At 43.4% G+C, this 123,894-nt stretch overlaps 1 protein-coding gene across 1 annotated transcript; it reads right to left on the reverse strand.

Annotated features, from left to right (window-relative positions):
• Window positions 1–15,114: 15,114 nt before the first annotated feature.
• On the reverse strand, window positions 15,115–86,788 carry HIC2 (HIC ZBTB transcriptional repressor 2). The gene is made up of 3 exons (XM_066562241.1): window positions 86,748–86,788; window positions 24,047–24,190; window positions 15,115–17,796 (listed from the first exon to the last, which is right to left on the reverse strand). Exon 3 carries the CDS (start codon window positions 17,758–17,760, stop codon window positions 16,048–16,050), a length of 1,713 nt encoding a protein of 570 aa, XP_066418338.1. The 5' UTR covers window positions 17,761–17,796; window positions 24,047–24,190; window positions 86,748–86,788; the 3' UTR covers window positions 15,115–16,047.
• Between the last annotated feature and the right edge of the window lie 37,106 nt (window positions 86,789–123,894).

Below are 123,894 nucleotides of genomic sequence, written 5' to 3' on the forward strand. Positions count from 1 at the left end.
ACCCTTCTGGCTTCAAAATCAGCTTTGGGGATTGACTAGCAGCTGAGCAGGGATTTTTAGGCTTTTGCTGAGTCCTTAGTTGTGAAACCAAAATCCCTGAGGAAAAGAAGGAGTTTGCAAATCTCCCTCAGGCTCCAGGTCATAACACCTTTTCAGCCCATCTCTCATTTGCTCCTTCAGAGGAAGGCACTGGCCTCAGCAGTCTCCTGCTTTCTGCAGCCTGTGCTTCTCAAGTGTGGGTGAGCCTCGCACTGCCCTGGAGAGCCAAACCCTGTAACGTGCTGAGGGAGCAGACTCTCTGCTCCTGGTATTTCTTTATATTCCAGCCCACAGCCGTTCCCTTTCTGAGAAACCTAACCACTCTGTGTCCTTTGTTCCCTCCCTCTCAGCTCCCTGGACACATCTACTGCCATGAGATGTCTCAGCCAAGCATTTGGAGCCAAGATATGAAGGAAATGCTTTAACCAGATGTGTGCCCATGCCTGTGACACTGAACTTTCAGATGCTGGTATTTAAAAAGATTGCCATCTCCCCTGCCTCCCAGCAGCAAGGTGAGTAATGGGTGGGACAGCAGCATATCCAGAAAAACACCTCTTTTTCAAATGGAAGCAGAGGAGGTTATAATTCGACTGCAAAAAATTTGCTCCAGGCTGAAAACTTGGCAAACAAAAGCTTAGCTTAGGAGTGATTTAAAAGGAAACAACAAAAAAGCATAAAATAAATCAGGGCAGTCATTTTGGGTGGAGATGAGGGTCCAAAGCTTAGAGATCATTCTTTAGTGGGGGAGGAGAAGGAACAGCTCAAAACAGAGTTGCATTTGGCTCTCAGCCCTACTATAACTAAGCCTTTCAAAGCCAGGAGAATAAACTTAACACAAGTCCAGTCCCTAACCCTTTTGTCAGATGAAAGCAAGGCCCCCTGTACTCTTTAAGGCAGAGTGGAAGCAGATATGATGGCATTAGCTGAATTCTTCCTCTTGCCACTTTCTAAATATGGATTTTCCTGTACCTGAAATTATAAAAGCATATGAAGTTATTAAGACTCATTTTGTCCAAGAAGCAAAGAGGGGCAACCCTTGCCTTCAGCATTATGACTCTCCTCAGGCCCTCTCTCACTCTGTGCCACACCATGCCTGCTGCTCAGCATCCATGCCCTGCTTTTGCCTTCAGCATTGCACAAAGCCACTCCATAACAAGCTGGAGTCCTGAACAAGAGGATGATTGCCCCTTGCAGCTCTTACATGGGGCTTGTTCACAGTCCCAGGCTGACAAAGCTAAGGAAGAGGAAGAAGTGGCTATCTGCATAGCAGCAGAGACCAGGATACTCTAGAGGGAAGGCTTTTTCAGACCATTATCTAATCTCTGAAAGGAGGGGAAAGAAGCTGATAAAAACATGCATGGCAAACATGGTTGGCAGCACACTGGGCGCAGGCCTTGAGAGACAAAGCCAAGGCCCAGCCAGTTCCCCTGCCTTTTGTCATCTCCAGACCCCTGGGCCCCTGCAGCCTGCATGCCCATGCATAATTGCATTGCAGACTCCCTTTGTAGTGCTGTGGCTGGGAGATTTTCCTGATGGGCTGGAGCCTCCACACATCATGTTAGGGAGAAAAATCTAATGGTGGCATTCTAGACAAACTCCTCAACCTACAGAAAACGACTTCACAGTGAAGTGGGTTAAACACTGGAACAGGTAGGCCAGCAAGTGTGTGAAATCTCCATCTTTGCAGATTTTCAGAACTCAACTGGATAAGGACTAGAGCTACCTGGCATAGCTTTGCTACCTCTCCTTAGTGCTATGCACACTTCTGAAACAGCCATCCCTTTGGCTGCCTGATGGAGTGCTTTGGCTCCAAAGGTACCAAAGAACAATAGGCTAAATGAACAATCAGAGGCTCCCTCCCACTGCATGGTTTCTCTCCTGTGTTTGATTCCATCAGCTTAAAGTGACACAGGCAGTCATGGTTTAGATGGGATGCTACTCAATTTTGCTCAGAAGAAGCCTTCTTTGAAGGGCAGCACAACTTAAACCTCTCTGGTTTTGTTACAGGCTTCATAGTTTGCTTGCAAATATTTTGTATGTGTTCACAGATCCTCCCTTCAAGCATCTCAAGGCTGTCTGAAGAACTCAGTGCTTTCCAGCAGCTGACAGTGCCTTGTTTTGCTTCATATAAAAGAAATGCACTTTAATGCTGTCCTTTCTCCAGGCTTAATGAGGCAGGGAGAACCAGCCACTACAGAAACTTTTAGAAATAGGTCTGTTTGTTCAGAAGGCCTGGAGAAACTTTGTGCTTTGCTTTGTACTTCTTGCAGTATTAAGAGATCTCTTACCTTTACTGCTGTACTGTATGATTTGAGATCAAGTTTCCAAAGCATCACCTTTCTGAATATCTCAGTAGAGTAAACTCACTGAGATGTCAAGGAAGATGCTGATGCTTTCATGTATTGCCATTTCTAGGGAAGGCTGAAGCCATAGAGCATGGAATCCAGCCCTTCTTCTAACTACCCAAGGGCAGTAGAAACACCTACAGCTGCTCTGGAGCACTGGAAGTTCCAGTTGTGTATGTTTTCAGGGCACAAGCCACCTCAGGAAAGCTGCTTTTCAAAAGGTATGTCATCTCTTGTTTAGACTAGAAAACTGAAAAGGGAAAAAAAGAAAAACATTTAGCTTTGGCATCAAAACAAAGGAAATCTTTCTTTTCCCTAAGCTTCTTTAATTGTGCTTCATGCAAAAGAAAATGACACTGTAAAAATGAATGGGGATGAAGGTAAAGAGAAGGTACTGGCATTGGAGATAAGGTTAAATCAGAGCCCAGCAGAAAGAATATGGCAGTGGAAGAAGTTTAACAAGTTCATTTTATGTGCCACTGTGTCATGCTTCCCTTTGTTGCTCAAGTATGTTGCTTCACTGGTTCCTAGGGGTGTGAAAGGGCCATGCTGCTGGGATGATGTGACCCACAGACTGCATGAGCTACTATTGGGCTACCTTTTTATCTGGAAATTGTTGTTTTACTTGTATGACCATTTTGCTATGGACCAGGAACCGGTCTGGGCTTTGTAGGCAGAGGTCTTCTGTAGTCTGCCAGCTGGTGGCACAGTGCTGTGCAGGGCAAAAGTGCAATGAGAGCAGGTGGGCACTCCAGCTGAGTCCAGGGAAGTCAGTATGCCTCTGTAGAAAGCATTCACAGTGGTCAGGAGGTTTGAAAGGTACCCATCTTGTAAGGAGCTCAGAAGTATAAGCTAAATTCTCTTTAAAATCATGGAGATCCCTCTGACCTTTGCTTTCAAAGGGAAGAAGCAGGACAAGATGCTCACAGACTGTATTGTGTGTACAAGACACAGCAAAGGACAGGAGGAACCTCACACCCCTTGTCAGGAGGGGGAGTTTCTGGCAAGCCCTGGCAGATACACACCTCCCCACTGGGAGCAAAGCTGTGCAGCCAGGCTAGGCCAGAGCCTACACCAAGGGCTGGCATCTCTCCTCCTACCAGAGTTTGTACACTTCCTATACTACATCCTATGGTCTGGTGTGAGTCCTGAGACTGGAAGAGCCAACTGCTAGGTCTGCAATGCACTGCTAGAGAGCTTTAAGCCTGCTTGCTTTCCTTCCCCTCTTCCAGCTCCCACTGCACCCCCAGTGCTGGGACAAGGACTCCCACTGAAAAGCAAAGAAGTAGCTATAGTGAAAGATTCCTGAGTTGCTGCCCATGTCAGCTGCTGCTGCTCCTGCAGCCTGTGGCTTTATGATGGCAGCAAGGATTCAATTCCATGATTTTTGAATCCTTCCTCTTATGGCACTAAGTCCTTTGTGTGCACACTCTTAAACCTGTTAGAGTGGCCAGGAACTGATCAATGAAAATTTATAAAAGAAACAGGTGGAACTCTGCTTCCCTTCTCTTTTTCTGTGTTTCCTCTACCTAGAGGCACAGACCCAGCTGGTTGTTAGCTCAACCCTACATGGAAAAAATAAAAAGGAAAAAGTGGTCAGCCTCCTCCATAGTTTGTTCTGCCCTTCGTGATCACAAAGCCTGTTCTGAAGCACCTCTGTGTGAGCTCCAAGTAAGTCCATTGTAACTTCTCCTTCTACCCCTTCCAGCATAAAAGACACTTTATAGGCCTTTGCTCTACAGGACCACACCTCGCACATGAAGGACTCAGAAAAGGCAAGGTAGGACTCTTGTAACAGCTGTAACTCAGATGTTTTTGCACACATATTATTTTTAGTTAATATAGATGGTGTTAACATTAATGCCTTAACCCTTGAGGAAGCTAGCTAATTTCCAGGTCGATATGGCCAGGGAGCTGGCTAATTTCCAGTGTTTTGGGGAGAGAGCCAAGAAGTGCAATGCCAGGGTGTTTCTGGCTGCTGGTGTTCCTGAGTGGACCACATCCGGGTCTGCACTTCATCCTGGCTTTCCAGCCACTGTCTGCCACCCCAGCACCCTCTGTGTGCACCGTGGGCTGAAGTGTCTCTAACAGCAGGGCTGCCATTACCCAGCTGCAGGTGTGTGTTCTGATACTGTCACCCAAAATGCCTAGGAGGGAACAAACTGGCAGCTCATTAACAGAGCTGTATAAGGCTGGCAGCTTAGGAACAACAGCCACCGTGGTCTAGGAGTTTAGTGTGAGTAAGATGTAGCAAAATAGTGACACCATCACCCATACATGTTGTTACTGAAACATGGCTCTAACCAGGAAAAGGCTGTGGCAAGCAGGCAGGAGAGGAAAAGGGAGGGGGGATTTCAAACACTACAGCCCAGAGAAAGAAAACCTTGCGTTTGTGCTTACGTCAGTAGCCTGTCTGTGTGCTGACCCCAGGCTCACCTGAGCCTTGGCAAAGCTCCCCTTTGTTCTGTGTTGGCGTTCAGAACCCAGAGTTATCCACCACTTCGTGACCCATTCCACCCAGACAGCCTGCCCATGATTGCTTCATAAAGCAAGACCAGGAATCAAAAACAGGGCATGTTTCCTGAGCAGAGATGGAAAACAGCTGTGCTGGAAAAAAGGAGGGGTTTTCTGGCTGAGCAGTGGAAAATACAGATCAAGACCTGGTTGTGCAATCTTCTCTGGCTGGCCTTTGGCTGCTATTGTGGCAAGGGGACCAGCTGGACTTGGCAGGAGGCTGCTGCCTGGTGATGGGGGTAGCAAGGGCCTCTGGTGACAAGGCTAGAAACCCAGAGCTTAGTTCTGCACGTTTTACAGATCCTTGGGAGGCTGAGAACTGACATCTGGTGATGCTGCTCTCACCACTGTCCTGCAGTCAGATCTGTCTGGCCAGTCCCAGATGGTGTTTGAATGGCCAGGCCTGTTACTGCAAAGGCACAGAGCTCTGTAGGGCTACAGAACAGCAGCACGTACCCAGGTGTGAAGCTCAGTTCTGCCTAGTGCTCATAAAGTGCTCCCTGTGCAGCCAGAGCCAGGGGATGTGGTTATGTCGTCTGGCCAGGTTCCTGTGTCTGAATCCCCAGTGCCTGACTGGGGACTGTGAAGGGAGATTGGCCAAAAGAGCTTAGAGCTGGAATCTGCTGTGCCACTGCTGTCCTCTGAAATCAAGGGAAAGCTATGTCTTAATTTTACTAGCCTAAAATGCTGCTTGCTTCAAGCATGGCTTCTGCAAGAGTTTTTGATTTTTATCAAACTCAAAATCTCTGATGAAAAGCAAAGGAACCAGCTGGATCCAGAGACAAGGGGTGCAGGATTCTGTCTGTTTTTTAAAAATCCAATTATTGTGTACAAGAAGGAGAGAATGGACAAGAACAGAGAGGGAGAATTAGGCCTTTGCTTCAGAGCCAAATTATCCCCAAAATTACCCTCTTCTGCTGAGAGAGCCCTGCAACAACATCTCTCCTTACTAAAAAGAAAGGGGCAAAATGATGAGAAAGCAGAAGCAAAGGAAGTAGGCAGGACCATGAATCACCTCCAGGGCTGATACATGCCAGCTCCATTGGTCTCTCTTCTTAGCACCTGGAACAGCAGAAGACAGTATGATGGATGTTCTTTGCTCTGCAGTGCTGGAGCTCTGGATGTGCTGTAACTGCAGGGAGATTGTGCTTTCTTACAACTGGCTCAGCTACTGAGCTGAAACATATGGATCCAAACTTTGCTCTGCAGCAGCTTCCAACAGTGTTCATCACTAAGACAGCACAACTGCAGGGCAAAAAAGCAAACCCAACACTGATCACTGCTACAGAGCCATGAAGGGAAGGAAGGAAGGAAGGAAGGAAGATGTGATATGGTGACCTGTAGCAGGGAGGAAACTGCAGAATTTAGGCAAGAGAAGTGCCCAGAGGAGATGCAGAGGGAAGCAATTTTGGTCCAAATAGCAAACTTTGGAGTATTTATGGTTCTGAGTTGGGAGCTGAACATGAGCATAAACACAGCCCATGGAAGGGGTGAGTGACTTACGGCTCTGCTGAGAGCAGCCAACCTCTCCTGTGGGAGATGCAGTTTGATTCTTCAGGTGCAGCTTACAGGGGGCTGCAGGAGCTGCCTCCCACAGCACAGGAAAATAACAAGACAAAGAACAATGCATTTTGCTATGGCAGTGCACCTGCTTTAGCTATTACTGCTTTAAGCCAGGTCACACTAAACTTAGTACACAGCAGGCTTTGCACAAGTACACACAAAATCAATTTGCTGAAACCTGGACAACTTTGTAAGACATCCAGACAAACAAAACTCAGACACACAAAATTAGTAGTTAGTAATGGCTTCAGCAGTCTTAGGCCTTTTGAAAATGTAGCATTACTTGCAGATGAAATCTCTAGTGCTTCAGTTTATCTTCAATACAAAACAGGATGAAGGCATATTTTAGAAATAATTTCCAAAGTGAGATGTTAGTCTTTCGGCCTTCACTGACCTGAAATTATTCTTTACTAAAAAATTGTCCTTCCTTTTTAACTTCTCATTGTGGTACCAGTCATGATGATTCTTATGAAACAAACAAATATTCTCCATCTGTATCTACTCAGCAGAGTCCAAATGGGACCTCAACAGTGGCTGAAACAAAATCTCATTTAAAAAAAAAAAATGTTCCCATGGAAAATTCCAATTTTGATGAAATATTTCCTGCAAGAAAGCAAAAACCAAACCTATCATTCAAAGGTTTGACCCAATGTCTGCTCTTCAAGAGGGAGAAGGGTAGTGGAGAGGAAGCAAGCGAGTGTGGGTTTGGGAGAAAAGAAATCCTACCAATAAATGGCGCTAATGAAAGCAGAGAGAAGAAAGTACAAATTCCCAGGCATTCCAGACATATCTGGTATCCTTTACATCCTGCACTCTGCACTTCAGTTGTACATATTTCAGTGTTTCACTGCAGAGGCAGCTGCATTTCAGTTGGGAGTTACTGTATGAAGAGTTTTGTATAGTTGTTACAGGATCTTATAAGATGAAAAGGAGCTGACCACGGCAAAGAAAGTAAAATAGAACATGCAATCTTTTAACTATGCTAGAAACCACTGATGCCACAGAGAAATGGGTGCCAGGAAGCAAAAACTTCCAGAAGAAATTAGAAATAAAAGGGAAAAACCAGAAAAAATCACTGGTAGCTGGGAAAAGACTGCAGGCTCATTACCACATCCGAGATGTTGAAAAACAGCCTCTGGTTTTCTGTAGCTCTTCATCTCTTTTTCTGTTCATTTTTGTCCTTCTCTTTAACCTTGCTGGGTAAAACACATCTCCAAGGACAAATAAAAATTATTTTCTTGCCAGTGCTGCTGACTTTGCAACCTGTCAGAAAACTGACTAAACTTGAAGCTCCTTCAGTCAGTCACTTTAAAATATAGTCAGCATTGCGTTTAAAGGAAAAAATGAACTATATGAATTCAACAGCAGGGTTACTCTGCTGTATATTTCAGCATCCTCTCGTGCTCTGGGAGAAACAGCACAACTGAGCTGATGAGTAGTGTTACAAAGGAAGGGCTGCAAAATATTAGGCTTGGCTCTTGAAGTGTAGCGAAGATGCTTTATTTGTTTCATTCAGGTATTTTATTAAAGAATTCTTAGATCCAAAAACTTGGCTTGGGAACCTGAAAAAATACCATTTAGAACCCAGGCTCTGGAAATGTGAATTAATTTTGCTAGGGTTACATTTAACCTTGCCAAGGAAAAATGACTGAATTGTAACATTGGAGGGGTTGTAATCTGCAGTGGGTGCTTCTGTCACCAATTACATTAATCTTCCCTGGAAGCATTTACTCCTTTTACCTGCACCATAGGTGGGTGGAGGACTATAATTTCTTTTAGGAAACTTTTCTGCCTCAGCTTCCTCGCTGCTCCTCATAGTTACACTTAGAGCCCAAATAGTTACACTGGAGGGATTTATGGATTGGAAGGTCCACCTACCATCTCCTGTCTCTGGCAAACACTGCTTTCAGACTATGGTTAGGAAAAACAGGAGTAACTTTTCAAAATCAGCCTCATCTTCCTCAGGGTAATAACAAAAAAAGTGAAATTATGATTGGTCCATTATCCATTGCCTGCATTGTTTCTGTGTGCCCACCTGGCCACACAATTCATCCTTTCTTATATTCTAACAAGTGTCAGATTTTGGCTTATGACCCAAGTACAGAGGTGCATAAACTTTGAGGTTGAGCACATTTTTAAGGCTGTGTATATAGGGGGGTCTCTTTGTGAAGGAGCTGGTTCAGATCCTTGGGCAAGAATAAATGAAGAGAAAACATGGAGAGAGACAGCTATAGGAACAAGGTGAACTCTAGAGCAAGAGATGTAATTTTTCAATCAAGCTTTTAATGAAAAGATCATAAAATAACAGTTTTTCATCACTGTACATTAAGACTGCAAATTTCTGAATGCTGAGATCATATTATAATTTCTGTATCTTTTTATATGACACTTGAGTTGAAGCCACAACTATTGTGGCTCTGACCTGAATTCAAGCTCTTGAAGGAAATGAACAGAACATTGCAGCAGGAATGTTGGCCTTTCCCTTGACCTTCCCTCCTTCCCCCCTCCCCAGGAAACATCCAGGGCTTCCAGACTGACTGATAGTTAAGGCTTAAAATGAAAAAACCCAAACAAACAAAAACCAAAAGGGGTGATGCAACATCCCTTTTTCAGTTGTATCGAAAATATTAAAATAAAATGGGGAAAAATATCCAGCCAGCCAGAACAAGATCCTCTCCTCATAGAAAAATTATCCCCAGCCAGTCAAAAGTCCTGTGGAAGGTCAGAGGAACAGCTGTGCTGAGAGTGCTTCAACTGGCATCTTGTGACAGAGGAAGTGTAAACCAGCCCCACTCCTCAGGGGAAGCAGCGCTATGGAGTGGGTCCCGAACTGCCAACAAATGCCACATCAGGTGTGGGGGTTCAGACTTGCCCCACCACGTGCCACAGGGGCTGCTCTGCTCCAAAAACACTGATCCCCTGATCCCTGTGCCCAACACTGGCCTTCAAAATGCTCAGGAAAATTAGGGAAGGAAGGAAAGGAGATGGTGGCAATAGGAGACAATGGAACAAAAATGCATTTTTCTCTCTAAACTTCTGTTTCAGAATCTTTGAGTTGTTAGTTAAAACAAGGAGAGCAGAATAAACAGCAGTTTTGATGTGGCAGAAAGATGAACCAGGGCTGAAACAAAGGAGTCTTCCTGACTTGGAGGACCAGCTAGGAACATTACAGCAGAGCTGGAACTGCCTCACAAGGGTTCCCAAATATTTTCCTTTTGCAAGGAAAGCAGCAAATGTAGTGAGTCTAACAGGAAATAATCAAAGGTGAAATTTCTTACCCTATTCTGAAAAAATGCAAAATACGAGGAGTGGAAAGGGGCTGAGAAACAGCTTTTCCTTTTGCCTGCTTGTTTCCTGCACTAAAATCAGGATCATAAAGTACCGCGGGACTTAAAGGCTACTTTCAGCTATTGAAAGCAACCCCTAAATTTTCTTTTTCAAGAATATAGCTAGTTCTGGAGTGCAAGAATAAGCTTATAAAAAGAAAGGATTTTACACTAAATGAAGACTGTACTGATGTTGAGCAAGTAATTACTTAAAAAAAAAAAACAACTAAGAAAAAAATGCCCTAAGTCTCTTTAATTATTCCAGAATTACAGCTCTGGGTTCATTTAGATTTTAAATTCTTGCTTAAACAAATGTTTATCCACACATGTCATCTCAATGATGAGCATTTCTGCTGTCTGGGGACAGCTTGATGTTTGCTACCCAGAGCCTCTTACACCAAATTAAAACATAGGGAGGTTTTGTTTCTTTGTTTTTTATTTACTTTTCCCTTAACTCCAGTACTGTTGATTGGAAAGGTTTCAGAATTTGGCAAATATCCAGAAATCAGCAAACATCCTTTCTTCATGCTAATCTGTAAGGCTGTAGTAGGTGCTGACTCCACCAATCCTGGAACAAGAGGCTTTGGAAAGCACAGCTTCTCCCAGGGGCTCCAGCCCCCTGTGCTGGGGCAGACCTGATGTTTCAGGATGGTCTGCAAGGCCCACCATGAGATGGCAGAGGCTGTGGGGTTTGGCACGGAGCTCCCTCTGCCCATCCCAGGCCTCCACTCCCCACTGCTGAGATCCTTATTGCTACCACAGTAAACAGTAAGTGAGGGATGAGGGACACTAAAAAGGAGCTACATCCTGTCCTTCAGACAGGACAACAGACTTGTCTCAGTCACAAGCTGCCATCAGAAGCACACAGCTATTCCTCAAGTGACTTTGACCTTCTCTGGATTTTGCCAGCAGTCACCTCAAATTTCATTTTGTTTCACTAAGTGTACTGGATGTTTCTCTGGTCAAGACCTATATTCCTGCTTTTCAGAACTGAAGCAACATGGTAAAATACTGCTAACCCAGACTTTGAACCTGCACTGCTTGAAAACAATGCTTTCCACACACAAGAGAGAGAGGAAAACAAAAACAAAAACCAAAACAGGAATCTTAAAAGAGTGACACTGTAAATTGAAACATTTAAATACAGCAAAACATAAATTCCTCTTCTATGCAAAGCTACAAAAGTCCAGTCTTTGTATTGTCTTCACAGGTTATGGTTTATGGCTATGCTGAGTCTCTGAGATTCCTTTTTTCTTTTTTTTTTCTTTTTTTTTTTAATATATTTTTTTCATTTTTTTGAAATCCTGTAGAGAAGACCCTGCGGACACATCTTTGTGTTTGCAACTTTCTGAATTACATTGCAAAACTGTGCATACAGAATCTGAGAAATAAATACATTCATTACTGCACATACATATTGATACAAAAACAACACTGTCAAATAGTGTTTGCACCATCTTTGTTAGATATTAAGACCAGGCAAAATTAATATTTCATTTTCCATCAGCCCCCCCTCAAATGTTTGAGGTGGCTTTGGTGTAGAAGGTAAAAGCTACAAAGGGTCAAGACTAATGATGGGGAGCTTTCTTAAACCTTTTTATTTTTGGCTTCAGCGTTATTTTAGCAAACCATCCTCATTGGCCATCTTTAAACTGTTCTACCATGCAGATGGGCTTAGGTTTCCACCTAGGCAGCCTTAGGAGTTTTGGTTGGGCTCTTTGAGCAGGACTGTAAGGTCTGGAGTGAATCAATCCAGGGTTCCCTTAAGGGGGCCCAGAGGAGCCCAGGCTCGGGTCCCAGTCCAGGCCGGGCCGCTCGGTGCCCCGAGGGCAGGGCCGGCAGCTCTGCCCCGCAAAGCCTCACAGAAGCTGCTGTCAGTAGTTCTTTGGTGTCTTCTGTGAGCTTTGTGGCTCCTGCTAACAGCCCCAAGTGCACAGAGCTGGGCCTTTGGGGATTTTTTTGTCAGGAATTTGTTTTTGGAAGTTTTGCATTAAAGGACTGGAGCCCGGCTCCCCGTGGCTAAAGTTCAGGAGATGTGCTGGGTACAGCAGCTCCCAACATCTTCTAAGATCCTTTCTTATCTCTAGAGCTTCCTGCATCTCCCTTTGCCCTCTTGGTTCCCTCAGACTTCTCTGAGGAAGAGGGAGGCCGAAATGCCTCTACAATAGTGCCTGGGTCTCACTCCCAGCAACATCTCTCATAGATTGAAGAAAAAAAAAAAAAAATTCTACATGCCATATTTCTAATTGCCCACCCTCTCCCCACCCTCCCGGAGCAGGGCTGGAATGCAGGCTGGGACACAGATTCCCCCTCCCAAGCTGGGGAACACTGCGTAGCCTTCAGAGACAAACCAATGGAAAAAGCAAAGATTAATTTTGACTGGCCCCTAGATCTGTTGAGGTCTGAAACTGTAAAAGTTTATGTAAACAATGAGATAAATATATTAGTACTTTTCTGAGCCAAGTGAGGTTCCATACTCATTCAAATGTGCTTTGGTTTAAAAAATAGTTTTGTGAATTTGGGTATGAGCTTCTTATTCTTTTATACAACTTTTGCTATTTTATCTTTTTTTTCCTGTTATTCCGAAAACATTCTGGAACTAAGTGACTAAAGCATATACTTAAGCTGCCTGGCCTCTTTTTTTTTTTTTTTTGTTTCCTTTTAAGTTGGTTTTTTCCTCTTGAGGCTCTTTGTGTATTTTAAAAAAAATTTCAAAATAAAATTAAAAAAACCAAAAACGCAGCTCCCTCCCCCCCCACCCTAAAATTCTTAAAATCTTAAATATGAAACTAGTGTTTTGCTTTCTCATTAAAATACAGAAAAATGTTGATACAATACTATGTCGTACAAATGCAGTTGAGTGTTTAGGCCCCAAGCAGGCCTGAAACAGTCCCTGAAGTTTTGAGTATTATTAGTTATTAATTATTACTGTCACAATTTGGAAAACGTTGTTTATACGCAATCTATGGAACACAACTTTACAAAGCTATTTGAAAAAAGAACATAATTTCCTTTTGTACAATACTCTTGCTGTACACAGACTTTATGTCGTACTGTTTAAGTGCTGGGGAGGGGATTAAAAAAAAAAAAAAAAAAGATGCTCCAAAAAATAGTTTTAAAAAAATAGCATTGGGTCCTGAAAGTTCAACATAATTCTCAAGGCTTAAGAAACAAATGAAAGGGGCCTGGGGCAGGGGGAGAAGCTACATCACCCACACACATGTAAAAATGGAATTAAGAGAGGGGGAGCAGGGGTCTGCCTGCTGAGGAGCTCCGTGCGGTGCTGCCTCCTGCCTTGGCTGCTCCCGGGCTCGGCTGCCCCGGTCCCCGCGAGAGCCGCTGTCCCACGGTGACCCGCGGCAGCTCCAGCCTGCTGTCCCCAGCGCCACTGCAGGGACAGGGCCCATCCCGCGCTAAGGGAGCTAAACCCGGCTTTGGAACGGGCCCTCGGCTCCAAGGGGAGCCGGAGCGGGGTCAGCTCCGCCGTGGGTGGCTGCAGGGGAGGCAAAGGCGCGGCGACAGTGCCCAGAACTCATCTTGCACAGCTGTCCCTGGGCTCTGCTCAGATTCCCTCTGAGAGCAAGGTAGATGGCACGGCCTTCCCTGTCCTTCCCAAAGACTCTTTTGGGGACATTCTCGGGGGGGGGGTGGGGGGCGTTGACAAAGAATCAAGGAGAAAATCATTCAATATATATTCAAAAATGTGGAAGTGCTAAAGACGCTAAAAGCCCACTTAACCCCCGAAAAATAAACAGCGCGTCTCAGCACAATTCGACAAAAGCAAAAGTCCATGCACCCCTCCCGCGCTCCAGGGCTCGCAGGCGTCCGGGAGCGAGCGGACAATGGCACCGGGAGAAGCACACGGGAGCGGCTGGAGAGGGACGAGTGTTCCCTGTAACGTGACACCAGGCCAAGGCTCAGCGCCTTTGGGTTGTCTATTGCTTGGAGCCTGGATTCCAGTTTCCTCAGTTCAGTCAATTGACCCAAAAACTTCTCATGGACTAGTCTACCTTAAAAAAAACCCAAATAACAAAAAACAAAACAAAACAAAAAAAAAAAAACCCAAAAAAAAAGCCAAAAAAACCCCAATAGAAAATGAAGCTTATATTTCTTTGTTTTAGTCAAACATGCTCACTTTTTTCTTTTTTTTTCTTTTTTGGTCAAAACTTTAAAAAATTGTTCGTTTTGTTTGTTTTTTTTTTTTTTTTTAAAAAGACAAAACGTGAGGTTTGGTAAAACTTACGCATAGAGACTATACTGGTTTGAGTGGAAAAAAAAAAAACAAAAACAAAACACCAAAAACCAACAAATGAAAAAATGCAAGTGTAAACCTTAGTCATTTCAGAAGGGATGATTCTACTGGCTGTGAATTTTTACCACCACAGTCACGGGAGGCTTGAAATAAGCCATAGCTTTCCACAAGGTCACGCCAACAAAGTCAAGGGGGCCAAGAATCGGTGGGCAAAGTTCTCTGTCTTCTCTCCTAAACCAATAGCAGCTGTTGGCTGTGATGTCTTAGGCAGATGTTGCAAGAACATTTTGTTTCTTTTTCTTTTCATTTTTTCTTTTTTTTTTTTTTTTTGTGTGCGTGTGTTAAATTGTCTAAAAGGGAGGATATGAAACACTTTGGTTTGCTTTCTCCTCCTCTCCCCCACCTTATTGCACTCTGGATTCTAGTAAATTATAGGCTGCTATGCCCTCACCCTCTGTCCTGCCAGGTGTTTACAGACTGACCCAGATGTGCTGGGGGAGTGGAAGATGAGGGGGACATTTTCCCCTCCCCATAGTATCCAGACTCAATAAACAAAGCTGGAAAGGGCCCAAAAAGCTCAGAGAAGTTTTCTGCTTTTATCTAAAAGTGACTACAGACAGCCAAGAGACTGTGAATTGAGCCAGTCCAAGCAGCCAGCACAGCCTCTAGCTCAGTGTATTTTTTGCTTTGTCTTTGGCCAAGCTTTGCTTTAACATTTCTCTAGTTGACTTTTGATGGAAGGACGGGGTGGTAAAAATCCCTTAACTTTAATTTAGCTTCTACTTTTATACATTTAATTACTTACAATTAAAAAAAAATGCCTAATCTTTCACTAACCATCTTATTGTTCTCATGAATTCAAGAGGTAGCAAAGGTAACAAGTCTGTCCACACAGACTTGCTCTTTAGTGAGGGAGGAAAGCTAAAAACATACACACACACAAAAAATAAAATAAAAAAATAATAAAAAAGTACCTATGGAACTTGTAGCAAGTCCAGCCTACATCAAACCCCCTCCCCACCCACCCACCCTAGAATTAACCTCAGACCTTCCAGTTCAAACATTCACATAAACGTTACAATGGTTTTTCCTTTAATAAAACAAGTACCTCTAAGCAAAGAATATTCATACGAAACTACTAGAAAAGTAAAGACGACCCCCTGCTCACTGAAAGAAATTCCCAGGGCATCCAGTCCCTGTTCAGTCATGGGTAAGGCAAAAGAGGTTTGCATGTTTTGTGGGAGAAGGTGGCACGTGGTTGTGTGTGCCAAGGACAAAGATCAAAACCAAAATGGGGAGGGATGGTAAGGGAGGCTTTGCCATTTGTTTAAATGAAGTACTGGGACTGGTGCAGCCCTGAGAGCTGCTCCTCACCATCGCCAGCCCAGGGGGACAGGGGTGGGCTCCACCACTGCTGTGGCTTTCCCACAGTCTCTGGAGGGGCTGCCAAACCCCATGAGATGGTCCACAGACACAGCTTCTGCACTTGAGAATGCTGTTATTTCACAGCTACTTAGGCCACTGAAAAGGTGTATTTTGTGTTTTTTTTAATGGCAAGAAATACCCCTACTAAGTTTGGTTTTAAGAGAGGAGGTGAGTACAGTGACAGGAACACAGAAAGAGGCAGGGAGGGGGAGCCAGCAGAGGCTGAAAGTTCCCCAAGGTCCCCCTACCTGCACCAGATAAACAATATGGCAATGAAGTCGATGTGTGCAAAAAGAAGAGGCATTTCTTGCCAGGTCATCAAAATTTGAAGGGAGACTGGGACTAAATGCATCAGCTTGGCTGTGGACCTTTCTTTTTTAAAAAAAGGAAAAAAAATGAACTTTTTTTTTAAATGTTAAAGCTACATTTGTTTAGGCCTCTCATGACTGAACAGAGTATGGGGAGTTGCCCCTTTTTTGTTTTTTGTTTTTTTTTTTTCTTTTTTCTTTTTTTTTTAAGCAGCAAGTCTACAGAAAGGTAAATCACTGCGGATGGGCTTGAAGCTCATTCTGGAGTCTTTGGCTTATGTGGGAGAGGTATGCATTCGCAGGTGGCTGATCAGATTGCGCTGCTGGGTGAATTTCCCACCACACAGTTGACATTCGTAAGGTTTTTCTCCTGAGTGGACACGCATATGCTCTGTTAGTCGGTACTGCCGGGTAAAGCGCATCCCACATTCCTCACAAGCAAAGGGCTTGAGCCCCAAGTGGCTGCGCATGTGCCGTGTCATGGTGCCACGCTGTGTGAACATCTTGCCGCAGATGTTGCAAGGGAAGGGCCGCGTCAGCCAGTGAGTCTTCTCGTGCTGCCGCAGCGTGGCCGGATCCTTGTAGCTCTTCTCACACACCGAACACTTGAAGGGCCGGGACTCCGCAGCGTAGGACTGATTGGGGTTGGACAAATCCTCAGCTTCATCCTTGCTGCCGTATGTGCCTTCCTCCTTGATGTAAAGGTCTTCCTCGGTGTGCGTTTCCACGTGGGCATTGAGCTGCTCAGAGCTTGGGAAGCCTTTGCCACAGGGGATGCAGACATACAGGTTGTCACCATAGGCCACTGGCTCAAACCCCTCCTGCCGATAGACGTAGTTGGCACTGGTATGGCCGCCGCTCTCGCTCTCACTCTGGCCACTGTCGTCACTGTTCTCCTTACCGTTTTCTACCTCCTCCTTACACGGGTAGGGCAGGTCTGCCCCGTAGGCCCCAGCCAGACTCCTCTCCACAGACTTGGACAAGGGCCCCAGCAGGATACCATTGGGCAGCCCTTCACCCTCGTCCCTGTCTTTGCTCCCTTCCTTTCGGTCAAAGGCGTTGTCTTTCTTGATCCATTCCTTCTTGCGGGACGAGTGCCGGAGGCCCTTGCGCTGGCTGCTCTCTGTCAGTGAGTGGTGGCACTCCTCACTCAGGTCCATCTCCATGGGGTCGCTGCTGTCCGCCATGCTGTGGGGGGCTCCGACGCCAGGCTCGTCGAACGATGAGGCACTGTTGGCTGCAGGGGCTGAGGCAGATTGGGGAGAGCCGTGCTGGCTTTCGCTGTGCTGCGTGTCATCGTGGGAGGCTGCGACAGGGAGCGAGGGGCTTTTTTTGGACAGGTCAAGGCCTAGCTCCTGGTCACCGGTGCTCCCATTCGCACTGCTGCTCCCACCGCCGTTCTTGCTGGTTCCCCTGCTTAAGGAGTGACAGTTCTCTTGGTTGGAGCTGCTGATGAAGACCTCGTCATCAGAGAGCTTTCCCTTTGACAGCTCCTTTGAATGTGAGCCCTTCAACCCCTCATTTGACCCTGAATAGCGAGCTTGGATGACTGAAGCAGTGGAAAGTCTCTGACTCCTGGCAGATCTCCCAACACCAAGGCCACCGGCCTTGCCAGCAAAGGACTTGCCGTTCCGCTTCAGCTTCTTTCTGCAGAGAGCTGCCAGGTCGTGCAGTTGGAGGTAGCTTGCTGCGGTGAGGAGAGCATTAAAGTTCTGTTCCCCAGGCTGGTCAGTCGTTAAGAGCTTGCCAGTATAAATAAAGTCCAAGATCTGCCGGAACACGGTGGGGTTCACCATGTCCGTGTCTAAGTTTATCAGGTTGTCATGCAGGACAAGGGATTTGAAATACATGCTGCTGGCTGCCAGGATGTTCTTATGGGCACGAAACAGGGCATTTTCTACCACAATGATCACATCACAGAGGAAACCTTTGGCTCGTTGCTGGTTCAGCTGCAGTAGCAGTTGTTTGGCATGATTTGGCAGTTCCATCTCCACCTTCTCGTCCTCTCACCTTCACCTTACCACCTGAAAAACACGAGGATGAGAGGTGTGAGCTTGCTGTCTCCACTAGAAAAGGTTACATTTAATAGACTGGTTTAACACAGTGCACGCTATGTTAGGCTTGACACTGACTAGGGAGATCTGAGTACATTGAGCCCTGCAAGCTGTGATCCTGCTGGGAATACAGCAGAGAGAAATATTTCTCATGCTAAGACTTGATTCAAGTCTTTCAAAAATCAGATTTGTAATTATCTTTTTACAAAAGCAATTGTCGTTGGCTGGAATCACTATTCAAAAAGATACCAGCATGAAAACAATAGTTAGGCACAGAGGAAAGCTCTTCTCTTCTGACACAGACTTGAAGGGAGGATGAGAAGTGAGAAAAAGAAGAAGAAAAGAGAAGCATCTACTTCACTGTCATTTGCATATCTGAGCATGTAAAATAATTAGCATAAACTGCAGCTTCCCTGCTTTAATGTGTAGTTTGTTTCTTGGCTGTTACATGTTGAAATCTTGTAACACCCAGCTGCTCTGGGGTTGAGAAAATGACATGTAGCAACTAAGTCCATTGAAGATGGAATTACCCACACTGAAGTGTGAATGGGAAGCCTCCTTAAGAGTATGAAAAGCTGCTTTAAAAACCACTCCCCTGGCTATGTCCATATCCCAATCCATTAACACGTAGGGTTACAATCAACCCTCAACTGGCTGAAATTCAGGATGCTGAGCTAGCTAAATGTCACCAAATGTCTTCATAAATCTGAACCATTTTTCTCAAGTTAATTTTGTTCTGTCTTTCATTTTGAAAGAATTTTGTTTAAAATAATAGAGTTAATTAGCATATCTCAAGTCACAGTTTCTCTATCCTGAAATACTGTAAAGAGAAGAAAATTGTGGTTACCTGCATATAGTTAATGCATTTCACAAACAGTAGTCATGATGTATTTTAGTTTAGATGTTTATATTGGCCTTCCCAGTAGTATGGACTGTAGGAAACACCCAGGCTGAGATATGTCAGAACTAACTGCAGTTGCATGTTAGGTAGATATTACAATCAAAGCCAGAATTCAATCTGGGACTGCATTTGGGAATCCAAGATCAATTTTAATTTTTTTTCCTTGTTTTTTGGGGCTTTTTGGTGTCTGTGCGTTTGTTTGTTTGAAAGTGCCAACCACTACTTGCATTTATCCATTAAAGTGGATTTAAAATAGTTTCTGAGGTTCAAAAGGAGGAATTAAATACCAAATTAACAACAACCACCATTTAGCCTTCTACTTCCTTTCTTCCTTTCCCAGTTCATCATATTATTGAAACATTTCTCTTACTGAAAGAGAAGCAAGCCATAAATACAGAGAAATTAAGAGCTTAAGTTCTCTCTTAAAAACATAATCAGTTAATTTTTTTATTGTTTGTGTGTTCCATTACCACACTCTGTCCCATCAGAGTTCAAATGATTAAGCATCAGACTGCATTATGTTCCCTCTGTGCCAAGTATAAGTACACAACAAAAAGAAATAAGGAGTGATGCAGTTAGTATAAAAAATTGCTTCCCTCAAACCTGATCTTACTATGTGATGATAAATAGAAAGACTGCATTTACAGAAAGGTGGTAAATTTACATCATCCATTTCTGCACAACAGAGAAGTTTTGCTTTATGAAAAAAGCTACCAAAGAGATAAAAAATGAAATATTTCCTCCAGCATTGTTGCTTGACTACCCTGGTACTTTTCCTAACGGAACTGCCAAGCAGGTGCCTCCCTTTTTCCACAGGACACAGCTCTTTGCTCGTTTGCTGGTCAGTCTGGTGCTTGCTTATGCTTTTGGTGGAATTTCATGGTGGCTCTTCAGTGCAGCAGCACCTAATTTAGCATCCACAGAGATCCCTCTGGCTCATCACCCTGACCCACAGCTAAAAAGGCTGCTCTGCTTCCCCATTTGATTTTGTTTCAGCAATGGATGGCAGCCCAAGAACACGGTGGATTCACCGTGGTGCCTTTGTGCACATGGACGTTGTTCCCAGAGCTCGATACCTTTAGAAAGGGTGGCAGCCAAAAGGAGGAAGTACAGGCTTGCCATGGTGTTAGTTCCACCCATAGTGTTTCTGTAATAGAAACTCACTCTGCAGAATCAGAAAAATGTGATAGGACAGGGGCTCCTGTCGTCCACTGAGCAGTGCTGAACATTTAAAAACCAAGTTTTGATGTAATTAGTCACATCAGAGCTGCAGGATGGAGGATGCAGTGTGTCTGGTTCTAGTGGATTGCTTCCAGAATTGCTGATTAAAGGGAAGAAGCAGCAGCACAGAGGCACAAAATGCCCACTTTTATCTAGCCAGGCCAGTAAGAGCCCTTACTTCTGGGTCACTGAGATACATCGATAGGGGAGGACAAAAACATGGCTTGCAACTTAACAGCATCTTGCTATATAAATGCATCCTGCATTTACAGCAAGATACAGCCTAGTACTACAGATAGCAGGAAACAGCCTAGTACTACACTTTCACTGCAAACATCATGGTGCTTTTCCATGCATGTAACACACAAAATCCCTGGGTATCATTTTTAAGTGTTCCATAAAGGACAAATATGGGGAAGGAAGGGAAACAGTACAGCCAATATTTCTGCCTAAACAAAGTAGTAGTAGTCGTAATAATAATAAGATATCACTGAAGTCTAAGTAGGCTTATTTCCCATTGATGTAGCACTTAAAGTAGAGGTCTAGAAACCACTGGATTCAAGTTGTCTAAGCCTTAAGGCTTAAAACAGCTATTAATGCAGAATATTTTTAGCATTTTACTTTTTTTTGTTTTACTTTTTTTTTCCTTTCTGCCTTAAATGATATCGAAACCAAGTAATAAGCCAGCGGAGAAAGCCCTGGAAAGAGAGTTAGAATTCTAATTCTGCTACTGACCTTCATGAGAAAGATAATGTTATTATTACTGAGTATGTTCTGCTGCATAAAAACTAGCATAGTACAAGTGTTTAAATTACCTCTATTTATCTCACATGTCAAATTTTACAGGACTGTTCATGTTCAGGAGGACATATGTATAAGGCAGGCTATTACCTTCAGTAGATTTCAAAAGCAGTGGTCTGGTGTAAGCAGTATAACCCTGCCTATCAAATTTGAATTTGTTAGCTGAAGTCTAATGTGGATTTAAAACCCCAAAAAAATGAATGTAATGAATCAAGGCAGCAAAACTTTCAACCAAGCTTAGAGCATTGTGTTTAAAACATTGTCAGAATTGCCCACCAAGGGCTTTGACCAGAACAGGAGTATGGCTCAGAGAACACTCCTTTGGCTGATGTCCCTTTGTAGACAAAAGCCTTATAGCAACCTGCCTTGTGTATCTTGTGCAGTCCTCAACAAAAATCAATCCAGTCCAGATATTTCAGAGAGGTGCCTAGTCACAAACCCTTCTCTGACCATGATGCATTTCAGAGGTGGAGGAGGGAAGGTGTGTTGGAAAAGTTGTTAACAAAAGAGAAGCAGGCATTATTCCTTAACTTATGGCATTCCTAGAATCTCACTTCTGGCTGAAAGCATGGGACCTAGGACAACTGTGAGTTTAAATCCTCTAAAAAGTTATTTGCACAAACAAATGGCAGGTGCAGCCTTAGAAAGGCCTTGCTATCCATTAGTTTGCAGAGAGTGTCTCCTAACAAAACGCAACATTTGAATAACATCACCACAACCCTCCCAAGCCCTAAAAAATCACAGAGGGTTTATACTTCTTGTATTTCAGTATCATTTTTAATAACCCTTCCTTTTCTGTTTTCTGGAAATAAAAAAAAAAAAAAAAAAACAAAAACAAACCAACAAAAACCCAAAAAAAAACCCACCAGAAAAAATATGCTCCCAGTTCAGAGGAGCCCTGGTTCAGAAAAGGCTCAGGTGCTTTTCTAGTAAAAACCCCAACTCCCCAGACCTCAAGAATACATAAATGTCTCACTGGGGCCACAGTCTTTAAACACTGAATGTGGTGTGCAAAATTTCACCCCTTTGCATCTAAGAGGATTACAGAAGGCTCTGGACAAATAGCAGCAGTGATGGTCTTTTCCCAGATTCAGCTTGGTTTTCCCCCATTCAAGACACTTTTTTCAGAGCAGTGAACCTGCTCAAATATTCCCATGCTGGAAGGGAATGAAACAAGGCTAAGACTCTCCACTACCTCCACCATACCCATGACACTGAGACACAGCACATGCAAAGACATGAGAAGTACAGGGCACAAATCACAGAATACAGTAATGCTGCAAGCAGATGCCACACATCAAACAAAGCTTTGCAAGCTAAGAGCCAAGAGCACCTTCATACCCAATATTGCCCCAGGAGCTGCTGTGCCCAGCCTGGGGCACACTCTGACCCCAGGGGCTCTGCACAACACACAGGCTGCTCCTGGAGCTGTGCTGCTCTCACTACACAGCAGGAAAAAACTTCATTTGCTCTCCATTTGCACAAAGACTCTGGACACCACAGAAAATGAAATTGCTAAACAGAGGAGAAGAGAAATCCCTTCATCTCTTTCAACAGTATAAAATCTACATATTCACTACAGGTTTGATTCTCTTTAATATCACTAAATCTCTACCCAAAAGTAATTGCTGAATGAATGCTAAATGTGTTATCTTAGCAACCTCTGGCAGGAGATGCTCTTTGATTTCATCTCTGAGTTATAGATCGCAGCACATGAATATTGTTTACCTTTTAAGAAGCAACACCAGTGAAGCAAAGAATCAATCATAAACAGATCTAAGGAATCACTCATTTCACGTAGAGGATTTGTGGCTGGATGAGAAGGCTAGACACCAAGCACCTGAACAGTGAGTTAACAGTACTGCAGATAAAAACCAACAAACAGATTAGATGTGATGTATCAAATTAGATGCTGTTAAAACATCAGCCTACTGTGCATGTTCTAACAGACCCAGGAAAAGACAGTGGCCTGCTTACTTATTTCTCCACCTTCCCAAGCAGTTGAGCTGCACTGAGCAGACACTGCAGCAGTGAGCATGGAGAAGAACAAGACAAAATGAAATCCACTGTTTCCTACATAGCTCTCTCCCACCAATTTGACATTAAAAATGCTGTGTCCAGCTGCTACTGGAACTGAGTGAAACTGAAACAGAAGACTTCTGCACCCTTCAGTTTCAGATGAACCAACTTTTTTTTGAGCATTGATGACCCCACTGGGAAGAGAGCTTTCCTGTTCCCCACTGGCTTATCTGATCTTCCTTTCCCCACATCCCAACAGAACCAGGACCCTCAGAGGTGTCAGTGTAGTGGGTGGTTCACAGCCACTAACCTGCCCCCAGGAGTTGCACTTGGCAGGTCATTAGCCCATGACTTTTAAAGATATTCACATTCTAGAACAGCAGAAGCATGGGGAGAAGTGCTGGAACTGTGTTAGTCCAAATGGTTCCCTATCCCCAGCCCCTTGGAGCAGTCAGATAGCAGAATTCAGAAGCTTAGGCACAAACATGCATTTTCATCACTGGCAGTGGAGCAGCAAAAGCTCTGTGAAGAAGGCTCAAGCAGAAAACAGGATGCAGCACCCTTGTTTTTCTCACACAAATATTTAGCACTTTAAAATAGCTAAGACCAACATGTGAAGTTACTCAGGCAGAGCTCTGCAGAGCTGGGGGAGGGAGAGAAAACATGCAGGACAGATCAGGATGTGCAGCTGATTTTGCAGGTGTGGGCATGGAAAAGAGAAGGAAAATGGAGGATGGAGGATCATTTTGCAGAGGATACCACATCAGCAAACTGAAAGTGGCCCTTGTTTAATTTGTTACATTCCAATTAGTGCCAGGCAGAACCGCCCTCCTGGCTCCCCGAGGCAGCTCTTGCAGGACTCCTGCAGAAATGGCACAGCTTTGCTTAAGGACATGAGCACCTGTCTGGTACCTCTGTGCGGCAACATTTGGATATTTGGGATGTGGACAACACCTGCTCAACTGCTACCAGCTCCTGGCCCAAAAAGGAGAGAAACAAAAGAGTGAGATGATTTCCCAGTCCCTTCTCTCATGTTCTAGAACAACAAGGAGAGCCTGACATGGCTAGGCCCTTCTCTACTGCATGGCAAACTTCCCAGGGAAGGGGAATCTCCATGGGTGAAAAGGGAAGGGGCTCTGTGTGCATGAAAGCACTAAAATCAGGAGAGCAAAGTGATTTCCAGTCAGTGCAAGGCTGCAGCAAAGCAGGAACACCTTGCTATACAAGCTGAAACTGTGAGCAGTAGAATGCAGATTGAACCACTTGGTTGCCGCTTACCATGCCAGGTACATTGGGCTAAAGGCACCTCCATCCAGTGCTGCCCGACGTGCCAGGTACATCCCATGATGTTCCATTGAAATCACAACAGGCCATCAATAGAACGTGGCTGCACGGATGCAGAATGGAGAACCAGCAGGGACGCTGTTAAATGCAATTAAAATACTGCAATCAAAATTGAAACGTACATTTTAATACAGCCACCTGCCTTAAATATGTAACTGCTAGAACAACCTCCCCTCCACCCATCTCCCCACAGCTGGTGAACTGTGACAGAAGCAGAACAGGACTCTGCAAGTTTCATACTGATGCTCCCTGGCCACTTCCATTCATGACTCCCAATAGCACTGAGCTTCAGGGAGACCAGTTCACATGTATCCAAAACCAGCAGATCCCAGGATGTCTGCACCAGCTTCTTTCTGCCCAGAAATTCAGGCAATGAAATATCATCACCATGTAGAAATGCCTCTATGACAAGAACAGCCTGGTGCCAGAGCTTTTGGTCTCATTCCCGACACAGTACAGGCAGCAGAAGAACACTTCAAACCTGATCCACTGTGTTGTCCCCATTTCCCTGTCCCACTTCCCAAGCCTTTGAAAATATCTTCTAGAGGTGTTATGACATTGGACCAGGCTGGATACTTCGGTGCAAGGTGGGAGAAGACAACACTGTGTACCCTGTCCTATTTATAATGATGCTTCAGTGGTAATTTAATCTCCATTCTTGAAGACTGGAGATCAAGTTGATTCGTGGTGAACTGCAGCTTGTATGAGCATTGCAAAACTTAAGATCTGGAACTCCACCCTCCCCTGCCCAAAGGAAAAAGCAACATCATCTTTTCCATGTCAGGGAAAGGCACATAGCACAGCTACCCTAGGTTTGACAAGCTGGTTCTATCCTCTACAGTGCGTATCCTTCCCACAGAGTTCCTATAATTGGCTCCAGCGGGATTATTATGGAGCAGTCTCAGGGTAGATGCTAAGAACAGGTTTCTTTCTACAAGTGGTGATGCTGCCCCAGTGAAAACAAACAAAGAAAGCCCAAACCCACCAAAAACCAGTACAGAAATAAGCCTGCAGCCTGGCAGGGATTTAACATAGGTTTTTGGACCCTCATGGTGAAATGAAACGTGCATAGCTTTTATCATATTGATGGCTGCATGTCTCTGGCTGTGTTTCTGGAGATAGAAATCTTACATTTAAAAAATGAGAATACTATTGATTATCAGCCTTAAAAGATAAAAGGCCAAATAAAAAATACCTATAATACTTAATGCTGAATGAGAGAGAGCATAAAGGAGGACACAGGCCTGAGAAATGGAATGGGTTGTCATGGAAAGGACAGAGTATAAGAAGATAGTTCATTCTTCCTGAACATCTGCTGGGCTTAGGCCCAGGACAGTGTTCCCATCATTCCCACCTGAATACTTATCCCCACAACTCTGTAACCAAACCCCTTTCACACTCAAATAATAGATCTTTTGTATTCAGATCACCCTGTTTTGACTGCTTGTAGGCTGAAGATTTAAAAATCTTGTCAATACAATGAAGAAGTGAAATGTAAGCAACTGTTTGCCTACTGACCTGGGCTGTGCTCAGCCAAGAGCATTTGCTGAACTAGTCTGAACAGACCACTGTCAGCATGAACAGGCCAACCCACAGTTAACTACCACGCTTGAAGCACCCTGGGCCAGAGCTCCAGGAATTTGGAGCTCCCCCCTCTCCAGAAGATCACACTCTGCACAGCATTAGAGCAAGCTGAACTCTGGCTGAATCTCCCAGCATCACAACTCTGCAAAACCCTCAGCAATACCAGCAATTCTCAGTTTAACAGAGGCTGAATGCTGCATAAAGGTATTTCTTGAACAGCAGCTCAAACACGAGGTTTTTCCCACCCAGATTACATCAATTTGCTTCTCGCAGCTGGGAAGCAAGAGCTCTTCTCCATAGTTGTATTCCTCTCTAGGGCAGAGTTTAGCAGAGAACTGCTTCAACCAAAGGTGTTTCCTACTGTTAGAACATCTCATTGCAGTCAGAAATGAAGCTTCCTGCCAACTCCTAAAGAGAGTGTTTGTATATTATACATTTATTGTCACTGCTGACACATAGGAGACTAGGACTACCCAAACCTCTACTGGGAGGAGAAGGGGAGAGGCATGGACATTGCAGATCTTGTCAGCCAGAGTCCAGCATTAAAAATTCCTGCATATCCACAGAGCACAGTTGATCTCAGGAGCAGAGCAGTGGCACAAAACAAAGCTTCAGAATCTCATGACCACTTAGTAACCAGCAGTAGACTCTGGGCTCTTCTTCTCATCCTACAACTGAGCAAACTCAGTTTTAGTTGTGCCTGCCTTGCAAGTAGTAAAGGCAACTCCAATGTCCAATGCTAATCTAATTTAATTCATTTATTTACTCCCTATTGCATGAAAATAACAACAACATATTGAATGAAGTAGCTCAAAGGCCTCTTTGGTATGCAAAATTTCTGTTTCCCAGCCACCTCTGAGCCTGTACAGAATTCTCCCTTTACAATGCAAGAATTTAGGACATGAATAAAGGATCTTGCTGCCCCACAGTTAATCCTAGAGAGTGCCAGTCTTGGGCCCTGTCCTTCAGTAAGGTAGGCCACTTGGCAGGGGGTACATGGGGTGCCAGCCTCATGCTGAGCATCACTCTGAGGGCAGGAGCACACCCAGCACTGTGGAGAAGGAGGAATGTCATGACCCTGTTCCGACCAAGACTGTCCTACAGGACACTCCCAGCTGCAGCACCGCTTTAGGGCTCTGAGTCACCACAGGTACAAGCTGATAGCAGGTTGTGAAATGCAGTAATACTGGAGCAAATGCATGACCCTTTCAACTGTCCCTGCAGATGGGGAGGGTTCTCCAGGACAGGGATGAGGCAGGCAGCTGGAACTAGTGACTGTGACTCAGACTCCATAGTTACACGATTTGTTAGAGCAAACAAAGCCTCAGAGCACTAGGAAAAATGGGAACAGGTTTGATAAAGATCCTCCTACCAATCGGCCTGTTTATTTTCATTTCTTGTGTGGACTCAGCAAACGTTTCTGCAGAGAGAAGCAGTCTGCACAGGAGCATCTGCACACACAATACTGCTAATATCATGAGCTTGCAATAGTTAACAGCAAGTTTCCATGTTGAGGGATGTAGTGACTGTCTTGGACCAAAATGTCATCTCTCTCACCAGTGGTGAGCACAGTGTGCACAAAACAAGCATTGCTGTCTTGTTTTTTTTCCAGTAAGAAAAAATCTCATTCCCTTTACCCATATCTACAGATCCAGCAACAGTTCTTAATATGAATGATACCTTAAATAAGCACTAAATATAGCATATTTAGCACTTATCCACATTTTCTTTTCTTTGCTTTTCCCCCAAAACTGACCATACACAGGCCTGTACTTAGCAAAGCAATCTTTTTAAGTTTCACTTTAGTGAAGTCTTTCAAGGAAACAACTCTAAGAATTGGTCCCAGCAGTATTAGGACTGTACTGCCTACCAAACATCCCTTCAAGTCAGATGCTTAACCCATCACCCTGAATCCTTTGTATTTGATTCTTTGCAGTCACCAAGAAGTCTCAGCACATCTGAGCCTGGCAATTGAGAGAAGGCCAGAAAGCCACTATTGCTTGTAAAAGCAGAAGGCCTAACAGACTCAAAGTTCTACAAACTGCCTGTATTGCATCCAAATGACCTAATGGGAAAGCAGAGTTTACTCACTTTCAAAATTCCTCATTTCTCTGGCTGCTTTTCCTCAACCCCTACTTCTTATTTTGATTGTTTTATTCCTCTGTCTTCTTCATTTTTCAACTTCAAGCATTATTTAAACTCAGCTCACAGACTGCAGGGAGGTCACTCTATGTATGTTTCCAAAATCCACCTTTTCCCAGCAAGGCTCCCATCCTACTGGCTTTGTCCTGCAGCCCTGCACAGCAGTGGTCCAGGGCTGCAGACACCTGGGGCACATTTGGCCAGCCCTCCCTGACAGACAGCTTCTCAGCCTGGGGGATTACAGCCCCAGGCACGTTATGAAAGGCAGCCCAGCAAGGTCATGGGGTGTTGAAAACTTTGCTACAGTCCAAAGCACAGGATCTTCCTCTTTTCCTTCCCTGCACACTATTCTTGTCAAGGCCAAGGATTTCCTGGCAGTCCTCAAAGTACACAAATTATAGGCTTTTGTCATGAATTACAACTTAAAACTTCTCTTCATTTTAAGAAAGTAGAAGGGGTGAAGCAAAGCAGGGGGAAAGGTACTTTTGTCTAAGGTTTGGTTTTGAAAAGGGGATTGACAGCCTATGTTTGTGCTTTATCCTGTAATCTGAAAGCTGCTCAGGACAGGACCCTTAAAAGTATTTTATGCTGAACCATATACAGAGCGAGAGAAGCGGCAGCTCCCTGCATCCGTTCCAGTCTGCTCAGCTTCTCCTAAATCAACACTGCCAGAAGGCAAGACAACCCTATAACAAATTAGCACTGCTCACAATTTGTTGAAGTTGCTGTTGCATTGTTTGTTTATTTAAAACACACACACACACAAACCTCCCGAGCCTGCTCTCTGCTGCCATCCCCCAAACTCCAGATCTGTAGTCTCAGAGAGGCGAGCAAAGGCTGTGGATTAAACCCATGCAGAGCTGCAGCCACTGTGCTGGGACTCTGCTTGGATTTTGCTCTTTCACTACAAGCAAAACCAAAGAATGCCCACATCATTCCAGCCTGGAACATCATGCTGTAGAAATCCTTATTTCAGCACCTGAATAGGGAAGTGTTGTTAAGAAAAAGAAAGAGCCACGGGGTTGAAAGGACCCAGTGGTAATAAAACTCTTAGTGCTAATGCTATTTATGAACATCCAAGGGATAATCTGCACCCCTTATCAGCCCACAAGATTATAAGATCTTGAAAATAGGAAACATGTCTTACTTCATAAAGCACTGTATAAGTTTACAAAGCACAACATTAGTGGTAATAAATAATTGTCTAAGTCGAGCACAGAGGTGACTGTAAAACCTGAAGCACCATCACTGTTCCCATTTCATTCTGAGCTCTGTGTAGCAGCACATTCTTGCCTAAGAATGTACAGTGCTACTTGTATAGCACAGTGCATGCTTGTGCTGACTTGGTCTCTTATGCACCAATCTGGTTTTATTTTAAGGGATGATTTGTGAAATGAGCTATGCTTTACTCACAGTGGAGAAAGTAATGTTTGATCATGAGGTGATCACAATGAGGGTGATTTTAAAGAGCTGTAATAGATTCTTATCCTTGCACCAAACAGTTTAGTTTGCCAGCCTGTGTCAGTGTGCCAGCAATGATTCCTCTACACAGCATTTCTATCTGTAGGCAATTATCACACACAGAGCACCCTACTATCAGAGCAATTGCTCACCAGTTCCATCATGTAGCCTATAGAGACAGCTTCCCTTTTATTTCTCTTGGTTTATATGACAATAAGCTCTGGGCTACTGCAGGCATAGTTCAGAGGACAGTAAAGTCAGCATCATCCACTCAAACACTTACATGCTTTCATTCAGTTTTTTTTTTTTCATTTTAGAGAAGTGTTTTTCTGTCTTATGAATGCTTTAATTTCTGGCTACTGACAGGTAACTGCATCATCCAAAGCATCCCTGCTCACTTGGGTTGAGCATGGCTTTGGTTTCTGGACAGGTGAATGCCACAGATACCACAGCTATCTCTACCAGTTTAACAACAATTAAGGAAATTAAGAGATTTTCTATTCAGATTGAGACCTTTGCATTGAATTCTACTGGTGCCAAAACATCATAATTTTATTCTTCAGATAACCCATGATTTATCAAATGTTTAAATACTCAAGCTTTAGTATTTCAAAAGCTACTCACTTTATATTTGTCACCTAAGGAAATTACTAAGCAATTTTTTTGTGCAATTTTTCCCTGCCAGAAAAAAAATGCCTCAAAGAGCAGAGCTGAATGCATCACCCTCCTTCTTTCAGCATAATTAAAACCATCTCATTGGTAATTATTGTCCTCAAGGTGGGTGCGGGGGAGTGAAAATCTGTAACAGATTCTATTTTTAGAAGATAACCTTGGGAAAAACAGGAGGTACCAGAGAAACAGGCATGAGGGGTGAAGTTATGACAGTACTGAAACTAGCAGGAGACACAGGTGTACTAGGTGTCTGTGCCAGAGAGCTCTGAGAACACAAACGTGGCCACACCTCCTGCTAGATTTAGACTTGGCTGGCAGGTTTCAGAGGCACTCAGAATTCACAGAGACAATTCACATATTTAAAAGTTTGAGCAAGAGTTTAAAAAAAACAAAACCAAAACCAAACCCACACTAAAAGGTTATTTTAAAACTTTGCTGGATCACTTCCCATGGAGTTCTCCCCTCTCAGCAAGGAAAGTGGTTAAAGGAAGGAGAACACAAACCAAAAAGCCAAGCAGAACCAAACCCTAAAAACAGCCAGAGAGGCTGGAACTTCCCTAACACAGATGGAACAACACAGCAGTTTTATAGCTACATAAATAGGATCAGAATCTGGCCTAAGGAGTAATACACATACAAACTTCTGCTCACAGCCACAACAAACATTGATACCACACCTTAGAGAGGAAGGAAAAAGTAAAATTTTTCCATCCTTACCACTTCCAGCAGAGCCCAGTGATGTAACAGCATCAAGAGACACGCAGAGGATGCAGGAAGTTCTCTTAGTGAGGATACATAATGTATCCTGTCTTGGCAATGTGCATTCCCAAACACCTGTACCTAGGGTCCAGCTGCTTTCAGCCCCTGGCTGCACGTTACTGAGCCACATTCAGTTCTGTCACAGAGAAGGGCTGAATAAATTGTGGCATTGTTCCCCCACAGTGCAGGTGCTCAGAAACACACACATCCTGAGGCTCCCCAGCCACAGGGATATTCTGATGCCATCCAGCTTTCCCTGACCCACCAAGTCAGTCCACCTTGGCTTAATCTATTCCCTTCTCCAGGCATTTTCTTGGCAGGTACTTCACTCAAAGAACAGGTTTTAACAGCAGGAAAACCACCTCAAAATCCCAAACCAAACAAGTCAACATCTCTGAAGAACCTGAATAAGTCACATCCTTCTTATCACAAGGTATCCACCATCACACATGCCAACATGGCTTTCACACACCTGCTTTCTCTGGAACCTCATGTAAGAGGCCTGACAGTAATGCCAAATCCCCAGACCCTTCCAGGAGCAGTCACTGCACACCCAGACCTACTCCAGACAATCAAAGTCTTATTACAGGGTATGTAATGTGAAAGTTTAATCTTGTGCAGACAAGAAATAGCAGAGACTTGCCTATTGAAAAATTAGGAGGTATATAGTAATTAATCAATTTGATTTAAAAGAGCCAGCTGCCTGTGTGAATGCTGGCCCTGGCAGAGACAATCCCAACCCTAGGCATTTGCTTACAAATAGGCAAGGTGCTTTGGCACAGCTACTGAATCCTTTGAAAAAGTTGGTTTTGACATGTTGGAAAAGGACTTGAATTTTTCAGCTGCTCTCTAAGTAGGAGGCAATTGAGACAACACACCCAAGAACTGCAGCAGACACCACTTTAAAATTTGTCTTCATTATGTTCTAATTTTTACACAACTTTCTAACATTAGCAATAGCCAGATGAAATTTTTCATCTTACTAAAAGCAGCGGAGAGGTCAGGAAAACACCGTTACACATCATTTGTTCTTTCTCTAGTGATAGTCACAGTCCAGAGTCCTGGCCCAGGGTTTCTACTTATGTTTTCCCTGTGATTCTTAAGCCAACAAACCAAATAGAGTTAGTTGTCAGGTTTAGTGGGTTTCAAAACAAAATGTGTATTAGAAGGAGGATTTTTTATTATCATATTATTTAAAGGATTTAGTGAGGAATCTAAAAATCTGTGGAAGGGTTTGTTGGAGGAGGATTAGAAAGAGAAGAGCCTTATAAAAACAACCCAAACAGAGGGTCCACCTCTAAACTGTGTCCCCATCTACACCTCCTTTGGATAATCTCCAGGGATGGCAATTCCACCATTTCCTTGAGCAGCCTGTTCCAATGCTTGATGACCCTTTCCTTGAAATTTTCCCTCATATCCAACCTAAATCTCCCCTGGTGCAACTTGAGGCCATTTGCTCTTGCCCTATTGCTTGTTACCTGGGAGAAGAGACCAACCCCCCATCTGGCTACAACTTCCTTTCAACCTTGTTGAACCTCACCCAAGTGGCCTCAGCCCATGGATCCAGCCTGTCCAGATCCCTCTGCAGAGCATTCCTGCCCTCCAGCTGATCAACACTCCCATCCAGCCTGGTGTCACCTGCGAGCTCACTGAAAGTGCCCTCAGCTCCCTTGCCCAGATTTCTGATAAGGACATGCTCACTAAAGCCTGCCTTCCATTAGGGAAACAAATCTAAAGACCTGGAAAACACTGCACTGAGACACATGGTGGGGAGCTTCTGGGAAGCAAAGTAGCAGCTGAAGTTATATGGAAATAACAACAACATTCACAGAAGTTCCCCTTGGATACATGTCAGCATGTGGGAATGAAGGATTAAGATTGAGTATTTGCATTTCCCAGTCAGATGCCAAGATAGCAAAGCTGGCAGGCTGAGGTGTTGGGGCATTCCTTGAAGGGAGTCTCCAGCCATGAACACTGTGTGTACAGAGCTCTTCTGCTTGCAAGTGTCTCTTTCTCTCTCTCTAACAGTGAGTATTTTGAATTTTCAAAAATGTGCTCTAGGTTAGTGCTTATAAAAGTCAAGCATTAACAGCTCCAGCATAGCACAGGCAGCTGGGCAAGCTCTGCTGACAGACCCTTGCCAACACAACCCCAAATTAATCCTGTGCTCTGCTCCCAACCCACACACAGCAAGCAGGTAGTACCATGGTGCCAACTGCTTCAGTCAGCACGTAAGAGCAAAGTGCCATGTTATTAACTCTTCTAAAGGCCACAGCAGAGCATTCTGATCCCTGCATACAACAGACACCTGAATAATTAGAGTGCAGGGCTGAATCCTCTGGCAGACATGGCTTTTAAAATAAGATGTAGCACTTCTGCATCATGGCCCTCTACACAGATCTCAGTGCTTTTATGCTGCTTTGTTAAAGGCCAGCATTAACAGCATTGCCAATGATACATCACTTACCAGGTGGAAAAAAAATTCCAAACCAAACCACACAAAAATAGAGCCATCATTACAGAGGATGAGGCATCATGATCTGTTTTAGGGCATCCAAGTCAGAGCCACCACCTAAAAGGTCAGGTCTTGCCCTCTTTCTGCATCAGCCCTGGTCTGGCTCAGCCTCACAAACCCCATGGTCTTCAGGGCAGCACAACAGAGCAGGCAGCAAAGCACAGCCAAGGATCAGGAACACTCTTGAACAAAGCTGGCTGTAAAGCCAAATCCTGCATGTCAGAGGTCACAGCAGTAACTGAGGAGTGTGCTTCAACCCCCAAAACATCCTCTGGTATCCAGGAAGGCTGCTGGAAATGATTGAAAGATGGTTGTGAGACAGAGGAACAATGAAGAAAAGGTTCTTGGAATTGTTGTTGACACTGTGTGGTGCATGCACAGTGAGAAGACAGAGCAGAGCAGCACTGGGACCAGGAAGAGCTTCAAGGGAATATTCCTGTGGGCCTTTGGGCCTGAAATTGTCCTCTCCAACACCCCAGCCTCCACAGTCAGAAGTGGGATCAATGCCTAACTACACAAGATGCTTCCACTTTGTAATGACCTTCATTTCTAGGTGATTAATTGTTGTTGACTTCCTCCTTTGGAACTTTGTAGCAGCCCAGGAAGAAGGAAAGTCTGGACATTCTCCCCAAAGTCCCTCAAATGCATCAGAAACTGGAATCTGCTGCAGGCTGCAGTACGTTGTCTCAGCAGATTCAGTAACGAGGTCTTCTGAAACAAAGTACAATCAGAGTTTCTGCCTGGACTTGCCAAAAGACCTTAATGCAAATAGAACTGCAGGAAAATTAGGGTGGACTCTAGTGGCTGCCTCCCCCTCAGGGTTTTGCGTTTTCTGTTGTTTTTTTTTTTTCCCCTTCATTCCTGATGAAATTCATTACAGTTGCATTTAAACTGAGGTTGTGATTTAAATTTTCCAAAGCAGGCAGGACAGGTTTGAAAGCCTGATATATCAGAGTGTGTGTGCTTCCTGAGAACCCAGGCAGTTGCAGAGCCTTCCCCAAGGGGTGCCTGGTCGGTCCCCTCACCCCCCTGACATGTTTGCTGTCACACAGGCCAGTGGATTCCTGGCAAGTTGAGCAGGCTTGCTCCTTACAGCCGAGCAGCCCCACATTCAAACATGCCACTACGTTCCTTGAAGGTATTTACAGTTTACTTTTTAGTGCTACTTTAAGTTCAAAGGGGCTAGTAAAGCCCCATTAAGCTATTTACATCAAACTGGTTAGTTAATTATCCTGTTGCAGGCTTTAAATTAGCAATTTATAACCCCTTCCCTGGAGATGCCAGTATTTAAAAACAACTCAGCCAGGACATTGTGCAGGGTGCAGTTAAGGAACAAAACAACCAAAAAACACCACTAAACCAAACCACCCCCCCCCCCAAAAAAAAAAATCCCAAAACAACCCAGAATAAATATCTTCAGTTTTTGATTGCACAGATCCTAACTTTGGGAGAATCCAGTAGGAACAGGGGTGAGGGAGAGCCCACTTTTACCAGCTAGCAGGGATAGTGAGGCTGTGTCTACCTTAGGCTATGCAGCAAAATGTGATTTGCAGAGGCCCAAAGCAGCCTGGGAGGCACCACAGCTAAAGGGGGATGATTCTTTCCTTACAACAAGATATTCTGCTTCTCAGGAGCACAATCAAAGGTATTTTTACATTCATATGTACAAAAATATGTCTGCCCACAAGGAAGGAAAACTATTTGAGGGTTTGGATTTGGTCTGAAGACCAGCATAAAGCTGCAGTCCTCTTTCAGGTTAGGATTAAAAATATATATATTTATACCCTCTTGTCATAAGGGTCAATGACCCCATGGGCCAAGTGAGGCTGGAGCTGAGGGGTTTCCATTCCCAGGATCTCCTCCCCTGCCAACAACCGTGGGTTTCTGAGAAGGAAAGTGTCATCCACTCATGAACTGGTTATTCCAGACCACCACACTCAGAGTGCAAAGCTGTTACAGAAGAGAATTACCACCCTCCCCCCAAAATACCTGACTGCCCACACCAACCAGGGCCTGGAGCACAACCCTCCTCCTTATTTCCACCAGCCATTACTTCAGTTCTGCAAACAATTGACATACTGGATGTTTACCTGAAAATCTTATTTAAAACAAAGATGGGAGGGAAAGCCTCTCCAGCTACTATTTCCACACAACAATCTATCAAGTGCAGAAGAAGCCTTGGCCCCAATCCTGGGAGCTGTCCCAAACCAACAAACACTTAACACCTCACCAAGAGCAGGAATCCGTGGAAAGAAGGGCCATGTGGAATGAGACTAAGGCAAACTAGGAGATTTCACATTAACCTCAAAAAAAGGCACATCAAATTTGAGAGAAGAATTCCATTCTACTTGAAAGACATGACAGACAGATGGAATCAAGTCATATGACAGACCCTGCAATTTCTTTTTCCTTCATCTTAATACATCCCCTTTTCAACAGCAAAAAAATTACTCTCTGCCAAACAAGTGTCAGATAAACTTCAAAAAGAGAGATAAAAATCTAAGCATTTTAATTCTTTATGCTATGCAATCATGAGATTTAGTTTCTATTTACTTGCTGCTTCTTATGGAGAGTAACTGTTTCACAGTAATTTTTTGAGATGGGGCAGATGGAAAGAAGAGAGAGAAATACACTCAGATTTCAAAGTGACAAAATATTTTTGTACAAAATTTGTAAGATGATATTAATTTCATGTGATTTACTGCTCTAAATTGCAAGACAGAGGTCTTATAATAAAAATACTGGTAAACACAACACAAAATCTAAATTATCTAAAGGACCGAAAAACCCAACCCCACACATAGATGACATTCTCCGAATTCTCTGCCCTTTCTTGGGAGCTGTTACACCCAAACCATTACTCAGACCAGAGGCTGTTCCCTCCTGGAAACACCAGCCTGGCCTTTGAAACAGCCCGGTGCTAACAGGCTACAGGGCTGCCTAATATCAGAGAATTATAAAATAATGTGCAACTGGGGAGAAAGAAGAAAGGAAAGCCCTCCTGAGGATAAAATGAGAGTCTTCCCTGCTCCACCAAAACCTTCCACTTCCAAGGCATGCAATAGCCTGTGCCTAGAACAGGTGTGTCTCCTTAAATACCTCACATGTCACACTTGTGTCCCATGGACACAGTGCTGGGGATTATATTAGTACCAGTGCATACCAGCTGGAGCTACCCCCGCCGGTGTCCTGTGACTCCTCGCACGGGGGGAGCCGCTCTCGCCGCAGGCACGGCCCCTTTGCCACATGATCCCGGAGACAGACAGACAGACAGACAGCGACCCTGCCACTGCTGCTTCCGAGCACTTGTGCTCCAGGGGCCGACCCAAGCAAGAGACCTCCTCCAGACAGGAAGGGGGCACTGCCGGGAGACAGTGAGCCAGGCTCCAAGTATCCTTTTCTTTCCCTCCCCTGCGCTTTTTACCAGCAAATTCTCAACCAATTCATGCCAAATAGACACGCTGAAGACCTCCTTTAAATAAAAAAAGATGCACGGCTAACAGAGCAAAGTCCACTCAGTCATTCCCAAGCAGAAAATGCTGACAGGGCACAATGCAGGTATGGCTAAAGCAGGATGGAGGAAGAACAAAGGAGAGCGAGCCTCATACATCTTCAAGTCAGTGCAGAAAGACACCCCTTGGCAATTTCAACCTAATTCATCACTAACCTTGGAGCATGCTAGCTGCTGGCCTAAGCAGCTGGAAGAGATGGTAAGAAAATTTTTATGGCAGCAAACACATTAGTGACGTTTTTTGTGTCATGAGTGGCACAGATAATACAACAGGAAGAGCTACTTGGTTTTAGCTGTAGCTCTGCATCACAATTCAAAGGAATTCTTCAGCATGAAGATCTGCCCCAATGCCATCCATCGTGAAAGGATCTTGTAGTACTGATCAGGGAGCCAGAGCACCAGCAGATGTGAGAAGCTGCTGAGCAGCACACATGGGCTAAGAGGTGGAGCCCTGTAGGGCCCTTCTTAGTCCTCCTTAGCAGCATTAAATGCTTTCATTTTCCAGAGAACAATTCTTGCAACAGCTTTTAGGAGAGAGAGTAAAAATGAATGGACCGGTCTTGGTGAAAAGCCTAACTTACAAGGAATCTCATCAGATCCATTAAATATTACACTGTTTAATTAATTCCAATTTCCAGGTTCCAATACACATCAGGTTTATCTGCTCATCCCTACAGTAACTGGCTGCAGGCACCACAGTCAGCTGTTGGGGATGAAGGCATTGCCAAGCTAAACGTTCTTCTCAAGTGCTTTTTCCAGCTCTGCTTTATAACCCCTCAAGGACTGGGTGAAACAGAGGGTTCAATGAACCCAGCTCATCAGTCCAGTGCAAGCTGGAAGTAAAGAGAAATTCTGACATACTTTACATCCCATTCATCACTTCATCTCACTGGCCATTTCTGTTCAAATAAATCTAGAATAAGGGCACTCCATTATACTTCATTCTCAAACATGTGAGCAGGACCCCAAAGCCCCCACAAATCCATCTACCCCTACAAACACCTTCTTATTAATGCCATTACTCAGTTCCAAGAGGCCTCGAGTCTGCAGCCATAAAATTCAGCACGAACTGCCAGGTGAACTCTTACTACTTAGCCAACTATTTATTATGCTGGCTCCTCCACTACCAGGCAAACATCAGCTGCAAATGCCACCCCCATGTTCTCAGACACCAGGACTTTAAATTCTGAACAGCCTCCCATAACCAAAATTTAGCATCTTTATGTTTTCTTTATTCTTTGCCAGCCACAGTGTTAGGGACTTCCTGGCCAGTTAGCAGCCAGCCTGGTAAGAGCTCTGAACTTTACACATTTGTCAGGAAATCTTAGAATACAGACTGTCCTGTACTTCTCAAGCAACTTGAAACCAAGTTAACAGAGCAGGCCTGGGTGCCCAAATAGACAAATGGAGGCCCAGCTGTATTTCATAACTGTGCCACATAGAAAATGTGCACTTCCAGGAACCTTGAGACTTGGTGACACACCTAATGCAGAAATGATTACTTAAGAACCCAGATTTAAAAATCCCCACATTTAGTACAGGAGTGCAATTATTCACTTTGATTTTCCACAAGCAAAAATTTTTCAGACTTTGGGAAAACCAAGCTTTCTTATGAGCAACTTTCTGCATACCCAGGACTGTGTGTTCCCATAGGGAAAGTCTGAATTTCTAGGTGAGACCAAAACAAAACAACTCCTTTAGTGGGAGTAGCTGAGAACAGAGTTGTCCACGTGCCTCTGTACAGGCCTCCATCCAAATTATCAACTCCTACTCCTGTCAGTACTTGCAAGCCTTTAATCCAAGTGAGGTTCTTCACCAACCTCCAGCTATTTCATGACGTGCCTGTCTTGGGGCATAAAATCCTAGAGAGTGTCCCCATAAATCAAGCACATTTGTTATATAATTGAAAAGGTTTTAAAGGAGAAAATGGAAAAAAATCCTACTGTTATTAAGAAGAAAATTAATGATCTAGAGCATAGCAGTGATTAGCCAGATAGCTATTTCTGTTTTATTGAACAACCAGACTCATAATTAAGGTGTTTTTTCTTAAAATAATATATAAATAAACTACTGGAAAGTTTTACACAATTTTAACTGGTGGAATTTCAGAGTTCAAATAAATTACAAGCTATTTCACTGTTGGACTCTCTGTCTCTAAGGCCATAATTAATTTTAATGTTCAAATTTGTAGTAAAAAGACACGTGACCAGTAATAAAATAGGAAAAAACCTCTTTAGGGCTCTCTTGCAGTTTGTATCAACAATACAGAATACAGGAAAATAGGAGGCCAGGTGCACTTATGTTCAAAGGTATCTTCAGCCTTACATACTTTGAGAAGTATTTTAAACATAAGAAATTCAAAATTCCCTTGCCTCCATTTGGGGGGAGGGTAATGGAGATGAGAGAGAGGAAGGGGAGGGGGAAAAAGAGATCAGCTGTTCCATTAGAGACTTCAGATATGAACACACAGAGGGAGTTTCCTTCATCTGTGTATCAAACCATTGCAAATACAGGAACAGCCAGGGCAATGCCAGCAACTAAATGTGCTTTTACTTATTTATTTATTCAGAGAGCATTCAGTGGTAGAGGAGACTGGATTTAAATACAAGTAATTGAAAGCTACCAGTTTTAGTCTTGTTTCACATTTACACTCTAGGTCATGAAGGACGATCAGTGGCTGGTAACTACTAAGCCATATTGATTTAAAACCAAATATAATCTGCTCTCCATTTGGTCTTATTTTCTGCTAACCAGAGCTGCACTATCTCCAGCTGAAACATTTATTCCATTTCACAGGTATTTATGCAGCTGATATTTTTCTTCTTTTTATAATTTTAATAAACAGCCAATGACTTTCATTAGACATTTTCTCATTTGAATGATAACTCCTGAAAATTCAAAAAGTCATGATCCATTGAGAATTTTTTACTTCATTCTTGTATCTACCATACTAAGCACTTAAGTCCAAACATGTTGAACATTTAAAACAAACTCTTTCAAAAAGAAAAGTAAGCTGTAGCTGATGATTTAAAACTGAATTCACATTGCCTTGTCCTTCAAAATCTAGAGCTACCAGATGTTGGCCTCCCATTAGATCTAGTTCTTATTCACCAGCTTAGAAAAGGAGAACAAGCAACCTGAATTTCTTAAGCTTTCCCTGTTTTCTCAACTGAAATACTTTACTGATTAATTTTTTTCTTTTTAAATTTGCAAAAACAGCCTAAAGGTTGCCTTGCAAAGGCACCTTCATCAGCCAGAATAATCTCTTGCTCCTCATGTACAGGGACAGACTTTCTGCAATTGAGCATTCTGTCTTTCCTTAAACCTTTGGCAGAACACAAGCAGTACCTAAATAGAGACAGATCTAAGCTCATTAAGATCTGTGAAAATTGCTTAAGACAGCCATTGTCATTTCAAGTTCCTCTTCCTAGTTATTAAAAAGATTGTTCAATTCAGTAGCTCTTAGTTGTTACATCTACAGTGGATTTGACTTTTGTGCAATACCCCACAAACTGGCATCAAAGACCACTAAAACCAACAAAAGCAAGAGATGGTGCATCCATTTCCTACCATACACATTCTGCTTCACTTTTCTTGGCTTGTGTACTGAGAGGCTGTGATTGCTTCTGTCCACGATTTGTTTAGCAATTTATACTAGAGAATAATCTAATTTCCAAGAAAAATCTTAATACATATGCCAACATAACAAGATAAAGCTTAATTTGCTATCAGGAAGATGGCAGAGAAATAGAAGAGAGACCTTCACCTGATGAAACACAATGTTATGTGCAAAGTCCAGAATAAACAGGTTTCCACTAAACCTTCCCATGCTACTTTCAAATTCATTTTTGCCTTCATAATCCATTATATTTCTCAAACCACTTCTACACTAAGTTCCTTATTTGTTTATTCCTTCCCACAATAGCACTTCCATTTATAAAATTCACACTTTAATTGTTTGCACAGACCTTTCAAGCTAAGGAAACCTGAAATGAAATCTTTCCTTTTGCCAGCTTTGTGGTGGAGGGTTCAAGTTCTGTCTCTGTGGTGCTGTTCAAGTTCACCTATGGCCACATGTTCATCATCCACTAATCTGGCTGAGGTGATAAAGCAGGAAAGGTAGCAGTGTATTGGACACGGTGCCCTGGTCCTACATCATGCTGGACCAGTGTCATGTGTGCAGCTTGGACACTGAGAAAATCTCCCTGCATAATTCACCAGCGTTGCTGGTTTCAAGTTTTGGCTAGAGAGCAGATGCACAGAATGCATCGTTCTGCTCTTACAGATTTTTGACAAAAGAAAGTCTGGATGCACTGAAGGAATAAACTTCTTTGCTCTTTACTATAAACAGTGATTTTGGTGGTGTGAAGGGGGAATAAAACTGCACATCCTTTCCTTAAAAGAAAGATGACTTGTAAATTGGAAAGAGTCTAATAAGAACACTATTTCCCTTCCCTAATGAAGTTCCTTGTCCAGTATTAAAGGAAAGTAGTCTTTCAGTAGCATTTCAGCCACCTCAGAGGGTTATTTAAAAAATAACATAAGGTTGTGATGTTTAAACAAGCTTTTCCACCAATTACTTAATAGCATCCAGAGGCTTCAAGTAAGAAACAGGACCCTTCATACCAAGCAATTTATAGTAGCAATACACAGAGTGAGGCAGGGGACTTGAAGGGAAGGAAAATGCTGGGGGCAAGGGGAGAGGGGAGGTAAAAACCACAAGTAAGATTACTAAGTATATCCAAAATCTAAAAACCAATGCCCTGCACCAAAGCCCTCTGGAAACACAAACATTAAAAAAAAAAAAAAAAAAAAAAAGGTAATTTCTTCCCATCAGATCAGACCCAGAGACCCAGCAGCCCACTCTGGAGAGCTCCTGCCCTTTGCTACCCCTCTGGTAGCCTCGTGCCCTGGAGTACTCCTGTGTGGCAGGCAATGACAGCTGACAGGTACAAACTCTTCTGCCCCAGGACTGCCTGGCATGTGAACTCACAGGGCTCTGTGAGCTGGAAGAGAAATCTCCCAAGAGAAGAAAGGAACCCTTGCTATTTTGCCTAGAAAAGCCTCCTCCAGAGAGCAGAGCCGTGCTGGGCGGTGGCAGCGCCGCCTGCGCTGCAGCCGCTCGCTCTCCTGCTGGGGCAGGGCAATGCCACGCTGCAGTGAGCTCAGCCCCTGCTCCCCTCAGCTCCTCGTGGAAGCGTTCCAAGCTACTCAGCTTCTGACAGCTCTCCAACTGCTCTTCCACGCGGTATTGCTTTACATTACATTGCTTTCCCTGCCAGGAGGCACTGCTGTATTACAGTACAGTCATCTAGCAAAATGTAAAACTGATTCTTTCACCTCCCAAATATCAAACGACTGCTGCTGCTGCACTCACGGCTACAAGCCCTCCTCTGTGTTACACCTTCCTGCTTTGGTGCACATACAAGGGATTTTAGTACCTTCTCTTCAGCCTCCTTCCCAACTTTCTGCTTCCTCCCAGTCCTTTCTGTGCAGGGCAGCCATCCTCAGCTTCCAACCCAAGGTGTCACTGCTAGGCCCAAGTCATTAGGTGCATTTTCAGTGACTGTAGCACCGAAAGTGTGAAAAGTAACTGGAAACATTGTAGTTACTTACACTTCATTAACAAGCCCAGCTTCCTGTCAACTCAAAATTTTAAAAAAGATGCTGGCTACCGAGGCATTTTATAACACATATACATTTTTAGGCATTTGACTCCTAATGCTCTTCATTTCAGTGTGCTTTACATTACCTGTGGGCTGCAAGGCAAAACTAGCTTCCTGCACTGCAGGGTAGCTGGTTTCCTTTCTAGTTTTCACCTATAAAAATAGTCAAGTTATAAGAGCAAAGGTCTATCTCTCTCTATTCTTCAGCAGTAGCCAGAATAGGACCAAAAAGAAAAAAAACGTGAGGGATGGCAGAGAGGGAGGAAAAGTAATGGCACAGAATACAGGCAGTCTTTTTCCTTCTTACACCCTGTGCAGTTGTTAAAGATCTCCTGATCCAGAGGTTGCATCCAGGCCATCACTTTTAATAAGAACTTATCTGTCCTTCATCGATTTTTCAATCTGTTTAGACTTCTGCTATCCATAACACCCTGTGGCAATGAGTTTCACATGGTAACTGCTGCTTGACAGAGTGCCTCCTCTTTGCCTGCTTTGAATCAATTTAGCAAACACAAGAACTGTGAAGGATCACTCCCTACTCCCCTTGCCATTTATGACAATACAATGCATCTGCAATTTCTGTAATAAGTCATCTCTTCTCTATGGCAAAGGGAAATCACAGGAACTGACTTTTTTCTCTGGACCTTCCCTAGCTCTCCGCTATGATTGAAGGTGGTGATAAAAACTGCACAGTGCCTAAGACACTGGCACACCATGGATTTACCCAGCAGCACACTGATGGTTTCTGTTTGGTTTACCAGCTTGGGTAAACATCCAGAGTTTGTTGTTTCTTCAGGGAGTACAGCATTTCCTCCCAGCTGCCCATTCGTCTCTCTGCAAGCATTTTCTGGGGACTCACTTCAGAGTGCTCTTGAGTAATCTGCTGAGGTAACAGGAGACATTTTTCTTCTCCCAACAACTGCTGCCAAAGTTCTCTCAATTTTTTTACCCAATTCAAGTCAGTCAAAATCCCAGCTTTCAAATCCCTGCCATTTTTCAAAGTCTTCCCAAAAGCACAGCAGTTTGCAGTCACTTGAAGCTCATGGCTACTTTCTTTCACCTGTACACCCAGCAAGAAGGTCCACAAAGCAGAGAAGCAGAAAGGACGTGGTTCTCTCCAGCAAGCAGGGGGAGCATTGTTGCATTAAAGTCTATACTGACAAACCAAGGAAACTTTCTCAGTCTTGTCCCAGCCAATATCCTAGTCCTAAGAAATTTCCCAGGAGGCCCCACATAACAGTGACTGTCTGGAGGGATCAGTCAGACTTGGCAGTGCAAAAAAATCCCTACCCTGCCTCATGAGCCCCTGCTAATCCCAAAAGATGTGCTTCACCAAACAGAGCTGCTCCATATAATTGCTTGGCTTATCTCCCCTCTCTTAGCTGAGCTACCATGGTTCCTAAAGGCCTTAAAATTAATGACAGATATGCTTGCAGATTTAACCTCCTTTACCTGTGCAATGCTGTGTGCATCACTTGTTCACACAGCATTGCCATTCACAGTCCTCAGCTGCGGTTTCTCTGTGCTTCTTATAAACAGCTCAAGTGCTGCTGAATTAGCAAACACTGGGAGGAAACATCAGAGCAGTTTGTCTGACCACAGTTTCAGAATTTCTGGCAGGCAGTTGTAACATATCAGGAGAAAAATAACAAAAAACGAAGTTTTAAACTGAAATACTGAATCTCAGCATACCCAACCAAAAAACCAAGCAGGTAATTTGAGCAAACGGACTCTCATGAACACACAGTTACCAAAAGTAGCTCAAAATACATTAACAAAATAATAGCAACAGACACATTTTACTTCCACAGTTACAAACCTCTGCATTTGAATGAGGTAACTATAGAAATAACAACCTTTGTACATTGAAAAAATCTACAACTACCCATGAGTATAAGACAGTGTGCAAAAGCTGGGGGAATAAACTAGTCCAGTTCAGCATATTGAAACATTCCTTTTGGTTATCTCATTTACTGAATATTTTGCACATAGTGCCTACAAAAATACACTGGGTGTGTTAAGATCTGTGAAGAATCTCTTTCCTTCAGTTTCCTAAGGAAACTACGTGGGATAGAGCATCCTTTTACTCAATAGGATGAGAAATTGCACCAAATCCCTTGTTGGAGCTCTGACATAAAGGCAATTCAGAAAGTCAGCCAGAGACCTGCCCACACCCATCACCATGACTTTCCAAGACTGGAATGAGAAAAAGTGTTTAAGTTTCACACTCAGCTTCAAATGTCAGCCATCTCTATTTTCTCCTTGGAAATACATGTACAATATACACACACTTTTATACACACATGTACAGCTCCCTTCTGGTATTTCTTCTGAAATCCCCACTCTGACACTTCTCATGGTGCTGAATCTGAGAGATGGTTCCCCTGTATTATAAAATGCTGCCATCCCATGAGGGATCAGAACGAGCCAGGAGCTTGAACACAGAGAACACAACAGCCTGCTCACAGTAAGCAGAAAAGTCATCACTGTAAAGCAGTTTGCAAAGAGTGCCTTAAACACACAAGAAAGTGGCAGTCTGTTCAGAGCTACACCAAGCAGAGAAAAAAGTTTGAGTCACTTGAGTCACAGAGCTAGTTCTTTGCTGTTCTCCAGAAAGGAGTGCACAAACAGGTGAGGAAGCAGATCATATCTTCTGCCTTACACCTGGACACCTGTCGAGGCTTTCAGCTACAAAAAGTCAGCATGCATGTTTGTTCACATCTCCTTTCTTTGGTAACCAACTGAGAAGCTGCATTCTTCTCAGCATGAAAGTATCCAGCTCCAGTTGAACTTGTTTCATAGAATATCTGACAGAGAAGAATGAGGGAATGAGGATGCCCTCCTTGAGATAAATGTTCTGGCCTCTTGTGGGCATAACTCTCCCAGCATGAATTGACAACTGATAATGTTATCACAGAAAATGCATTTAAGCTCAGTTCTGTTAATAAGGTCCTCTCCTAGTTGAAACTAAAGGCTCTCTGTTCACCTGGTATCTTCCAGTTTATCCTGCCATTGCTCCAGAAGCAGAACTACTAATAGTAAGGAAAAGTCACCCATAGTAAGGGAATGGACTCTACTTCTAAGTCTCACAAAAGCAATAATGGATGAATTGACTTTGCAATTTGAGAAGGGTAATTCTTATCATCTAGGATATTTGCATGAAACAGCTTCTGCAGCTCTTGGTTTAATGAATAAAGGAATCAAATCTCTCAAGACATGGTGTAAATAACCACAAAGATTTGCCATCTGAAACAGCTCTACATGGCTCTCTTTCCATATCCACCATTTACAAATAAAGATTTTTCAAGTGATCAGCTGGGAGAGCTGAAGTGGGCAGAGCTCAATGTGTAGCCAAATTGAATCATCAAGGAAAAATTTGGAAAACACAATGTTGAAAGTCTTGGAGACAGTTTGCAGTGGCTTCACTATGTTCAGTTTTTCCTTAAACAAATGTTTTTCTAGCAAGCTGGTAATTTTCCTATTGTATCAAATTCCTTCATACGTACTTGGGAGAAAATTTAGTTGATCCATGAACATTTGCATGGCTTATTTTAGCTGTGAAAAAAATTCAAGTGAAGCAATGAAGAAACTTGCCCAAAGTGAAACTGGCAATTGCAGAGCTCAGGAGAGACCCCCATCCTCACTCCCCTATCTCCTTGCCATTCTGCAGCTACAGGAAAGCACAGGCAAGAGGCCCTCAGCTGAAGGACAGTGGTGGAGTGATCTGGCTTCAACCACCTGAGCTCAAGCTGCTGCTCCCAGTCAGCAGCAGAATCATCATGTCCATCCCTTCTCAGGGAGCCCAGAGCTGCCCAGCAGGGAGGATCTATCCACGGGCTTAGGCAGAAAGTAGTATCCAAGGTACCTATCATGGTAACATCTAAATGCAAGTATCAGAGCACTTTACAGACAAAAAGGGCTTTCCCCCAGGCTGTTTAAAATTTGCATGTTCCTGTGTAGCACTGAAGACAGCAGCAATGGTGATTCATTAAGATAATGATTTAAGTAGGAGGCTTAAGAAAGTCAGGGTGGATTAACATCCAGAGGGCTGCAGTTGGAGCTTCTCCACTCGAGGCTGCCACCTTCCCTTTTAAGGGAATGGAGGAATTCCAAAAGTCGAGAGAACTATGAATTAACAGCAGCTATATCACAACTACAATGTACTGAAGCACAAGAGCACCACCTCTGCTCCAGCCCATCCTCCTTGGCAAGGACAAGCACAAAATTTCATGCTGCAGGAAACTTTTCATGGCATTTTAAATTATTGGCAATTATAAATTACTGGATTTCCCTTACCTTGATTAATTTGTTAGTGGAGGTTCTCATCAAAAGAAAGGGATTGTGGGAATTTCTTTTAAACCAATTTTCTATCCACCTTAAAAACAACACACATTTTCTTCCAATCAGTTGTCTTTCCCCACTATTGAATAATCAGATGGGTTTGATAAATTGATTGCTCCCACATAATGATGTAAATATTCACATTGGGAAAAAGCACACAAGTCCTTTCCACACCCCAACTTTTAATCGAATTGTGATCAGTTACAGGTTGAGACATGCGTTCTGTCCGTAACAGCAGGCTAATGCTCAGACAGTAACAGGCAGCTCAGACTTCATCCCTGCTAAGACAGAGGCCTTTGTACCATGATTTTCATATTTACTTTCAGTTGCCTTTCAGAGAGATGTACAGACAACCAGTCAGGCTATTCTGCTGCTCACTGGGAATGGCTGCATAGGGCACCCGGTGTGAATTGCCCACTCACCGCTAGCTGAGCTTGGTCTGAACGTCTTCTAGGCACTCTATCCCATGCTGATTCAGAACAGAATAGCTTCCTGGAATGCAATTACAGAAACAGTGAGGGTTTGTCTCAAAAAGGGATTATTCCAGAACAGCTATTCCTCATTAACTATTCCAAATGGCCTCTTCATTAGGATGATGAAGTTAACTGAGAATAGCTCCTCCATTCAATTTGTAACTTACCTTGGTCTCAGTCAATGACCCTGTTTAGATGAGCCCCTGGTGCAGCACCACACACCCCTAACACTGGCTTCACCAACAGAAACAGACTCACAATCAAAGTAGAGCTGCTGCATGGGCACATCTCAGCTGAGTTTAAGTTGGGCAGCTAACATGATCAGGAAATAGGTTTAAAAAATAGTTGTTTCAATTACAGATCTCATCAGTACTGCCTGTGACATTTTGTCCTTTACTAGTATTAGCATCTGCTTTGTTCAAACTTGGTTTATTCCTTAGATATAGGGAGACCTTAACAGCAGGGAAATTCTGAGTTCTGGAACTTCTTTGTTTATTAAGTTCTTAGCTTGCAAGATTTCTCATCCAAAAGGGCTGAGAAAGTACCTGGCACATCTTCGATGCTTATTGAATACATTAAATAAATCAAACCTTTTATGATAAAATTCCACTCCCCCACACCAAACAGATGTGAGTGCAAGTCAAGGAGTCTTGAAAACTCGCACTAAAATTGATTTTGCTCCAGTTTTCCCCAAAGGAAAGAATTTGAGTATGGGTTGAGACAAAAATATGGAAAATTTAAGCTATCATAAACAACTGAAAAGAGAAATGGAGAAAAATCAGAAGCCAAAACTAAACTTCATATTCAGCATGCATAATTTATATTCTCTTCAGTGTTCTACATGAGAAGCATTCCTGGACTCACATATAAAGTGGGAGTCTTTTTTCTTGGGCACACCAGACTTCTAGAGAAAAATGCAAGATACCTTAATGCTGGTGTCTCATGCCTACTCGGGGGAAATCACAAACCACAGAGATCCTGAGAGGATGGAAAAGACAGGACCCAGCACAGCTGAGAATGTCAGTACCAAAGGGATCCTGTGTCAAAAAATAGGTGATCCAGTCTGCCATAACTTGATCACAGTATCAATATTTCAGCTTTCTTGTGCATACAGGCAATCTTAGTCCACGTACATGTGGTGCATGAGTGCAAAACCAGCACAGTACATAATATTTTATAAGCAGCTTTTATGGGTTCTTTTCCCCATAGGAGAGAAAGTTAAGAGAGACATGATAGAAAGGGGTAAGGGCAAATATAAATATTTGCAAATCAAACCAGGGAAAAAAAAATCTGAAAGAAACTGAAACCACTTCCAGTCTTTCCCTCCAATAAATTCCACACTCTCACAGTCTCTGGCACCACTTCACAGTAACCCCAAAAGATATTCACCTGCTCCCACAGCACTAAGAAACAAACAGTGAGACATGAACAAAGAAGCTCCCACCTAGGATGACCAATGTAATCCCCTGAGAGCACATTTTGAGGGGAAAACCTTACCATAAAAGCAGAAGAAAAACAAACACACACATGCACACACACAGCTCCACTGCTGTGCACCATTAGCATCCTCCCCACTTTCTATACACATCCAGTATCAGGAGATTTATATTCAGGCCAAAAGCTCATGCTGGCAGGAGAGGAAAGTAGTTTGGAGAAGAGAGGGGAAAGGGGAAAAAAAGCCTACAGTTTCTTGGCTTGTGATCAGCAGGCTGGATGCATTCTGTGGAACTAGGCCAAAGCATTGGTTATTATATTCAAGAGAACATCTGAATCCCAGCTCAAGGGAGCCGAGTCTGCGGCTCTCATTTATGCTGTATATCAATTGAATATCAAACCACATTTTCCGCCTTCTGAATAATAAAGCTTAATAGTTTGGGACTCCCATATGGTCTATTGTTAAAATATTTCCAAACACTGGCTGCTGCTTTATTTCTGAAGGAAAGATTTCTCTTTCCTCTTTAAGCTTTACTGGTTTAAAAGATGCTTGTAGCAAAAGCTAAATATATTAATCTTTTAAATATTTCCAGAGTTTGAACTAGGGCTAAAAATGAGGGGATAAGGAAAAGAAAATACATTTTGAAACTAGCTTTTTTCTTTTTAATGTCACATGCAAATGTTTGTTCCAGGCAGAAGCAGCTGGTGCCACCAGGCTCTGCTGTTCAGAACAGGGGGTGCAGAAGCTTTCAGAAGCCATGAGTTGCTCTAACAAAGGAGGGACCACACAGACTCAAGCCATTCACAAAAGGACCCAGGCCGATTATTTGACTATTACTTACAAGGAAGCTTGGCCAGTAACGTAGGCAATAAATACTGGAGAAACCTGTTCTGTGCATAACCCAGGTTTGTCTTTTCACAAGTCCTGCTCTCTAATTAGCTACTCATTCCTCGAGGGCACTGCTGATGGATGGAGTGTATCAATTTGGTTTACTTTTAAAAGTCAAGAAACTTGCTAAATAATAAATACTTTGCAGTGTTAGGAACAGTCACTAGTGCTCCTTCCTAGTCCCACCAGAGAAGGGTATTCCTGTGCTTTCTACTTTGCAGAAAAAGACTCGGGGGCAGAGAGTCTGCAACTCATGAGGGCCGCAGTGCCCTGCTCAGAGCTGGGATGAGAACTCAGCAGTGCTCAGCTTTTGATCCTGCATTCACCCCTGTTCCATTTGCACAGAGGGACTCAACTGCTCTGCAAGCAGAAGTGAAACCCTGCAGCACTGCCTGGCCATGCACTGCTGTGACCCCCCAGCCCCACCTCACCCAGCCCCTGAGCTCCAAGGAGCTCCTCCTGTGCTCTGGGACAGGAACTCTCGGAGTGGCACCTTCCACACACGTGCTGGACACTCAGCCAAGCACAGGGTGCTGAGCCAGGCACGACCAGCAGTGTAATAGCACAGAACAGAGCTGTTCTACAGCCCAGGGAGCCAAGCAGAAACTTCTGCTCCCTCCTCCTTATCTTTTGTTCTAGCCCTCATTGCTGTTTCTCATTCCTGTCTCCTACTTCCCTCCTTCTGCCCGTGTGTTCCCCTCCCCTCCATGGCCTATCTGCCCCTCCATCGCCTGCTCTGCTCCAGTGTACAGGGCTTCAGTCAGCTGTCCCAACCCTGAAACTCGTTGCTCTTACTCACCAGCTGCCTCCTCCCCAGAAAGGAAGAAATTCCAGTATTTCTACATTTATTCTCATCCCAATTCGGGCAGAAAAACTGAAATTAGAGACTATGCAGAATGGAAGTTCACAAGTTTAAAAATAAAGAAACAAAAAAAAGGAAACCTATTTGTGAACATCAGTGCATTTTGTGTCATTTGAAATGGAATATTTTACATTACTGAAACCAAAGTTAGCTCATTTTGGTTTGGTGACCTGACCTGAGAAATTTTGTTCTGAGTCAGTACAATGTTGAGCTGCTCTTCTTCCCACAGTGTTGCACTGCCCCAGTCACTGCAGCCTGGTAGCCCTGGCCCACTTCTGGGTGAGACTCCCGTGCTGGAAGGCACTTCCCAAAGCACACACTGAGGTCTCCTGTGGCACAGCACGGCCCCTGGGAGACCTGTGCTGCCATATGGCAAGGCCAGGGCCCCTGGAGCCCAGCAGAAAAGGTACCTCAGTCAACAGCTCTCAGCAGTCAAGGATGCCCTGGAATCCAATGCAACGTTTTGAACCAATCCCGAGTGAAGCCTTTTAGATCAGTTAGAGAAAAGCAAAACAAAGAGGTATTCCCATTCAGGCAGCATATACAGGTCAATGTAACATTTCTGGTAAAAGCTAGTTTCTTAATTTTAGGGGTGATCAGAAATCTAGCATTGTGCTTTTCTAGGAGAAAAACAATGTTTCCATTTTATAGAAACTACACTGTTCCCTGAAAAAGGGAAACAAGGAAAATTCAGATCAGTCTCTACTGACTTCAAGGAAAATTCAGATCAGTCTCCTACTGACCACAGCAGCATTCTTACAAACTAGCTTAAAAATAATACCATGAACAAATCTCACTCCTGCAGAAACTTCCTCAGCAGGGAACTTAAATTATAGCAATATCAGCACCCTTCTGCCTCCTGCACAGCTCCTGGCATGACCTGAGGACTGCAGGATTTGGTTCATCAGCTGAGTTTAACGACTAGTTTAGAGTCTGACAAGTATTGAACCAGGGGGTTTGCAACAGATGTCTGACCAGTCAATACCTTGCTGCTTCAAGCCAAGGCACAGGCACAGCTTTTATGAGCAGTTGGTAGAAACAACTGCTGGTTGAGCTGCTGAAGGCTCTGAGTTCTGCCCCAAACATCAGGGGTGCCACTAACTCATGCTCAGCAAACAATTTTTAAAACAAGTGGAGAGGACTCAGAGGGAAGATGAGTATGCATTCACAGAAAGCTATTTCAGTAGTTTTCCTGTAGACTCTATAATGCAGCTCTTGCAGTGTGTGTTCTTCCCCCAGGTCTGTATAACTGAGAGAAGGCAGAGTGTGTGTCTGTGTGGATGGATTTGATTTGCTCTCGAAAAAAAAAGAAAAGGAGAGACACTTAGCCTGTAGTTTCAGAGTTGGAAACTGCAATAAACCTCTCTTTTTAAACCCCATAACCTTGTGACTGTTTTATAGTTATAAGGAATCATAACCAGAGAAAGATTTAGCCTAACAGTGATCTGCCCTCAAAGACATTAATCTGTCACATCTAATAGAAGGGGAATAAGGAGACGAACCTTTCCTCTAAGCAATTCAAGCAGATGGTGTATGGCTACGGTGGGAGCTGACTGTAAGTTGCCCCTGTAACAAGGGTAAATTTGGCAATGCTGCACACCCAAAGATGCTATTTACGAGTCAGTGTGAGAAATATCTCTGCACGATTTCCTTGTGTTTTAAAACCTTAAAACCTGAATTCTCTACAACCGTATCTCACCACTTTTGTGGTTGACACATTCAACCAGCTTTCCACCCACTTTTTCACCCCCTTTTTGCCAGCAAGATTGAGTCTCTCTTGTTTGCAATTTTTAACTCTTCTCAAAGTAATTTTTTATTTTTGAGGGATTAGCAGAAGATAATTAAGTGCATTATGCCAACATGTTAAAGCCATTTTCTACCAGTATCTCAAATAAAATTTTCTTTGTCTGGGTTTATAGTAGATTCTTTCTTACCCTACACAACACACCAAAGTTTTCAGTTTAGTTTCTGTTTCTTTCCTTCTTTGTACCCTCTATAGAAAATAAAAGTTTTATTTTCTCTCCTTCTCTCTTTCCCCACCCCCAACCTCAACCCCCAATTTCTCTTTTCTAGTTTTGTCATACTACTTCTCTTCCCTCAGAATCATGAAGTTGCTTCTCCAGACTCACAGTAAGAAGCATTACTTGATCACCTTGCTCTGGGTTCCTGCCTCTCCTCTAGAGGAGCAACAATTGGCTCCTGGGACACTTTGCTCTGTTTCCTCTCTTGGAAGACAGCCAAGGCTTACTCAATTCTCTCTTCCTCAGGTCTGCCACTCAGCCCACTAACCTATCCCTATTTTCCACCCACACTGAACAAGACAAAAAGTTTCCAAACTTGTCTGGAGAGCTTAGTCCCAAATTCAGCTCGTTGTCCTATAAGAGACCCGACATGAAACCAATTCCAGTGCTTAAGAGTTCCCATGATATCTCAAAGCAGGTGAAGACCATTATTGTCAGATTCCTAGCATGCAACAAGGCTGATAGGGAGCACTGAAAGATACGGGGTAGCAAGAGACCAAATTCACTTGCAGTGGCAGTCCAGGGGAGTGTACTGAATTTAAAGGAGCACTAAACTGAGACACTGGTTTTCCAGACTGGTCAGGGGAGGATTGGTCTTAGAGGACCTGAGGGTAATCCCCAGATTACCCTTCCCCACGCTCACGGGGAGCAAATGTCACTTTGCATGGTGAAGCATGCCAGCTCAGGAGCATGCTCTATGTTTCATGTTAATGAGTATTTGTGTGGAACCCAACTTCCTTCCCTTCCCTAATTTTTATATAATTAAGGATCAGAGCAAGCATTTTGTTTCAGTCTACAACAGTGACAGACAACAGCGCAATAGAATAACAGCAAAGGGAGAGAATTAAGTAAAAAAATGCAGGTGGTAGCTGCTTTGGCCACTGCATGAAATGAAGGCTTGAGTGCACATTTTTGCCTGATTGCATAGCTGTTTCTGCTGCCCATCTAATCTGCTTAGAAAACTGGTTTTGAAGGATATGGTTCAGACATACCACTCGCATGGGGAGGGGGGAATGATGAGGGGAGAAAAAAAAAAGTGCTGCAGCTGCAAAAGATAAAATAGAGACAACTAATTTTCTCAGAGCTTGCAACACAACCTCTCCCCCTCCTCCACATGCAGTCACTGCACTGGCAGGATAAGCTGGAGATTCTCCAGCGTAAGCAAAGAAGGCACAATGAGGTGTGCAGGCCCTTCTCCACCCGCTCCCCACAGGCCTGGGGGTACCACAGAGAGCGGAGGCCGACAGCCCCGCTGGCAGGGAGGGGGACATTCCTCTGCCCACTCCTTTCCACTGCAGGCCCATTTCTCAGAGGGGACGTGAGAAACACACAGTGCTGGATGTTATGCTGAGACAATAATGAGCGTAAGAGAGCTGCAGACTCCTGCTGTACCAATTGGTGGCTGGGTTCTGAACTCTCATTGTGTGATCCGATTTCTCCTGTCATTCAAGCCATTTTGCAAACTCCAAGCATACGTTCATTTAAGCCATGTGTCCTGAAAGCTAAACAGCTGAAGGAAACAGGGAGAGAGGGGTAGGGAGAGAGGAGAGCCACTGGATTTCTGGTGACAGTGTCCAAAATACACATTTGCACAAGGAAGTCTCACTTTAGATCGTCACTTAGCAAAACAACTACAGCTGCTGACAGGCAAGAGGTACAGTTTCAAGTGACCATCAGACACAAAATAGGCCAAATAATTTACTGCAGTCTAAAGGAGTGGGTGTGTGTGCTCTCACAAATGTAACAGAGATAACAAATGGATTACCACTGGGTGACCCAATGTCAAGATTAGCAGCCCCAGTTCTCATTTCAGTTACACCGTAGCAATGACATTACCCAAGATCTAGTAGAAGCGAAACTGAAATCAGAGTCCAACCCAGGATGTCAGGGAAGCAGCTGCTTTAGTTTTTTAATGCCTAGAATTTCAACCCAGTTTGCTTTGTTTCAAGAGCCTACACTGCCTCTGGCAGAAGGGGCAGAAGCCTTTGCCAGCTGCCACGTGATCTGCAAGGATGTTTTCTAAATTGATTTTTTTTTTTTTTGACATGGGGTTGGGGGAGAGGAAGTAGAGATTGTTAGTGACAGAGGTAGACAGCAAGAGAAGTATTTTGGCATGTTTTGTCCCTTTCCTCAAAGGTATTTTGTCCCTTTATTTCTATTCTGTGCCCATAGAGTTACCCTCTCCTCTGCACTCTCCTACACATACACCCATGTTTTCTTTGAAAGAACCAAGAAGGCCAGTTCTGGCCTTTGTGAGGTCTTTGAGGAGACATTGTGTGAGTGGTTACTCCATCACTGAAGCAAAACACAAGGGATTTTTACGTATATAAAAATATTTTTAAGCTTTCCAAATATTAATTGCCTATGGAAATTAAACATCTGCTAACAATAAACTCCCCAAACGAATGAGAAGATACTTTCAGTCTGACTGAAATGCTTTCCCTTGCTAATTGCTAAGAATACAATTTTCTGTCTTTTACAACGGCAATTTCATTAGTTCTCCAATTATCCCAATATTTCAGTCCTTTTTCTTTCCCAACAGAATGAAAAAGGTCCGATTCCCATCTCCGACGCAACTTTCAGAGTCCTGCAAAACCAAGAGAGAAACTGGCAATTACGAGGAGCCACAGAAAGCCCTGAGGGCAGAGACTGACTACGTGGGTTGCAGAGTCCACCTGCACACCTTTTCTTACCACATCACCCACAGCCCCCTCCAAGTCTGCCGAGTTTTCACAAGGATCCTACTACAGACTACACCCCGCTATGGCAACTGGGTGCTGGAAGTGCAAAGAGGAGCTGAAACGCTGATAACCCACGCGAATGCTTAGAATAGCAGATGCCAGGGAGAGAGAAGGGGGCCACCAGCTGAATTTGCATCACACAAGGAAATAAGTCAGTTGGGCAAAAGCCCCATATGTCTGCTTGGGAATGCAGAGCTAAAAGGGCTTTCACTGCTTGGAGAACTGCAGATCTCCTCCAGCTTCTCATCTCACCCTCTGCAACTTGGTGCAGAAGCACACAGAAAAGATTTCAAAATCTCACAGTACTTTTTACTATACAAGAAAAGCAACTAGTCCTTTGCATGAATATGTTTTCTGCATTTAAGAATCAAAAAGCACTTAGCTACAGTACTTGCCCTCTATCCACTTAAGGGATGAAAGACCCAGCCTGATTTGCTCGAGGTCAAATAGCAAGTTCAGCAGCAAGAGATGACAAGGGCTCAGGTACATCCAAATCCCATTCAACTGTTGTACCCCTTAGACTGAAGAGATGTTAAACGCCCTCATGGCATCAAGAATGACTAATGCCCTCCCAGGTCAGCTTGCGATACAGAACTGGGAACTCACACATCTCCTTCCTCTTGCCTCCCACTCCAGTATTGTTACAAAGCCCACGTGATGAGATTTTCCTAATCAGCAATTAAATAGTTAATGCTTCCATTACAGCAGAGGGAACAGGAGTTGCTGCAGGGAAGGTATGCAGAGGGAAGGAGGAGAAAAGACACAGCAAGGAGGAAAAAACAGAGAAACAATCCTAAAGGAAAAGCAGTTTTTGCACTAAAAGGAGTGATTAGTTGACTAGACAACATAACCCTTAAGACTTTGTCTAGACTAGGATAAAATGCTGTATTGCTGAAGGTGTTTGAGAGGTATAGTGTAGGTAAGGCTCGTGGCCTTTGAGGATGTGGTAGCCAAGGAAGAGACTAATTAGGACATGTTCACTAACATGTCTTAATGTTCCATGTTTAAATCCTTGCCCAAGAACTCAAGGCTATGCAAAGCAAAGGTCTCATGCTGTTCTAATGACTGTAAAACCAAAGCTATGACACAGTGCAAAAAAATCAGAATGGCGAAGAATTGCTGAAGTCTCACATCCCCCATTTTTGTTATGCTTATTGAATACCTAGGAACATTTGCATCTTAAAATATTCACCAGCATTTCACCAGACTACCTACTATGACATTTTTCCTCTAAAAATCTAATCAAAAGCCTAAATGCCAATAGCAAAAGAGATCACAGGCTAACAGCCTACACTCCTACGAAATTTATCCGTTTGCTCCAGTGTTTGCAGAGGCAGATTTTGGAAAGAGGGCGTGAGAGAAAAAGAAGACAGGAATATGAAAAGCGTGCCCAAGGCTCCAGCAAAACCATCATTTTGATAATCCATTACCAGGTTTGTAATTAAAATCAAATCCCACCTCTCTAGGACAGCCAGATGTATCCACAGAGACCTTGTTCTGAGAGTTGTTACACTAAAGACTAGGAGAATCACAAATGCTGTAGCTTCTTCTTAACCCTTCCAGCAGTATTTCAGGAACCACCTGTCAGTCTGAAAAACTGATCACTTTTCTCCCAGCTTCTTGTAGGCTCTAGGTGTGCCCCTAACCAAATAGGCTTACTACTTAAAAGCTTAATTACACCTGTGGCTTAAACCTTATCCCAGACAGCACTTGGGGAGCATTTGGATGTTTCAGGTGTGAGACTGGGGCCTGCATTCACAAACAGAGCTAGGCAAGTCAGAGTAGGAGCCCCTGGTAAAAGTAGGCAGTGCACTAGGGAGCAGGGGATAAAGAAGAAAGAAGTGCTTTTTCCATTTTGATCATATTTAACTATATTTACATTTCCACAGTTGGGCTTGAGTAATGTCCACTTTCTTGTTTGTGACTGAGGGAAGGTATTAGAGTCTCAGATTTCTTTTCCACAACAAAAAGATCAAAGTTTGAGCCACTTGTGCAACTTAGGTGTTTACAGTGAACTGGTCTAATTGCATGGCAAGCCCTCCCTCCCGTTATCAGTCTCACACTGAGCTGAGCTCCTTCATTCCATAAGCACCAGGGAGGACTGAGAGGAGAGGGCCCACATCTGCTGTGGATTATAACCCACCATCCCTTCTATCTGCTCTAACATGGGACCTTCACTACAGTGAGCAAGGGAAAGGTTTAACATATTCAAGTAAATATTTACTTGGGATGTGGTCTGCAGGGCTGACAAAGCATTTCCAGGTTGTATTTTTAAAGAAGCTATCTAAAAAGCAAGTAAGTACCGTGTGAAGAACCAGAATGAAAGACAAGGCTCCTTTCACTGCTCTTCTCAGTATTGCCTAGGTAGTACAGGCTCATGGTGCATCTTATTGTCAAAGGAAACCTGTGCTGCCTTGTCCAAAGTTACTGGTAAAAGAAAAATAAAGAAGTACAGCACAGTAGAAGTCCATGCAGACAAACTTCCACATTCCTAATCTCGTTTTGTCTCATGCAAAGGACACACAAACTTTCTCGGTCTTAGTTTTGTAAGCTATGAAATGGAGCTAAATTTTAGGGTTTTGTGAAATGGTTTTTAATTAATAATTGCAAAGCACACATCTTCAGATGAAAGGTATCATATAAATATTAATGAGCTCAGACTACTGGCAGTATGTGTGTCTCTTAGGAATCGTAAGCACCATGGATGGATCAAAGAGGACATGTAGCTCTAAGAGACAGAGTGGTGGGAGTAGTCTCTGTCTTTAACTGTATTTTAAAGTAGATCCTCAAGACTGTTGTGGATATGCCCTATCAAGTTACAGCAGCTTTCAATTAAAATGACATTTTATCCTTAGGCAAAATTCCACCGTGCACCTTTTAATATTAGCAGGGCACATTTTCACTCATGTAGATATTTCTTCTACATCCATGCATTACTAGATCTTTGTAAATAGGGGTCAAACCAACTGGGAAATAGCAATTTTACCTTCATTTTCATCAAAATAAATACTCCTTACCTAGTCACATTGCTGAAAAACTTCCAGCTCCACTGCAGTGCCGTGACAAGAAGCAGGATGAGGATGTGGCAGTTGTTTGCTTCGCGGCGCTCTTAGCTCAGTCTGGCAGCACTTCAGACACGGAGCTGTCCTTTGAATGAACGTGGCAGAAAATGCCGCATGGTGAAGGCGCTGCTCCTGTTCCCCTGAGCAGGGGCAGCACCAAACGCGGCTACGGCCACGGCGAGGAGAGCAGCGAGCCCCTGCGGGGGCTGTGCGCGGGCATGTCGGAGCAGCGAGGGAGCCGTGAGGGAGCAGCGGCCTGCGGAGCGCGGCCCGGCCGGGCAGGCACGCCGGGGAGGAGGCTCGAGCCGCCTCAGGAATGCGGGATGGCCGCAGGCCTCGGCAGTGTTTTCCAAAAGGTGCTTGGGGTTGTTTCTCTTAGGGTCCAGCAAGCCTGTGCTTTTTTGTTATTGGGGGTGGTGGTGGGGAATGAGGGAGAGTTGCCTTGTTGGGGTTTTTAAAAATACATTAGAAGGCAACAGCGAGGAAAGATATTTCTTCGCCTGAGGAAAATTCAGTTTTATCAGCTGCCTTCCTAGCTTTCTCTGGCTGTAAGACACCATGGACAGCTTTCTGCCCACTTCTCTGCAGCCAGGCATCCTAAATGCTTTGTGAGCTTGACACGTGGCCAGGGGTCTACAGCAGGTCTACTTGCCTCCAGTCTGGGGCTGCGTTTCATTTCCTCAGCAGAGTCAGAGCAGTGGCCCTCTGTCCTGCTCACCTCAGGCACATTTCCAGTGCTGTAGCTGCCTCTGGTTTTGTCTACACTGGAGCAACTGGGACTGATTGCTTAGTGCTGGTATTAAGAACAAAAATGGGATGGTGTACGCCCACTCAGTGCTTGTAATTGTGTCCCTGAGCTGCTCAGAGGGAGCACAGTGAAGAGATGCATTAAGAGGCCTTACCACTTCTTTGGCAAAAGAGATTGAAATTTGGAAGATGCTCAGAATAAATAACACCTTGATAGTTCAGAAAAAAATTCCCCAGAAATTAATTTCCTCCTGTGTTGCCAATATAAGATAGGGTGTTCACAACCCAGTGAGTGGTGTCCAAAACAATGGTCTAATAATAACTTGGATCTACTTGCTGTGCTCAGTGCTAAAAGATATGATAGAAAATGTAACTGTGTTTTGATACCAAAGGACATAAATCTGGACACCATGCCAACAATTTTTAGACAAGGAACCATGAACCCTAACCAGAAAGATTGGGAGGTTAATTTCTTCCCCAGCCACACCAGGGAATTTTACACCTCTGTATGAATAATGTTTTCATAGCAAACCCAGGCATCAGTCCTAGCAAATACCTCTCTGTAAACTCTAGCCCAAAAGAATCACTTTGGAAAAGGTCATACCACCTCCTGCTCCCAGAATTAAGTTAATTAGCACTTGTCCCTCTCTGTATAAGGTCAGGGATCCTCCCACAAAGAAGGTACACAACCAGATTGTTAAAAGATGTACATATGCCCTCTTAAGCAAACAGGCTTCTCTGTAGTATCACTAAGATTCCTTCTGGTCATCCCTGTAGAACTCCCAGTTGGAAGGGAAGCAGGCTGGGAGATCAGTGTAACCAGTGCTTTGCCAGGTACAAGGAGCACAGCGCATGCCAATAGGAGTGCTGATATTTTAGTACTAGGTAGTGATCTCTCTCTATCTGGATGGTTTTTATTAGGTTCAGCATCAGCCTTCATGTAGAATGAAATATCTGAACTATGAGAATGTTTTCTCATTGAAGTTGAAAGATTTGCAATTCATTTTCCTCTAGGACACACTTTATTCTTATTTCTTCTTATTCCATCCAGGTATTTGTGATATATATATTATGGAAGTATTTCACTTCTCCTCCATGTGACCATCTACATGCATTGACAGAAAGCAAATCCAGGTAAGACCTGCTATCAGTTATATCTGGGTGCAACTGAAGTTTGATCAGCATTGAAGGTCAACACACTGTTCTGTATTTTCTGTCCACAAAAATGTTACACAGTGCACTTACTGAAAGAGGTTTAAAAATAGCCTAGCCCACACGGTTCTTGGGCACAGAAATTTTGTCTAAGGTTGCCTGCCACAGAACTCAATTGCTGATTTACAGCAGTAGTTTAGGAACAGAAACCCAGACCCAAGTGTTTAATTACCAACATTCCCATTCTAATCTAACACAGCACAAGCTATGTAGGGTGCTAAACCCCCCCTTCTGTCAGCCAGCCATGGCTGCTTGCTCTGAGCACAGCCTCGAACCTGCTAAGCAAGAAAGGATTACACCAAGGACAACAGGCTCCAGTTCCCCAGAGAGAGCACTCCTTTGCAGGCCCATAAAAAAGGGTTCAGAGACTATTTGTGTCAACTCCCTAAACCACAGACCACAGCTAACCCTCCCTCTGAAGCACTCGCATGCTCCTCCTTGCAAAGCTGGAGCAAGATATGTTGGCATCCAGATCACCTCCTTTGGGGGCCCACCCCTCCCTCTTGGTGTCCTTCCATCCCTTATCACAGCCTTGCAGACCCTCTCCCTGGGCAGCAGCAGAAACTGGGCTGTATTTGCCTCCAGGTTTGGCACTCTTCTCTTTCACCATCTTCCTGTTCTTCTGACCCAGGGTGCAGCCTGCCCACCCCGCTGGGTCCTCTGATACCAAGAGGGACATAACATGTAGAGAATCACAAGTAAGAAATGTGAAACTGACTTCTCTGGCATTTGAAACAAAAGGGGATTTTAGCACTTGGCATTTCTGCTTTAAAGTTTAAGGTAAACGAGGCAAAATGAACTGTAGAAAAGGAATGGCTTATGGGCAGCTCAGACTTGTCCTAGACTTTCAAGCCAGTCATTTCCCATAAATACTCATAATTTCAAACATAAGAAAGGGGGAAAGAAGACAAAACAAACTGAGTCAACTGTTTACTGCCTTTCTGATTCAGACGCCTCAGCAGGTATAGGACAGAAATTATTCTAGAAAAAAGTTCCTTTTATTGTATCTGGGACAGCCCCCAAAATTTTTACCAGAGGGGAAGAAGAGGACAAGAACTAAACTGCGAACCTGTCCGCACCCTAGCAGGAATTCACCCATTTTTCACCTCCCACAGGTATCATTAGCATGCTACTGAGAGCAGAAAAAAAGCAGCTAAGATCAAACACAAGCTAGTAACAAAGCTCTTCCTCCTGTCATCCTGCGATGGGCCAGAATTTCTGGCTGCAGCTTGTCTTTCCCTGAAAGGCTGGGCTAGTGCAGAGTCCCTTTTAAAAGAAGTGCCACACCATGAACGTGCTACAGCTGCGACACAGAAAGTGCAGAAGGCAGGAAGTCTGACGTTCACACCAACCTCAGCCCCTTCACTCACACCTCTTTTCAAATAGCTTTAGCACATGGAGCCCACATTTTCACCTTCTCAGAACTAGCTTTATCTATCACACTGCAAGTTTAAGAGAAATTTTTGAAATAAGTCTCTTTTTCCACACTCAAAGACTCACTCAGCTGGAAGCAACTTTTAAATTGTTTCTGTAAACTGTTCTCCTCTCTCAGTTTTTGCAATAAGTTGCCAAACTCTCTTTTAAAATAGTATATATAATTTTTAAAAAATAAAATACAGATTGAAACACCATACCAACTGTTGTCACAGTCCAAAAATGTCTGGATTTTCAAACTTAAGTCCACCACTGTGTAAAAAGGCCACACACATGTAAGTGTCAATCAGGCTCAGTGGCAAAACAGAGGGACCCAGGCTGAGCCTGCAGAATGGCACAAACTTTCCTGGACAGAAAAAGAGTGCCAGTTCTCACCCATCTGGAATAATCTCTGCATTTTTCAATGCAGACTTTTGGAATTTGACCTCAAGAAGCCAGGTGCTTGATTTCTGCATCTCCTGCTTTGCTGTGTTTTGTGACAGAACAGGAGGAGAGAGAAATAAGAAAAGTGTATTATTTTCAAGGTTACATCTTAATTACACCCAATATTACCATAATGACTGTTTTTTCAGGCAACTCAAGTGGCCTGTTCTGTGCCCAAAAATTCTGTAGCTGATCCTGTGCATTTTTAATAGAAACACTATCTCTATTCCCCTCCTCTCAGCATCAGGATTAAAATAAAGTAACATTCAAAGTATTTGTGGGAAATGGCAAACAAATGGGTAGTAAAGCCTGCAGGTTGCTTGGCAGCAGAAAACAGCTATGGCAAGTAACTCAGTGAGGGCAACAAAACTCAGAGTTTTCCAGCATTTGAACACTCAGCAAAAGACTGATGGGTGAGGGGAAAGGGCCAACCCCACATGATACTGCCAGGTCTCGAGTACTATTTTGAATCAGGTAAACTAATATCTCCTGTACCTGTTCCAAACCACAGAGTAATACATGGTCTCTGTCTACAAAGTCTGCTGGCTGCCCCCTTTGGAAGTAGCATCTATCTTGGTGAAGATCTTGTATTTTCTCTTGGTCTCTGAAAAAGGATCCCAAACAAGTGGCAGGGACACAGGGGTTTGGAAGCCTTTGCATGTTTATCTTTACTGATAAGGCTGCAATCCTTGCTGCAAGCACATCAGCCTGTGTCTGCAGCAAAACCTTATTCCAGTGGATGCCTGCCTTGAAACAGGCTTCCTTGGGACTGGCAATGCCTTTAACCCCTTAATGCCCCATCTAAAGAAGCCTTAGTGTAGATTTCTTTTTCTTGCTTGACGATGCATCATGTTTTCATACAACTTAAAAAACAAGCAGGTAAGTCAGACCTGCTTTGAGACAGCAGCAGTGCAGATTATATAGATTATATACCTCCACAGATACTATCAGGGCAATTTACCCTCAGAGAGTTTCATCTCCCCAAACCTCTGGTTCTTTGCAGATCAAAAGAATTGTCCATTCAAAATAAAAGGATGCAGCTACCCAAACTGGGGGTGGAACACATAAAAATTCATTAAGAGGACTTCTTGAAATTATTTTGTCAAATTGATTGGAGACATTCAGCCAGAGCTGTTTGGATTCTTAGAACTGGAGAATCAACTATGATTCCCAGCCACCTGATCTTTTTCTAACAGGTTAACTAACCTTGTTCATGCAGCTTTGTTAATGAAGTCTCAGATCACTCACAATCACGCATGCCATGGGCAAATATCCAGAAAGTCACAAGGGATCTCCCACAGCTCACATGCCAAGAGCTTGGACCGCCTGAAAATGACAAACAAGTGGCTTTTCTCTGACAGCAGGTTTCATTTATGTGCTCCCACTTGCTCTTTCCCCATCTTCTTCCTACACCACTGAGTCAACCTTGACCAGACAGGTTTCAGTTAAACATGTGCTTTGCCAAAGGTGTTTTTAAATTATGTTTTTAAAAGTTTATTTATAGTACACATGCAGAGTGCATGATGCTTTCAGGACTTCTGGAGACTTCAGCACGTCAGGCAGAATTTTGCCAGGTGGAAGGAACTTGAATTCATCAGCTGGGCCATGGAAAACCACCTCCTCCTCACCGTGTCTATCCATGTACCCCTACTCAAACATGGAGTGCTATAAAATAATTTTTACTCAGTTATCTCTTAGCCATTATTCATAACATCTACGATCAACATACTAGAAATTCCAATTGAATAAATGTAGAGAAATCCAAGTGATCCCCCTCCAGCTGACCTCTTACCAAAACCAGCAGCTCGTGAGACAGTGCAACTGTGAACAATTTCCCATTAGGGCAAGGGTTGGAAAACAAACTTTATAGAAAGTGAACTGGGTGAAACTTGCAGTGAGAGTTACGTGGTCCAGCACTCCTTGCATGTGGCAAACAGTAAGTTTCATTTAGGGGTTTGTCCTAAATGGTTGTATTTGACCCATGTGACCAGTTTCTCTTTTCCTAAGAAAAATGTAACATGACCACAAGATCATTTTGAAGCAGAAAAGCAAGTATTTTCAGGAGCAAGCCTCTCAGCTAAGTTCTGACCCTAAAAGACAGTTGCTCTCATGGTTTGGCTTCTGAATTATAAGCAGCACAAGTCTGGATTTACTGCACAAGAGATCCCCCACCCCTGCTCTGTACCTGGCCTGGGCAGGGAATGTCCACTGGACAGGCCCTTCAGATCAAAGGGTGTGCTCATGGCTGGTTTCGGGACAAGTTTAACTTTTCCCTCCTCCAAAATGGTACAAGCTGCTGAAATATTATTTCCTCAGCTGCACAGCAAATACAACCAGAGCAAGTTACTCAGAGTAATGGCTCAGAAACCACAATTTTAGGAGGTGGCACAGAGGCGTTCTGAGAGGAGAAGAAAAGGATGTGGTAGACAATTTGCTAATGGCCAGAAAGTCTCTGTCTCGGAAAAGCGAGCTGCACGCCACAGTGCCTCGGGACAGGGCTGAGCCCAGTGCTCCTTCCACAACAGCAGCTTTTTCTAAATAAAGATGTCTTTACACGCAGGACTTGGGAAACTTAATTCAGATTAACTAAAATTGTGAATTTAAAGTGGATTAGCTAAACTACATTGTATCTCTGTACAGACACCCTCATTCCGTGTTAAAAGGAACTTTAATTTCATTTATTTCATTCTACTAAATTAAGAGCATTTTAATTCTAAGAATGCCCATGCAGGGATTAGTGGGTTGCACAAATGATGAAGTTACATGCTATGCTGGAGCCGAATGTGGCATAGAAAGTCTCCCCACTTCCATGCTAAAAAATGCTCATTTGCCACCACTTAAAAATAAGCTAACTAAAATTATAAATTTTATTCTTCTAATTACCTATGCCTACAAACCTAAAGCTGCATTTAGAAAAACTTGCCTCTGGCTCTGCATCTGTCTTTTGTTTCAATCTATCAGACCATATGCATTGTTTAAAAATTAAGGTATCAGAAGAAAAAAGAATACTGATATAATAAAAAATCTGGAAAAGACAATAGCATATAACGAATATTCATAGCATTTCCTAAAAAAAAAGCCAGACATCAAACCCAAGACACATCATCTGCAGTCTGCCAATGAACCTGTATCTAGACCATTCCCTGAGCTACTGATTTGATTACCTAACAGAAAGGATAATTCTCAAGTTTTAGAATTGAGATTGTTGTGTGTTAGTGACTAGGTATGCTTCCAGCTCACTAAGTGGCATGGACCTCTTACAGCTTCATCATGGGTCTTAAAACACCACAACCCAGATAGTGGCTTGGACAGAACATTTCTTCATCAAAAGGCTCAGCAAAAATCACTTCACAGAGGAGACATGACAGGAAATGGTCAATCCCTAGCTGCCATTTGGGAACAGACTCAACCTCTCTGCTTCAGTTTACCTGGGACTGCTGGGAGAGCTTGCAGCAAATCAGAACCATGGACTGTAGAAGTCCAGGTAGCACAAGGGAGACTGACCAACTGCTTGAAGTGAGAGCAGTGTGGTAACTGTGGTTACTAAATAGGCTGAACCTGAAAGATCTTCCCTACAGAATACGTGCTGCTTTCCATGCCGCCCCTTTTCGAGCTGGAGAGGAAGCAAAATAAGGATAAAGAATTTTTATTATAGATCTTAGGTAAACAACACTGGCTCCAATGCAATCTTCCACAAGAAAGAAAAACAACTTCTCAAGCAAGTTCAGATTGTTAAAACAGGAGACAGATGAAAGCATTGCCTCAGAATGCAAGGAAATCCCAGGCTGGCTGGTTGGGAAAGAATTAGCAATGCATAATTTAAAAAAGCACTCTCCCCTTCCTCATCCCTGAGGTGAGCACAGGTCCTGCATATTACTGACTTCTGCATCAGCACCAGACGATGAAGCCATCACTTGAGGTCTTTCTCCTTTCTCCCCAGGCCTCTCTCCTTCATGCTTTCAGTTGCTGGAGTCTGTTTCACAGCAGTTCCTGCAAAGGTGGCAGGAACAAGCTGTTTTCATGTGCAGCTTGTGATGAAAGATTTGCCCACTGGAGAACAGCAGGAGGGAGGAAGGCAGATAGCAGCGCTTGTCATGACTCGAGATCGAGGTTCAGTGTCCCCCATGGTGGCCCTGATTGAGCACCCATGGAGCCAACCATCCTGCTCTCGTGTTCACAAGACAGGAGCAGGGCAGAGCTCAGATCACACCTCACTGAGCAGAGTAAATCCTGTCACTTGGCAATACTGCCTGGAGCACAGTCTCCTGGCATCCTCTGCAGACATTGATATCAGCAACACACTGTGGGAGCTCAGACCCCTTGCTACAAAAGTTGGGGACTATGACCACACCAGCACAGTGCAGTGATGCAGCTGAGCTCTGCTGCTCCTTGGCACCCAACTCCAGAGGCAGGGAGTGGCTTGAATGCAAGTCTGTCATACATGAAGAGAATACCCAGCTACACACTCATGTAAAGGCTAGGAACTCCCTCACCTCAGGGTATAAACCAACCACCAACTTCCTCTATGCACAAGTTATACCATATTTGTTTGTTTTAGGAGTTCTTGTACCTTTCCCTCAAGCATCTGGTGTTTGCCTCTCTTAGAGAAAGGATGCCAGGCTAGACAGACAGATCATGGCTTCTTTCTGGTATGGCAATTACTGCATTCCAGCTTGGAAGGGGGAGAACACACTGGGGAAAGAGAGGAATGTTAGATGGCAAGTTCCAATAACACATGGCCCCATTAAACAGCCTTCCCTCCCTGTCTGGCCCTGCACAGTCATGCCAGCAGCACACCAGGAGCACACAGCAGCACAACTTGGCCCTCTGCACTCTCAAAGAGTCCTGTGTTCCACCACAGAATTTGGGAACAAAGCTGAGCAAGGCTCAGCCTCATCCTGGAAGTCCTCACATGTGCAAGAAGCAGGATGTACCTATGCAAATAAATGTGTTACAAAACAAGGGGACAGAGCAGAATTGTTAAAAACAACAGATCTCACCAGGCACCATGGTCCCTTAACATCAGGTTGGATCAGTCATTGTCCTATAGGATCTGTGCCTTTAGACCCAAAAAAAACCCCCACAACCAGGAAACAAAACTCATCAAAGGTTACCTACAAAACCAATTCATATAAACTTTGAGTAAGTCAACCTACTTCCAGCAGAATATTAAATAACTGTATCAGTCTATGAACCAGGGGCTTGAGAGAGCATTTATACTTGAAATGGGCATTTGGCAAAGCCTCTTCTTCCTGCTCTGGAGCCAGAAGGCTCCCAAGCTCCCCAAGACAACTGTAATTTGGGAAACTCAGACCTGCCTTTCTACCTAAAAATTCTTCTCTCAGTTGACTTTGGCTCTGTGCCATCAATTCCAGGTCTCCTGATCTGTGTGTCAGCAGAAATTGCTAGTAGATATCTGTCCAGATTAGCTGCCTGGACACCATCTCACTTGTGGCCTGCTCATGGACACCCTTCTTGAGAGCAGCTGCTGCTGCTGCATTTATCCATGGGAGCCATCATTTCCTCAGTGCCCATCTGCTACAGAGCAGGCAGAGCCACACAGACAAGACACAAATAACTGACAGGGAAGACCTTGCCACACCAAACAATAAAGACCAGGAAATCCAAAGCCTGCAACTGTCTCGTGAATTTGTGCTGGTTTTTAAAAGCAGAAGAAGAATGTGGATAAGCAAACAGAGATATGGTTGAATGACTTATCTGAGTTTAGACAAGCGGTATCTAAATAATGCTATTTTATCTTATTACTGTAACAAATACAAGAATTGATTTAATAACCTAATGTTGGTTTTGGACAGTAGAGGTCTGCATCAATGGACCAAGACACTAATTATATTATCTTATCAAATCAGTGTATAATAATAGAACTTCTCTATGCATTGATGGAACTAGGTTTAGCTCTGCATGAGAAAATAATCCCTGAAAGACACGGAATGAAACAGTATTTAGTAGAAAATCCTTGTGCATAATTGTTATTTTCTTTCCCTTTCAAAATATTATTATCTTCAAGGTATCACATGATGAGAAATTTCCTTGATAATCTTTATTGCTTGTTATTTAACCTCCCTTTATGTTTCTGAGAGGTAGTCAATGTAATTTTCCAAAAGATTTAAGTAAAAGGGAAAGAACTACTGGTGCATATGCAGATCAATTCATTGTAAACTGACAATAAAGCTTTTTTCATCAATGTACAAGCAAAATGACTTGCTGACATTAACTGGCAAGTACTTTGCATTCATATGATATCTTTCATCTACAGACTTCAAAGCATCTGACAGGAGGCAGGCAGGCCTTGTTTCGTCATCCATCCAAGAAAGAAGCTGCAACACAGAGTGGCAAGGCTTCCCCAGAAGGTAAAACCATTAGCAGAAATCTAAATGAAGTGATTCCCAGTCCTTAAAAATGAACTGCTCTGCCCCAGTACAAATTACACGTGCCCCAGAGAGCAGAGCCACCATTCACCCACACCCCTCTGAGCACTGCTCAGGATTCTTTAAGAATGTAAATTTAATTCATGAGAAACTAAACAAACACAGAACACAGGAATACTCTTCTACACACAGGGAAATGATGGGGATCTGAAGCCAATCCAGATCTGAAGTTCTGTAGTGCTGCAAGGAGGAGCACTCTTTGAGTGAACCTGCAGAATCACAGGTTTTCATTCATGAGGAGAGGAAGGGAAATCCTGATACACACTCTAGCAAGTGTTTAAATAAACCTGTTCAGATGAAGATCTCTCCAGAGAAAAACTAGGACTGTAAGAAAGGTTATGGAAGTAATTTTTTTAATGCCATCTTAGAGAGAGTAAACTTTCTTTCAGCTCTTCAGCTTTTTCATAGAGCTGAAGAATGCTGACTGCCTAGAGCACTCAAATGGCCAGCAGAAACTCTTTTTAACATAAATAGGGAAGAAAAATGCCTGCACAGTGCTATTTTAAAAGAAGCATATGGATTCCTCTATGTTTGGAAACAGCAAACAAAAAATTATGCCAAGGCAATCTCTGGAGCAAGCAGCCTTTCAGCATTGGTCAAAGAGACTGCAATAGAAATATTTTAAAACCTTCTCTCTGGTTATGGGATCTCTCATGGCCTGTGGAGGCGGACAATATTAGAGGCCACTAAATCCTGAAGTTTATTTTTCTAAAAGTTTTCACTTCAAATAAAGCTTTGTTTTAATATGTATGGGGCCAACTGTTAGAGCATTGAGGTCCTGGTTATTAGCCAGCTAGAGCTCATGAATTATGTTTAGTGAGAAGTTTATTGGCTCAGTAAACACCATTCCAGTTCCCCTCACTCCTGAATCGTGGAAGCCAAACCAAGAGATATTCTATGCCACATTACCACTAGCACCAGAGCAACCATTATCTGATTACAGACATTTTATTTTTTGTAAGGAATTTGCAATTGCATCATTTAATACATGGAAGTTTTTTTAATTTACCAAGGCAACACACAAAGAGTAAGTAACTGTTTGGTCCTGTTTATCATCTTCTGGAGAATATTTGTTTCCATCTCATAGCTTTCCAAATCCAGGCATTACAGAAATGCAGTCCCTTTGTAAGGTAGAAGCTTGGTAAGGAATTTTTAACACTAGCAAGGTACCCATGAAGATCTGAAGTGGAGCCAGAGCAGCCTGAGGTGGTGTTGGCGCTACCTGGCCTCACCCCATGTGGGCTGGCACCAGGAGCCTGCAGACCAAAATGCAAGGTAGGCATCTCTAGAACAAGCAGGACTGATGAGTAGCTGTGCAAATCCAGAAGCAACTGCTACCTGTGTGGCTGGCTTTGTCCTAGGTTGTAACTGGTTACCTCTCACTGCCATGAGCTAAAGCCTCAAGAACAGAGAGTAAGCAATGATCAGTCAATGTGCAGTGACTTGTTTATATGCTTGTTGTTCCAGTTCTCTGGAATAGCTAAGATAGCCAGAAGACTGTACAGGGACTGTGTCAGTCCTTGAGGCAAGGAAAGTTAATTTAGTTGGAAGAGTAAGGATGAAAAAAAGAGTGCTATAATAACAGTAGCCTATTCTGGCAGCAAAGTAAACTGTAAATGGCGTTTAGGTTCTCCTCCTAGTTCTCTACATCTGTCACACCACCTTGGCCAAATAATGCATCTGTTTGTGTCTCTGCTTCCTCTCTCCCCTTTAGCTGTACTATCTACTATTATCTACTATTACTATCTACTATTATCTACTATCTACTACCATCTACTATTTAGACTGGAACATTCTTCAGGGAAGAGATTGTGCTGGTACAGCCCAGTGACAGCCTTAGGGTTCTGCAGTTCCTAAGTCAAAGATAGTACAATTTACATAACACCAACTATGAAATCATGTATTCTCATGTAAATGCTTCTTCTGATGTCCTGAATCTGTCCATATGACAATGAAGAAACTTGGCAGTACAGATCCTTAATGTCCAACCTATCCCACAAGGACATATCGTCACACAAAGCACCTCTGGGGAACAGGCAGAGTTAAAATCTTTCCATCCCAGTAGTGGTGAAAGACAAGATACCCCCCTCTTTAAATTTAACCCTCTCCCTTCCAAAGAATGCCTGGAATTTGTACTATTTCCCAGCAGAGAGTAGAAGGCAAAGACTTGGCATGGGGCAAGACAGATAAGAGCAGTTGCCTTCTCTAGGTTTTGTTAACTCTGCATAATTGCTTAGGGCATGTGATGGTTAGGGAGAGACACATCTGCCAGAGACAGACTACAAATCACTAGGGTGATTCCAAGCAAACAAAATCTAGTTTACAATGTGGTTGTGGTATATGAAACACCTCAGTAAAACTACAGTATAATTCAACTGCTGCAGTTTCATTTACAAAGCAAGGATACAGTTTTCTCTCTCAAAGACTGGCATTTAGGATCACTCTGACATTGAGTAAAGTCTTGGCGGTCCTCTGGGGCACAGGGTGAAGGTTGATTGTTGTTGGAAGTTTCTCTAAGCAAGCCACATTTGAATACCATGCTTTGCAAAAGGGCCCATATCGCCTTGCCTGTGAATTCAGCTTCCTTTACCAGTTTAAATCTGGGTCAAAGCAATTTGCTTACATTTGGAGTCCTTTTCCAAAATTAATGGTGCGTGGTATTTGGAGCTGCAGATACAAGGATACTCTGCTATTATCTGCTCTGCATCATGCATCCACCATCTACAGTTTTCCTGCTAATCTTTGTTCACATGGACAGCCCACTCCTGCAGCAGTTGCACACTCAGCATCCTAATGATATTATTCTTGGCCATCCTGTTAAACTCACAATGTAAGGTAGATGCACAGGAGTGAGCCCTGCTGGATTCTCAGTAGTTTTTAGATGGCTCCAGATTACAGCTGGCCATGGGTGGAAGTTTTCATAAGCAGTGATGAAGTTCAGAGCTTTTCTATTCAAATAGGATGTTGACTACTGCTGTCTCTTATCCCTTTCACTTCTGTGGTGATAATTAGGTTACCCAAATGTACTGGGCTCACATCAGAGCACTTGGAAGATCCAGTTGGTGCTCCATACAGCTGCCAGATTGCTTAGCTAAATTTCACACAGGGATCACACACAACAACGGTGACAGTTAATGTTTGTTTCACTTTGCCATTCAAGGAGGTACTTTTGGATTACTAATTTCTTTTATGACTTGGGTGCTGGCTAGTTCAGAGATTATTTTGTTGTATTCTGACAGGCAGTTGTTAGCTGGACCCTAAGCCCTCAGCACACACATTTAAAATCTCTCTGATCTGGAAATCTGGGTGGCATATCTGCTCAGGAGTCCCACCCAGAGTAAGGATCCTGCCCATGTTTATTTCAGTGTTCTTAAAAGAGGAAAGACAGAAAGGAAGGGAATAACAAAGAATCCCAAAACCACAACACAAATTTGCCACTGAAGCTTACTGAGAGAACTGACCTGCAAAGTACAAACAGTAACAGAGAATTATGATATTCACACTTTCTCATAATACTACTCTGGGTATAATATATATAATGTTTCCTTAATACAAACCACTTTGGAGTAACAATCAATGAAATACATTAAAATACAATAAAAATACTGGGTTTAGGATAAAAATGTGGTTCCAACCTATGGGCTTGTAAAGGAAAAGTCAGCAGAGCCTTACTCCTCTTGTAGGTAAATTCTGAAGTTTCATCCCCTTGTTCACAAGCCAGGCAGAATAAAAATATCCACCTACACTAAACCAAAGGGAGCCACTCGTAACCAGACACAACCACAACAGACATTCTCGACAGTCCTTGGCTTAATAGAACACTGCTTTGTGGTTATACCCACCACTAGGATTTCATCTTGCAAGTGCTAGCACGTTTAATTTATCCCAGGTCATACATCAAACATAATATTAAAATTTAAGATGGCATTTGAGATTCAGACTTTCTTCTGCAGTTTGAGTAGAGAGAACACAGTTGGGACTGTGGGTGCACAAGCATATTAATACATAAACACAAACCTGCAGCCATCAGTCAAGAAAAACAATTGGTCTTTAAGAGGGGAAAAAAGTTGTAAAAAGAATCAATTCCATTAAATAGCTCTATAAATCAATTCCACCAAAAATCAATGGGAAACTACATCCACCATGTGCCAAGTAACTCCCACACATCAGGTGCAACTGTCCGTGACAGCGGCCACGCAGCAGCTCTGCCTGCTGGGAATTCAGGCAGCCAAGGCTGGAGCAAGAACCCCATTGCCCAGGCTGCCTTCCTGAGAGCCCCAGCACTGCCCACACTGCTCTTCTGAGAGCCCTGGCACTGCCCAGGCTGCTCTTGTGCGAGCCATGGCACTGCCCAGGCTGCCCTCCCACTCCTGCCATGGTGCCTTAGCCCTGCTGGCTGAGGGGGAGCTGCAGCCGAGGTCTCTGGGAAAGCAGCTGCTCCCTGCCATGGCCCATCTGCTCCTGGAGCCCATGCTGGGACCAGCCCACACTCACAGAGCCATGGAACCCCCACCTCAGACACCATAGTGGCAGTCCCACCTAAAAATCAGTGGAGGAAAGCTCAGGTTTCTTGTTAGAGCCAGGCATTTTACATGCCCAGGTCTGAAATGAAGCCTGACTTCAGGATTTTCCCGCAGGTTTTGTGCCACATCAAGCATCCCCAAAGGGGAGCTGACTTAGGCACAGGTACAGGGAAGGTGGGAGGGGAACATTAAGGATGTGGGGCCCAGCAGCACGCAGTCAGTCACATACTGCTTAAACAAACTACTTGGTTAAGCAGGAGTTCAGGAGTTCCACACTGTGTCACTCTTGCTAGTTCAGTGACTCCCACAGTGACTGTGCCAGGCCACTGCCCTCTCACTTTCAAAGTGCAGCTCAGTTGCATTTTCACATTTATAGGTGGTGGGTGCCCTTTCAATGACTGGAGAAACCCTTGGGGCTTTCATTTTGTGCTGGCAGCTCTCAAATGACTTTAGAAACAAAACCCCTGGGGCTTTTGTTCTGTGTGGCAGAGCAGAGAGGGCATGGAAGATTCTGGCTTTGTTAAAACCTGTAGAAAAATTCATGTCCTGTGTCTTCCCCTTCATGTGCTTCACATGTGCAGTCATGTCTCTGGGGCATTAGAGACACACTGCTCAAGAAATTCAGACCTAGCATTTTTGCAACAGAAAAACTTGATGAGTTGGCCTCTGCTATTCAGCACTAAGTACCAAAACCCATTTTTTCCTCTTGTAACTGAATGTCAAGTGTACCTTGACAGCTACTGCACACAGAAACACTCATGTCTGGTATTATGCATGTATATTTTAAACAGAGAAAGAATGCACATATGTGTATAACAAATAACGAACAATTTAATGAGAGGGCTCAGGACTGTCCCTGGCAGGGAAAGAAATTACTGCATCTCTCTAAGGCTCTGTGACCCAGCTGCAGGAGGGATATGATCTCTAAATTGCATTTTTGATCTTGGGCCTGATCTTAGCAATCAGCACCCTCAGCTTACTGATTTCAGTGGGATTTGAAAGCATTTGATATCAAACCTTCCATCAGTCACAAGTTTCCCCTAGATGTAAGGACATGCAGTTCTAGAAAGCAAGACCTTGTCATAGGCTGGAGATTTGATGTCAAGAGTAAGTGGGAATTGTACAATCAGGGGCTTCAATCTAACCACTGGTATCTGGCAAGACAAAGCAGCAATACATTGAAGTCTGTCTCTTTTGAATTATTCCTTAAAACTCTGTCATATGACTCTTCTGCTCCAGAAGAATTAATCAAATATTTAAAAGTATACTAAGGGAAGCTGAAGGCCATTGTCAAGAGAACAGCCAGATTTTCCTGCAACTAACAGTGGAAGTTCCTAATTTTCCCTGCTCCTAAATGCATCTGCAGTGATACTTCGTTTATTGGGATTTCAGTTTCATACACTCAGGAAAAAAAATATTTCTGGCAAGTGACCTTGAAGTATTATAATAAGGAAGAGCATTTGCAGAGACTTTTGAAAGACAGATCCTGTTCTAAAGAGAGTCTCCATGCACAAACAGATGCCACACCAACACTTACAGGGATGTAACTTGCAACTATTTGGTGGCTCTCCATAGTTCTGCAGTAGCTTACAGTGAAGAAATTACTCTTGTATTTATGAAGGACAGCCCAAAGCATGGTGTAAAATTTGTACGGAAGGAGACAGAGAAAACAGACAGGAATAAACACAGCCCAGGGAACAAGGAGATTACAGTGATACAACAAATATGTAGGAATGGTTGGAAAAAGCAAGTATGTGCACAACTGGAGAAGAAGAAAAGAATCCCACAGGTTAGATAACCAAAGCATAAATTTCAATAAGCAGACACTATGGACTAGGAGTTGAAGCCAGCATAGGGATCTAAAGTGTCAACTTATATTTAAAGACTATCATAGTTAAAATCATAAGCCAAATTGCATAATAGGCAAATGAGATGAATTGAAAGATTAAGCTATGGAAATTGACTCAGAGAGAGGATTGTAAGGATCTTTTATTTTTAAATCCTGCTCCTGAACTCTTTTTTACTCAGAGAAAAAAAATATCTTAAATCCCATTTCCTGCCAGTATAGGGCTAAAATGTTAACACCATATTTCATAACAGTTAACGTGAAACAGGATTACTGTGCTGACTTGTTCTTGAAGAGCAAATACACTCTGCAAACTAGATTGGGAAGGAGGTAGATTTCTTTCTGACAAATCCGCTGACAAGAAGCAGGACAGAGAAAACATATTTTTCTCTGTGACTTCTGCGGATGAACAGAATTTTAAAGTCTGTTGTCCTCAGTAGCATTAATGTACTCTTCCAGTTGGTCTTTTTTTTGTTCAGTTATTCACTGTAGAGACTGACTTACTATGAATAACCATGCTTTTCTTTCCTACTCAGATGAAGTGCTTACACTCTTTTCAATGAAAGCAAAAGAAATGCCTTGTTAACCTTAAGTTTAAAATAAGCCAGAAAGATCTTACAAAGAAAATCCAATGACTCATCAGAAGGAATAACTTCTCAATAACAACGAGGCAACTCCTCCTAAGAAAACTAAAGATTCAAACCCCTACCCAAGCAGACTTGCCAGCCAGAGCCTTCCCTGACAGCGCAGTGTATCTGGGACTTCCCTGTGTCAGAGCCTTTTGCACGGAGAGCACTTAGGCAGCGAGTGTGTGACACGTCCAGCGAGGCTCCTAATGTCTTGCCTGTTTTCTCTTGAGCCTCTGAACTGTGACCTCAAAGCAAATGAATCTGAGAAGAAAATACATTAATCAGGTATTCACTCAGCCTGGCTCTGGGTTTTTAAAGCAGGGATCTGAATCAGCTGTATCACCTCCCACTTCTTTCCTGATACAATTAGTCAGCATCTGCCCCGGCAGCCAACCCGCTGCCTCTCAGAGGGGGGGACAGGCAGCTGCAACTCCCTTGCCCACTGCTACTTCCAAGCAGGCTGCAGAACCACATAGACCAGCTTCTGAATTCTGGCTGGTGAAGGTTAGCATCCCTTTCCTGTGCTCAGGGGAATGAGAGGAGCTGAGAACAGCCACCACTTCCAGCCTCTTTGATTCCCTGCTCCAGCCCAAGTGCAGGTTCAGACGTGTCCCAGCCACACCTCTCCCACCTTGGTCCAAGGCCATGCCAGCTCCACACACCTGTTGGAGGCTTCCCCACATTTTAAGGGAATCCCCAGAAGAGGATTTGCAGGTGCTGCACTCCCTTCAAAGAGTTCAGGCAACAAATCATCCTGGGAAATTGGACCCAAAGCATTCAATGTAGCCCTCTGACCTTTTCCAAAATGTTCTCAGCCCACCAGGCTGGCAGGACTGAACTTTACAGCTAAGTGTTTTGAAAGAAGCATGTGCTTTTAAAATCCAGTTGAATTTTTGCTAGGAGAACTTTACAAAGGCATCATTAGTGTATCCACAGGAGTTTTGCAATTTTAGGTTACAGGTGATTACAGCAAATAAACAGGCATGCAAGTCAGGGTCGGAAGTGGGCTTCTACTTAGAGCCTGCCTCACCAGGCAGCTGGAAAATAAATAAACCCCCCAAGCAGTTCTGTTTTACCCAACAGCTTTAAGGCTCCAGCTCCACTCCTAGGGCTGGATTGTGCAAGCTCTTACTCCAGCAGTCACACCGAGTTCAAGCCAAGTGCCTGAGTAAGCATTTGCAGAATCTGACCCCCCCAGCCAGTTATCTATACAGCACCTATCTGGGCCTTGCACTGCAAGCTCTTTAGCTGGGGACATGGTCTGGAAGTATATTGTCAGCTGCAATGGGCTTTATCTCCATTTATAGCATTAAATCTAATTTTTGGTGCCAAGTGCAGCGTTAGCCTTACAATGACATCTATTAAAGACATTTTCCCTTGAAGACTGTGATCTGACCAACAACCAGTTTGCACTGTTTGTATATTTATTTTATTACAAAACCACCATGTTCATATTATCTTTCCACTTCTCTAATTTCAAGCTTTTTCTCAAAATACAGTACAACAGGCACTGAATTACAGAAATCCCACACTCTGGCATTACATGGACTTCACTTGAGATGCTGCCATCCTTCCTTCCCTGAAGTTAAAATTAAAGCAACAAACTTGACTGGTTAGTCTCCAGTAATGTGTACGTTTAGCAGAGGCAGACTTGTTTCCTCTGTGCCATCAGAAGCATTCCTGATGGCCACCCAGCCCCTTTCCCCCTGCCAAGACACAGAGGAGGCCTGGCACAGCATGGAGCAGTTCTTATGGGAAAAAAAATTGCAAGTTCCCCTGAAATGCTGCATCCTGCATGCCTCAAAGGACAGCTGCTACCTTCTCACTTACAAAAATGTGACCCCAGCCAGTCAATCTACAGCACTAATGCTGTCAGATACCCTCCCACTCACCACTTCTGATGGTCAAAGCCATTGAAATGCAGTGACTTCCCCTCTGCCTCAAAAGGGGATGTGCTTTGCTTTTGCTCCAGGAAGTTTTAGGGAGGGTGCTTTGGGTTTTTCAGTTTTTGGTGAGGGTACAACCCAAGCTCTTTTAGGTAAACACAGAGGTAGCAGGAGTCCATGTGTAACCACAGAGGAAGCGAGCACAAATAGGCAAATGTTCTGAATAATGGCAGTGCAGATGCACATGGAAACTTGCTTGAACTCACTTGGACTCCTTTCCCCCTTTCTTGTCCAACCAGTTAAAGGATAGGGAACATCCCAAGCCTCTGGCATACGGTATTAGACGCTCTGGGCATTAAGAAAACTGATAAGTCTTTTGAAATGGAACAGTTGGTGTCATGTAGCAGAGGTCTCACTTCATATGAACTCTCAAAATTTGGAAAGGAGAAGAAGGTTTTATTTATTACAAGTGAAACAGAGAAACTGAGGTGCTTAATCAGTCGTTTGCCTCTAATGGGAGTGGAAGGGTTTGCTGGGCCGTGGCCATGGCTTCTGTTCCGTACTCTTCTGCAGCTTTCAGAAAGCCATATAAACATCTCAGAAAAGGTTACATGAATATGCCAGAGACACAACTGTAAGTCACAGATTACTAATTATGAAAGCATTGTGAGATCTTTGAGTTGAAAGGATGTCTTTTCTGGATAGACAAATATTTTAATTCCATACTCCAATGATCAGTGTTTCAGCAGGACCCTTAAAATATATTTTCCTTCCATGACTGTCCTCTATGGTTAGTTACACCTCCATGCATGATTTCAAGTACTACAGCTCTATTAGAAGTACTAGTTTTCTCTGCATTTGGTTCCACTTGCAAGACTCTGAATTATTAGTACAGCATTCAGCTTGAAATCTTCTTGCACAACTAACAAGGTGAAATATTAGAAAACAGAAGTCACTATTGCTATTTTCTGTTCATTAAATGCTAGTGGAAATTCAGCCCATCTTCAAAATACCATGGCTTTACACAGGCAGAGGTGAAGAGGTACAAACACATGAAATTATTTTTCCAGATTCAAACAACCTATCAGTGGCAAATAAATTCTCATACTCAGTTCTGTTTTAGCCACCAAAATAAAGATTGTCAGAATGATGCTGATGGTCCTCTCACTGCACTCAGGTCACTTTTTCCCTCACTCAGGGGCTGAGGAATATCAATACAACAATTAAACCCATCACCTTACAAGCAGCAAACAGAAACTGGGAGACCCAGCCTGACTGGAATAAACCAGCTGACTACAGCTGCTAAAAAGAGGTCCACACTTGGGCAAATACTCAAGACATTCCTTCTCCAAGGCACCACCCATAATAACAGGCCAACAGTCTCAAACACCTCTGCATTTGGATGGATATGCAGAACCGCATACATTAAACTGCTTTTCTTGGAGTTCATTTAAGAATGCTGCCAGCTTGTAAACAGCAGAGTCAGTTTTGCTGCCAACACAATTTCTACCTAGAGCAAACGGAAGTGCTTTTCCAAGAATTTCCAAGACTGTTGCGTCACACCGTGCGCTGGCATTGCACCATGCAACCTGAGGAGAGAAGACACAAAAATACAAGCTGCTGCTTGGTGCATCCTGAATGGAATTATTTAGAGGCATTTACTTATTTTCAGGAAGAGACTGACAGTGCAGAACAGACATTCCAAAAACTCCCAGTGCTCCCTGCAGGGGAATATAGTTTCATTAATAGTTTCAGTCCTGTAGCAAAAAGAGAGTTATTTTTATAGCTGGCGTGTTTCAATTTTCATTACAATTTTGAAAGCCTTGTTTGATAAGGTACAGTGGAGACTAAGAAATGTAGCATTTCTGAATGACTAGAGAGATTTCTTTAGCCTCCCTCCCCTGTCATGGGTTTTGCAAAATCCTAAAGCATTAGTCCTTTGGCAACTTTACCATTTTGAAGCTTTATTAGAATTATGTGTATGATGACAGCATTTACAGAGTGTTGCTAAGGTCAGGGTCCCATTATGCAAATTTTTAAATATGATGAGCATTTATAAGATAAATACACAAAACAAACCAAGGACATCATATTCTCCATACTTAAAGATGAAGAAAACTGAACTTGCTTAACTTCCTTCATGACCATAATATGGAAAGTTTAAATCAGGGATGGAAGCAGAGTTCCTTGGACCACAAGCTCACACAGAAGAATTAAATGTGGGCAAATATTCAACCACTGCATCAATTAATAAAAGCAAACGCTTATAACCAAGCTTTCTGGGTAAAACTTTTCAAGTCATACTTTACATTACTTTTAAAAATCACTCAGACTTCATATGTCTGCTGACATATGAAGAATTTCAAGAGAACTCTCATGCCCTTTATTGAGAGTTCTGGTACTATGGTTCTGGCTATGTACACTTTATAGCTGTGTACACAAATTTATAATTTTTAGTCGATTCTTTGCCATCTACAACTTTGGTAGATATTTTCCCTGCCTAGAAGGACATCCATGTTTTTCTTTGAAGACTGGGCATAACCATGTCATTAATATCACATTATCAAAGAACATTTGAGCTGCCTAGAAAAGAACAAAGAGCTTTTTTCAAGGACTTGAGGAGTTTGATGCAAGAAGTTCCACATGAGCACTGTTCTGGATACTTTATAAGGGTAAACAGAAACTAGGAATAACAAAGCACCTTAGCCATTCAGGGATAGGGGAAACAACATTAAATAAAACCAGCACAAGTTTAAGTCTCATTATACACTGTCATAATTTCAAACCTTCTTTTAAACAGGTCTTGTTTTAAAAAAGCATTCTTCAATTATATGTCTTTCCTAGTGAAGTTTTGAGGACAATTTTTCCCTCCACAGAAGAAGACACTACTTTACTGCTCCATCCACTCTGGGCAGTTAACTAACCCTGTGCACCAGGAGCCTCTTGCAAAGGGACAGAGAGGCTGTTTTTTCCATTTAGTTCAATAACCACTTCTTTGAGACTGCAGAAAGCAACTGAGATTTGAGGAGGGGCAGAAGGGCAGGAAAGCTGACTTCCCTCCAAATGAGAACTAGGTGTTAGAAACTAGTATCTGCTAGTTCCAAACTCAGAAAAGAGCAACAAAGAACACTTCCTTAGCTTTGCATTTAAATTGGAGCTGAATAAAAATCACAGAATAAGTCATACAGGAAGCAGCCTCAGGAGGTCATCAGAAAGTATTTTGATCAGAAAGTATTTTACAAATATTTTTATTTAACACTTAAAATCTTCAGGTTTAACATTTCATTGAATTTAATTCTATATAAGAAGTTTGAGTCACTTCTCAGAAACAATAACACAGTAAATAAATTTTGTTTCTGATTTCCATGTTGAATCATAGCCTGAATGTGTTAACCCTGTCCTTCTGCTTAACATGAAATTTACTTTAAAATTATCTTAGTTGCACATCAACATGTTTTAATAGGTACAGACCAGCAAGATCCAGTCTTTCTACTGGAGAGTAACTACCACATAGACAAACAAGCAAGCTTTAAAATAAGGTTTCTTGTTGGCTGATTTCAATTCTCAGTTAAAACTGACAATGCAAATTACTCTATTCTGTTCTTTATCAAACAAGAGAAAAGATTTCCAAACTGTCAAACTGGCTGGTGGCATCTTGACAGCAGATGGAAATGCAGTAAGTGCGTGGCAGTGTCTACTGCCACTATATGGCAGTGTCTTTATGTGACTCCAGGAAAACTGAATCCCCTCACTGAATGGCCCTTTATCCAACAGGAAATGAGCACACATTTAGGGGAAGGAATCTGCTGTACACCCCTGTCATCTTAAACGGGTCCAGGGATGAATGGGACCAGCCCAGCATGAAGAGCAGTCAGGTTGTTTACCATGAGGCCTCTCCCCAGTCACTCCATCGTGTATCTCTTTTTACACTCATGGCAAAGGACTGATTTGAAGACAATTTTATCTTGCACAGTGTTTGGTTCAGTGGGGGGAGGGAGTGGATAGGGCAAACTGATATATTATGGAAAGCCATCCCCTCTTCCTTTACCCAGGGGACTGAAGGACAGCAGATGCCTCAGGCCAGCGCACTGACATGAAATGTTTCCTACCTCCCATCCAGAACCTGGGTAAGGACAACACTGACACATTTTTCCATACAGTATCTAAAGCTGGAACAACAAGAGGGGTTGTTCCTGACTCCTGCACAGATCTCTCAGAACACCTAGCAACAGAAGCAAGAAGTTTGCCCTGTTTTCAGGGATGCTTTCGTTGTGAGGGATCCCTGGTGACTGTTTTGAGCAGGAAACCAATCCCTGCACTTTTTTAAACTTTTCTTACTGCCAGTTGAAGACTCAGACCCTTCTTCTCCCAGCTTAGCTGTCAGTGCATGTCTTGTGACAGCTTCTGCAGGACAGCTCAGTTTGTCTTTTCTCCATTACAGAGAGTAAGTGAAGGAAGCTTCTTACAATTGGTCCATTTCCAAATGCCCGCATGGGATTTTTAGTTGAAAAGATCACTCTTTAGCCCCTTCAAATCTGCAGGGTGCACATCCGAAAATGTGATATAATACATATGTAATCCTGGATAAACTCCATTCCCCACCCCTTGCCATTAAGTAAAATCAGTAACTAGAATCCCTGTTTAGGATTTGTGATTACAAGGATCACAGTCCGCCCTACCCTGGTCAGACAATACGGGCTCAAGGAAAGCATGAGAGCCATCATTTCAATAAAGCAAACCCTGTTGCTTCCACTCCAGAACAGCTGACTTGAAGTGCATGCTAGGCTGTGCTTATTAACAAAATGAGAAATCTGATACATAGAAAGAAAACACTATGTGAGGATTAATCCTGGATTGCAGTTTGTGGCCAGCACTGGGCCATCATCCAAACACAGATGAAAAAGAACAGAATTTCTCCCACCTGTCACTTTACAGCAGGTACAGCTATTGCTGTGCTGTAGCCTCATCCTTTACAGCTATTGTAACAACTCATTTTGTATCAGCCTAAAATTCAGGATTGACCTCACTGTTTCATTTCTTCCTTGTTTTGTGGGAGCCAGCCCTGGAGGGTGAATTTTCTTTCCAGGAATTACAAACAAGCGTGAGTAACTTACAAGTTTGGACATCTAGCACAATACACGTATGCTTCAAGGAAAGAAACCCAGCTTAAAACCAGCTGGAACCTGGAGATGCTAACTGAACAAGAAAATAAAACTCTCAGGAACATCTTTTTAACATTGTCCTGGTGCTTTTGAGAGAAGTAAGCACACTGTCACTGCTGATTGCAAGAGACTTGAACAAACCAATGCAGTTTCTTTGCCAATGAGCTCCCACACAGCAGAGTGAAATCCCTATTGCAATGCATTGTCCTCGCTCCCAATAGTACAGCAAGACAAAAACCAATATAAGAAGGCCTAATGGCTCAGTCACTGGTGTTGAATACACACCAAACCAAAGAAGTCATCTTTATTTTTTTTTTAATATATTCTCCTGCTTATGGTTGGGTTGACACTCTGTTGTTGCAATGCCACAGCTGAGCCCTGTTAATTTTTCTCCAAGCCCAGCAGGGAAGGCATGTCTGCTGATGCTGAAATGGGCCCTTCCCATTGAGCTTCGCCTGTCACAATGCAGCCAATATAATGGCTATGGCACAAATGTGATTCTGCTTTCTTCCACTCCAACACCACATTTGCTGCAGCACTGAAATGTCACTTTGTGGCAATGTTCTTCCCTGGCTGTTGGCAGAAGCTGCAGTGTTGTTCGTGCACTTTGTATCAGTCAGATTTGGTTAGGGTATGGGAAACCTGGTTTTCTATAGAGAAAACATGGCAACCTCTTCCTACCAATAGCTCTGGCTGTCGAGCTGTGATATGTTCATCAGACTGGACGACAGGGTTAAATGCTGCAGTCAGCACAAACAGTTCTGATAGGAAGGCAAATGCACCTCGGTTTTCAAACATCATCCCATTTCCCTACATCTATCATCAAAAAAGGCAGCAGGGGCTCAAAGAATAGCCACATACTATTTTCTGCAAGGTCAGAGGAATGCACAACATACACTTTATGTGTGGCAGCTCTTAATTACTATGGGCTGTAAAGATGCTAGAAAACAACAACTCTCATTGCAAGATCTGCTGTTCACAACTTCAAATTTCATGCTGTGATCACCAATTTTGGGCTGTGCTAGCTGTTTTAGAGAGTTTAAATCCATTACACAGCCAAACTGCTTAGCATTATGTTGTTTTCTAGTTATTTTAAACAACTAATCAAAATAAATTGAACATGTACCCTTCTGGAATAAGGCCTCTCACCTTCTCTTTCTCTCCTCTCTCCCCCCACCCCTTGTCACACATAGGCTTCTGCCAAACAATTCAGCACTGACACTACAGCACATCACGTGATACCAAGTGCTTCAAGCATCTTGCAATACTTATTACTATCTACACATCCATAAGTCATTCCACCCAGAAATGTGAATACTAACGTGAGCTGTTTCCTTATGCATTAAAGATTTAGAGCTCTCCCCGATCCTTGGAAGAAGCTTGTCCCATGAAATACTGAAAAATCATCCCTTTTATGTGTGTGTCTCATCTGCATTTCACGTAGATTAGGACGCATGACATAAGGAAAACCTGCCATATCCTCATACTCTCCCATTCCTCCTGCTTACACTCCTGCGGCCACACAAGTCTGTCGTGATTAAGCAATGGATTTTAGATGTCAAAGAACAAGGCACTTACACAGGGTGTCCTTAACCATGTTAGAATTGAAAGTAACAAATGTAAGAGGTTGCTTATTCTTAATGCTGATCTCCTCCAGAGCTAAAATGATATGCCAGTAGCAGGTGTCAAGTTTGAAGACCCCCCCTCCCCTTCTCTTTTTTTTTTTTTTTAATAAATATAACAAAGGGCACACAGATTTGACCTAATGGGTCAACCATCAAAAGTTAAACTGATTTAAATAATTAGACCTAGAATGTCAGGCACCACTGCAAATAATTGCTCCTAATGCTTTTAGGATTAGATTGCTAATGAAAAGGCGCAAAAAGGAGGCCATTTGCAGTTGTGGAAATAAGTCAATTTTCTTTCCATATGTCATTTTCCTCATGTAGATTTGCTGAGAAATCTTAAGGAGTCATTTACAGCTTTCTCTCCAGAGCCGCTGTAGTATATACAATAGTTCTGAGTAATAAAAAAATAGCAATAAGTCATCTTGAAATATTAGTTGTTTATGCACTGTATTTATCAAGCATAGCAAACATCTGCTCATAGTTCTGACATTTTCCAATGAAAGTGACTATTGCATATTGTTTTCCCCTTAATTTCTGGAAAAACATGGAAGCTATTCAAATATAAACAACATTCTGCAACAAATTTAAACCAGTTTTGGTCAAAGGACAGTTCATTAGCAGAATGTAATTCTGATGCTCTTAACTGGTTTCTGGCTGCTCTCTCAGATTTATTCTAACAACTAAGTAATACCCTAAGTGATTTCAGTAACCATCTGCTAAAACACGGTTCCATATATAATTCACTAATTCTGTGTAAAGGTGTGTATACCCCCGCCCCACTCGCAGATTCTAACGCCAAGTTACCCGTCTCTGGAAGCGTCCAGGCCACCCGAGTTCGCAAAGGTTGCGGATTTCGTAGCTGAAAGATTCGAGCGCCCAGACCCCGTGTGTACATTCGCGTTCCCCGGGCGGCGGCGGAGCCGGGCACGGTGTCCGGAGCCCCCGGGAGGAGCGCGGCTGGCGGCCCCGATAACGGGGGGCGCGCCGAGAGCCGCCCGCGGCCGCCGTGCCCACTTCCACCTGGGACCCGGCCAAGCAGAAGTCAATAATTGACTTCCCCGCCGGCTCTCGCCCCGTACCAAAGGGGCCGGGCGCGGGCTGGGCGCTGCGGGCACCGCGGGGCTCCCGGGCCGCGCACCGCGCAGGGGGCCGGCACGCAGCCTCCCCCGCCCCCACTCCCCCCGCCGCCTTGGCTTTGCTTTTAAATGCAACCAGAAAAACACAAAAAGCCCCGCTCCCCCCGCCGCCGAGCTGGCACCGGCACCGGCGCGCCGGGAGATGCAGAGCCCGGTCCGGCTCCGCGGCGCCGTGCTCCCGGGACCGGGCAGCCGCGGGCAGCAACCAGCCCTCTCGGTTCCCTCAATTGCGATGTCGAGCGCCTGGGCAATAATATTGCCAGCCTGGACGTACAATTTCTTTTTTTCTTTTTTTTTTTTTTTTTTCCCAAACCGATTGGACAGCTCTACGCTGGCTAGCGCGGCCGGGGAACGTGGTGCATTTCCTGCGGGGCACAAAGCCGGCGGGCAGGGTCCGGGGAGCCCCTGGCCGCGGGAGGGTGCGCGATCCTGCTCCGTCCATTGCGTCCGAGATGGGGCCGTAACAAAAGCCAGAGACCCGCAGCGACGGGCAGAGCGAGCGGGGCCGGCGGGTCCTTCCCTCCGCGATCCCGAGCGGCCGATGGGGGCGGCGGGGAAGGGGGGAGCCAGGGCAAAAGTTCACCGCGGTCCCGGTAGGGCAGGGGGTGCTCGGTGGGGCTGGGGCCGGCGCTGGGGTTGGGGGATGCCGGCCTGGCTCGTCGCCTCGCAGCCCGGCGGATGGACCGCGGGGGGCGGGAAGGAGGCGATGCAAGTCCCGGGAGCCCCTTTCCTGCCCTCTCCTCCACAATGCGGCCAGATCCCCGGCACAAACACGCCCCCCGGCACCCCGGGGCTTCGCTCCCTCCTTTCGGGGAAAAAATAAAATCAAATAAAATACAATACGGCTCACTTGAAGCGACGAGTAGGGATGTGGAGCAGGCGGCTGCTCCGGGGCCGGTCAGCCCCACGCCGGCCGGCCCCGGCGGGCAGCAGCTGCGGCCCCCGGCCCGACCCCTCTGCCGCCGGGGAAGGGGCAGCGCACACCCGTGCGCACACACACAAATGGCACGGGAGGAGGGGAAAGTTTCCATCCGCTTCAACCAAATAACCAACATTTGCAAGCTCCAGACAGGCACGGTGGCCGGCACACCGATGCACGCCCCGGCCCCCGAAGCAACGGGGCAGCGCGCCCGGAGAGCGAGGGGAGGGGGCCCGGGGCACGGAGAGAGGGGGGCAAGAGCAGAGAAACCATCTCGGGTTTTTTCAATGGAAGTACCGCCGGTGCCGGGCACGGTTGATGTAGGGCAGAGAACAAGGGGACACCCCCGCCACCCCGGCGACTCTCCCGAGCGGACCCGTGCAGATGGGCAAATCACCGGGGCTGCAAATAAAGAGCGGGGGAGCGGGGCTGGGCTGCACCGCGGAGCCCGGCAGCGCCCGACCGCCCCGCGGGACCCGCGCCCCCGCCCGCGCCCGCGCCGCGTTACCTTCTTATTGCATCTGGAGCAGCAGCTTTTCTTCCCTTTCCCCTCTCCTCCTCTCCCTCTCCTGTCCTCTCGGTTTATACCAGCCTGTTCCTCATCTCACAGCCTTCCTCCCAGCGCCATCTTGCAAGCTTGTGACGTTGGGAGCCGCTCACCCCTGACCCACATTTGAATAGAAGCCAAAATGAAAAAAAGAAGAGAGAGCGAGGGAGAGAGGAGAGAAAGAGGGGAAAGAAGAAGAAGAAAGAGCGGAACAAGGAGAGGCAGGGGAAGCAGCAGCTAAGCAAGTGCTGTGCCAGTGTGGAACAGCATCGACTCTGCTCCCTTGCCAGCTAGTTTAGTAATAAGCAATTTCCTGCTTTTGCAATAAATGTTGCCGCGGCGGGGCTGGGAAAGGGACGGGGATCTGAGTAATTCCCACCGAGGGACCAGGGCTTCCCCCCACCCCGAGCCGCCCCCTCTTCCCTGCCACCCACACCCCGAAACCCAGCCCGGAGCCTGACCACTGCCTCCCGGCAAGCCGAATACTGCTGCTCCCTCCCAGGTTTTGAGCAATGAAAAAGGCATTTATTAAGATTATTTCTCCCATCTCTGATGAGCTCTTAAGTGTGTGTTCAGAGAAATTATATAGATTATAGCTTGTGCATGTGTTGAAATCTGAAATTAGTTTTACACACAAATTTAGGAAACATCATGTGTAGCACAATTTGCATATTAGTTTTTTGTCACTCATATCTGTGTGTTAAGGACTGTCACTGCATTTTGCATCATTCAGGGCACAGATACAGACATGGCCTTTGCACCCACTGAATCTGAAGTTTTGGTTTGTGCATTTCTTTTTTAGTTATTTACCTAAGGAAGTATATTGGAGGGAAAAGTTATTTGTATTTTGCATCCCTGGTCCTGCATCATTTCCTTGCACGCTTAACTTAAAGCACATCAGTGATCACACTGAGTAAGAAGCACTGCTCAGATGCTTACACTGAGTGTGCCCAGCCTGCAAACTCAACCTATTACTTTGTAAAATGTTAAGTTCATTTAACATTTTACATCTTAATCTTACTGACTATTGCCACAAAGTACAACTGTGCAGAAATCTGAATTACCCCTTTCTAGCGCTCTCTCCCTTCCATAGCTAATTAATCTGTAATAACTGGAGAAATGCACGTAAACATTTTTATTGTAATCATGCACAGGAGTACTTCCACTATGCCATGTAGGAATCACTGTATTAGCTCCAAGTATGAGATGATATTTCCTTTCCTTCTGTGCCCTCACAGCCACCCATAACCAAAATTCTCTGTAACCTCAGCAAGGCGATTCATTAGTGAAGCTAAGCCTACGTTTAACACATGTCTAATAATTCCCTAATAGCCACAATGCCAGTGACTCTCTCAGCCACTTCCTGTGCAGATCCCTGCAGTCTGCATGCCCTTCAGCTGGATCCCAGCTGCAGCCTAAGCTCTCCATCCCTGATAATAAAGATATTTTCTAGTTGCTCATCCAGAGTTCAAAGTTTTTGCAGGACATGGTTTCTTCAGCTTTGCCAAAGTGGCTTGAGGAGCAAATAAAGATAAGGCAAATCACAACAGCCCTATCAGAAGGGTCTGGACTGGTGGTTTGTTCACAGTACACCCAATAAAGAGCAGAACACTAACAGTGGTGAGAACAGCAAACCTGACTGTCAGCACAAGACCCAGTGAAGTAGATAAGGATCAATTCAAGACTCTTCCCCCACCAGGAAAGTTAATTTAAGATTGGTGGTGCTGCTCTGAGCTGTATTTTAAAGCTAAGTGGCCTTGCAAATAGCCAGGGAGGTGTTTCATGCCATTTGTTTCATGCTGTGCCAGAGGAATTGGTAGGCAAATACACAGAAGTCCTTGCACTATCTAAACAGGGGCTACATGCATCATAGATTTTTTTTCAGATAAGTTTAGACATTTGGGTTTAGAAAGATCCACTTTTGTGAATCTTTGTGTGGCATTTCAAGACCTCAACAATGCCACCATCTGCCCTCATCTTCCTTCCTTCCGCTGAAGTTTTCCACCCCAGCACAATCTGTGCCCCTGCCAGTTCACAAACCAACATCTTTGTTCAAACCCGCTTTCATCAGACATTTGAACAAAGGTGCCAGGATTTTCACAGGAATGGCTTGAGGCACAAGCATTTCAGCCTGTCTGCCAACTTTGCTAGGCAGGTGTTAACTTTTGAGAGTGAAAGGGAGAAAGAAGGTTGGGAAGATGGACAGAAACATCCTAAAATGTGACCACAAGGTTTAGTCTAAAAAGCTTTACTTGTGTTTGAATTTTCTCTAGGTTTGGGAATGATCTGTTTGCAGCATCCCTCTGCAAACTGAGAAATGGACACATTTTCAGTAGAGAGGAGACAAAAAAAGATAGAAATTAGGTGTCTGGCACCTGGAAATGATATGGTATGATACAACACTGCATTCAGCTTCATATACAGGTGATAATTATAAGGTTGGAAAAGAACTAATGAGAAAGTTAGACCTGGCACTGTCACTAGAACCAGGGACATCTGTGGAGAATCTGATGAGCCAAGTTGAAGTATGGCCACACCTACCTGGAAAACATCTTCAGGCACGCAAGGCAGATACCATGATACCTGTAATGTCTCCAAGCAACCACAGCCAGGGAATTTGCCATCCAAACAGAGGGTACACCCTCAAGTTCTGAGAAATCACACCCACTGTGGGCACATCTGGCACTGGTAAAACGTGCCCCTGTGTGTGAGAAGCAAACGGGTTGCTCAGGTGCAGAAAGCTGCATGCTCAGATGAAAGGCTGGATTAGAAGGGTGATGGTGGCACTCTGCTTGCAGACACTGTGGCACAATGGGCATGTTCTGGAGGATGATTTGGGCTTGTGAATATTTTGAAGAAAGAGGCTCTTCTATTTTCAGCTGGAACTTGTCATTAACTTTGTTTTCTAGTTTTGTTTGACTCTGAGGTTTTTAGCACTTTATTGAAAAGAGAACGGAGAGGATGGCAGCAGTGAATTGTGCTGGGTGCTCTGCAGACACAGTTGAAAGCTTCAACTTCCTCCTTGGTGTGTTGATGAGTACATTGAATGCAGCACATCCAAGCTAGCTATGACAAACAGATTTTTGCCCTAGCAATATACAAAGAATTTAGAACAGAATCCAAGGAACAAGCAGATTGCACACCATTCTTGTATCTTAGTCCTTAGTAGCTATTCACAATAGCTCTGTAATGCTGTTTTCAAGCAGACAAGTTTAATTAATTGTATCACCCCCCAATAAGTTATTGTTTGCAAAATACTTAGACTCAAGTCAGTGACTAAAACCCAGAGGAACTTTAGGGCTTTGGTTTCATTTCAGTTTTCAACAAACTGATGGGTTCAGAAGCAGCTCCAGCCCTTCGTAGCAGTGCTAACAGCAAATTTATACTCATCCTAGAACAGGAAGAGAGCATGGATAGAATTATTGTAGTGGCAAGCGAGTGCTGTGTGTGAGGAGTGAAGTCATCTGAGCAAAGAAAATGCCATTGCAGAAAGTAAACAGAATAACGACCAAAGGGTGGCCCTGTGCCCTTACGGCTCTTCAGTGCCACCTGCCTTCAGTCCCAGCGCTGGTGGATGGCCAGTGCCATCTAGCAGGCAAACTGTTGTTTACAGTAGCGAACCGATGGGTAAAGCTGGGCAGAAAAGCTCCTATGAAAAGCAAAAAACTGCAATTCAAGAAACGAAGCAAAATATACAGGGCAGAGAATGCCAGTTTAGGGCTTATGTCTGAAAGCAAGGTAAAGGCAAAGGGTAACCAGCCTGCTCCTCAAGAATAGATAATGATTTACCTCTAAACATAAATTGAGAAAAAGTTTCCTAGCAGAGGTTTGCACTCATTGTCTCTGCAGTGGGGTAGTCCTGACAGCTCCACAAAAAATGCTGAGGGCCAGAATGTCGGTCTGGAACTGAAAGAGGCATCATGTAAGGCATTGCAATGACCCAGGAAACTGTGCTTGAATAGTATCAGAACAGCTGGGGATACCTCATCAAATGAAAAAGTTATTTCACTGTCCCCTCCATAGAAATATTCCTCTGCAGTCAGACATGTGTCTGGAAGGTCTTGTCCAACAGACTCACTAGTGCCCATGGAGGAGATTCCAATTTTATGCTAAGATGGGTTTGGAAAATCTTTTCTCTCCTACCTGCAAGTGTGCTGTGCTTGAGTGTACATCCTCAGAAAAGCTCCTTCATCATTCACTGGATTAGTTGGGTTCCCCACTCTGCTACTTCTGCAGTCAGTGGATGATGCACGGAGGATTACATTGTGACCTTTGTGTAATTATATCTTAATTTATCCTATCTGTTCCTGGTTTTACTAATGCAGAACTTGATAGAACACAAATTTGAAAAGTAATTTTTCTGCATCTCAAAAGGGAAAGAAAATGTTTTTGGAAATAAATTTGGAAAAGCAAAATCAAGGAACAGTAAATGTAACCTGAATCCTTAGTATCAAAAACTGCCACAAAGGTCCCCACTTCAGAGCTAGTTTATGCTGTGGCTGGTCACAGGTTCCCTCAGCTCTGCACTGTTTTGCCTTGTGAGAGTTCTGTTCAAAATAATGGGCTTAGAACCCAATAACAAAACCAACCAAACAAACAAAAACCACAACAGAAGGTAACAGCTTGAAAATCTGGGCTAGTGGTTTAGTGCTTGTACAAGGTACTATTTTGTCCGCTTCTGCCTCTGTTCATTCTGACAGAAGTTTCCATTTCCTTGGAAGAGAAGAAACTTGCACTCTTTTTGTTGCTAGAAGCTGAAGCTTTTTGTGAGATGTTCTGGCATAGGCAGGGCTGAGGCAAGGGGTTTTGCAACTCTAATCAGATAAATACATTCCTTCCATTATAACAAGATCTTTGATTTCTGTTGGCCTGTGAATTTCATTGCAAATGTGTTCACTCTGTACCTATCTCCAAAACATCTGCATTAAACTGTGTCTACCCTGCTAGTTAATATAGTCTGTGCAACAGCATCATTCCACTGGGCTGTGGGAGACTAATAAGTGTAAGGGGAACAAGTGATGAACAAACCCACCACCTGTGAGTGCTCAGAGTAAGGAGAGATTTACTGAAAATAAGTCTCAAATAGATGTCAAAGATTAAAACAGAAAAGAAACATTTCTTCAGCCATGTATAAACAGGGAACAAGAAAAGAACTGGTGCTTCTTTGAAGAGTGGACAAGGAAAAGATTGAAAATACTTTTGTACCCAAGATCAAAATGAAGTTTTGCCATGGCTTTTAAGAAAAACAGTGCATTTGAAGAAGGGAGTAAAACCAACTAGATTAGCTGGAATGAGAGGAAGAAAATGGAAGTTACCACAATAAAGGTGAAAGCAAATCCAAAATATCTTAACATTTTCAAGTGAGGGAGGTCAGTAATTTTCATCCCAGAATTCCAAAGGAGCTAGTACCAGATTGATAGCAACCATTTGAAATAAATCTTTAAGTTGGAGGTTGTTCTTACATGATTTGAAAATAGTAGATATAATACTTTTATTTTTAAAAGGATTAGAAAGCCTTCTAAGAAGCCACTGAGTTCATTGGTTTTGAAACCACCTCAGACTTTCAGAAGAGTTTTGAAGAAAAATATATTTAACATGTTTAATATATATACATATATTTTAAAGATGGCAAGAGAAGATAAACAGGATAAAATGCAACCACAATGCTGATTTTGCCAAGTGTCCTGGACACTTTATCTTTGCAGAGATACCTGATTGTCTAAAGAAGGGGAAATGCAGTAGATCTAATCTATATGGATTTTAGTCAAGCATTTGCTATGATGCCACATGGGAAGTTATTCATTAAGATGGAGAAGATGGGGATTAGTACAAGAGCAGTAAAATGTGTAAGAATTTGTACTGAAGGAGGGATGCCAATTGATTGCTATTGGGATAGAGATTTCTAGTAATTTGAGATTGAACTTGTTTAATAATCACTCTAATGATCTATTGTCATTTAAGATGGAGAATGGCAAAGAAATTTTCTGATGAAAGAGTCAAGAGGCACCATCATTAACAGCATCAGAGTATTGTGGCTGGTGAGCTGGAAGATGGTGAAAGTGATGGAAATGGGATGCAGTTCCATACAAAAACAAACATACATTTGGGATGCACTTCACAATTAACAATTGAAAATTAAGCATCTTCTTCAAGCTAATCTAATCCAGGGCTTCTTCTGCAGGCACTGAAAAGAGGAAGATTCCCTGAGAGTGGAAGTCTATCCTGCCTCTTTTGGGTTCTTGATTTAGGATAAGAGGGACTGTTGTGTGCATATGTCAGTCTCTCTGTTAACTGTGCAGAACTTTATGCAGATGTTTTTTTAAGCAGATTCTTTTTAAGGAAGAAAATTGACTGCTGTATTTTAAAAAAAAGAAAACAAATCTCTGCATTAGTTTACCAGTGGATGACTCTGAACCATCAGTGCATAAGGCAGTGAGAGAAATGACAAATGTGATCCTAGACAAGATTCTTGCAGCACTGTTGCCATTGCACAGGGCACTGCTGGACCATCCTGACTGCTGCAGGATCTTGTCACACGTGTTAACACAGGTATCAGTCTGTCAGGATGCTCCATGTAATCATAAGAGACTTGAGGAGAGAGCTGAAAACTGTGCTCTACAGATACTGACCCTGCTGTGAGGCATGTACAATACCTTGCTGCTGGTGGCTGGGAATTTCTGAGGTGCCAGGATGTCTTCCAGTCTTATCTTTCTAATGTTACAGATAGAAAAGGGTTAACCATCAAGAACATGTGTATGTTTTTGACAAACTTTCTCATGGTCACATTTTTGTGGAGGTTTTTTGGTTGCTTTTTTTCTTGTTGTTGTTTTTGTTTGGTTGGTTGGTTTTGGATTTTTGTTTGGTTTGGTTTGGGTTTTTGTTTACACATAAGGACATATATGTGTGTGTACACACATCCATCCATAAATACATATTTAAGTGAAGTTCTCCTTCTATTCTTTATTGGAAAGCATAGAAACACAGAGGTATATTTTGTGGTTTTATTTGTAATAACCCACAGAGTCAGCCAGTATTTGTTGACATGCTGCATTTCTGAGTATTTCTGGTGATGACTTTCAGGTCATAGAAATCTCTTCTTGTCCTCACATTAGGTAAAAATAGTAGGAAAGCCACCACCAAATTCAGCTGTACATGAAATCTTTTTGCTTTCTTCATGTGTATGTACTTAGAGAGGCAGTGTGTACAGTATGCATAAGTAATTAATGTTGCAAGCTGGAAGAATGAATTATTGTCAGATGGAGGTAAAGCATGCAATATGGTCAAGTAAGCAGTTTTAATAATAGCTGTGCTTATAGAAGCAAAATGAAATAGAGGGCAAACTCTACAGGTTGCCAGAGTGGTGTCAGTGTGGAGCTGTGTTGCCAGTTGGTGGCCAGGGGACAGCAGAAGGATTGGTTTTAGCTGAATGCTTTTAAGCTTACGTGTTACCACACGTAATGAGATTGCTTCTCAAGCAGTGGCACTTAAGCAAAGGGCAGACATAATTTTAGCTTGATTTAGTTGGTGGAGGTTTAACTAAAAAGCACCTTTTCTTCTCTCCTAGCTTGGCATTTTCTCAGTGGGTGAGAACATGTTCTAGATGAACGTAAGCCATGCCCTGTTGTTGCTGGGACAGCTGGATCAGGGTGACACGTGCCTCTCCACCTGGGAATTTAGCTGAAAAAAATGGAACTGTGGTAGAGCAACTGGGCAGTGCAAACTCCCCAAAAGCTGGCACTGCCCAGGGTAAAGTACAAACCCAGGGAGCACTCTGGTTTTGGACAGGTCACAGCAGTGTTTTTAATTAGCATGGCAGAGAAGATAATCACAGGAGCTACAAAAAGACTCTTTTCCATCCAAAGTGGACACCAGAATACTGGGTATGTTGTAGCCCAGCTGAAGGCTGCTCTTTAAATCCAACAGCCATGCAAACACCACTCTTCATATTGTATGAGAGAAAGAAAGTAAAGAGCCCTTGAATAGATACACACAGACATTGGTGTGCATTAGCTGAGTGTCAGGGGCCTCAGAATCAGTGCCACCCACTCAGGCACACACAGAACATGCAGGCACACACTGACAGGGCAGAGTCCCCAGAGGGTTTGCTCCCTCCCCTGCCCACCTCTTCACAAACAGGCAGAGTTCAATTCCAGACTGCCCAGCATACAAAGCAGATAAAGACTGGCATGGAAGAGCCCATGGGCAGATTGGCAGCCTCAGTAGTTACTGATATCAAAGGTCACTGAATGCTAAAAAATAAATATGTTACAGTGCCAGCAGGGCACTGGTGACCCAAGATAAAGGGTTCTCTACCACCAGAGATACATTTTCATGTTTGTTACCCTTATGAACTGTATTTACTGTGAATTTTCAAGTGTTCATGAAAATATACAGGGGGGGAAAATGTTTTGCTTAATGCTGGCAAGGGGATCTGCTTCAGAGGCCAGACCCTCTCACTCTAGTATACACTGTGCTGTTTTCATGGGTACACCTGAGCTGCAAAGCAAAGAAATTCACTGTTTGTGATACTTCTGACTCAGGGTTCAGATACTTCTCATCCTTTTTACCCTTCAAAAGTGTGGTTGGATTTTTCTGTCCTAAAAGCGCTTTTCTGTTTGAGTCTGACTTCACTGGTGCTGGGGTGAATCTGAAATTACTGCACTGAAGCCACTGGAATGATATGGGTGAAAGGGAGAGAGACTCCAGCCCACTGCCTGACATTGTTAAACAAGGTTATAAACACCATTGGTCAGTTCATATTCATCTTCTGTGCTAAGTGCCAGCGGCAATGGAAAGGCTGGCCAGTCATTTCCTACCGTGTAATGCAAGGTGACTATAGTTCAGGGGACAAAGAACACGAGATTGGGGTTCTTTCAGGGACAGACAGAGGGCTGGTTATGAATGTTTGGGGCACTTTAGTTTCATTGTTGGCTGTATCAGCACCGAGGGCTGAGAGGTGCTTTCTTGGAGATCTCCAGTACTAGTTCAGAGGTTATGCATGGGAATGGGGAATGGGGAGCTCTCTGCTCACCAGCTCACTGCTGCTCCCTCCTTTTAGTATTTGCATTGGTTTTTTTTCTTTCTGTTTCTCTTGGAAGCACAAATCTCCAGCAGTATTCTTGTTTTTGCTTAAGGACAATGCAAGTAAAAAAGCAACATACTAGAAACCCAGTTAAAGGTGGAATTCCTGGTGCTCTTCTTTTGCCCCTGGGCCAGTGCATCATTTACAGCAGCTTTTAGCCTGCTCTAGCCAGTGATGGGTGACCGGATGGTGCAGGGACAGGCAACTGCAGATATCATTGACTGGGAACACAAAAGACACCACAGTGGCCACCTAGTACCACCTATACAGTGTTCACAGGCTAAGAGAGTCCCTAGCAGGACTCTGGGCTGAATCAGAGGAAAATATTTTCAACTTTTGCTTAAATTCTGGTGACAAATTCAGTGTTCTAAACCATAACCCCATTCCTTGGTATAACATTTGCTAAGTAACAGTCAACTTATCTAAAATGTGCACTGAAGATCAGCCTTGACACAGAGAGTAAAACAATAGACATCATCAACACTATTTGCTGAAAAATATCTTTACCTGACTTGTCAGCAAAAATGTAGCATTTTTCAGTGACTTTACAAACACTGGAAAAGGATGCAGAGCAAGAAATGTTGCACTCATATTTGTACAAATAAAGAAACAAAGGAGTAAATATTTGTTCCAAATGCTCAGATGAGCAAGGAAGGAAGATTCTGGTGTGATGAAGGACCAGAATTATGTGGTTGTGAAACCAGTGAACAAGAGCAGCCCTGCCCTTTGCATCCTGCACAACAGATACACTGCACTGGCTCTCCCAGAGGCTCCTGAAGGAAATCACTGCACCCTTCATGCACAGCAGGTACTCATCTACTCTTAGGGGCTGAATTAGGAGAGAGCTGGAAACACAGGAGAAAAGGGACTGGAACAGATGGGCCCTTCTGCAAGCTCTTTCCCTTCTCCTGGAACCTTTAACAGCACATCTAAAAAGGCTTGGGCTTTACTTTGAGATTTGGGAACTTGCACAGAGGCTGAGAAACAACCTGGCCTGCCTTGGGCCGCAGGGTTCCACATCGGAAACTGGTTAGAGCACAAGCACTTCTGCATCCCACTCCTCTGCTTAGATGAGCAACCCACGCCTCTATAAATCACCCAGAGGCACTCAAGTTACTGCAGCTTTGTATGTGTGCAGTAAATCACAGAGCTGTGCTGAGGGAGATCCATCTGCCCGCTGGCTGCCAGGGCACTGAGCAGGGCTGGTGCTGCTGTGCTGACTGAGCTGCCACCATGCCCTTGCTGGTTTTGAACAGGGCTGGAGTCTTGTGGTACAAAACAGAGTTGCTTTTTCCTTGCCTATTCTTAAACATGCATTCCAGCTATCTTTCCATCTGTTATGAAACACTCAGGATAAGATCACTGAGGAACCTGTAGCAAGACAACTCTGACAATTTCTGGATTCTGCAGATCTTTTGGCACTTATCTCTTCAATTACTGCCTTGAATATGCAGTAGAAACTACATTTTCCCACTCCTCTGTAGTTACTACACTCTCCTTGGTAGGTGTTCCCAGCCCCTGAAACTCCTGTCTCCTCCATTATCAAACATTCTGATGTGCTGCTGACTGCTCTGTTCTTTATCCTCTCAGCCCTTTTTGACCCCCTTGGTTCTCTATGGGGCAGCCAAGGAGGTGGCTTCAGTAAAGAGTGAGTCCCTGTTTCTGACAGTTTGCTGCTTGAGCAAATCAAGTGCAACATCTCCCAGGAAATTGATCTCACTAAGTGTCTCCACTTGCATTGGAACTGAGAATATTGTTTTATTCTCTGTAACCACAAATGCTTTGAGACTTGCCTAATTGAGATGCTCAGCTCCTTTTCTGCAGGGATTTTAGCAATGGAAATCACCAGAGGCAATCTTGACTTAAGGCAGGCATGTTTTCTCTCTTCTTAGGAAATTGCTTTGTCCAAAAGGGCCCAGATTTTTTGGCTTTCAGGAAGTGAAGGTATGAGTAGTGACAGAGATCTCAGTGACACAGTGAGGAATTTGCTTGTTTTGTTACTGTGATTGCATGGCTGGATTTTTATTAGCTGCAATGTCTTGCTTGGCTCTGCATAGAACAAAGTCTGAGTAGGGGACAAAAATGCTTCTGGGGCACTAGAGCATAATTGTAAGATGCTTATGGTCATCTTATAATTACAATAAACATAGTTCATCTATTATTTAATTTTATATTTTATTTTTCTGCTAAAACAGCAAGAATGAACTAAAATAGAGCAGGAAAACATACTTTTTAAAGCAAGCCAATAAACTGTTAAAAATGCGTGTATTTATATTGATGTTGCTGCTCTTTCTGCTTTAAACAACTGGCTACATTTTGTTCTTAATTATGAATTAAAGGATTTGTATGCACAAGTCTACATTGGAGACTCCCAAGTGATTCTGAGATGAGGGTGAACTGAGGTTTTTCAGCCAGTTGAATTGAAATTACTTACCACTTGAACAGCATCTGCAACAGCGTAAGGCACGGAAGCAATTTTTCTTTTGTAAGAAGATGAAAAAGAAATAAAGAAGGAGTCAAAGAGTAAGCAGGCTGAATGGGCCATTAGCACCAAACTCTAAAGATGTAGAAGTCAAATAGGATAGAAAAGCCCCATAAATTTTTACAACTCCTCAGAGAAAAACACTGTGATTATTAAAACATGAAACCTTGCTTTTCTAAAATGCTTAAAAGATTAATATAGAAATGTCATACTGTGGCTGCTGGAGGGATTATCCTTAATGGGAATGTTAGAAGTTATTTTAATGTAAAGCAAACATAGCCACCAAAGAAAGATCAAAAGTGGAACAAATTCAAGGCTCTTAGTTTCAGGAAAATGAAGTTTGTCAAGAAACTATTTCTACTCTGTTAATTAGAATGAGTAAATTCTCCATAAATACTGTATATATATGACATAGAAAGTGATGACCTCATCTAATTAGTCATTACCTAATCCAATCACTAGCACAAGAGCAAGTCTTAGGTCTCTTTTATGAAAAATTTTGTTCTCTTTTTGGCTTGAGAAAAAGTATATTTTTGCTAGTGCACATTTTTGTGAGGTCATGTGCATGTACCCAAATAGCTTTGATGATAATCCACCATCCATGGGCAGGGAAGGTCGGTCACATGGCACAGTGAGCTCCCAGAGTTTGTGGTCTTTTCCGTGCAAGAGCAAATTCAGTGACTTTTTGTTTTCTTTTCAATCTAGCATTATTACTTTTTTAAAAATTTAAACTGACCACAGAGCAACACACTGCTTTGGTCTCTATGTAAGCCTTTGAAGTCCAAATAAAAACTACAGTGTTACTAATTTGGAGCAAAAAAAAGTCATGTTTTCTTTGCTGTTCAGGACAGCACTTAATTTGCTGTCTGTCCTAGTTTGAGCAGTGCTGCCATCAAACACCTGATTCCTTTAGACCCAGTTAGCAGTGCCAGACTATCAATTCCAGGAGCAGTAATTGCTTTACAAATTGTGCCACCATCGACTTGTTTTTTCCGCCAACACGAGGCACAGAACCACACTAGAGCACGCAGCAGTGCTCACACATTGCTGTCCTTGTTCCCCTGTAAAAGGGTTGGACTTGCAGAACACAGTTTCTTTTAACAGTTATTTCTAAAAAGATCCATCATGCCAGTACTCAGCCCCAGCCTGCTGGCTTTGCTAAAAAACTTTCCAAGAAAGTAAGAAAGTGCTAAATCATTCTGTGCAGTGTGAAAATTCACTTGTTCAAATGTTTAGTGTCATATATGACAGCAAGGTTTTACTAGGAGAGAAGAAGTTTGGGGTTTTTTTAAATAATTGCCAATATTTATAGGGAAGTTTTTTCAAACCTGCTGTCTCTTTCCCTTGCCTTATACTGGACATAGAAATAAATATCACAGAAATTAATGTTATTTCTTTTACTTGCTTGCAGCCCTGCAAGCAGCCAGCCTTCATTTTGCTGTTCAGACAGGGTACCACCACCATGTGCAGGTGACCAATTACCAGTCAACAGAAATTTTGCTTCAAGCTGGAATCCATTTTTTAAGAGCTCTGCAAGCACCAGAGAGCCCTGACAGGAAGGTGCTGCAGTACCTGAGGTGTGCCAAGGACTCAGATCATGGGAGGAAGGTCTTAGTTGAAATACAAGGATTTATTTAATTGGCAGGATTTACCAAACTCCTGGCAGTTTTTGTTGGAAGATTCTAAAATGTGTCCCAGAATATCAATTGTAGACCTGTTGAAACAGGAGTCAGAATTTACAGAACCAAATATTTCATTTATAACATAAGACAAATTTATATTAGTTATGCACCAGAATTGTACTTAGCAACTCCTCTTAGAATTATTTTCACTTTCTTGCAATTCTTTTTAAAATTAGAGAGTTTAGTTGATGTCTAGCAGCTTTCCTCCAGATAGTCTCAGGAAATGTGCTGTTAAGGTAAAATGAAAATGCCATAACTTCCTAATGTACACTCACTTTAAGCAACCAAATCCATGAGTATTTTCCTCACCAATCTGGTGCCACAATGACAAAAGCAATCCATCTATTTTTTGTTACAAGTCATAGGCTACAAAGCACATCGTACAGATGAAGTGGCTGTGACAAAACACTCAAGCTGTATTGAGCAAGTGTGCACCATCCTAAAACACAGGGCTGTAATTCTTGCTTCCCTGGTGTCCCTTTAATTTGCAGCCATGTAGAATAGCAGAAGAAAAACAATTAGCATGTTCTACTCCCTCATTAAAATATGATTACTTGATGATGATGATATGAAATGCAGGGTAAGAGCCATTGCACAGGAGCTCAGGATTTGTAGCCTTGCCTTGCAGAGCTTGTGCTCATTCTTACACATCAGTGCTCAATGTCAAATGCACAGCTACAGTAGCAGGTTGGAGAGAACTTGATTTACAGGGTTCTGGGGTCCTACCTGTAAACATCTTCCTTCTTCAGTTGTGTTCAGTGTTCAGTACTCATTAGCTTCCTGCCTCCTCTCACCCCACACCTAAAGTGTTTCCAAAAGCACTCATGGCACTCATTTTCATGACTGACTTGCTAGCTGGGCACTGGGCTGACAGAGCTGAATGAAGACATTTTCCAGTTCCAAGGTGCAAAATGCAGAGTGACAATGCAGGGATCCTGTGCTGCCCCACTAATGAGCTGCAGGCCTGATGGAGAGGGTGGGCATGGAGGGGACAGGACAGGGCTGCAGTTTGTTCAGAAAGAATCATAATTCTGTTCAAGTCAGTTCTAGCAGGGGAGCTCCATGAGTGGCAGCCACAGAGCCTGTTCCATTCTCTTACCTGCTTAAACCTTGTCCAACCTGCTGACACTGCCAGGAAGACAAAGTGCCATCTGTCCATGGGGGTTTTTTATGTGAACATGAACTTGGTGGGTTTCATGTCATTTCATGCAGCGACTCCAAATCTGTGGAATTAAAACTTTCAGTGACTTCCAAACTGAACATTTCAATGTTTAATGTGTGCAAACACCCTTGTGTATGATGGTATACCTGTGTTTTGTATCTGGCACCCATTTTTGCATTCTGCCTCAACACCCATGGCACTGAATCTTCTTGAAACTGGAGCATGACACACTGAGGGGTGTGTTGTATTTCTTGATGTCACTCTGCCAAATGAGCTATCACTCTAATAATGTTGATATTCTTTTTTTTTTTTTTTCTGGTGTCTTCTGATTTTCTTAGTTCTTAGGGTCACACTCAAGACCTGGGTGTGCAGATGCCACTTAATATCAAAAAGGAGGCTACACTGTATCCATTTATGATGCAGAAACTGGGGAACTTGGATACAGAAGTAAAATACCGTGTTGAACAGGATGAGATTCCTGCTAGTCCAGAGCTGATAACCAAAGCAAGGGTATGAAAAGAATAATAAAGAACTGGGCCCTGAAATTTCCATTTTAATTTGTGAATTGTGCAGATCTCGGCCACACGTATCCTCTGTGTATGGCAGCTTTGCACTTGGAAAAATGACTTCTCCATAAAAGAGTTTCATTCTGCAAGTATAGGCAAGTAAGTGGCAGTGTGTTGGTGTGGGAGGGAGAGGGATGCAGCAGGACACCATTTGGGGATTGATCTGACAGTGGCAACAAAATGGGAGTCACTTGGACAGTGCTCTATCAATCCATGAAGTACATATTCATTAGGAACCAGACTGGACCCAGAGGAGTATTTTAAAGAAATTAAATTGGATGAAATTTCCCAGCAATTGTGTACACCCCAAATACCACCTGCTGGAACTGGACTTCATGGATTTGCCATTGCTGCTTTGGAAACACACATGGCTGTGCTCTGGCTGCTTGACATGCAAAAACTGGGGCAGGGGTGTACTGTAATTGTGGGAAGAGGATTTATTCCACCAGCAGGATTTGTGCACAACACACAGTTAATGTCTGGTGATCAGAGTATTCACTAGCAGAGTGCATGCAGCGAGAATGAAATGCATCTTACAGCCATCCCTTTATATTAAAGCTGTAGCACACTGTGTTTGGATGCAAGCCCAGGCACGGTTCTGTGTAAGATCTTGTTTACCCTTTCATCCTGAGGTTCCTGCAAACTGCTGCTTTCTCACTTTCCACTCGTTTTCAGTTCTGCATGGGGATGGTGAGGCAGGTTTCTGAAAACACAGTGGCAAATCAGTGACCTCACAGTGTGCTGTAAATGCCAGGAACCCTGTGGAGAATACAAACACAATTAACCATGTAAAGTGAGATATAAGAGAGGAACCTGCATGTAGATATACAGCAAGGGAGTTGGCAAGCTGTAAAATAGGGACTTGGGAAAAGTCATGAAAAAGGAGAAATTCCTCATTTTCTTGCTCACATCTTTTCATCAAGAAGCAGAGTGGCATGGTTAGGATGCAGAATAGCACAGGGGGCTGAAAAATAATGGCAGGAGCTTCCAGGCTGCTCCCAGGCCCCAGTGCAGAATGCCTTGCCAGGCAGCGCAACAGGGCAGCTCAGCACCACAAAGCACAGCCCAGCTCAGCACAGTGTTAGCACAGCCCAGCTCAGCACAGCCCAGCACAGCACAGCCCAGCCCAGCACAGCTCAATGTTAGCACAGCACAGCCCAGCCCAGCACAGCTCAATGTTAGCACAGCACAGCCCAGCCCAGCACAGCTCAATGTTAGCACAGCACAGCACAGCACAGCTCAGCACAGCCCAGCACAGCACAGCACAGCACAGCTCAATGTTAGCACAGCACAGCACAGCACAGCACAGCTCAGCACCGCACATCTGTAGGACAGCACAACACAGATCAGCACAGCTCAGCTCAGCCCAGCATAGCTCAGCACGGCTCAGCCCAGCCCAGCCCAGCACAGCCCAGCACAGCACAGCACAGCACAGCACGGCACAGCTCAGCACAGCACAGCACAGCACGGCACAGCTCAGCACAGCACAGCACAGCACGGCACAGCTCAGCACAGCACAGCACAGCACGGCACAGCTCAGCACAGCACAGCACAGCACGGCACAGCTCAGCACAGCAGTCTCCTGACATCTTGTGGCTTGGCCGCAGAGCACAGCCATCCCTTCCCCCACATCCCCAGGCACGGTGTCAGCTGGAGCTGACCTTGGCATTAACTGCAGCCACTGGAGAGCCTTATATATCCCTGCATTCCTCTCACAAATACAGGGCCACTGCTTTTCCCTCCTGGGCCAGAATGAAGGAAGGAGGTGGGTGAGACTGTTTTCCCCAGCACTTGTGCATGAGGTTTACTCAGATTTACACCAAAGAGGCACCTAAATTGGCATTTAACACAGATGAAATCTACCTAAACTGGATCCCAGATTCTACATCTGTCATTAACTGGTGGAACAAAACCCAGATCTGAACATCCCAATTTTGGTACAATCTCCCCAGCTCCCCCAGCTCACTGATGCAATCAGGGTCTGGTGATCAGAATTGTTCATTTCTTTTGGTTGCAGTGACCCAGCTTCAATGCCAGTCATGCATGGTCTCTTGAGGGAAGGATAGGAATTTTAAGTATTTAATAAGGTGCATTTATTTTTAGATACTGATTATATTTTTTAAAAAGCATTGGTATCCAGAATGTTAAATTTATACACATACAGAAACCCACACAATGCAGTCCTAGCCTCCATTGTCTAAAAATATAGCTGGCTCTGGAAATATTAATGGTAAAGTCTTTTGTCTCCTCTAAGGAACTGAGACTGACTCTGGTATTTGCCAAAGTTACTCAGTTTCAGAACTGGCAAAATGATGAATACTCTGAATTGTGTAAGCAGAGAAATCAAGTAATTTTCCTGGTGTTGGTCCCAATGAATCTCCTCTGGGTTACTCATTACACCAGGCTCTTACTCTGGGCTTGGTTTGCAGTGGGAGGGTGGAGGACAGCCAGAGCTGGGGCTGGAGCTTTTGAACACCATGGCTGGCACTGGTGAAAGCTCAGGCTGGAGTTATAGAGCTGTTGAGTGATGAGGAAGGAGGAGGAAATGAACTTCTCAGCTATTTTTTGCGAGTATATTTCACACATTTTATTGTACAGATTGGCAAAATATGGTGCTGAGGAAAAGACACACAGCCAGTACTGACCATTGGTTCCCTGGCAGCTCTGGGTGGAGGAGTTGCTTCCTCACCTTGCTCCCTTCACTCCTCTAGGAACCACAGTTCAAAGAGGGAAGGAAATGACATGAAAAAGGGAGAGAGGGCTCACCCTGATGTGGAGCCATGGGGGGAAAATCTGTGCCCAGCATTAGGACTTGAGAAAGATTATCAGCACTTTCCAAGATGCTAAGCAGGAAATCCATGGAGAAGGTAATATGGTCAGTTTGTAAGAACTCATTCCATTCCCATCCTCCTCCCATTCTTTTACAGTTTGGAAGTTAACCTCTGGGGACACCCTCGTGCAGAGGTGGCAGCAGAAGGAGACAAAGCAGTGGCTGGGAAGCACTGTGAGAAGCTGAAATTTCCTCTTCCCTCATGTCTGTGGGATTTCCAGCACATCTGCATCGTAGGGAGGTAGGAACAGCTGTTTGGGTACCACTGCAGCCTCCCCTTCACCATTTGGATACACATAATTCCAGCAAGGAATCTTATGGGAAAGCCAAGGAGTTAAAAAAGCTTCAGCTGGCCAGTTTGAGTGTGAAAAAGTGTGGAATGGAGGAAGTGGTACTAACACAAGAGGTTTCTCCCAGTACTATTTTTCAATGTACTTAAAGCTTGTAATTTAAGAAAGATCCAAAGGAGTAAACTTTCACACACTTCATACAATGCCTTTGAATGTGTCACAGTCTTGGCTGAAAACAGAAACTGAGCTAATGGGCAGATGCTGTGCTCTGTGATGAAAGTTGCACTAAGGTTTTATAAGATAAATTGCCCCTGACTTCATGTTACCCACACGACAATTATGGTTACTGCAACAGTGACAGCAGGACAGACAGACCATGTCCAGTTCAGCTCTATCAGTCCCTTTGTAAAAGGCTGCTGCAAGTAGACAATTGGCTATTTGTGGCTTGTGGCTCCTCTCTCAAAAGAAGTTATAAACTGAAAGTGATACCAAGTGTTATACAAGGGAGACACAATGCACAAAAATTGAAGGAATTAAAATTCTTTTTAAAAATACCTACTAAAAAAATGTAATTATATAAAATTGTGTGTGTATTCACACATCCACATGCAAAGCCACACATATGTGAAAGCATGTTTCATTGAAATTTCCAAAGAAATTACATTTTTGAAAATATATATTCAATGTTCCATTGCTGCAAACCAAAGTCATCTGTTTATCTTGACAGCTACAGAGGGTGAAGGCAGCTGCAATTTGAGCCTCTGTGCACTGGCCAGCTGGTAGCTTAGAGCCAGCAAACCAGGGGGAGGTGAATTATCCCCACTGGCTGGGCTTAGAAGTGGTCACTGTACGGGACAGCTTTGGAATTCTGAGGGTTATGATTCTCCTAGGAATTGTTGGGCTAATATTGTTTTCTATTTTCTTAAGGCCAAATGGTGCCTGGAAGCTCAGCATCAGGCAACCTCCAGCACCAAACATTAGCTCAGGGCCACCAGTACACAAACAAAAGCATCACTTGCTTTTTCCATGCTTGCCATTTGTTTCTCTCAGTTGTTTTTGAATCACTGTAACTGTCAGGATGCTGCACGTGGTATTCACTTACAAACACCAGCAGTATGGGATCACTGCTAGAAACTAGAAACACCAAGCAGATCAGGTCCAGCTCCTCAGAGTGTCTTTAGAGGATGCCCTACTCCTGATGTGTATCTAGGAGAGAGAAGTGTTACCTTGCTTCAGCAGCTGCCTCTGCAGGGCTGGCTCAATGGTGTGGACAAGGGGCTTATTTGAATGGGCAGCAAGAAGAAAGAGAAGGAAGGGGAGGACGTGATTTATATCCATTTCATTATTTTCAGTGACAAAATGCTGCAAATAAGCTGGTTACAGCTGGATTTCTTGGGTGAGCCCAAAGCCCTGTGTGTGTGTGGCTCTCAGATCACCCCATGTGATACCTGGGGGTGGGAGCCCTCACAGCACACGTTTACAGCAACATGCAGCCTGTTTGTCACCACTCTGAATTGGCTGGAGTGCTTCTTTATTCATCCTTTTTCTGCACACAGGTTTTGTGATTTCCACATCACAATGTAAAATCTCTTAACAAGCCATGTGGAAAAGCAGTGTTGAACATATAAGCATGCAGTGTGTCTGGAAGCATTGCCATATTTTTCTCTGAAGAATTTGTTTAGGTTACATAAAATAAATAGACAGGAACCCTTGGGCTTTCATTTGGTGGTTCTCCCTCTGTTCTGCTTGGCTTCTCAGCTTTCAATAGATCCCAAGGTCAGGCTGTTATTTGTTGCTAGGCCAAAGTGGCAACCTCCCACCCTAACAATGCTGCTATCTTCATATCATCTGAGCTATGGGGGCCACATTGTGATGCTTTGGCAGTGTTGCTAGGGAGGTTGCTAGGTTAGACTGATGTCACTATGTGGGTTATAAATTGCCTTTACCCTGCTGGCCTTAACTTGGCCCCTAACACAATGATCTAGTAGATGGCATCAAAGTGCTCAGAAGAGACATTGGAGCAACATCTTCAGATCCTGAACTTGGCAGCAAACACGTGTTGGAACCATTCAGTAATCTAGAGAAGAAACTAAACAGTTGTATGAAATGCAATTTCTGTTGTATGAAATTTCTTCATGTCCAGAAATTAACAATATTCATGCAAAATACCCTGTGCTAAACCCAGGGCTTTACCTTAATGCAGGCTGTGTGCCATCTACATGCCCCACTGTTATGAAGAGGAAAGAAGTTTTATGATGACAAAAGTGAGACCTGAGGAAACAAGGTAAGGGAACTGAGAATTTCCCAGCTTTGAGTACTGTGTGTCACAATTGCAACTCTACTAAAATGTGCCACCAATGCCTTTAATATCAGGAAAATGCCATTTCACATTGTCAGGTTATTTACATGTTACTAGTTTGTGACCTCAAGGGATGTTTTAATCTTGCTTGTTACAAAAAATAACAATAGCTGAAGAATCATTTTAATTGATTTTTCAACATATTAACATATCAAATTTTAAAATTCCATGTTCTGCAGAATATAGGTGTGTGTGTGTGCACACGTGTGTACTCATGTGTGTATTTCATTTGTTTTGAAAAGGAATAAATAAAATTAGATAAACATGCATGCCCTTCAGAGCTGTTCCGCTTTAATAAGTAAATACATAATTAGACAAGCTTTTCTTTATGCATGATGTCTTGGTATGCAAGGCTTTAACTGCACACCTCTCATCAGCCTTAATGAAATTTATGTGGCTAAATCCCCATGCATTGTGTTGAATATACACCTTAGTATATTTGTAATTAATTTTTAAAGACTGCAGACCAGAGCACAGCTCCTACAGTGCCGTGTGAATCCATAGGGTGTATACATATTTATAAATGTTTTAAAAATGCATATTATATTTCACCCACAGAGCATAACATCTCTGCTGGCTGGAAACATGTATTAAAGAAGGTAACAAAAATCCAGAGGAAATGTCTTTGAAAAATAGTTAATACACATGGGCTACAGCTGCCTTTTAAAGATTAATTTCTTGGCCATTTACAATGTGGTTTTTATTATCAAAAGCCAATGGACCATATTACCAAAATCTTGCTTTGTAAATTCCTTTTGTGCTTCTTGGGCCCATTCTGTTCCAGAGAATTTGGTCCTTTCCTTGGCAGACTGACGCCGTTGTTCACTCAGAACTGGGCCTGGGGTGCCCCAGCTTAGGGCGTGTCCTGCTTGGTGTCACTGGAGGAAGCAGCACTCCTTGTGTGTGTCCCGAACAGTTAATGGGAGGAAAGAGATGGAGATCTGAATCTTTGTTTAAAATGTGGTTTGCAAGGCTGCAAACATAACTTTGCAGAGTCATACACATGGGTGTAGATATTTGCATGCATTAAATATGTGGAAGAGTTTAGAGAGCTGGAATCATACTTTTAAAAATGTGGTCTTATTGAAGCTGCACTAGTTCTAACTGGATTATTATAATTTCTTTCAGTTGTTGATCCCCTATAACATTTGAAAATGAACTAAAGACTGTATCAAAACCACTTACTGCTTATTCTCTATCTTCTTTTTCCTTTTCCTGGCCTTCCCCTTTTTTTCTCTCAAGGTTTCCAGAGTCTTTCTTAGTGCCATGTAGTCCTCCTTTCCAATATGGATCTGGGCAGAATGTAAAAGCACACACCTCTGTACACAGCAAATGCTGCCCTGTCTCTGTTTCAGCCTCTACACAGCAATGTTTCTTATATGCAAACAATTCAGGCTCTCTACACTTCCTCAGGTCCAAAATCAGACCTTTTCAGGTTCCTCTTAAACACATAAAAAACAAGGGTGGGAGTGGAGAGGGAGAATGAAGCCAGTAACTGTTAAATCCTGCCAAGTAGAAGCCCAGGGAAGAGAAAGAAACTGCAGGCTCAGAGCTGTATTAAGCACAATAAATTGTCCTTACCCCTTAGCAAGCCATGAGAGGATGGACAGTGTGCTGGGGTGGGTCCCAGACATGGGCCAGTGCCTTTCCCAGAGCACAGGCTTGTCCTCTGTGACCTTGGGCAAATCATTTAACCTCTCTCCATATCACTGTTCTGTTTCTGAAATGAAAATAAACGGCAGTAATGCACCAGGAAAGCTAAATGTGCTGGTGATTACAAGGGGCTCAGATGAGAATGAAGGTGAGATAAATACTTCAGACAGATTTATAAAAATCCTTCCTCAACTCCAGTGAAATCTTCAAACATTTAACTCAGCTTCTTGGTACGACAGACAGGATGTGTCCCTCAATAAACAGGATGGCTTGCATTTTATCATTGCAGTGTAAGTAGATGAGGTTTTCCAGGGCACTTTTGTTCTTATTCCTCTGGTGGCACTCAGAGTGACATTTCCATATTTGCAGCACTGGTGTGCAGGGCACTCCAAGGTGACTTATTTCAGTAGAGAATTCCCTCCCTGACTGGACCCATTTGTTTAGGTCTTTGTCTGGTCATACAGTGTCTGCATTAACCCTGAAGTATTCATTTCTTGGAAAGTGTTAAAATCTAATATGTAAATGCTGACTTTTTTTTTTTTTAATGTGCTCCTGAGGCTTTTTCATCTCTGCCAGAATTAAGTGCAAAGGGAATTTTTACAGCCGACTTGTAAATTCCTGACGAGAGGAGTTTATAATAGCAGTGTTGACATAACCTTACCTACAGTGACAACTGAAGCAGGTTTGTTAGGGAAGCAGCAAATAATTTCCTTGCAGGAAGGCAGGAATTGGGCATAGAAGGTGAGGCAGCTAAATTTTTTTCCCTGAGAATCCCCGGAGGCTATTGTGTGAGACAGAACGTGAAATGAAGCTGAAGCAAATCACATAGCAGGCAGAAGAAACACTCTGGAATTTGCTCATTTTCATGAAGAAGGTGCAGTTATCCTCGTATAATTTTTTTACAAGCTGTGTTTCTCCCCCCAGAGGTAATCATGAAGGTCTTACAGCATGTCAGTGCTTGCTTTTAGCCTTACAGCTCTCTCTTACTTCTTTCTTTCTTTCTCCCTGAACACCTAAGGCAGTCAGGAATGAACTCTGGTGCCTCAACTCCATGCCTTCAACAGGAGCAGGAACCAGCCCTTTGTTTGCAATCCGTCTGTCTCTTACAAGTAATAATTTTTTTAAAAGCCACTAAATCTTATTTCCTTGAGTCACCTGCAAGAGTTCAAAACCTGAGAATTTAACCATCCAGCAATAGATGGTCAAGCCTTTGTGCAGCCAGACTGAGCCACAATAAACATTGCTGTCACTTAAACAAGAACCAAACCCACTGATAGAAAGAGGTGATTTTAGCTTAAACCTGAAGCCAAAGGAGTATATGTAGAGTTGATTCTTAGGGCCTTTATTTCTTCAAAGTCAGATGAGTTTTTTTTAATACCTATCACTTCTCTCCTGGACAAGGGGAAGAGAAGTTTTTCAACTCTTCTCACAGGTAAAAAATCAGACAGTATTCAGAAGTAAAAGTGCCTCTCCACTTTCCTACACCCCTCTACTGGCTGCAACTCTCCATGAATCTTTGGGTTTAACCTCTAAATGGTATCCTATTTCCCAAAAGGTTTAACAAAATCTTTCTTACACCTTTGCTATTATGTTTATGTGTGGAGGCAGTGCCCATTGGCAAGTGGCAGCAAGATTTACTGTGAGCTGGCACAGCACAGAGCCTGGGTGCTGGGAAGAAGGGGCAATGCCTGACTTCCTCCCTGCTCAGCCTCTGCCCTCCCCTGGCATGTTTGGCAAAATCCTGAAGTAACTTTCCTGGAAAGGTGAAAGGTCAAGGGACAGGGCGTTCAACACAGACTAAATAAAATAAGCAGTTGAAAGCAGAGAAAAGGACAGTTCTGAAATGGGAAAGCCAGAACTAAACCCCCTCAGTATTTCCTAATTATCCTGGGACAGTTGTGGCCCACAGAGTGTGCAATCAAAGCACAGGAGCTGCTGCTGAGGGCAGGGGGGACTGAGCAGCACTGCTCAATGCATTCTGTGAGTGTTGATGGATTTTTAAACCTCCTTTTCACTGCAGTGTGGTTGGAAGGACAACATGAGCTGCTTTGACAGGATGGCAGCAACAGGGGAAGATTAACCAGTAAGCGACCAGTTTGCCCAAAATGTAAAGAAAAGCAAAGACTGCAGATTGTGCATTTGCCTTCTCCCGTCCCATTAAAACAATGATTTTTTGCCCCTCCCTATATTCTTTTGTTTTAATACATGTTGAAATACAACCCCTAGCTCTTAGACCCTGCCAGAAAACCTGGCGGAAACACTGCACTCTCAGCCGTGACCATGAGCTGGAGGATATGGAAAACTATCACTTTTTCCCTGGCAAACCAAACTCTCATCGGGGAAGCAAGGCGCCAGAGAATGTCTCAGCTTTTCCCCCAGAAAGTTCAGGATTTTCTGTCAGGATTTCCGCTCTGGATGCCCCTGTGTGTGCGAAAGGATCTCGCTGGAGCGAGATCCCGCAGCGGCTTTGCCCCGGGAGAGCCTCTGCAGGCGCTGGCTCAGCAGTGCCCTCTGCTGGGTTCCGCTCGGCGGCCACGGGGCCAGCGCGGTGAGTGGCCCCAGGGTGCCCTCAGCACCGCCGAGCCCTGGGCAAGGCCACCATGGGCTCCATCTCCTCAGTGGAGGTGGGTTTGCTGTGTGCTCCATCTCCTCAGTGGAGGTGGCTTTGGGGCTGTGTGCTCCATCTCCTCAGTGGAGGTGGCTTTGGGGCTGTGTGCTCCATCTCCACAATGGAGGTGGGTTTGGCTGTGTGCTCCATCTCTTCAGTGGAGGTGGCTTTGGGGCTGTGTGCTCCATCTCCTCAGTGGAGGTGGCTTTGGCTGTGTGCTCCATCTCCTCAGTGGAGGTGGCTTTGGCTGTGTGCTCCATCTCCTCAGTGGAGGTGGCTTTGGCTGTGTGCTCCATCTCCACAATGGAGGTGGCTTTGCTGTGTCCTCTCATCTCCCACACTTCAAACAGAGCAACGCTGCCCCGCCTGCATTCAAGGCTGAGCAATGTCTGGGTGATATTTACACACAGCCCCAGGTCCCTTGCTGTCACAAAAGGATATGGCATGTAGAGTAGATTTATACCAAAAATGAACTGAACAAGGGGCAGAGGCTATTGGGGATAAGTAGGTATTAGGACTGTGTTTTCCATCTCATGTTCCTAAATGAGGGTAGTGACACAAAGCATTGTCAGCAACAAATTGGCAACATCCAGCGCTGCTGTGTTTTGTTCTGTGCTTATGGCACTATTGGGACTGATTTCTCCAAACAGTCTTTTAAATTTTGAAAGGATCTGCCTCTACAGACAGCTGCTGTGTTATCTGTATCAGGATGCAGAGCTGACATTGCCACTGTTACCCAGAAGTATTTTCCTTTTTCTATTTTCCTTCTTTTTTTACATTTCCCTGAAACTGTCTCCCATACCAAGCTGATGTGCCAGCAGTGTGTGAAGGAAAAGCTTAGGTGGCAGTTCTGCGTTAGTCAGGGGGTGATGAGGCTTCCCCTGGCTAGAGACTTTCCAGATGAGATAAAGACTCAAAAATCAATCACTGAGGAAAATGTAGATGCTTTAGCCTAGCTCAGAGCATGATGGGCAACCACATGACCTCTTCCAGATCTTTGTTATGAGGCATAAGAACTTTTTGTGGCAAAGGCTTTCATCTTCTATCCAGACACTTACTTTCATGAAACACGTGGGAACTTAATAGCTTTGAAACATTTTCCTAGAAATTTGCCATCCAATTGAAACATTACTGGGGCAAGGAACAGGCAGACAAAATGACTGTACAGTCATTTTTCTTGGAAGCCAAATACTGAGGGGTTGTTGCAGGTTTGATTTAAATAAGGACAGAAACTCTGCAGTCTTGTGGCTGTGAGTGTGTCATATACTTTGGCATGTTGTACCTGTTGGTGAAAGGGAGGAGGGAGTCTGAAATGTTCCTGGCATTTCCTGGTAATTCTGTGTTAAGTTCTTTCATGAGAGTTTTCATAAGCTTCAGTTTATGGTAAGGCCAGCACAGGCTGGGTCTTCTTCTTGAGCCCTTTTTCCTTTCTCACAAATCAAACCTGTCTCCAATTCTTCTTCCCACCTCTGCACATGTGTTCACTCTTTCTGTGACCCCAGAAGCCATTGGGAAGGAAGTGATGGGAATACTGACCTGGAGAACAGAGTGGCAATGGAGGCCTGGGAAGGCATGCAGGTGATGTCAGGGGTGTGTGAAGAGATGGAATTAGGAAAAAGATGGGAAGGAGGAGGGAGAAATGAAGGAATGCTAAAGAAATTAATGAAAACCATTGCTTGTGGAACTGGAATTTGACTGGAAGGATCAGGCACCAAGGTCTGTAGAGAAGGTAGCTCCAAGAGCTGGGCAGTTCTGTTAGAGGCTGTGCTCTTTGCTTATACAGAGGAAAAAAGAAGGCTGAGTTCTGCCCAGATTTGATCACTGATCCTCTTTTGGTTCTTGGCAAGCTACTTCAGCCTCTCCACATCTCTTCATTGTGTAAAATGAAGACAGTGCAGCTACACAGATAGGAATGAGAGCAGAGTCTTTTCCAGAGTGATGACAAATCATGGAACCATAAGGCTGGCAGACACCCCGAGAGATTGTCTAGTCTGGCAGTCATCAAGTTTTTTAATCAAAGGACTGCCCTGGAATATTTTTTAAAAACTGTTCCATTGCACAGTGCCAGCAATGGTTTGAATCTAAAAGTAACCAAAAATTGTATTTTATTCTCTAAATTGAAGAAAGGCCCACATTGAGCAAAAGTTTTCAAAAAAGCAATTAAAGCCAGATCTGCTTATACTTTAAAATAGGCACAAGTCCCTTTGTTCTGATTAGTTTTATCCTGACATCACTTATTTTCGTAGATGCTTATAAATGTTTTCTTTGCTAGTTAGTCCAGCTTTGTTGAAGTGTAGTGGAACCAGTGCACAAACTGGAAGTGTCCCACTCAGTGTGGGTCTCAGGCTGCAGGAACTCTGCTGCAGTGGGGTTACTTAGAGATCTCCCAGCAACACTGCCATCTCCATCCTGATTCCAAACATTGCCCCCCTTATTAATCACCCAAAATATCCTGATGTTAGCATCATTTTTTTAATCCATTTATTTGGAAGGTCATAGAAGTTCCTCCATCTGACCAAACCTGAAGTGCAAATATTAATAGCAATTATCACTCTGTACTTGAAATCTTAATGCTGTTACTGGGAGGAATAGTCAGAATGAAGCCATGTTAAGTCAGGGATGTAATTACACAAGAAAATACCAATCAAAAATCACACCTTTTCATAATTAACTCCTGTGTGCCTGAGGAGAGAATTGCATCCATCTCCCTCCCTTTGCTCAGTCTGTTGACATGTGCAGAGTCACACACCAGCACAGCTGCTCTGCAGGCAGCAGAGCACTGCCCCAGCTCAGTAATGAGGATGCTATGTGGTCATCTTCTTCACATTATGTGATTCATATCCTGTACATCCAGGAAGCACTGAGCACTTTATTAGAGCTGATGAATGTACTTTAACCACTCAAAACCAGTATATTCACAAGTGCACGTGGTACTGTGGTTTCACTCTGCTGGAGAGAACTGAGCAAGGTAAAGGAGTAAACAGACACTATCACTGTAAATAAGCAGTTTCTGCAATCCTAGATGCTGGCAAAAGTCTGTCTTTAAAGCAAGAAATGACCAAGAGCTTTTTTTTTTTTTTTTGAATAGGATAAGACTGGATCTTCCTTTGGGAAAATAAAAAGTTCTGTGAGTTTGTCAAGTAAGCAAGTAGTTCACCAAGTTACTAAGTAGTTGGTAATGTTCAAGGTTCTAATCTGTATTTTAATCCTACTGAAACTTTAACTTGGTAGTCTGGGAATGGCCAAGAGAAGACTGAAAAAAGTGTCACTTTCTGAGTTACAGAGCATAAAACAAAACCTGAACTGTTAGTTCAATTTAGTCCTGAGCTTCTTCCTGATGTGCCTCTGTCTTTCACAGCTGGAAGGACCATACTTCTTTTGAAACATGACTCCCAAGGATGTTCAGTTTGTGACACAAAGGGAGATTATTGCAATTTAGATCACAAATATTGTAAGATACTACTCCTCTGGAAACAGGACAAGAGTCCTTGTACTTTCAGCTTTACAGGATTAGGTCTTACTGACCAGTAGGATAATGCAGTGATTTAAGTTTGCTGTAGCAAAAGGGAACAGCAAGTCTTACGTGGCAGAAAATTCCTGTAATTCAGAAAATGTCGTTTTATCACAGAGTAATAGAAATTGAGAGAAGTTACTGAAAACTGTGGCACACATATATATGTATATTCTCTATCTGAACATTTCCCCCATGAGCACAGCAGAATGCACATCCTCTATGGAAACCACTCATTCCTTCACCTGGGCTTATCCCTGTGTAAACTGTAAGATCCCAGACCCTGAAGAAGGAAATGAGTTGTGAATTGTCTCTCATTTCTATGGTGTACATGAAAATTGGGGGTGATTTTTCCTCTTCACAAGCCAGCTGCCAGGAGGGAGAGCTGGCTGGATAGAGAAATCTTGAGTTAGTGGGAAGCTGAGTGATCCTTATGTCCTACATGCCAGAATTCTGAACCTCATTCAGTTACACAGAAAAATCATCATCTTTTATGATTAGTTTGCTTTTCTCCTTGAAATGTACACTTAATCTCCCACACCACCTTCTAATTGTATATCACAGAGGAGAAAACAATAAGGTTTTGTACACACAAACCAGCAACCAATTTCTTCTTGAAAGCTTAAATTAAGGATCAAGTATCCTAAGTGCTTCTTAAATCCACTGCCCTAGCTCAAAAAAAAAAAAAATATTTACACCAAGATTCATGGATATAATTTATCTCAAAAAACAAAGTATTAAAAACCTAAACATGTCAAATGTGCATGTAAGCCAAGCCTCCCTTTGTGTGCTCCCAGAGGGTTCCCCCCCATGCACACTCACCCCCCTGCTGCAAGAGATCCATTTTATGGATTCAAGGACAGCTCTCTCCACGAGAAGAAGGGACGTTGCCAAGATACCAGATGCGGTCCCATTCAAGACCACTCATAGGAGCAATTCAAGATGAAATCAAATTAGATGTGTTGGTTATACATAGTGCAGCCTGCTTGGGATACTAAATGACAGAGTTTGCCAATAATTAAGTGAAATCTCAGAGATGATGAGTCCCCAGAGCTCTCTAGGTTATGTCGGTCTAATTCTAAGTGTCATCATTATAGCAGCAGAGCAAAATACTCTGCATAGGCTACAGAGCTGGAATTTTACTGTGGATATTAGCTTCTCATAGCCAGTGCTGTGGGGCACTACTGAGCTTCATTACATGTTTTGTGCTATTACACTTCCTTAACCTTTCCCTGATATAAAGCTCCTGAAACCTGACTCCCACTAAATAATTGATAGTTAGCACTTACTATCCATAGCAATATTCATATTCTAAGCACTTTACAAAGAGCTCATTAATCTCTCTGAACCCCCTCCCTCTTGAGGTCTTCACTACAGTTACCCTAACTTTGCAGAAAGGGAAACTGAGGCAGAAAGGTTGTGCCTTATCCTGGGGCTGGAGGACAGTGTGACAGCCAGCCCTGGTGCTCAGGGTCCTCCTGATGAGAGATCTGTCCAAACTTCTGATGGTAGGAAACAGGTTGTTCCCAAATTTGATGTGGGAACAGAGGTGCAAGGAGGGTTTCTCAGCCCTGGAGAACCTCCACAGGGAACTGCTGAGCATTCCCATTGCCTGCAGGCAGTGAGGAATCAGAATAGCCTGCTGCTGGGTGCTGTATCCTTCAAGAAATCCTCCTCAGATCTGCCTGGGTGGGACCTGCCCTGGGAGGAGGCTGGAAGACTATGGACAGGTGAAAAAGGTGCCATCTCTGAGTATATTGTGGCAAGGAAGCTTGAGCTGCCTCACTGAGGACCATGGGGACAGAGCCACTGAGCATTGCTCATGTCTGCCCCAGCCCCATCCCCACAGGCCATCCCCCCTGCCCAGGGACCACACTGGGCACACTTTGTGTAAGGACTCAGAGCATGAGACAGGCCAGGATCAGACCCAAGTGTTTCCAAAACATGCTCCCAAGAAAAGCATCCTCCCCAGCCCTCTCACAGCAATACTGAGCCCTGATAGAATCACCTTACCAGGAGTTTTAGTGTTTTAATGGTGCCCATTGCATTGTTTGCCCCTGCTCTACTGCCAGAAAACAGAACATCACAACTGACTTCAGAAGAGGAATGATTATTTCCAGCTTTGCAGGCATTCACTTCTGATCACTTAGAGCTGAAATCATGTGGCACTGAATTTGTGATTCAGAAAGGTTGAACAGAAACCCTTCTGAAGAACAGGACCTGATTTTAAAATAAATAACCTAAATATTAAAAATAAAGAAGTTAATGAAGGGCAGATATGAAAAAGTCAGTCTGAAGCTAAGACTCTCAAGAAGGGCTTGCTTCAAATGTAGCACTTGCTATGTACAAAGGAAGGGAAAAGTCTTGGGGACTGTGGCATCAATGTTGCTATAGCCACTAGCAGCACACAGGAAGACAAAATCTGCACCCTATTAGTCCCTGGCTGTAGTAACAAAGGTGGTAGGGGTGGCTCAGGGATTCCCAGTGCTGTGCTACCTCCCCTGGCCCCATTCAGCCTCAGTTGCAGACACTTCCCTGCTGTCCCTGCTGTCCCTGCTGTCCCTGCTGCTCTTGCTGCTCTTGCTGCCCTGGCCACCATCCCACTCCAGGAGCTATGCAGAGCTCAGTCTGCCCTCAGCTCTGTGCCCTGCTCCAGGGGGCCTGGGTTCATCCACAGTGGAAAACAGCATCCCCAAGATGATTAGGAGGAAGTTATAAAATTTACAGAAGGTTCTGATAACGATCTTTGATAAATATGTTCATATTGCTAAAAGATTCAAACCTAAGAGGTTTTTAATTAAAGACTGAGGCACTCAGAGCTAACTTACCAAGGAGGCAATAAAATTATTGACTAAATCTCCAGCAAAAGCAACTGAAGCAAGGAGTTTAAATGATTTCCAGAGACTGTTGTCCAAGTGAAGGTTATAGTGAGGGAGCCAGCAGTGCAATTAAACCAAATGAGGTCAAGCATGTTGGGCCTTAAGGCCTCTGCCTGCTCCTCAGATTTCTTTTGTTCTTATAATTCAATTATAAAGACCCCCCCTCAAGAACCATTTAACTGTCTCATAAACCAGTTTGTAAACTTTTTTATTTTTCTGTAAATTGTCTCCTAAAAGTGGCTTTCAATACTTCAGGCAGCATGGAGTGTACATGGGTTTCACAGTGCCTTTTTTTCTCATTTGAGCATCACATGCCCATGGTTGTTCATACAGCCAGGGCTGTCCCAAAGCATCCCATGAAAAGCTGGAGGTGGTCACAGATAAAAATGATGTGATGAGGAGCTGGAACGACTGTGCTTGTTCTGTCTCTCATTCCCTCTTGCTCCATCCTCTTCCCCCCCACCAGCTTTTCTTTATCCTGTTTCTGTGTGAGTCAGAAAGAGGGTAAGTTGTGTGTGTGCCTAATTTCCTGCCCACTAGGTCATGTATACCAACCCTTAACATCATAAACGAGGGAAGTCTTCTGGCCAGCAGATGCCTATGTAGATCCACTGTTGTAGAACCAAATACCTTTAAGGTATAGGGACTTCTTGTTTTTTACACTTTTTTTAAAATTCTTTTTGGTAAAAATATAATTGTAGAATAGGATTAGGTGAAAATTAGGGAGCATCCAAATGCAAGACTTTTGCAGACTGCAGTTCTGCTGTTGACAGTGTCCACTGACCAGAAGGGAAGCTCACATAACTTGGAGATCTCATGGGACTGTGTCTCATGATGCAACTTTTCCTGTTTAAAGAGGCAAAACCCAGTTATTTACACCTTTCAAGGAAGAGAGCATTTAAAGTATGAAACCATTCCTGATTCACCTATAGGAAGATTATGGAAGTCCTGAAGTGATTACAAATTCTCCTGAGCAATTTAAGCAAAAAAGTTTTGTTCAAATCATGGCTTTAGATGGTCAAGGGTCTTGGCTTTCTGTCTGCATCATGAGGAGCTTTCATGCCTTTAAATCAAGCCCAGGGTAGCTGTCTTTAAATGAGCCACAAGTGAGAGCCTAAACCTCATACCTACAAGTGTTCCCTTGTAAAAATTCATATCCACAATGGCAGCATTCTTTCTGTCCTGTGAAATTCCCAGTGTCAGATCTCTGCTTGGAGATGAATTGAATGCTAGAAGTGATGTTGTAGTAGGGAGAGAAATATTTATTCCTCCTCTCTATTTCTATTTAATTACAGCTTAGACAGTTTGGTTGAGACATTGGAAGTAGGACTGACAGCTCTGCTTTCTCAGGAAGGTCCTGCAGAGATGGTGTGATCTGTTCCCGCAGTGCACATCAGCAGGAGCTGGGCAGCTCAATGGTCTGAAATCTGTCAGCCTTCACTCCATGGCTCCTCATAGACTGGCCAGCCTCTGTTCCCAAAACTGTCCACAAGTGGAGTTCAGTGGGGTGACTGCTCATCTCCTGGAGAGAGGAACACTGACCCTGTTAGCAGCAATACTCAAATGACCAAATGATAGAAATTAACTCAGAACTCTGTGACTGATCCCTCCTACAAGGTTAACATCTTCTTTCTGAGTTCATTAAAATCTTATACCTCCTTCCCCAAAGGAAAGAAATGTCAATACATGAGAGAGGAAGATAAGTTAATGCTACATTCAGGTTGCAGAGCTAGAGATTTTGGAACTGCTGAGGTAAGATGCCTGTGTTGGTGCTAACTCAGCCACATTGCACACAGACTGCACAGCAGCCTTGTTTCACTGGTCATGAGCATAGATTGATGCAATTACCTTTATCAAAATATATCCCAAAGTAATGCCTCTTGCTCACACTGTAGGTGGGGTCAATGTTTGTACCATGGTGGTCTCTGCATGTGCTCAGGGAGCTCAGTGCCCAGGACTGCAGCTCCCTTCACTCATGGGACCTGGATTTACTGAGCAGGAGTCTGGAGCAGCTGCAAGACCAGTGGCACTTCCTGGATGGCAAAGGAGATTTTAGCTGAGAAAGTGCTTTTATTATTGTAAAAAATTAATGCAAAATGTCAAATATTTCACACCCAAGCCGATACTGGCAAAATGCCAGAAATATTTGGGTTTCGCTTGGGGTGTGAATATAGTTGATCATCTGTAATTCAAAAGCTTTTATTTCAAAGGAAAGAGACAGTGTGTTGCAATAGACTTTGTAGTGATAAATATCAACTGTGCCACTTCTCTCCCAAAAGGGATTTCCCACAGTTCTATAGTAATATACAGTTCAAAAGGCCACGCTGAGATTTATAGAGCTATACATTCAAAAACTGGCATCCAAGGCACTTTGCTCAGCTAAAGTGGATTTGACTTGCAGCCTTCACAGCTCTGCACAACTCAGAAAGCAGCCACAGGTGCAGGGTGCCAGCAGGCCTGAGTGATTGGTGAATGTGTGGTAGTTGGGTCACTCAAATCTGTACAGGCAGTTAATTCAGAGAGTCCTCAGTTCTGTGACCAGATACTCTGGAAGCTTTCAAATGTACTTGGCCAGCATATCTGGTCAGATTGGAGTAAATGGACAGAAATTCATTTAAATCAAGGAGAGTTAGAGCAACTGATGGCAGCAGTGAATTTAGCCCTCTCCCTGCATGTATTATAATTATAAAATGATCTATTTTTCTTCTTTTCTATTCTATTCCTGTTTATTCAATCATCTATTCCATTCTCTTTAAAGCCCCACCCACATTCTAATCCACTTGCATAGATGTAGTTTTTGCTTATGAATGTCCACTGAATGCCCCAAAACTCTTTCTAAGAAAACATAGGAAAATTAGACAAAATTACAAAGAAAAACCACTTTATAGACTTGCCTGAATTCTCAACTTCATATAATGAATATACATTGACCCATTAGTGTTCTGCATATCTTCCATTGTTTAAAGATTTACAGATAAATGGAGTATCTGTCTACACCGTTTACAGACTTCCCATCTAATTTTAACTGTGTGTCCTGAAGGACCTTGAGGTGTAGGAATTTGGGAGCCATGTGGAAAGGTTAGATTTGTTAAATGGATGGGCAATAACTTTCAGTAGCAAATATGTGAATTCAAGCCTCTGTAAACAAAAGCACCTAGATTTTCAGTCTGTAGATTTTCAGACATTGGAACAACAAGCAGAAGAGTAACAAGAGTTTTGTTATTGAAGAACTTCACAAGAATTTCATACATAAAAAACAAGATATAAACCAGGATTGCATAACATCTGACCAAGAGCTTGTGTTGCCTGCCAAGAACTTTCTTTGACCCATCATGATGCTCTAGCAAACAGCCCACTCTGGACTGAGCCCTCTCTGCACTGCCTTCTTACCACAGTCCACAGCTGGGATGGCACAGAGCCTGCTCAGCACTGGCATACCTGGAAATTTGGTAACTCTCAGCCATTTAATTAGCTGAAAATCAAGAATGATTTTTGCTCTTGGTTAGTAGCTGCATGGCATGAAGAGTTGTCATCCATCCCAGGCTGAATGTGTCTGCAAAAGGCACATATGGAAATAGGGGGTGGCTGCTCTGCTCAATTTAGCACTTGTGAGACTCGAGCCAGATTGCTGGATCTCGTCTGGACTCTGCAGTCTGAAAAGAGCAAAAGTGGGGAGGCAGAGAAAGACAGGCAAAGCTAAAGCACTAAGAGATTTAGAAAACATGACCTGTGAGGAAAGGCTGAGAGAACTGTCTTCATTAAATTTAGAAAAGTAATGAGAGAAGCTGCAAGACTCCAAACATGTAAATGGTGTTTCTGTTTTATATTTGCATTTTAAAATCATTGCTCCTTGGGTACACAAACACAGGATAAGAGATAGTGGGCTAATTTATAGCAAAGGATACTATGTTAAATAGTGAGGCTTCATTTCTGAGTGTGTGGATATTTGCTGAGGATAAACACAATCTCCTGTTTCCATACATATATCTTTATCTTCTGAAATTGGTAAGGTCTTGGTTTCTAACATTATGAATTAAGCCTTTCATGAAAACTCCAAAGCAATTAAACAATTTGTGTTCAAAATCATACTTAGAAAAAGACATTTTAGAGGCATATCACCCTCAAACCCACAGCAAGCAATTCTTTACCTGCATTTGGGAGAAAAATCAGATTATCCAATTATTTTATGAAAGTGTCAGTGTTGTGCCATTCCACCTCTCACATATCTATTGGCTGATCTATTCTGATTATGCCCTATCAGAATCACAATGATACCTTGTTTATAACACACATGGCACCACTTGAAAGATACACACTGATATTGGGAATAATGTGTAAAATGGTTATTGTCATAAAATTGAGCTTATTCTCACTCCTCAACAGCAAACATTGTAAAAAGTACTTTCAAAAACTCTATCAAACAGCTCTACTTTCACAGTGACTCTGAACATTTGAAGCTGGGAATTGAAATAAAAATTAAATTTCTTACAAAATTTACTTTACACAAGAAGTTTGGCATTTTTATTCAATCTTTATTAAAAGCCATCTAGATAAATACTAAGAACCTAGCATTGCAGGATAAATCATATTGGGCACAGATGAGAAATGTGTAGAGATTAAAACCAATTTGCCACTGTTCCAGGCACTGAGGATGAATCCTGGTCTGACTGAAGTTGCAAATAGCAGGCCCTGGATTTCAATGAGATAATAATTTGATCCATGCCATTGCTTCTGTCTCTTTCTTTGATATTTCCATAATTGCCTCTTCTTCTTTTAATCCAAAACAACTGAGATAGAAAGGAAAAGCCACATATGTTTTTATAAGAAAAGGGCAATACTTAACATTAAAAAAATGTTTCATCAAAGGTGCAACCATTTAAAATGCAAAACAGAGACTAGAGAGGTGACAAATTCAAGTTCTTAGTGTTTTTATTTAAGATCTTTCAAGTATTCATTTGCCAGGGATACTTGTTTAATTTTTTTAATGTATTCTGTTAGTCATATTCAGTTCTCTTTTATGTCCACTTCTCATGAATCACTTGACAGATGGACTTCTACAAGCACATCCCCTTGGGGAAAGTAAATTTTAAGTGATAATAGGAACGAACATAAGACATGCCATCCTGGATCAGAGCAAAGGTCTATCTTGTCCATACCCCAGATCCATCAGTAGCCAAGAGCAGTATATTAGATTTTAACAGTAATAACTTTGATCTTTCAGTGAGTATTAAGCTGGTGACTAAGCAGAAAATCAAAAGGGATCCCAAGAGCAGACTACTCCCAAACTCAGGAGAAAGAGCAGGTGAGGCCATTTCTGGCTGTGTCTCCCAGGGAGCAGGTCCAGCACAGGGCACAGCACAGGGCAAACGTGTGTGGTACCCCAATGGCACCCACTTGATTTGTTCTCCTGCCCAGCCAGGTACAATGGCCTGGGGAACTGGGCAGTTGTTCTGCAAAATGCAAGTGTATAATTAAACTCCAGCAACAGGAATGAAACATGGAGGGAAAAGAAATGGCTGGAGGGGGAACAATGCAGGGTGGACACCAGGAGACCAGGGCAGGGGCAGTTTGATGCTGGCATGGGGAGTAGTTCTACCAAAAGGGATGGTTTGGGTTTAGGAACTTGGACTTGTACACAGTACCAATATTGGCAATGCCTAAACCTGTTCTCTCATTTCCAGAGTCAGAGCTCCACCTGTTCCAGTGAGATTGTAGTTAAAAGTTCTCAAGATTGAGCTCATCTTTAATTGCTGCTGTCTCAATTAAACTGCATCTGTGATAATAACAGCCCCCTGGAGCCCCAACAGGAACTTAAACACACTGTGAGTAAATTAAATAATTGTGTAAATTATAAAGTTTATATCTACTGATTATTGCATTAAAAACTATATATAGAGCACATACTTTTTATAGACTTTCTACTTTAGGAAATCTTATAAAAAAGGTTTTTAGCCTCCCAAAAATCTGCAAGGATCACTAATAATTTGTTGATCAGCATAAGGTT

The sequence above is a fragment of the Molothrus aeneus genome, chromosome 18 (assembly GCF_037042795.1).
Source record: "Molothrus aeneus isolate 106 chromosome 18, BPBGC_Maene_1.0, whole genome shotgun sequence".
Lineage (NCBI taxonomy): Eukaryota > Metazoa > Chordata > Aves > Passeriformes > Icteridae > Molothrus > Molothrus aeneus.

Bases quoted from the DNA above. Each gene is read 5' to 3' on its own strand.
- HIC2 (XM_066562241.1), bottom strand. From the start codon at position 17,760: ATGGAACTGCCAAATCATGCCAAACAACTGCTACTGCAGCTGAACCAG.